Source organism: Nelumbo lutea, chromosome 1, assembly GCF_056320005.1.
Source record: "Nelumbo lutea isolate HS-2025 chromosome 1, American lotus-T2T, whole genome shotgun sequence".
Classification (NCBI taxonomy): Eukaryota; Viridiplantae; Streptophyta; class Magnoliopsida; order Proteales; family Nelumbonaceae; genus Nelumbo; species Nelumbo lutea.
Genome location: NC_142684.1, coordinates 215,025,369 through 215,147,264, shown reverse-complemented (window position 1 = coordinate 215,147,264; position 121,896 = coordinate 215,025,369). Strand labels below are relative to the sequence as shown.

The 121,896-nt window shown below is 37.3% G+C and overlaps 7 protein-coding genes across 14 annotated transcripts; 5 read left to right on the top strand and 2 right to left on the bottom strand.

Annotated features, from left to right (window-relative positions):
- The first annotated feature begins 281 nt into the window (after positions 1–281).
- LOC148880924 (plastid lipid-associated protein 3, chloroplastic-like) lies at positions 282–6,210 on the top strand. The gene is made up of 3 exons (XM_088963014.1): positions 282–986; positions 5,269–5,464; positions 5,728–6,210. The coding sequence occupies exons 1-3, from the start codon at positions 364–366 to the stop codon at positions 6,037–6,039; spliced, it is 1,131 nt and encodes a 376-aa protein (XP_088819140.1). The 5' UTR covers positions 282–363; the 3' UTR covers positions 6,040–6,210.
- A 3,903-nt stretch (positions 6,211–10,113) lies between these two features.
- On the top strand, positions 10,114–11,529 carry LOC148880923 (putative calcium-binding protein CML18). Its single transcript, XM_088963006.1, has one exon. The coding sequence runs from the start codon at positions 10,795–10,797 to the stop codon at positions 11,284–11,286; it is 492 nt and encodes a 163-aa protein (XP_088819132.1). The 5' UTR covers positions 10,114–10,794; the 3' UTR covers positions 11,287–11,529.
- A 6,668-nt stretch (positions 11,530–18,197) lies between these two features.
- Positions 18,198–30,379, bottom strand: LOC148880922 (dolichol-phosphate mannose synthase subunit 2-like). Of its 6 annotated transcripts, XR_016104674.1 has the most exons (7): positions 29,988–30,378; positions 29,697–29,884; positions 29,410–29,592; positions 19,854–19,964; positions 19,558–19,766; positions 18,855–19,031; positions 18,198–18,770 (listed from the first exon to the last, which is right to left on the bottom strand). XR_016104674.1 is itself a non-coding variant. In XM_088963011.1 (5 exons), the coding sequence occupies exons 4-5, from the start codon at positions 19,941–19,943 to the stop codon at positions 19,614–19,616; spliced, it is 243 nt and encodes an 80-aa protein (XP_088819137.1). In that variant the 5' UTR covers positions 19,944–19,964; positions 29,410–29,519; positions 29,697–29,884; positions 29,988–30,379; the 3' UTR covers positions 19,420–19,613. The 6 variants fall into 6 exon arrangements, 5 of the variants coding, with proteins under 5 accessions (XP_088819137.1, XP_088819135.1, XP_088819139.1 ...); XM_088963011.1 differs by lacking the exons at positions 18,198–18,770; positions 18,855–19,031 and having other exon boundaries at positions 19,420–19,766; positions 29,410–29,519; positions 29,988–30,379; XM_088963009.1 differs by lacking the exons at positions 18,198–18,770; positions 18,855–19,031 and having other exon boundaries at positions 19,420–19,766.
- Positions 30,380–44,098: 13,719 nt separating this feature from the next.
- LOC148880921 (uncharacterized) lies at positions 44,099–54,195 on the bottom strand. The gene is made up of 2 exons (XM_088963008.1): positions 53,886–54,195; positions 44,099–44,758 (listed from the first exon to the last, which is right to left on the bottom strand). The coding sequence occupies exons 1-2, from the start codon at positions 54,014–54,016 to the stop codon at positions 44,269–44,271; spliced, it is 621 nt and encodes a 206-aa protein (XP_088819134.1). The 5' UTR covers positions 54,017–54,195; the 3' UTR covers positions 44,099–44,268.
- A 9,315-nt stretch (positions 54,196–63,510) lies between these two features.
- Positions 63,511–64,534, top strand: LOC148880920 (ribosome maturation factor). Its single transcript, XM_088963007.1, has 3 exons — positions 63,511–63,900; positions 63,978–64,022; positions 64,123–64,534. The coding sequence occupies exons 1-3, from the start codon at positions 63,630–63,632 to the stop codon at positions 64,263–64,265; spliced, it is 459 nt and encodes a 152-aa protein (XP_088819133.1). The 5' UTR covers positions 63,511–63,629; the 3' UTR covers positions 64,266–64,534.
- A 15,571-nt stretch (positions 64,535–80,105) lies between these two features.
- Positions 80,106–106,454, top strand: LOC148880918 (uncharacterized). Of its 3 annotated transcripts, none has more exons than XM_088963002.1 (9): positions 80,106–80,787; positions 87,873–87,961; positions 96,170–96,293; positions 103,532–103,657; positions 103,765–103,818; positions 104,840–104,886; positions 105,157–105,270; positions 105,875–105,929; positions 106,131–106,454. In XM_088963002.1, the coding sequence occupies exons 2-9, from the start codon at positions 87,875–87,877 to the stop codon at positions 106,145–106,147; spliced, it is 624 nt and encodes a 207-aa protein (XP_088819128.1). In that variant the 5' UTR covers positions 80,106–80,787; positions 87,873–87,874; the 3' UTR covers positions 106,148–106,454. The 3 variants fall into 3 exon arrangements, with proteins under 3 accessions (XP_088819128.1, XP_088819130.1, XP_088819131.1); XM_088963004.1 differs by having other exon boundaries at positions 96,139–96,293; XM_088963005.1 differs by having other exon boundaries at positions 80,108–80,787; positions 87,873–87,965.
- On the top strand, positions 86,047–86,571 carry LOC148880919 (uncharacterized). The gene has a single exon (XM_088977563.1). It carries the CDS (start codon positions 86,047–86,049, stop codon positions 86,569–86,571), a length of 525 nt encoding a protein of 174 aa, XP_088833689.1.
- Positions 106,455–121,896: the final 15,442 nt, after the last annotated feature.

The following is a 121,896-nucleotide window of genomic DNA, read 5'->3' as shown; positions in this document are numbered from 1 at the left end:
CTCGAGCTTTTAGGCCCAAGATCAAGCCCGCGAGCTAAAACACATGCTCAAACCCATCCGGGGCCGGGCTGGGCCGGCCCGTCCGGCCACCCGGCCGATGAACAGGTATAGTCCTGACGAGCACTCCGATGATCAACCAAAGATGCCCTTACCTTTTAATTCGACACGAAGCTGGTTTTAATATCTTACGTGGGACCATTAAATCGCTGAATTGTACACGTGGGAGTTAGTTTTGGTTGGTACGTTTGTCCTTTACTAATTTCTAAAGAATCAAAACACATGTATAAGCGGAGATAATGCACCCAAGCCAAGCGACTCCTCTCTTTCTCTCTCTCCTCCCGTTCCGGCTCCCGCGAACCGGAAATGGCGCTGCTGCTAACCTCACATCCTTCGCTTCTCCTCAAACACCCCAAAACGCTTCGTCTCTACTCTCTCCGTTCCCTAAATCCTTCTCTATCCTTCTCCCTAACCTCCCCAAGCTCCAAATTCTCTTTCCTTCGTGTCCGTTCTTCATTATCCGGCGAAACTCCCGGGCAATTCCCCGGTCGATATTCAGTAAACAAGCCTCCAAAAAATCAAATTTCCAATAAGAAATCCTCTGCCAAATCTTCCGGGAAGATCTACGCTGAGAAGAAAGATGATGGGACTTCTTCTGCGGGCATTACCGACGAATGGGGAGAGAAAGCTGAGCCCGAAGCAGAGACTTCGTACACGAAGTTCTCTGATGCTGATCCTCCCAATGATGAAGATGAATGGGAAGGTAGTAAGGAGAGCGCGTCAGGGAATGGCAGTGCGGCCTTGTACGATAAGCTTGGGGACTTGAAGCGGAGCTTGGTTGATACTGTTTATGGTACTGGTTTTGGGTTCCAAGCATCTGCAGAAGTAAGAGCAGAGGTTTTGGAATTGGTTAATCATCTGGAATCTTCGAATCCCACTCCTGCTCCTTTGGAGGCTACATCCCTTCTTGATGGAAACTGGATATTACTGTAAGTGGGTTTTCTTGGTTTTAATCTCTTTTCTTAATTTTCTTGGTTCTAGTTGTCAACGGCTTGCATGTGAAGAGGTGCTGTTCTTTGAATTGATTTTAATATTATCGACTTGTCAGTGGAACGGGAAATGGTCATATTAATCCAGTATTGGAATCATACACAAATGACAACACCAAAGAGCAATTGAATAATGGGACACAATAAGATATGGTGCAGATTCTGGTTGATAATAAAATGGTTTCTTGTTTGCGGGGAACGCAGTAACATGCAGTTGGAGCCAGCTAGTTGTTTGATTGAAGCAGAGGGGAGTTCAATGAACTGGTAAAGTGAGAAGGGCATCTGGACAACAAGAGTCATGCAATAGGAGAAGCCCATTGTCTGAAAAAGAATAGGGAAAATTATCTAATTATACTGAGTAAAAGATCAGTAGTAAGTACTTGGAGGGAAAATTATCTTCTCTATACGATAAATTAGTTTATTTTCTTTTTATTATTGATACCAAGTACCTGTTAGAAAAGGAAAGAGATAACCACTGCTTCAAAACATGAATCTCTCTCTCTCTCTCTCTCTCTTGTGTTTTCTGTTCTTCGGCTAGCATCTACCATCTTGTAGTAAAGAAGCTGGAAGTAAATAAGAAGTGAAATAGGACGCAAGGTAAAGTTCGCTAATGGTAAATGCATATAATTGTTTGTTGAAGATGCAAAACTGCAGGAGAAAATGAAACTGGGAAAACAAATGGAATTTGATTACTTAGAAAGAATAGAGCTTCATCTATAAATTTTTCTGTTTTAAATTTAAAAGAAGGGTTAGCGAGAGAGGATCAGAGAGACTCGCTTCCTCATCATTTGTTATTTTGCTTGTTCCGAATTCTTTTACTGACAGTTATTCTATCATGTATGAGAAGTCAATTTTCCCAGATGAGGTATTAAAAGAACAAAATAATAATAATTATAATAATAAAAAGATATAATTACCATGTGGTTTCAATGTGCTCCAGCACTTCTCATACATTTATTTATCGTAAATATGCTATTAAAACAAACGATATAATTACCATTCCCAAAAAGAGGTTTTCTAGATTAATGTACCTCAGATACAAGAAGCAAATGCAACAAAAACCAGAAAAATAAACATCAACATCAAGACCTACTCCCCCTGCACCCACACCCAAACACCAACAGCATTTCCTTAACTACCATAAAAAAAGCAGGTTTTAGAAGCACTCTTTTCACCCTTCTCCCCCTCCCTCTCATATCTATGATGCTTTGGCCTCCCAGTTTCAATGAATAAGCCAATTTGACATCTCCTGTCAATTAAAGTTTCCTATCCTCCAATGCACTCAGCTCCACTATCAAACACTAACAGCACGCCCTGAACCACAAGAATAAAATCAAATTTTAACAGCTCTCCTTTCATCCTTACCCCCTCCCCCTGCTAGGCCTCACCATCAGTTCGAATGAATAAAACCAATCCAACATCTCCTTCTCTCAATTAAAGTGTCCTATCCTCCAATACACTCAGTTGTACTGTCACGTCCTCTGTCCCTACTTACAACCTTTTGTTCTTATCCTAATTGGTCATTTTCCTCCAAGTAGTTAATGAAACTTCAAAACAAAATTTTCGCCAGCTTGGCCTTCCTCTCCTGTGGGGAGACTCAAAACTGAACAAAATGTTAATTTAATGGTGCATCCAATTGACTAGTGACCCCCAGACTCACTGTGCTGAATAACTATCACTCTCAGTCCACTTCTCCCAAACTACAATTTGATGAAGTATATCCCGTGGAAGCAGTCCACTTCACCCACAAGTAGCCTCCTATGAATGCCCTTCTCATATCTGTTATGTTTTGTCATAATACATCCATTTCATCTCAAGACTTCTTATTGCTTTCTTCTTATCATGTTAATGGTATTGACTACTATGAATTTTTTTTATCATTGACTACTTTTATTCTTATTAATACTGTGCTTAGAATATCATCAGATGTAAATATTGTAGTCATTAACATGTTTGAGAATTCCAAGTGGAAGTAAGATAATTGAGAACCTACAAAATGATAGTGCATTATTTAAAATAGAGCAAAAGAAAGTACAGTTGGTTGGAGGAATGCTCTATGTAACAAATCACCTTTAAAAATGGTGCATATCTAAATTCCTACTGAATAAAAATGTTGTTAACTTACTCATCTGAAAGTCCTCCTAAGAGGGTTCTACATCTTTGTTTCCATTTTACATGTGCTATTGCCTGAAGAATACTTTTTCAATTCTATTACTCCTTCAAAGGGGCTTCTTGCTGCATGTTGATAGGAATGACAACGGGTGGGGACCATATTCCCCGTCCCCGACCCCAATTTTGAAATTAATCCCCATCCCCATCACCATCCCCAATCTCCGCCGGGGATAAAAGTTGTCCTCCATCCCCAATCCCCGACGGGGCGGGTTCCCCACGGGACCCGAATCCCCAAAATTTTTTCAGATAACAGTATTTTTTGAAAAATAAATTTACTTAAAGTAAATAAAAATTTTAAAATCTAAATAATGTTTTAAATATGTTATATATATATATATAATCAGGGTCAGGGTGGGGTCGGGGATGGGGAAAATTGCCATCTCTACATGTTGACAATTCTGTTGCCTCACTCTCCTTACAAGTACAAAAGCATAGAGGAATCATATGTAAAATATGAATTTTGGTGCACGTAGTTTGTACATTAAATATTTAATTAAGTTCTCATCTTTCCCTTTCTTACAATTTACATAGTTTTGTCCTTCAAAGAAAGTATTGTAAAGTATTACACCATTAGAAGAAGGGCAACTGGAGAAATGCACCACAGCCCCCCCTATGGTCCAGAAATCCCCTCAGGAATACAATTTCCCCTCTCCCCCCACCCCCCACCCCAATGGTTGGCTCCCCCTATGGGCACATCCATATTTATTCCACCCACCACCAATCTACTTAGGTTTTGCCCCCCCTCATAAAAAATTCCTGGCTCCGCCCCTGCACTAGATCCATTACTAATTGTACTTAGAAACTATATTAAGTACAGTGTATAACGCTTTTTTGCACTCTGTGTTGCAAATATATATTCTTTAAATGATGATCCTTATCTTCAAGCCTTTTAAAGTATCAATTATAGTTTAGTTTATTTTATTCCTTTACTTTTAGTCTTTTACATATATATTATTGTCAAAATCTTCAGAGTTAAATTTAATTGCCATTGATCTGAAAGGTATGATAGATATGTATATACATTATTATACTACTTTTCACTCCAATCTCATTTGCTAGTTATTCTGCCAATCAGACAATCTTCTTTTCTTAGTTGAAGTAAAATCATCGTTTAAAAATTATATATAGTTTTTTCTCTCTTTATAATATCTGTGATGAGCTTGACCTTTTGGAATTTTAGCCCGTGGCTGCTCCAGAAATGGTCTATGGAGTAATGTCGAGCAATGAAGAATCATCTGATCAATAAATGATTATAGCGAAGATGAAGATGTTTACATGGACAGTTTGCAACCTTAGATAAAAATAGGATTAGAAATTATTTCATTTGTGCTACTCTAGTAGTAACCCCAATAGGTGATAAAATAAAGAAGAAAACTAACTAGAAGGGTTTGACCATCTGCTTAGAAGACCAGCTATTGCACCAGCAGGATGGAATTGTTTATGAAAGTTAGAAAAGCTCAGGAAGGCCAAAAGGGACATGGGTTGAGGTAGTGAGAAATGATCTGGGAGCTCACAATTTGATAGAGGTCGTAGCCCGTGATAAAGTGAATCAACAGGATCCATATAGCTGATCTTCCCCTCCCCCTCCACCCCAAGTTGATTGATGGCATCAATTTTCTATTGTCATTGTATTGGAATATTGAGGCAATGAGGAAGAATACATTAAATATATGGTGTGACAGTAAGGGTTAAGTGTGTTTGAGCTATGACCCAAAAGTGATCAATAATCTTTATTGAAAGAGGAATCTAGAAAGGTTTAGTATTATGGAACAATATTAGGGGAAACGTTCAGTAAACTTTTTTGTTTATGTTCCAGTGAGAGGTCTGTGAGATTTGAATTGAAGATTTTCTCTGGATTTGTCTGCCATTCATTTATAAACTTTTATTTGTACTAATCAAAATAAAATAGCGGTATTTTAACAGCTGTTGTGATGTTTTATGAGTAGGATCCTTCTTGAATCTTGTGGTCAACCCCGCATTATTGGGACTCGGGATAATTCTTAATAGATAATGTTGATGATGATCTATGTTGGTTTGTTTGGTTCATTAGGTACACGGCATTTTCCGAGCTCTTGCCTCTTCTGGCAGCTGGGACAACTCCATTATTTAAGATTAAAAGGATATGCCAAAAGATCGACACCAAAAGCCTCGCCATAGAGAACTCCACTGCACTCTCTAGTCCTTTTGCTACTTTCTCCTTTAGTGCGTCTGCTACTTTTGAAGTCCGAGGTCCTTCAAAAATACAGGTACTATCACAAGCCACATGCGAGTTCAGATGAATTACATTGCATAAAACATAAAGAGTAACTTGATTAGATAGATTTAGTTTGTAATCAGTTGAACAATTTCTCACATCCTTTTAAGGGTTGTTCAAATAGAATTTCAAGTCTTCAGAATTGTTTCAGTTACTGGATAAGGAGCATAGCTTCTATCCTCAAAAGGAACGCATAAACCTCCTCCATTAGAGACCATGTCTGTGATTAGTTATCCCTTGACTTTTAATCTGCAGGTCAAATTCACGGAAGGGGCCTTCCAGCCACCAGAAATAAAGTCTACTGTTGATCTTCCTGAAAATGTAGAAATTTTTGGGCAGAAGATTGACTTAGCACCCATACAGCAGTCTCTCAAGCCTCTGCAAGATGCTGTAGCAAGCATTTCTCGGGCAATCTCTGGCCAGCCACCTCTCAAGCTTCCAATTCCAGGGGAAAGGTCTCAGTCCTGGTTGATAATAACATACCTGGATAAAGATCTTCGGATATCAAGAGGCGATGGTGGCTTGTTTATTCTTGCAAAAGAAGGTAGTTCCCTGCTAGATCAGTAGCCATCAATTTCATGTAACCCCCCCGTCTCTGCTGAAATCCAATAAATTTTGTGTATTCCATTGTACTGTTGTATTCTATACATCTATGGTTTTTCTATTGCTGTGTACTGCAATGTACATCTGTAAGTTTTCTATTAGGCATCAATGGACAAAAAGAATTCCTTTACCACATTTTCCTGAATTCTTAGTCGGGATTCTCCGCATTAACTTGACCTCTTCTAGGACCTCATCTTCGGTTTGCAATTTACCATAAGTAACTTTTGAAACTTGACCTCTTGATTGAATCCAGCCACTGGTTTTAACAGATTGGATTAAAGCCTGGTCAGATGTGTAAATAGTAGAGGAAAAAGCCAAAGAAAGGGTCTTCAGTCGAAGGAAACAAATCGTCTCTTTGGCATCGATGTCGTTCCTTCAGAAAACGATGATACATCAGCGCCACATTGAAAAAACGGTTTTCTAGGAAATGTCTGTTTATTTTGGAATCGTTTTTTTTATAAAAAAATGGTCTTCTAAGTTACGCCATAGAAATTGAGAAAGCATGGTTTGGAGCAATGCCGATTTGACATTTTCTCAGATTGGAGCTCGTTACTAGCAGTTATGTAGACTAATGGGTATCAGTGCCGAAAACAGATATGGAGCACTGGTACTAAATAAAAAGTATTGTTGTTGCTCCAGGAAACGTACTATCTGGCAACAACATTTTCAAACAAAAAAGATATTGTTTTCTCAGAAAACAGTAATTCTAACTCGAACATTGGCAGTATCATTTTCTCAGTGCTGTATCTACAGCATCGATGCCAAATATATACAAAAGCATCAAGAGTCAACTGGCCTAATTTGCCGAAAGTCATCCAAAAGAGATTGGATTTGGGATAAATAGCTTTGTATTGGGTTTTGCAGTTTGGCTGGCTTAACATACTGTGACAAATGAGAGGTGTGCCTTCTATTGTTAAACTGGGCTTTTATTTTTTTTCACAAACAAGCTGCAATTAAGCAGCCCAAAAATTTTAAAATTAGTTCTTGGCTTGGGCATGAATGCCGGTGTATTTGGCGTCAGTTAAGGTCATTAATGGAGCCCTGGTGCATTATGCCGTTATACTATATACACCAAGGGTCCGTTTTGTTCATAGTCAGAATCCGAATTGGAATTTCTATTTCTATAGTTTGTTTGATTCATATAAGAATCTAAATGAAAGTTAGAATCAGTTAGAATAGAATTTTATTCCCAAAGAAGGAGAAAAAAATGGCCATAAACAATGGGGTTGATTCTGCTCAACCAAACAACTAGAATTGGAATGGTTTATTTCGATTCTAATCCTAGACCCTATTCCCATAAACCAAACGAGCCCCAATTGTCAAAATATGATGCTGGCTCAGTCAATGCTCTGGAAGATGATTGACTTTTGTTGAGCTGGATCTGGATCTGTGTGTTTTGGATCTTTGGTGGGTGGAGAAAATAATATATATATATATATATATATATATATATATGGATGGAGCTGTTTGGCAATGTCTTTTAAGTAGATCTTTCAACAGTCTAACAGACCAAAAGATATATCGAATTTTTTTGGAATTTATCTTTGAAGATTAAGACCTGATAAGTATCTGGGTCTATCAGGCTGTTAAAAATGAAGTAGATGGATATTTTAGGCATGATTTTCATCATTTTGGGCATCTGTAAGCTTTATGAATCTTTTTGGTTTTCTGGCATATTTTAGCGAAAGGAGAAAGACCAAATTTTTAGTCTATCAAGCTTTGAACAGCCGAAAAGGTCCCACGAGAAGAAATGCCAAAATGCCCCTACCCTTTGTTCCTCTCTCTCTCTCTCTCTCTCTCTCTCGTTTATTGGGACTGGTTGCCATGAACAATGTTTATGCCTACTGTCAAGAGATGATTTCTACCTACTACCTTCTCAAGCCCACTAGCCACTAGACACCAGTGCATGGAAGAAGAAAAATCTAATAGGTATAAAGGCAATTTTTTGTATTTTTGGGAAAAAGATGATTTCTTTTCCATTTTTTGTTTAAACACTAAAACCCTGTTCATTTGTTCTGAGAGTGGCATCCGAAACCATAATAATTACATTAAAAAGGTATTATGTTATTTTAAATTTTGAATTTTGAATTCTGAAAATTATTAAATGTCTATTTTAATTTTATATTTGAAAATTTATGTTCATATTTTGAAGATACCATTAAAAAAAATAAAAAGTTTTAAGACTCCTCTTTAAGAAATAAGAGAAAAGGAACACCCATTTTCTTCTTAAAATCGAAAGATTTTTTCTTAAGAAAGTAGAGGAAATGAAGAGACCCTAACTTTCTTTCATGCCACCCAAGGTTCAAAATATTGATACACCCGATACATCAGTTCACAAGGGATCAATTTAAGGTCCATCCACCCTTTGAACTGGTCAAGACCCCAAAACACCCCTATAAGAACGTATCGAGAAATCCCGAATATGATACGTATCAACCTTGATGCCACTTGCATCATGGACGTGGCTCACACAGACTGCTTCACATGAAGAATAAAAATAACAAAAGGAATGAACACATCAACCCCATCCAGTTGATGTGTTATCTTCTCGATATCATGTGTTTTCTTCCTGATATCAATATTCACTAGTGAATGGCCCTGTACTAAGTATGGGGAATCAGTAATGTTAAATTTACATTATGGAATCAATGTTGTTAAATTTATAATTATTAATATTTTAAATAATTATTAAAATTTCAAGAAATATTTATTTTCAAAATAGCTTTTCAATAATTATTAGAATATGGATAATTTTCTTTTGTTATGATACGTAGAGGGTTTGTGGAAAACCACTTTTGCATTTTCTGCATTATTTAGGAATGAATTGAAAATGGTGGTAGTGGGTTATGGGATTTAATAGCAACTTCTCAAAAATGCCATGTGTCTAGCTTTTTCCATAAAAACGAGAAGGTCATGTGTCTAAAATCTGAATGGTAGGAGGATGTAGCCTATAGTGGGCTGTGGGCTTTACCAAGAATTTCTCAGAAATTGTCATGTGTCTAGCTTTTTAGAAAATAAGAATGTCACTTTTCTAAATGGTGATAATAGGTTTTGGGCTTTGATAACAACTTTTTAGAAAATGTCGTATGTCTAAATTTGAAAAAGTCACGTGTCTGAATGGTGGGGATTGTACCCTGAAAACCTTCTTCTAATATATACTAGTGAATGACCCCGTACTAAGTACGGGAAATTAGTAATGTTAAATTTATATTTATTAATATTTTAAATAATTATTAAATTTTTAAGAAATATTTATTTCAAAAAATAACTTTTCAATAATTATTAAAATATGGATTGAAAGTGTTTGTGGATAACCACTTTTGTATTTTATGCATTTTTTTAAGAATAGATTGAAAATGGTGATAGTGGGTTATGGGCTTTAGCATCAACTTCTCAGGAAATGCATGTCTAGCTTTCCAGAAAAATGAAAAGACCATATATTTAGTAATGGATTGTGGGTTTTAAGAATTTCTCATAAATTGCCCCTTATGGATTCTCAAAAAATACCATGTCTGAATTTGAAAAAGCCACTTAATAATTTTTTTAATATATATATATATATATATATATATATTAGAGATATTAAATTTGCGCAAAATATTTTAGCCAAAAACAACTCTTGCCACGTCATTAATATCGCCGGCTCACGAATTCGGATTTCCTTCTCATAAATATTTCGCACACCCACCTCACAGTCACAGGCTACGTTGCAGCCGCACATCGTAACATCTTATGTTTAGATGTTCCCAGTTCACGGCTGCAAGCAAGTGATGATTGTGAGGAAAATTGTGTAAGGAAGAAATCCGGATTCGTCTCAACCCTCAAGTCTCTACTGCCCCACAGGTTTTTTTATCACAAGCGTTGTGCATATGGTGCTTTCACAGCCAAATTCACGCTTTGATAAAGCGTCAGATGCTCAAATGCGTGGGACCCAGGTCATCGTTCGGTCAAAGAAGAAGAGGACCGCACAGAGATCATGCAGCGCTTTGCATTTTATCATAAGGCTTATGTGAATTTTCAAAAAGCTGTTGACGAAGTCCTCCAGAGAGGAAAGAAGAACTGTCACGGATCTCCCGCCGATTTCGGTGCTTGGAGGATAGACGGGATTAGTCATTAGGGTTAGGGTTAGGTTTTGGGTGATGAAGAATCAAGTAGCAGCAAGTTGTTCTTGTTGTTGACGAGCGACCTAAAGGCCGACCGTCTCCATTAATGGTGCAAGAGATAAATTAAAAATAATAATTAAACAAATTCTACGCGTGTTTTGGTTGACGAGGGCATTTCACACGGATTCTAGTTTTCTTCTTCGTCCTTGATAGGAGAATCCGCGGGGAGAGATGAGCTCCGGATCCATGAAGGTCGAAACCCAGGAAGATAGATTTTGATCCCAGAAGCAGAGGAAGGCAAGAAAGGAAAGGATCAATAGATGAATTCGAAGTTCTTCTATGTAAGTTCTTAGGGATTGAGAGAAATGGTTTGGTGATCGATCACAGGAAACAAAGATTTGATCACGATCTTGTAAAAGCGTTCAATTTTGGTAGTTAGAGAAGAGAACTCGGAATCGGTTGACGGGAAATAAAGACGCACGGAGAAAAAGGTGAATACAAGCTTGTGAATCCGATGGAAAGTAGGAGCCGGATTTTCGTATAATTGCAGTTTGAAAGTAGGGATTCTGAGGGAGATAGAGGATTGATTGGATTTATAGGAAGATACAGTGTCAAAATGAGCGGTGACGAACCGTTGAAACTCGATGATGAGCAGATTGCAGAACTGAGGGAGATCTTCCGATCATTTGATCGGAACAATGATGGCAGCCTAACCCAGCTTGAGCTTGGGTCATTATTGAGATCACTTGGACTCAAACCGAGTCAGGAACAGCTCGACGCTCTAATCCAGAGGGCTGATATGAACAACAATGGTTTTGTTGAATTCTCTGAATTCGTCGCCTTGGTGTCGCCGGAGCTCCTCACTACGAAATCTCCGTACACTGAAGAGCAACTCCGGCAGCTATTCCGGATGTTTGACCGTGATGGCAATGGATACATTACAGCGGCAGAATTGGCCCATTCCATGGCCAAGCTTGGTCATGCCCTTACGGCAACGGAATTGACAGGAATGATTAAGGAGGCCGATACTAATGGCGATGGCCGTATTAACTTCCAGGAATTCTCTCAGGCTATCACTGCTGCCGCTTTTGACAACTCATGGACTTGAAAGCATTTGACGTTGCTGGTGTGTGTTCTTCTTCTCATCATTCTCTCCTTCCCCCTTTTCACACCGTTCTTTTCTTTCCTCTATTGTTTGTTTCAAGCGTACAATCATTCGGGTTCTCTGTGAAATTGCCTGGAATCGGCCAAGAGTCGATCGGTTGTTGTTGAGCAGAGACAAATGGATGTTTGAATTTTCAAGTTTCAATGTTGAAGATCAGACAAATGGATGTTTGAACTTTCAAGTTTCAATGTTAATTTCAAGGTTATATACTTAGAGGAGCATCTAGGTGTGAAGCCAACGTTGAACATTTACAGATCCGAACTGGAAAAAAAAAAATCAATGCATTGCATTTGTATTGATGTAAAAGATGATTCTTGGATTATGTTGTTTTCGTTTTTGAAAATGACAACAGGATTCTCTAATATTTTTTTATGCACAAATTGGTGTAATAAAAAAATGCAACAGAAAATACTTTCATTACGGACCAATGTGCTTTTACATTATTCTTTTCTTTATTTTTAATGGTGAAAGAGGAATATGAATCATCCAGAAGAACAGAAATTTCAAAACAACCATTCCCATTGAAAACAATATCATGCAGAAAAGTTATACTAGAATCTACCCCAGGTTTGATTTTTTTTTCTTATTTTCAATAATCACTAACAACAATGCTACCAACTTCCCACACTGGGAGAACTAGTACCAAAATTTTTCTTTGTGAGAATCCCTAGGAACCGAAGTTAAGAAACAATACTACCAATTTCCACCATAATATCTTTTATGTAGATCAAATTTACCACTTTGTGCTCTCCGCCAAATCTTTGCTTTCTATTAATTGTGTAGTTTATATGTTCAAATGGATCGACCAAGGTCTTTGGTTAGAATTAAGAAAAGCAGAAATTTATTAGAACATTATATGTTTTTTCTCTGACAATTAGGGTTTAGTTGATGATCCGAGATTCTGCTCTGTTCCTTTTACTGTGAAGCCCTCATTTTCACACTATACTTTATCTTGTTCTGTAACATTGTTGAAATTTTGAAACAAAACCTTCTATTATGGCCTTGCTAACCATTTGGTTGCTAATATAACTATGACTTCCAGGTCCATTAGATATTCTTTCTTTTCTTTGGTGGATCACTTAATAACCACATAGGATGAAATATCTTGTATCGTTTTTTTCTTTTTGTAGAATTTTATCATCTAAATAATCTAACATATGCCAATACAAACAGGAATTGCATCAGCCTAGATTTCAAGACATGGTCTAAATCAGTGTTTTAAAAGGCTGGGAGGCATACGCCTAGAGATGTGCCTCCAGGCGAGGTGCTCCCAAAACGCCCTGATACCTCTGAGGTGTACGCTTCAAGTGCAAGAGACGTACGCCTGTTGCGCTTTTTTTCATGAGGCGTGCTAGAGGCGTATGCCTCTTGTGCCTCATGCACACCTGATATGAAATACAGGAAGAAAAAAGAAAAAAGAAAAAAATGAAAGGAAAGGAAAAGAAAAGAAAAGAAAGGGAAAGAAAAGGAAATGAAAGAGAAGAAAAAAAGAGAAAAAGAAAGAGAAGGGAAGAAAAGATAAGGGGAAAGAAAATGGTTTGCCCCCTGCCCCTTCGGCTGCCCGCCTTCGCTTCGACAAGACCCCCCCTTGAACTATTGTTATGCATCTTTATTCTTTTCAATATAAAAGAATTTTATTAAAAAAAAAGAAAAAAAAAATGAGATCCCCCCTACTCTTAAGAAGGCTTACGCCTCCTTTTATTGGGGAGGCTGACGCCTCTTGCATTCTGAATTATTCCTCATGCCTTTAGGTAGTGAAACGCCTCCACATTTTCAAACATTTGTCTAAATAGTTTTTCAGTATGAATATGAACCCATTAAAAGTCAAAATATTAAAATTGAAAATGGTATCTACCTCTTATTTTGCAGCTTTTGATGGGGAGAGTGATCATTGGTAGACAACATTGTGTTTATCCTTGAAACAGCCAGAGAAAGGTAAAATACTACTTTTTTTTCTTATATACAAGATGGTCAAATACACAATTGAAAACCTGAGAGCAAAACTGCCAACTTGATTAAGATTCCCTAAGAAAATAAAATTTTGAAACAAGTTTCCCTTGTAAATCATCGTCATCTAGAAAAATGATCTCTTCGAAGTATAAGGAATTCAAGATCTGCAAGTAACAGCAAATGAGAAACAAACATACCAGGTAGTAACTGTAAAGCACTCCCTTGTAGAAGACAGATTCTTGTTTTGGGCATGTGAAAGTTAAAAGATGTAAGAACTCCGTGTAACTGAAATTGAGGTGCAGGAATACAATTTGGAGGCCTCTCTGCAAAATCTTTTTTTGTTGTGCTTGCAGACACATTCAAGATGTCATTGTTTAGTTTTCTTTTATCAGACACATTTGGAGGCCCATGACCTGCGGGCGTCTGCATGTTTGCTTTGTCTCCATACTTCATTCCCAAAACCCCATAACCAGCCTGCTTTTGAATTTGTTGTGAGAAGCCCAAGTGATTTACTAATCAAGTGTGATAGAAAGAGAAATAAAAAATAACATAAACATCAATTGTATGCCCTGTAGAGTGTAGAAGGTTGAGTAGAACTGTAGATAATTGTGTACAGATGAGATGAGCAAGGAATCAAGGAATAACTCACTAGGTGGCACGTTAGCCAGGAACCTATTGCACCAGTTACGAATTCTAATTTACATGGCCCTATTTGATTTGCCAAAACTCCCTTGCAAGCACGTCAAACACAGTTGCCGTGCAAGTTTGCTTTTCCCATTCTTCTTCTTATAAGCATGCTTTCACTCCCCCACAAGCATGGTTTTTAAAAACGAACCGGCTCGAACCGGTCAGGGGTCCGGTTACCGGTTTGAACGGTCTGACCGTTTAACCCAAACAGCCAGTGTGTTCTGACAAAAAAATTAAAAAAAAAATTAAAAAATTAGAAAATAGTCAAAACCGTTTGAACGGTTCGAAGGTTTACTGGCCAGTCGTGATTTGCCGACCAAAATCAACGGTTTTGGAGGAAAACGGAACCGGTCAAGTGATTGGTGACCGGTTTTCCGGTCTGGTCCGGTTTTGAAAACAGTGCCCCCAAGCATAATTGAAAATAAAAATAAAATAAGACTGTTTGCTTGTATGATTGTTTTAAATCTAAACATGCAATTCCTTTAGGCTGTGTTTGGAAAGGGTGTATATGCCAGTTTGGTACATTATTGTACCCCAGTCCTGATTTGCATGCATTTGGAAATGATGTTAAAATGTCGGCTTACTTCGATGTTAAGGCTGTAGTTGGATGCGATGTAAATCAAGAACCGATGTAAAATTTACATCGGTTCATTTTTGTACGTATTTAGTAAAAAAGTGTAACCATTATCGACGTAAAACTACACTCCAGTTTCAGTTTTGCATGTGTTTGGATGGAGTATAGTTTTATGTCGATGGTAGATGTAAAACCTCATCACATTTAATGTTTTACATCGATAGTCGATGTAAAAACTACATTGATTTTATCGATGCAAAACTTAAACAACTTTTTACATCGATTTCAAAATACAATGGTCATATAATCAATATATTTTACACTGATGACGTTTTACACCTCTTCCAAACGCAGCCTATGGTAAAAAACTATTTTGATCTTAATAAAGTAAATTCACGCCCTTCTTCCATTGACAGAAGCACTCATGTTTTGCATCACTAGTTGCCAGACGAGAAGAGTGCAAAATAAAGTGAAAACCTGGTCCTCAATTGCATGCACCTGAACAGGATCATTGATTCATTGCATTTACACCGTTTCCAAACGCAGCCTAAATTTGCTGCTCAGCTGTCAACTTTTTGATAAGAAGGCCTGTTTCATTTTGCTTACTTCAGTTCCCTTCTCCTGTGATTTCTATAGACTATAACCAGACCCTAATCGATAAATTCTTAAATAGTAATCTGTAGATTATATATCAATAGATAGTTGGCATATCTTATTCTCAAGTTTAAACAATTTTCAATGTTGAACGAACCGGCAGTCAGCAAATTTGCCCTGACAGGGGTATATTATTTGGCTCAGTTTGGGAAGTGTGCAATACAAATACGTGGAGTGTAAAACCTTGTATTTGTACAGTATACATTTGGTTTCTGGTAAGAACGCATTTATGAACCAAAAAGTGACAGCTTTCACAAATTTCAAGGCATGTTTGCACCTAAAATGAGAGCAAAGTTTGCATCAAAAAAATGGATATAAAGTTGGTCAATGTAAAAAAAAAGGTAGATTGAAATCTAAGAATTTGTGTTTATATCCATTCCAATCTATTACTGCAAAATTAAATCAACTTTGCATTTGTATGGACCAAAATGCACTCTATATACTTGTATTTGCACTCTTCCCAAATGGAGCCTCTTAAAATGCATTCTACATCATTTGTATTCGCATTCTTCCCAAATGGAGCCTTATTCATGTTACAGTTTCTTTTAAAAGAAATACAATCCAAAATCCAATCTATTTACTAAATGCTCCCTGTCTGTGTCTTGCCATGGGAATTTCTGACCAGCTTCATCAAACAAGGGGTTGATTAGTCCCTCGGAGTTGTCATTAAGGACATGAAGAGATCCTGCGTAGATCTGTCAATGGGACCAATCCTGAACCAATTGGGACAATTACGGCAGCGCATGGGAGCCTCTGTCATTCATGGAGAGATGTTTGCAACAGACAGTGGTGGTATTCTGTGGGTGGTGATGTGGGAATTGCTTGTAGGTAACAGATCCGGAGTGCTATAAAATAGACCTAAATCCAAATCAGTTATTAATCAGGATCCGATTAGATTTTAAATATTACTTGGAATTTCCATTTTTGATAAATATAATGTTAATGAAAATGACAGTAAATAATAAACTGGTTTATATATTGATAAAACAAGTGTCTTTAAGCAAAGTTATCTTGTTCTGCCTATGATTTCATCCTTTTAAATATAAAATATAACAAAAATTACAAAAAAAAAATAGACCTTTACATATTAATTACATAATCGGTTCAGGACTTAACTGGTTCTGAACAGCAAAAACAGGTTCCAACAAATTAAAATTGAGACACAAAACTCATAACCAGAACTGACATAATTGGTTAGTTTGGATGGTGTTTGGCACCGGTGTGTTTCATTAGGGATTCGTTTCTCAAAGAATCACCTAACGGTTGAAAAATGTTCTATGAAAATTGAGACACAAAACTCATAACCAGAACTGACATAATTGGTTAGTTTGGATGGTGTTTGGCACCGGTGTGTTTCATTAGGGATTCGTTTCTCAAAGAATCACCTAACGGTTGAAAAATGTTCTATGATCGTTTCACAGAAAAATGCATTTGGTTCTGTTTCATGCCACATCATCAAGAAAAAACGTTTTCCCCATAAATGTATTTGGCAGTATGGTGTTTCTCCATAGCGATTTCTTGTCTCTAACATGACTTCATGCAATGCATGTGCATATGATGCACGCTATTATTCTAATCCAACAGCATAGATTTAAGGCATAGAAAATTAGAAAAAAGGCATGATTTAATACATACAAATTTACTGAATAAATATGCATAATTTATTATAATCCAACGGCATATATATATATATATATATATATATATATATATATATATATATATATATATATAACATAACTCAGAATCTGAATAAATAATTTAATAAATATTTGCAAATAAATGGCAATGTTTAAAAAAGTTGTGAGAATAAAACATAAATTTAATTAAATATGAATTAAATCATAGAAAATTAGAAACAAGCTAGATTTAAAGATACATAAAAATAGCTTAAAATAAATAAATAAAAAGGTATTTTATTAAAATAATACTAAAAGGAACAAGCATAAACCTTTTGCAATAAGCACATAAAAAAAAATACTTCTATTTGCATGAATACTTCCACAAACATTAAAATTACAAATAAAGAGGTGGGATTAAAAAGTTTGAAGTAAATAAAACATAATTTTACGGCATGGAAAATTAGAAAAAAAAAACCTCATTCAATTATAGATACATGGAAAAAGTTTATTCAAAAGACATTATTTTATTAAAAATAACTTGGACATGGGTCAAAAATCCACATTAAATATAAACAAAATTTCAAATAAATAACTATATTAATAGTTTAAAGAATAGAAAATAAAAAAAAAAAAGGTTTAAAAAACTTAAAAAATTTTTAAGAATTCTAAATAAGTAACATCCTTAGATTTAACATGGGATAGTGTAGCACTCAAATAATTCACAAAAAATAAAACATAATTCTGCTAATACATACAAACTATTTTGCACATGAGTTCCAATTGACATATATGTTTACATAGGTGGGCCGAAAGTTCATACTAAGAGGTGCATGCCTATTAACCCAAAAAACCTAACCCTTGGTACTTAATTACTGAATAAACTAGTTTTGTAAAGCAATATTTTATTAACAAAAAGCTAGAAAACACTTTAACAGGGGTTCATCCGCTAACAGAGATCGTCATTTACCTTGCAAGAACACTGGGCACTGCTCGATGAAGGCAAGAGCAAGAAGAAATCCCTTCCGGTGACCGTCTGCAATGGGATGCATTGGAGGCTAAAAAAAGTGTCATGAGAATTGTCGATTCAAGAAACGTCAAAAAGGTGTTTCGAATTAAAAGGTGAAATTGGGAATGCCGAGGCAAAAATGTTTTGACTGTTTCTCAGAAAAACACGGTGCCAACCACTCGTACCGGTTCCATTTATTTGCTGATGTGTGATTCATGCCACATCAGCAAAAACGAATTGCTTGTGAAACGCACCAGTGCCAAACACCCACTTGGTTTTCGGTTTGGCTCTTTCTAATAAACCAAACCCATTAACAGCTCCAATCGTATCCCTTACCCTTCCTGGTTTAGTTTAGAGTCTGTTTTAACTTTTGACATGAAATCCATCATTGGGTGAAATCTCCACCCAAGAACCCTTACATTCCAGTATTTTCACCAAAATAAATACAGAAAAATGCACTGCAATGGATTGCAGAATTCTGAATTCCATTGTAGACCTATAACAATTCAAAATGTCAAACACCCCCACCCTAAACACTAATATCCACCTGTGTATTGACATCAATTCCAAGCTGACACCTACCCCAACTGTGGGCTGAAGTCATTCTCCCAAATAAATATGGGCGTTTTAGGGTTTATAAATATAATCGTATAGAATCAATAGCCAGTGGGGATCAACTCTTCTATCCCTTGCTACTAACCCAAGCAGGGCAGGTTGCTGGAACAACTCTTCTATCCCTTGCTAAGTTGCTAGCACCACATCATCACGTAGATGAGGATCAAATACAAAACTTGAGTGGAATAACTGAAGTATTCCTTTCGATCCACAGTGCTTATCAAATCTATTGTAGATGAACAGATCATGGTTCCGCTTCCTCCCATTGAAGCATGATCTAGAATATTGGAACGGACCAGAAGTATCATCAGCTTGCAAACTGAAAAAAAAAATGGAGGATCAAGAGAAAAAGTAGAACCTAAATGTGGAGGATATAAAGCTGTTAATTACGAATTAGACCAACCTGTGTCACTTCGGTGATAAGTTTTGGCTTGGCTTCTTGCGTCAATGAGATCATCAACAAAAAGATTGGATAATGAATTTGAGTTTCACCTCCAAGGTTGAAATTCAAAGTATCATCTTTGTGGCATGGTCCAAAGTTTGCCAACTGAAAAGGCTGGGTGGCATTGGCATTCGCTCCCTAGAAAAGATGAATCAAGCTCTCCTCAGTAAGTGGTCATAGAGAAATGGGGAAAAGTAAAGTTTATGGAGAAAGGTAGTTCAAATAAGTATGCAAATTTCGATTTTAATTGGGAAGCAGCTCCATTGAGGACCAAGGACATCATATGATCCAGCTTATGGGTGTTGCCTAAAGTTACAACAATATTCGGCATAACAAGAAATGTTTCTACTGTTCTGGGAGCAGAAAAGAAATGTTTTCTGTTCCTGGAACATCAGATATCCATTAGAATGTTTCCCGAATGCCACTTAAGAAGTAGAATTGGGTGAAAGATTTTCCTCTTTACAAGAACAACTTCACAAATTGCAATCATATCCAATTCATGCACCAACAAGGCAACAAGCTAAAGTATCAAAAACCACAAGGGCAAATTTAAGATTTAATGTCTCAAAGGAACAGAAATAGCAGGGTGTCAATAATTGACGAAGAATATAAAATGTGTAATCTGTTATCACTTCAAAGCAGCTACGATATGTATACAACCAACCAGAAATAAATAATCCAGGCTCATGTTAGTTAACGAGGAAGGAAATTGTAAATTCCTCAAGCCTTCTTCTTTTTCGATTTAAGCATCACAAGTCCAATAAAGGCACATAAGAAGCAGAGAAGTGCCACACCAGCAACCACGGGTATCAATATAGCATATTCTTGAGGGAGAAAGTACTTGTGGATAAAATGATCACCGTCTACAAAGGGCTGCAAAATAATAGAACCAAAGAAAATTACAAATAGGAATATGGTTAAAATACATAACCTAAATAGAACGGAAATTGGGGAACTAACCAGGATGATGACCCAAAATGTATAATAAGTGAATATAGATAAGCTGATAACAGATAACAGAAACCCTACTGCCCTGTCTGCCAACTCCATGGTGTTATTTATAGTCTTCACCTATAGAAAAAATTATGCAAGTCATTTACTTCATAAAATTCTAGAAAATATAAGAGGAAAAAATTAATCATAGAATTGTATCATTTAAGTTATCCCCAAAATAGAAAGGATAAGAACAAACTATGCCAAAGTGGAGCTTATTATTCTGTTTTCTCTTTTGTTAACAATACCATTCTGCTGAAGATCTCATAAAAATTAGGGTGGGAAAGGGATTGACCCGAACATGGGTTTCTACAAAAAATCAGCAATATATGGCTCATTACTCTAAACATAACTTGTCACAGAACCTGCAACAATCGCATCTCTCCTAGTTCCCTACAGCTTTCCTCTAACATTTCCCCAAGGAATTTCTATCTAGGGCATAGTACTTGTAAACAAACTACCACAAAAAGAAATGAATATTGCAAGGTGTAAGCAAATAACAAGTCAAATATTTTTAATTAGATTATTACTATTTTACAAGTTAAACAATATTACCAAGGCCAAATACAAATGCTTCAAGTTCATGAAGCAAATTCCTCAAAATGTAAATTGTAAGCCAACATCAATATTCAGCTATCTACTACTAACTGGCAAAGCCCTCAAAAAGTAAAGTCTAGCATTTTATCTTCATAAAATTTATTATCAAGTAAAGAAAAAGTGAAATTAGCTGTTTCATTGTCCACCATTGCTGGTCAAGGAGTATTCTCTCTCCCTCTTGGTCTAATCCAATAACTGTGCCCCATCTCCAAAACTTCCTATTAATCTCCTCTCATCATTAGCATTAAAAAATCCTTAAATTATTGTGTATCTTTTCTTCTTGATTCCTGTGTTTTTTACGATTTGACCACCAGGAGGATGCTTGGGAGAGAAATCGTGGCAGATAGATACTACATCACTACATGTTAGACCAAGTGACTGTTTCTAAGGCAACTAAATCTACTAGTTTCATTAGTTAGTCAATCAGTCATTATAATAAAAGCAAATTTATTGAGGGCACAATTGAGGTCTTCTATCATTTCTCTCTAACGGTTTGTTTCCTGAGAACCACTCAAACACTCTTTGTATAACTTTTAAGAACCCAAAAAAAAAATCAGTTGAACTTATTAATGTGTAAAATTCAACCCAGCTCAGCTCAAGTAAGCCTTGTCCCAACTATATGGATGTTTGTTAAAGCATGTTCCACCATTCCACTCTTTTGCCTGTCCAATCAATTTCCTTGTAGGCCCTCAACCTTTTTTATGAGTCTAACAACCAAGACATGTACCCAACCATACTAAGTTTTATCAGTCCCTAAAAAGAAAATATACAAATAAATATATAAAGCTGCAATTCACATCTAGGTGAATCGTACCTTTGAAAATAAAGAAATCCAATTTGATCCCAGAGACCAATATAATTTTTGAGAAGAATAACAAATTTGTATTAGAAATAATAAAAGATGTAGATAAGTTGATGTATGGATTGCACAGAATGTGGATAAAGGTAGCCCCATCTAAACTAAAACTATATAATCAAGGTGCTGTCACCATACAAAAGGACCTCATCAATCATTGATTTGGCAAGCATATTGGCCTTGGCACCAAGTTCTCTTGGAATCCAGCTAGTATGGGTATTAATCATGTCCATTAATTCTCAAATTTCATCAAGGCAGTGTTTCCTGTCCCAACCTGGATTGCTTGGCTGCCCACCTATTGGCACCACATAATTGCAATTTTAGAGTACACCATGAATTACTTAGTAAGAGATATGGAGTTGTTTATCCATACAAACTCTGCAAAAACAAAGTCCTGCTTCTATGGAATTGGCATCCACTATTAGCCAGTTGAACACCAAATCCATAGTTGCATCTGCTCTATAAAATAGCCAACCAATCCCAACAGGTCATGGTTCCCTCTCGACATCAAGCTGAAGCCTATCCCTGCCAAAAATTCAGGGAAGCCATGGGACCCTCAAGGAATGATTCACATGGGAGAATAGCAAAATGTCAGTAGTTCCTTTTTCTAAGGCCATTGCAAAAATATCCCTTTCTATACAATTAATTCATTCATAGTAACGATTAGTCTAGTAACTAACTTGTAATCAATTTCAGTTGCTCAAACATATCTTAGTTATGTAGCATTGCTTCCTTTTAGATCTATTAGTGGTGTAGAAGAATAGCAATCTAAATAGATAATGTTAAAATACTCAATGATCAGAAAGAAGTTGGTCTACGTGATACTAACCAATTTTCCAAAATATTTAAATTCAATAGTTTCCAAAATTTCAGGGTTCTCCTGTTTCAAGCCTATCCAAACCGCATTTCATCTATTTCCTTCCAAAATAGATAGGATTTAAGAGAAATAATGTCAAAGGAAATTTGAATAAAGATGAAACAGGACATATTCAGATCATTAGGAAGAAAATGGCAAACTACAAAATTTATCAAAAAAAAAAAAAAAAGGCAAACTACAAAAAGAAAAAGAGCCACCAAACGATAACATTCTCAAAGACAATTTTGAGGTCCAACCAATCCGTATAATAGAGATGAAGACCCAAATTCCTTTGAATTACAGGATAACTGAATAAAATGGAGAAAAACATAATAACAATTGAAAAACAAGAATATAGGAAACCTAAGGACAATAGTATGATCAAAGAATAGAAACCTCGTCCACCGCAGTGTGAACAGTATAAATTCAAAACATATATTACTACAAAAGCAACTGCATGCTGAACTTTAGAGACCGAAAGATCTATTTAATTTGTTTTGATAGTCTCCAGAGTTTCTGAAACCCTGTTTTTTCATGAGATCTTCAAGTGGAACACCAGAATTCAATCAAAGAATAAAGAGAACATAAATTTCAAGTGTCAAAGGAAATTAGAAAAAAAAAAAGGAGAATCGAAGAACAAGAGAAAAAAACATATAACTTCCCAGGATTAGGGTTTACTCACCACTCACCTTACAACTAACAACGATCCAGCATCAAACACAGGAGGGAGAGAATTGGAATAAAAAGTACAGCGGTTGCAGTAATTCTTCCAGGATGAAATAAGACAGATGAATCCCGTCACAAATAGAGAAGATCTCTCACTTATCAAAAGAATAAATAATATGGTACAACTGCATCAGAATAAAACCGTAGGACATTTCATGGTTTACACCATGACCGTTGATCTCTTTCAGCCCCAACAACATCCCATTACCTATTATCAGTTTGGCCCACCCCAAAGTGCTAAACTTAAAGAAGATCAGATGGTCGAGAGAGTTACTGTAAAATGGACCAGAGCTGTCAATGAGCCGGGTCTGGTTCAAGATAGCGTGTAGATTGTACAAAGGACACGGGCTACGCACATGTATCAAATGTGAATATATATATATAATCATTTCTATACTACCTCAAAGCATAAAACCGCTTTTGTTAAAGACAAAAGGCTCAACCTCCAATGCATACTAAGTTCAAACCAGTTAATGTATCACACCTTATCTTTGATAGTATATATGACTGACCCTATTTTTACCTTTATATCTATAAAAAGAAAACTCTACGAGAAAGAAAAAATAAAAGACAAATAATGCTTACCCAATTAACAAAAGTGATTATCCATTCTCTAAATTTTGTTTTTTTGTATATTATTGATAATTATTGATTAAAATAATTACCATATAATCAATTATTCAGTTGTAATAATCTTTATACGCAAGGATTGTGAAAAAATATATTTTCTCACATTGTGACTTTTCTTATGGATTTTATTTTAAGAAATTATCTTTCACATTAATAATTTTTAGTAATATATATATATATATATATATATATATATATATATATATATATATATATATTTGATACACGTGCGTAACCTGTGCCCTTTCTGCTAGTATTTTATAAACCGATTCATGTAGATATTATGGTTTTGGAAATTGTACAATCTACACGCTATCTTGAACCAGACCCAACCCATTGACAGCTCTGGCCTATTTTACAATAACTGTCTCAACCATCTGATCATCTTTGAGTTTAGCACTTTGGGGTGGGCCAAACTGATAATAGGTAATGCGACATTGTTGGGGCTGAAAGAGATCAACGGTCGTGGTGTAAACCATGAAATGTCCTACGGTTTTATCCTGATGCGATTGTACCATATCATTTACTCCTTTGATAAGTGAGAGATCTCTATTCGCGACGGGATTCATCTATCTTATTTCATCCCGCAAGAATTACTGCAACCGCTGTACCTTCCCCCTCCCGCATCAGTGGTGAGTAAACCCTAATCCTGGTTTTTCTCTTCTAATTTGATTCTCTCTTTTTTTAATTTCCTTTGGCACTTGACATTTATGTTCTCTTTATTCTTTGATTGAATTCTGGTGTTCCACTTGAAGATCTCATGAAAAAACAGGGTTTCAGAAACTCTGGAGACTATCAAAACGAACTAAATAGATCTTTCGATCTCTAAAGTTCAGCAAGAAATTGCTTTTGTAGTAATATATGTTTTGCATTTATAGTGTTCACACTGTGGTGGACGAGGTTTCTATTCTTTGATCATACTATTGTCCTTAGATTTCCTATATTCTTGTTCTTCAACTGTTATTATGTTTTTCTCCGTTTTATTCAGTTATTCTGTAATTCAAAGGCAATTGGATCTTCATCTCTATTATATGGATTGGTTGAACCTCAAAATTCTCTTTGAGAATGTTACCGTTTGGTGGTCCTTTTTCTTTTTTTCCCTCTTTTTTTGGTTCACAAGTTCTTAATCCAAGTAATACTTAATAGGTTTTATCAGATGCCAGTCAGTCTTGTATTTCGATAAATAAATAGAATACTCCAATGATACTAGTCGGTTCCATCCTAGTCTGGACCTTGGTTTTGACCTCTATTTTAGTATTTCGCATATTGACCAAAACTAAAAAATATTAGGCAGAAATTAAAAAAAAAAAAAACTGAAGAAATATTAAAGATAAAAAGCTAAGCTTTTTTTGTAGTTTGCCATTTTTTTTTGATAAATTTTGTAGTTTGCCATTTTCTTCCTAATGATCTGAATATGTCCTCTTTCATCTTTATCCAAATTTCCTTCGACATCATTTCTCTTAAATCCTATTTAATTTGGAAGGAAATGGATGGAATGTGGTTTTGGATAGGCTTAAAATAGGAGAACCCTGAAATTTTGGAAACTCTGTTGAATTTAAATATTTTGGAAAAATGGTTAGTATCATGTGGACCAACTTCTTTCTGATCATTGAGTATTTTTTTTTATCAGTAACAATCTTTCATTAATAACAAAGAGATTAAGATACAATAGCTAAAGATTGCATAGGAAATTGCAATCTCCAGCAATCAGTTACAATTCTGATCATTGAGTATTTTAACATTATCTATTTAGATTGCTATTCTTCTACACCACTAATAGATGAAATCTCCAGCAATCAGTTACAATTCTGATCATTGAGTATTTTAACATTATCTATTTAGATTGCTATTCTTCTAGACCACTAATAGATCTAAAAGGAAGCAATACTACATAATTAAAATATGTTTGAGCAACTGAAATTGATTACAAGTAAGTTACTAGACTAATCATTACTATGAAAGAGTGAATTGTATAGGAACAGGTAACAGATTTCTAGCCATATCTTCAGCTGTTAGACTAGCCTCAGTGTTGTCTTTAATTCTCCCCCTCTCCCTGATCATTGCATTTGGTCTCTTACATCCACTGGAACATTTTCCACTTTAATTTGGCCATCACATCTGACACTGATGCAAATCCTTTCCTTGAGAGAAGACTAGCTTTTGTCGATTCCACCTAGAGTGTTCTTTTTGTTTGGGTAGATTTATGTGGGCAAACCAACACTTGTGAGTTGTGCATTGATACATAAAAAGGATCTGGCGAACTTTCATTGTGGTGTATTTAGGAAGAAATGCCAACTCCATAGAAGCAGGACTTTGTTTTTGTGGAGTATGTATGGATAAACAGCTTCATATCTCTTACTAAGTAATTCATGGTGTACTCTAAAATTGCAATTATGTGGTTCCAATAAGTGGGCTGCCAAGCAATCCAAGTAGGGACAAGGAACACTACCTTGATGAAATTAGAGAATTATTGGACATGATTAATACCCATACTAGCTGGATTCCAAGAGAACTTGGTGCCAAGGCCAATATGCTTGCCAAATCAGTGATTGATGAGGTCCTTTTGTATGGTGATAGCACCTTAATTTTATAGTTTTAGTTTAGGTGGGTACCTTTATCCACATTCTGTGCAATCCGTACATCAACTTATCTACATCTTTTATTATTTCAAATACAAATTTCTTGTTCTTCTCAAAAATTATATTGGTCATTGGGATAAAATTAGATTTCTTTATATTCAAAGATCGGTTCATCTAGATGTGAATTGCAGCTTTATATATTTGTTTGTATATTTTCTTTTTATGGATTGATAAAACTTAGTGTGGTTGGGCACATGTCTTGGTTGTTAGACTCGTAAAAGAGCTTGGGGGCCTACAAGGAAATTGATTGGACAGGCAAAAGAGTGGAATGGTAGAACCATGGTTTTCAAAACCGGACCAGACCGGACAGTTGGACCGAACAAACCAAGAACCAATCAGGTGACTGGTTCCATTTTCCCCAAAACCGTTGATTTTGGTCAGAACCACTCACCCGGGAGGTTAACCGTTTGAACCGTTCAAACAGTTTTGACCGTTTTTTATTTTTTATGTTTTAAATTTTTTTATTTTTTTGTCAAAACATTCCAACCATTCAACCCGAGAACCGGACCCCTAACCGGTTCATTCTCCGAGTCGGTATTAAAAACCTTGGGTGGAACAAGATTTAACAACCATCCATATAATTGGGACAAGGCTTAGTTGAGCTGAGTTGGGTTGAGTTTTACACATTAATAAGTACAACTGATTTTTTTTTTGGTTCTTAAAAGTTATACTAAGAGTATTTGAGTGGTTCTTAGGAAACAAATCCTTAGAGAGAAATGATAGATGACCTAACCAATTGTGCCTTGAACTTCCAATCTAGGAGAGTATACTTATTTGGAATGTGAAATTATTAGATACAAATCCCCCATTTTATTTTCTTATACTAAACATTAATATTTGCTTTTTATTTTGACTTGATTCTCTATTTTTTTATACACCTTTTTAGTTTTTTCTCTTTTTTTATCTTAAATCATTAATACATTTCATCTTAAGAAATTCTTTATTAAACTTCCTACAAAGCCCAAGTTATTTAATCTAAGTGGGTTTTCAAAATCTCTTTATGAATTAAAAGATATTCTTCTTGAATGATTTTAACTTCTCTCCCCATTTCACATACGATCATGTTTGTCCTGAAAGAAATAAAGCTGAAACATTTCCTAAACATATTCACCATGAGAAAGTTTACGACTTAATCAAGTTCAAGAGAGCTAAACCTACCCAAGAAGCTAGAAACTCACTCAAATTTCAGCATTCCAAGTGAACAAACTTCAAAAGAACAATGCTGAAATCTCTTTCATGTCTCCAAAATAAACAAGTTCAAGAATCAAGGGTTTCAAAAAGACACTCACCAAAACTGAATTAGCCCAAGTCTTTTCTTTTATTACTTATTAATGAGAAAAAGAGATTAAACTTCTATCCTAAAGCTGATTTTTTTTTCACCTCACAAAACATGATACTCAATTTGCTTGCATTTTATTCATGATAACCCTAGACACTCACCAAAACTGAATTAGCCCAAGTCTTTTCTTTTATTACTTATTAATGAGAAAAAGAGAGATTAAACTTCTATCCTAAAGCTGATTTTTTTTTCACCTCACAAAACATGATACCCAATTTGCTTGCATTTTATTCATAATTACCCTAAGAACATCTAATTACACTACTCACCTATCAACCTAAAGCGCTAAAAGACCCCACAACTCTCATCCTAACCCCCAAATTGTATGCATTGTTCAACATTCTTGGATTCATTTAACATGTGTAGCTTATTTCATCACAAAAAAAAATCCCATCTCCAAAGTTTATTTACTTCAAGCATTAATTCCAACAAAAGCATATGAGAATACTCATTTCAGCATAGGCAAATTTCCCAAGGCAAAATTTCCATCATTTATCATCATGAACAGTAATTTCTCATTGCAAGCCTCTCACCAAATACCATCATGCTTATCATAACCTCAACCTTCCAAAACTCTCCATGAAGCATACCATTTCAGCATTTAGAACAAGTCTAGACCACAAATATCTATCACAAATGAGTTTAAAAACCACATAGAACGTCCCATTTCATCATGAGAATGCTTCTAGAATCATGCACTACTTAAACATTGGAGCCAAAGAGTATCCAAAACCTAGAAATTTCAGCATAGAACACACTTCCAAACCCAGAATTTTTTAAATATTTGAATCCAAATGAACTCAAAAAGACAAAAATTTCAACAATGAAAATGGTTTTGAAAGTATGCATTCCTTACACATTTGTATCAAAGAAAAACCCCTAAACCCAGAAATTTCAGCAAAGTGCACACCTTTAAACTAAATAATCTTCAAACATTTGGATCAACAAGAACCCAAAACCCAAAATCTTCTGCAATATAGATGTTTTTAAAATCAACATGTTTCATACACTTGGCACTAAAAGAACCCAGAAATCCAGAAATTTGAACAATGAAAAGGCTTTCCAAACTATCATTTTCTTGAGACCAAAAGAGTCCCTAAAACTTAGAGATTTCAGCAATGAGGATGCTTTCAAAATCAATCTTTTCACATATTGGAGTCCAAAGGGAAGTCCCAAAATCAGAAATTTCAGCATTATGTTTGCTTTTAAAAATCAATCTTTTCACATATTGGAGTCCAAAGGGAAGTCCCAAAATCAGAAATTTCAACACTAAGAAAGCTTTTAAAATCAATCTTTTCACATGCAAAGGAAATCCCAAAATCAGAAATTTCAGCACTATGAAATCTTTTAAAATCAAACCCCAAAATCAGAAATTTCAGCACTAGAAAAGCTTTTAGAATCAACATTTTCACATGTTGGGGTTCAAAGGAAATCCCAAAATCAGAAAAAATCCAGCATTATGAAAGCTTTTAAAATCAATCTTTTCACATGTTGGGACCCAAAGGAAACCCCAAAATCAGAAATTTCAGCACTAGAGAAGCTTTTAGAATCAACATTTTCACATGTTGGGGTCCAAAGGAAATCCCAACATCAGAAAAAAAAAAAAAAAAAAAAAAAAAAATTCGGCAAGGGTGTGCTTCCACAAAAGATCAAATTCGTCATATTGAGTTGACAATCCACACAAAGCAAATGACATTCTCACATGGACCCACTACTATAGCCATTCAAACTCATCGAATATTAGATTCCAAAAACAGTGTGCAACCTGAAATTTTTAGCATGTAAAAGTATCCCATTATCACATCATCATGTCATGCCTTCAAGAATGTAAGCCACCCAAAATCTCACACAATCTCATGCTAAATCAAAATTTTACTTACTATAACAAGAAATCTTTGCGGGAAAGATCGGGCCGGTCGTCTTCTCCAACTTCGGCATCAAAGATATTGAAGAATAAAATAAAGGGAAAGAGGGTCTTCGGTCTTGAACTCTAGAGACCCGATTCAACGTTTGTTCAGTCCGAACTCAGGTAATATGAAGTTAAAAAAATAAAAAATAATAGCCTGCATAGGTCAAACCTCAACTGAACTAATCGAGCAATGAATTTAACATTGTCTTGAATATAAGGAATTAAAAAAAAGAAAGAAAACGGAAATTAGGAGCTTACTGCCTAACAAACGAATGCTTCGTTATTGAAGAAATTTATCAATGAAAGACATCAGCGACAGAGAAAGTTAAATCAAACAAAATAATTAAAGAGCTGATCCATCCACAAGATATTTAGGAGACGATCCATGCGGTAACTCCTTCTATCACCACATTTGTCGCTGGTAAGGGATGATGCAGTGGATGACTCTGTAGAGCTTCATTGTCATCCCCAAAACCAGCAGAGAGCAAATACAATAATAAAAAAAGAAAGAAAGAAAGAAAGAAGAATCGCAAATAAAACGGGATTTACCTGAGTTGAGATGTTGGCCGAAATTCAAATGATGCAACAGGGGGTACCGTAGTCTGATTTCTTCAGTCGACAGTAGTGACCAATGGTGATCGGTGGTTCAGTGGTGGAGATACATTAAAAAGAATAGGGGATTGAGGAGCAAGAGAGAGGAGCGCAGAGGATGACGAAATGGAAGAGGAGAAAGGCCGGAGGGGAGGGAATCGCCACTGATTCACCGCCTCTGTCGAGAGGTTGAAGACGATGAACAGAGGTTCTCACTTGATTTATCTCGTTGGAGAGAGAGAATGAGAGAGAGGGACCGAGGGAGTGAATGGGAGAGGAGGCTACTAGAGAGGGGAGAGGAAACGCCGGAGCTGAAAGGGCTACCGCCGCTGGTTTCTTCGTTCGAAGGGAGAGTGAACAGTCGAATCCTTGAATTTATATGGGAGGCAGGGTCAATTTCGTATTTTTTGAGAATCTTAGGGGCATTTTTGTAATTTCGAATAAATCTGGTCAAACCGGTTCGACGGATGCTCAAACCGGAGTTCTGATGGATGGCTGAGATTTTGGGTCAAACATGGAGGGTTGAGATGGGTCTGACCACAGAGGGTGGGTTTGCGTATATGGGCTAACAAGATTAGCCAAAATGGAATCTTTTTGAATGAAAGGGTAAATAAGGGTATTTTTGGCTAATATATTATAGGATGGGGTTTTCAGACATTCTAAGTTGATTGGTGGGGTCAGATTGGCCCAACGAGGTACAGATTGGATAGATCTACAAAGGGCTCGATTCGATTGATTTGAGGGCTCAAAATGGAATTTTTGTGCGATGAAGGGGCAAACAAAGGCAGTTTTGAGCAAACTTTCACTGGGTAGGGTTCTTAGGCAATCTGAGGTGATTGGAAAGGTTTGATTGGTTTAGATGTGTTCGGATCAAGTGGATATGGGTTGTGGGAGTGAGAAGGGTCAAAATGGAATATTTGTTTGATGGACGAGTGAAAGGAGGAAACTTGAGTTCAAATTTCATGGGTAGGTGTTTTGGGAGGTTTTGGGCCTAATGGTTGTGTCTGATCTAATGGTTGAGGCATAAGTGGGGGGCCATCGGGGCCATCGGATAGGTATCGGGTAGGTTTGACGGTGGATCTAGGGGCTTTAGGGCTGAAAGTTGAGGTTTTTAGGTTTTTGGGTGTTTTGGAAGGATCAGAAGGGTCTGATTGGTGGTTCAGGATGAGTTGGACGTTCAGGTGACGAACCAAGCAAAAATCGTGTGTTGATAGTTGTGCTTGTTCTTCTTCAGCGTTGATGTACTTTTATGCATGAATCTTCAGCGCAGCCACGGTCTAAGAGGGTTCTTTGATAATGAGAAGTTGAAAGGGGAGGAACGCAGGCCCTGCATGACGGATGTGACTGCCACCGATTGCTTAAGGTCTCGGACTTGTAGGGCCTCGGCATTAAACCTCACCAAGTACTCTGTAAGGAACTCTCCCTTCCTCTGCCGCACTTGCATGAGACTTGCCGAAGTTTTCCAATGTCTCTGGCTGACCATGAACTGTGTACCAGGAACTGGCTCTCCAATTGATCCCAAGAGGAGATGGAACGCGGGGAAATGGATGATTACCATGTTCGAGCAACTCCCTTGAGGGTCGTAATGAAAGCCTTGCACATCAAGCCTTCGGACGAGCCGTGCAGCATCATCAAAGCCTTGAATCCTTCAGTGTGATCGTTGGGGTCCATGGCTCTGTCATACTTTTCAAACTACAGAGGTCACTAGCTAGCTAGAAGGGAGGAGTCGCACTTCTACCAACTTGGCTATGCTCCAACTCGGTCAGGCGCTGTCTGAGTTCCCTAATCTCCGCATCCCTGTTGTTTGGTATTATGGGCATGACCTTTTCTTTCTTGTGAACTGTTGGACAGTCTTGACTGAACTAGACTCGGACCAACTGATGCAATGCCCATTTGCCAAGCCTTTCTTTGGCTAGTACTCGGGTAGATCTGTGTATTTTGTTAAGGTCATCGCATTCACAGGATCGGGTTGAAGAGTCTGATTTTCTTGACGGTTGTTGCCTTTCTTGGTTAGACCGTACCCTATCCTTGTTTGACTGTGCTTTTTGGGGTCCTCGGGGCGAGGATCGGCCGTGGTAAGCATCGGGGAAGGAGGGGGAATAGTCTGAGTAGGTTGCACTATAGATCCTAGTGTCTACATCATCGCCAGGATCTAATCGACCTTTTGTTGCATCACTTGGAACTGGGCAAGGCCGATTGTGGTCTATGGTTGAGGTTGTTGTTGGGATTCGCGATGCAGAGGGCTGTGGTGAGAACGGGATCCTCGAGATGGGGATTGGCTTGTGGAGCAATCGGATGTGTTTCCTGGCATCTTTCTTGATTGCACGGAAAGAGGGTTTGGAATGGCTTTTTGTGTGATTCCCACAAACGGTGCCAATTTGATGTTGTTCGATCCGAGGTGTCCCGAATCAAGGCCATAGTCAGATAATCCTACCAACTGGCAAAGCCGAGGTGGAAAGATGAAGTCGCGCTCCAAGAACTGAAACAAGAAACTAGTCAAAGGCCCAAGGAGTTATTCCCCGGGTAGGTACTCCGATGCTCAAGTTAGTCAAGAATGGTGGGTGGTTGGGCCGAGTAGTTGAAGACAATGCTGGTCAGAGCAGAGTAACAAAGTGTTAGAAAGTAAAAAATTTGAATCCCTTACTTTGAGCGGGGGTTACCTTTTTATAGCCAAGATTTTTGGGTTGGGCCCAAGCTTAGCCCTCAGGTAGTCCGATACACATTAATACATACATATGTATATATATGTACATTTTGCGTTCATATATATATATATATTGGGCTCGGGCCTTAAGTCCAAATTTTAGGGTCGAGCCTGTGTTGACCATAAACCCGACCCAACCCACCCAACTTGCACCCCTACCAAGTTGTTCTAACTTGTAATATTTGTTATATATCTTGTAATATATATTGTTAATGAGGTTATGAAGTCGCAATTTGGGTCCTAGAATGAATATCAAACTAACAGCTAGCCTTCTAAGCCTATGTTGTTGGGTTGTCATCCTTATGGAGTGGGACCCACAACTCAATAAACACAAAAAGAAGAAAAATGTGTAAAATGACAAAAAAAAGAAATAAAAAAATACCTTTTTATTTTTTGCTTGTCTTACAAGCCAATAAGTCGGTTACCTAACAAATTGGAACAGTTCACTTACGACTCTCTAAACCCCAATAGCTCTCTAAGGAAAAAATTAAAGAAAGAAAAGAGCCTTGAGAAAAAAGTTTTGGGAAGAAGAAGATTTACAAGGATGGAAACAAAGAAGACGAATCCATTTTTCAGCATCTCTTCCTACTTTCTTGTTGTGCTTCCACTCTTGGTGAGAAACATCTTGTTTACTATTCATTTTGTTGATGATTTATTGTTGGAATCTAAGAGCCTTTTTGATGTTCATCATCTAGTTGTGACTAGATAGAAAAACATCGTATCCCATTTTCATTTTTGATAATGGATGATTTGGATTCCAGTCTCGTGGTTTTTACCCTCACATTGAGGGGTTTTTCACATAAATCTCGGTATCTACTACTGTTTCTTGTTTTGTGGTTGATCGTTTATTTCATTACTGCATGCTTGCTATTTGTTGTTAAAATTCTTTGACTTGTACAAAGAAAAACATAGGAATCATCTTGTGGCAAGGAAAGCCCAAGGATATGTCAAGTGACCAATGGGAAATTATTGACTTGAAAACCATTGCAAGCATTCGACAATGGTTGGATGATAGTATTTATCATCTTGTGGCAAATGTAATTTCAATTTCTGATTTGGAACAAGTTGAAAGAGTTGTATGAGAAGAAAACCATCGGTAATAAGGCTTTCTTAATAAGAAAACTCATAAATTTAAAGTACAAGGAGGGTTCGTCCATTACCGAACACTTGAACCAAATGCAAGATGTTGTAAATCAATTGGCTTCAATGAAAATGGTGTTGATGAACTCCAAACCTTATTACTACTGAGTTTATTATCGGAAAGTTGGAAGACACTTGTGGTGTCTCTTAGCAACTCTGCACCTAAAGGAAAAGCCACATGCGGTTTGTTCAATAAGAAAATAAGAAGGAAATAATTGGACACTAGCAAATTAGATGCACTTCTTACACAAAGTCGGGGTAGAAGTCAAAGCCGAGGTCCATACAACCGTGACAAGTCCAAAGGTAAATCCAAGTCAAGAAAGGATATCACTTTCCATTATTGCAATAAGCCAAGACACTTCAAGAGATTGCAAAAAGATAAGAAGTGACAAAAAAAAAAAAAGAAAAATGTGAAAATAAGGAAATGAGACGACTGCAGTTGTTTTAGATGGTGAGGTTATGATTTTTGCAAGATGTGAAGAATCTTATTTTAGCCTTACATTCCAAGACATAAATTGGATTATTGACACCAATGCTTCATACCATGCTACTCCACACAAGAAATTCTTTGTTATTTACAAATCAGGTAATTTTGGTGTTGTAAGAATGGGTAATATTGATACATAAAAAATTGTGTGGTTAGGTGATGTACAAATAAAGACCGATGTTGATTATAAATTGGTTCTCAAATATGTGAGACATGTACCAGATCTTCGCTTCAACTTAATTTTTGTAGGAAAATTAGATAAATAAGGCTATAACAATAATTTTGGTGAAGGAAAATGAAAGCTCACCAAATGATTTCTTGTAGTTGCAAAAGGGATGAATATGTTGTACTCTTTACAAAATGAATGTTTAGTTATGCAAAGAGAAACTGAATTTTATAGAAAAAGACTCCTCCAACCTATGGCATAAGTGGCTTAGTCACGTAAGTGAGAAAGGACTTCAAGTTCTTGCCAAGAAATAACTCCTCCCGAGCTAAAATACACATTTAGATTCATGTGTTCATTGCTTTGCTAGTAAACAACATAGAATTTCTTTTCAAAGAAACCCTCATAAAAAACAAAATGTTTTAGAATTGGTTCATTCCAATGTATGTGACATAAAAATCAAGTTTCTTGTCGGTGCCTCTTATTTTGTTACATTCATTGATGATGGATCTAAAAAAGTATAGCCATATACCATGAAATATAAAAATGAAGTCTTGGAGATATTCAAACATTTTCATGCTAGAGTTAAAAGAGAAACAGAGAAATTCTTCAAATACATCCGTACAGACAATGGAAGTGTACATTGGTCCATTTGAGGAATATTGCAAAAACCATGGTATTCAACATAAATAGTCAATTCCAAATACTCCACAACATGATGGTGTGAATAAATGGATGAACCGCATCATTAAGAAAAGAGTTAGGTATATGTTTTCACATGCTAAATTACCAAAATCTTTTTGGGGAGAGGCAATGCATATTGCTTGTTACTTAATTAACTTGTCTCCTTTAATTGTTTTGGATGGAGATGTGCTAGAAAAGGTATGGACGGGGAGAAATGTCTCATATGACCATTTATGGGTGTTTGGTTGCAATGCATTTATGCATATTCCCAAAGCTGAAAGGTCCAAGCTTGATGGAAAGTCCAAGCAATGCATTTTTTTTTTTTTTGTTATGCAAATGAAAATTTTGGGTACAGGTTACAGGATCCAACTGGAAGTTAATAAGAAATAGAGATGTGATCTTTCTTGAATATCAAATAGTTTAACTTGAGAACAATACAAAGTCATAATCAAAGTTTGAAAGCTTTGCTGATTTGGATCTAATTCCTTCCTCTGTTGTGCATAGTGAAAATAAGAAGATTTGCAATACAATACGGTTAATGATGATAGCACTTCAATTGGAAACTTAAGTGATAATGATCATAAAGAAGAGGGGGAGCAACCCATAGAAGCTCCTCAAGTACCATAAGAGCAACTTCAAATTCAAGAAGAAGAACCACAACTGAGAAGGTCTACTAGGGAATGGGTGTCATCAAAGAAATACTATCCTCATGGTTATGTTATGCTCAATGATATAGGTGAACCACAATATTATGAGGAAGCTATAGGAAATAAAGAAAAAGAAAATTGGTTGGAAGCTATGCAAAAAGAATTATATTCATTGTATAAAAACTGCACTTATGACTTAGTATATTTACTAAAAGGCAAAAAGGCATTTAAGAATAAATGGGTATTTAGGTTGAAAATAGAATAAAAAGGCTCACAATTAAGGTATAAAGCAAGGTTGGTTGTGAAAGATTTTGATTAGAAAAAAGGGCATTGATTTTAATGAAATTTTTTCTCTAGTTGTGAATATGTCATCAATCAGAGTATTGTTGGGCCTAGAAGCAAGTATGAATTTAAAGGTTGAGTTGCTTGATGTTAAAACTACATTTCTTCATGGTTATTTGGAAGAACACATCTATATGGGGCAACCAAAAGGGTTTGAAGTCAAGGAAAAATAACACATAGTTTGTAAACTAAGAAAGAGCTTGTATGGGTTAAAACAAGTACATAGGCAATGGTACAAGAAATTTGAGTCTTTCATGGTGGATAATGGGTACAAGAAAACAACTACAGATCATTGTGTATTCATTAAAAAATTTTCTAATGATGATTTTATTATTCTATTGCTCTATGTTGATGATATGTTTTGCTATGAAAGACTTGGGTTCGATACAACAAATATTAAGAATTCAAATCTCTCGTGATAGGAAAGCTAAAAGGCTATGGCTATCTTAAGAAAGGTACATTGAGAAAGTATTGGAAAGATTCAACATAGATAAAGCCAAGTTAGTTATCACTCCACTTATAAGTCACTCCAAGTTGATTCTTAAACAAAGTCCTTCAAATGAGAAAGAAAAATAAGAAATGATGAATGTGCCATACTCTTCAGTCATAGGAAGTTTAATGTGTGCTATGGTTTGTACTAGGCCTAACATTGCATATGTAGTTGGTGTAGATAGCATATTTCCTATTAATCTAAGCAAAGAGCATTAGAAAGCAGTTACATGGATTTTTAGGTATCACAATGGCACTTCTGACTTGTGTTTATGTTTTTGTAATGGTAAAAAGAGCATTAGAAAACAGTTACATGGATTTTTAGGTATCACAATGGCACTTCTGACTTGTGTTTATGTTTTTGTAATAGTAAAATGGTATTGGAATGCTGTATTGATGCAAACATGGCAGGGGACAATAACTCTAGAAAGTCCACATTAGGATTTTTACTTACTTTTATAGGGGAGCAATGTCATGGCAATCCAAAATACAGAAATGTGTTGCTTTATCCACTACAGAAGTTGAATACATTGCAACAACCGAAATTTGCAAGGAATTTTATGGATGAAGCAATTCTTTAAAGAATTGGGTATACAACAAGATGAATATGTTGTTCTTTGTGATACTCAAAGTGTTATCCACTTAGTTAAGAATCCAAATTTTTATTTCAAGTCCAAGCACATTGATGTCAGGTATCATTGGATTAGAGATGCTCTTGAGAAGCAATTATAACTATAGAATATCCATATAGAAATGAATGGTTCATATATGATGACTAAATGTTTACTCAAGAACAAGTTTGATTTTTGTATAGGCTTGGTGGGTTTAAGTATGAAGAAGACCTCATCATGAGTCGGAGGGGGAGATTTGTTGGGTTGTCATCCTCATGAGGTGGGACCCATAAATCAATAAACACAAAAAGAAGAAAATGTATAAAATGACAAAAAAGGGAAATAAAAAAGTTTTTTGTATTTTTGGCTTGTCTTGCAAGCCAACACGGCTTTGGCTACCTAACGAATTGGAATAGCTTACTTATAACTCTTTAAACTCTAACAACTCTTTAAGGGAAAGTATTAGAGAAAGAAAAGGGTATTGAAAAGAAGGTTTTGGGAAAAAGATTTACAAGGGCTGAAACAAAGAAGACAAATCCATTTTTCAGCATCTCTTCTTGCTTCCTTGTTGTGCTTCCACTCTTGGTGAGAAATATCTTGTTTGTTGTCTATTTTGTTGATGGTTTTGTTGTTGGACTCCAAGAACCTTCTTGATATTCATCACCTAGTTATGGCTAGATAGAAAAACATTGTATCCTATTTTCATTGTTGGTAGTGGATGATTTGGATTTCGGTCTCGTGGTTTTTACCCTCACATTGAGGGGTTTTCCATATAAATTTTGGTGTCTACTATTGTTGCTTGCTTTGTGTTTGACTATTTGTTTTATTATTGCATGCTTGCTATTTGTTGTTAAAATCTCTTTGTTTTGCACAAGAAAAAACATAGGGATCATTCCCAACATATGTTTGGCAGTTCAATTTGTCAATTAACAAATTCAAGATGATTCCAATACCTATTTGGGTCTGAGATAGGGGTCTTGTTTCAATCCACAATCTAGTGTTTTGGGACAGCATTGCCATTCCCTGACTCAATTCCATGTGTCCATGAAACTAATGAACCCTTAGTATTGAAAATTTTTGGTTGTTTGAGAAGCTTCTTGCACATGACATCACATTATCCTATTCGATTTCTTGTTTGTCTTCTTGGTTAAAAGAAAATTGGTTGCAAATACTCTTCTACCTGACACTCATAGGAACGTATATCATGCATATTGCATAGTAAGCTTCCAAATAGTACACGCTAATTTTCCCAAACAATCAAAGCTTTTCCATAAATATTTGATGGTTCCAATCGACTCACTTGGTAATGTGACTAATGTCTGTCAATATTCAAAAAATGTTGTGTCTGTAGATATGAACTACTCTCCTTCTTGGTTACCTCCTGTACCAAACTTTATTTTGGTTGTTTAATGTATTTTCTTTAGTTATCAAAAAAAGAAAAAAAATTGTCTCAAGTGGTAAGGTCTTTTGTTGAGATGTCGGTCAATAACATATGTGGTCGGGATTGGCTTCCTACAAAGCGTGCCCCACAAACACCCAACAACCCATCCCTTCCATGCACAATATCTCCTTATAAAATAAATCGCATAAGTATGGAGGTATTCTTAATACAAGGCTATAAAGACTGTTCAAACGGGCTTTGCACTAATTGAAGCCCAACTCACACTGGCTTGTGATGAGGAGATATTTCCAATGCACGGAGGAGATGGGCAGTGGGGTGTGCTATGTTGGTAGCCGATCTCTTCTTCACAGCTCAGAGGGTATGCAAGGTCGGCCTAATATCGTGTTATATGGAGATGGGGTGGTGATCACTAGAAAGTCGTGCTCAAATCACATTGTATGAGGAGGAGAGCCCACCTCGACTGGAACTCTTACCTTGCCAACGGGCCGAACTACTTCTTCGCTAAAGCCTATTAGGGGAATATCGGCAGGTTGTAAATCTGCCTTGCCGAGCTCCATGCGCTCAAAGGCCTCCAAAAATAAGATGTCGGCCGAGCTGTCGGAGTCAACAAGAATTCTCTTCACCCTGAAATCATTGATGAGTAACCTAACTACTAAGGCATTGTCATGCGGGTATTGGATCCCGCGCATGTCCTCGGTAAAATAGTTTACCTCTTCTCTTTTGGGACGCTTCAACGGATTGTTATCCTCTTGCTCCAACTCTCTGACTGGATTCTTGCTTGTTGAGGTGGTGCATCTGGCGATGATTGACCCCCCGATGGTCATGTTAATGGTCCCCAGGACAGGTGTCTCTTGCTGCTGTTGATTTCTAGGAGCCTCTTCCTGCTCCCTGCTGGCTTGGGGTGCATCCCTACTCGACTCTTCTTTGGGTCGTTGCTTGTCCTTGACAAATTGCCTCAGGTATCATCTTTTGATGAGGTCTTCAATTTCATTCTTGGGATTCCAACAATTCTCTATATCATGGCCAACATCCCTGTGGATCGGGGGATGACGAATTAGTTTTTCTTCCCAGCGCAGTTCAATTTATCATCTTGAACTAGCGAGTTCAATTTAATCTTTCTCCATTGTAGCTGGCGAGTTCAACTTAATCTCCCAGTGTAGATCGGGGTGTCGTATGCCATTTTTGGCCACGATGAGCTGTATTGCTGGAGCGAGTTGGCTTTTCTTCCCGGCGCAGTGTGCACATCTCTTGTGCCTCTTCTTAGATCCCTCGGACGAGCTGGCGGCATCTATCCCAATGTGAGTCATAGCTCAGCTTTCCACTGGGAGCTAATTGTTGTGGGTCGGGTCATTGACGTGATGCTGGTTGTCATTGTGTTCGGGTGCTCTATTGGAGACCTGAACTTGGCTACGAACCCAGGGTGGAATTAGGTCATTTTGGCCGATTTGGTTTTGACCAATGTTCTATTGAGGTACATGCTAAAGGGGTGCCTGTTGGTTATGTTGAGCTACCTACTGAAGGGGCACATGTTGGAGAGGTGCTTCTTGTTGTTGTTGTTGTTTGTTGCTGTTGTTGTTGCCCCCTACCACGGAGGCAAACTTGTTTTCCCAGGACTTGAGTTGCTCACTCATCCCTTGGACACACCGCACTAGATCATAGAACTAGCGCACGTCAACCACTATAGGATCCATTAGGGGCTCAACCGCAAGGGGAGGCACGTTCACATTCTTCGGTGTTCCAACTAGGTGCAACATTGATCTAGCCAATGGTAATAGTGGGGATCTACCGTTGTTGTTATTGTTTTTGGTGGGCTGATTGCTTGAGGATGTCATTACTTAATTTCCAAAAAAAAGTAAAAGAGACCTTAGCTTTTTGTTGTAGTTTACCACAGACGGCGCCAATTGGTTGCGCAATCTGGAAGCTCCCTCGTGGTAGATGACTTGGACTTTGATATGGATGTCTGCTTAGCTAGGCCAAGCTGACGTATCGCCGAGCTGGTATTTGTATGCCCAAGCTGACATATGCTACAAGTAAAAGAGAGATGAGAGTGCTCGGGCATCTTTTACCTAGGGAGGGCACTACGGTGCTTAAGTTAGAAGTGTTTGAGAATTTCTCTGAGAGGTTGAGAGAGCTCAAGAGTACTTAGTGCGCATACCTTTCTGAGTGGAGACTGGTGCCTTTTATAGGCACCAACACTCAAGGTCTTCTTGGTAACGGGTTTGAGCTCTTTGCGAAGTTGTTTCATTTTGTCTAGCGTGTTAATTTGTTAGTTGTGAGATCCTCACGGAGGTTATGATTCCCGAGCGAGGTCGAGGCACACAGCGCGGTGGATTGTTGTAACGGTCAAGACATTAGCGCTCCTGGTAGTGTGCTGCCAGTAATAGTTGGCGAGCTCTTCCCCACAGGTCACCTTAGGTCCTCTCAACTCATCCAACTCCTGAGGCAGGTCATCATAATCTTACAAGATCTATCAGTTCGGCCTTGCCGAGATGGAGGTCAACCAACTTGGGCGAGGTGCTTCGAGCCAACTTTCTGAGCCGGCCTGCTGATTCAGCGTCAACGTGTCAGCCAGAGGCCATGTGTCTCTATGTGATTGGGAGGACCAGATTACCCCTCATCAAAAACTTCGTTATCTAAATTGAAATCCCAAGATCCAAAATAAAAACCCTTCAGACTAGGATTATGCGATTCACATGAACATCCCTAATTCAAAGGCTGTAAAGATGGTGTGAGGATAGATTTTATGAAGACCAAATCTGTGTAATATGGACAGATTTTGTTTCCCAATCCTTAATAATTTCATTTTGTAAAAACTAAAACCATTCATTCACATAGGCGAACACCCTCCTTTAAACTGCATTGTTATTAGCTGAGGTTGTTTACATGTAATATGGAGGCAATGTAACTGAAATTTTTCGAGGCAAAGATTTTCAAGGAAATGTTGATATTTTCGAAATGTAGTCCAACTGTCCAAGGTAAACTATTTTGGCAGAGCATGTTAGAATAAGCTTTTGTCTTCTGCATCTTTTTTCAATTAACAAAGGGAAAATCCTTATTAGTACCCTGTACTTTGGGATTAATGACACTTTGGTCCCAAACCTTAGAATGCAACAATTAAACACTCGAACTTTCAAAACGTGCCAATCCAGTACCTACCATTAACAGGCTGTTAAGTAGCATTTGAAGAGACATAAATGCCATTTGAGTGTCATCTAATTTTCTTTATCAACCATCCAAGCATTGATAAAAAATCAATAGTCCCAAATCTTTGCATCTTCTATTAAAAAAGTTGGGTCACCGGAATGCCCACTAAGACATGACCCCAACTTTCTTGAATAAAAGAGATAAGAATTTTGGACTGTATTTTTTTTTGTTAACGTTTGAATGGTTGATAAAGAGAATTAGATGACACTCGAAGGACATTTATGTCTTTTCAAATGCCAATTAACATCTGATTAATGAACTAGTTAATGACAAGTACAGGATTGATAGATTTTTTAAGTTTGGGTACTGAATTATCATATTTTAAAGTTTTGAATCAAAGTAGCACTAGGCCCAAAGTAAGAGTTGTAATAATAGAAAATTTTTCCTAAAAAAATTAAAATAAAAATTAAATATAGATCAGAAAAAGCATATTGGGCAATACTTGGTGTCATCATAAAACCACTACATTGTGACTTATTGATTTTATTTTAAGAAATTATCTTTCACATTAATAATTATATATATACACGTGTGTAGCCCGTGCCCTTTCTGCTAGTATTTTATAAACCGATTCATGTAGAAATTATGGTTTTTGAACTTGTACAATCTACACGCTATCTTGAACCAGACCCGACCCCTTGACAACTTTGGCCCATTTTACATTAACTCTCTCAACCGTTGTACTCTTTATTCCAATTCTCTCCCTCCCGTGTCTGGTGCTGGATCGTTGTTAGTTGTAAGGTGAGTGGTGAGTAAACCCTAATCCTGGGAAGTGATATGTTTTTTCTCTTCTACTTCGATGGGGGAATAGCAGAATGTCAAGTAGTTCCTTTTTCTAAGGCCATTGCAGAAATATCTCTATGTTTCTTGGTGGCCAGATCCAAGAATTAATGTTGGGTAGCACCCCCCCCCACCACCACCACCAATGCTTCAAAGGAAGCTACTTTATTGTCAAAAAATTTCTATTCCTTTCTTCCCAAATACACCACAATGAACGATCGTCAGATACTTTTTATGTACCAATGCACAACTCACAAGTGTTGGTTCGCCTACACAAAGCTACCCAAACAAAAAGAACACTCTAGGTGAAATCGACAAAAGCTAGTCTTCTCTCAAGGAAAGGATTTGCATCAGTGTTAGATGTGATGGCCAAATTAAAGTGGAAAAGGTTACAGTGGAGGTAAGAGACCAAATGCAATGATCAGGGAGAGAGGGAGAATTTAGGGTTCTCCCAAGGGGTTAGGTGCAAGTATCTAGCGGGGTTCTAAAAATCTATGCCGCAAGAACAATTTAGGGTTCTAAAAATGTATAAACCTGCACATGACAATCTAATTGCAATATTCCATACTTTTTTTAGGGGGGTTTCATAGCTCATAGGGTTTCACAACAGGGGGTACCAAACCCCAATCATGGTGGCAAAGGGATTTGATCTCAAGTCTCCGCCACAAGTAGCTAGCGGTTACCAAGTGCAATATTCCACATGGTTAATTGAAGGAAAGGTAATAGCAATGGGTAAGTGCTGGAGTCTAGAAATATAAGATCTTTGTTGCGGAATGATACACAAGGGATTAGGTGTGTGCCATGACCCCTAAGTACAGAGTGTTTGTAATTTACCCACTTCGATGATAACAAGAGTAAGACTTGGAGTTAAAGAAGCAACTAATTGTAACCTCATTCTTTAGTTTTGGTTGGATAATTCATGACAAAAGAGAAATTACAAAAAAAAAAAAAAAAAAAAAGATGTAACCCATAAAATTGGAGCAGGATAAGAAGAAATGAAAGTAAATCTGAAGTGCTAGCATGCTATGTGGTGAGACAATCTACTTAAAAGCTAAAGAAAATTTTATAAAACAATAGAAAGCTAACAATGTAATATGGAGTACAGTATTATTAGGAAATACATTGTAACGCTTTTTTTTTCGAAATTCGAAACATTAGGGAATCTCTATAATGGAAAGATTCCATTGCATGATAACAAATGATCAATTCTGAGCCTGAGAGGTCTAAGCACATTACCTATCTTAATATTAAAATGCATTGAGTTTGAGTCATCCCTTCGTTCTACAGACGTTTGTAAGATAGCAGTTGTAATGTGCCTCCGAAGTCTCCAATTCTGAGAGTTGGTCGGCCCATCATCATTCATCAATCAGACCAGGCAGTTCAGCAGAATTGCCAGTCCAATGTTCAATTTACAAATTTACAATAAAACTTTTCTTTATTTATTTATTTGTTTCACAATCTTAATGCCAAATTTAATGTAAAGCTACTTTAAAAGTTTATTCCTAGTGGAAAAATGATAATAATAAAAGAAAAATACATAAAACAAGGAAAAGGAAACCTCTTGCAAATAAAGCTCCGTTCTTCCATCAATTTCGCAGCATCCACTGCAGTATATCTTTTCGGATTACTCCCTCAAATCCACTACCTTTTGCACAGTTCAATCTCTGACTCTGCATCTCAGGCCCACAGAAGAACAAGTGCCAGTATTGGACATTGGTGCCAACTGGTTTTGCTGGAAACACCATCGTTCCCAGAGTAGGGAAAGATTTTCGCCATATTATGTTCATTGATGAAGCAGATACTCGTCCATTAATTCCCCGATTTCCATTTTCTCCACTGGATCTTTGGACTGGTCCCTGAGGTTGCCTGCCGGAGGAGGTGTTTGTTACATTCTTGGTCATGTTGCCGTTGCCACCACTGGGAGGCGGAGGTGGATCACCACGGATATTAGCTGATGGTTTCATCCTATCAAGCCACCTAAGAATCCAGTTTCCCACATTCCTACCAACTTCTATATCTCTTTCTTGTATGTTGCGGTGAACCTTTAGTGCTATGTCAAAAACAGCACGCGTTCGCCTAAAAATAAAAATAAAAAATAAAAAATAAAGGTGGGAAAGGAGTGAGATAGAAGCTCACTAAATTTACCATACCCAATTCCAAGGTTAAAATAAAATGATAGTGGTGATGATAGGGAATCAGTTTGTGTTCTCTGCACAGACTGTACAGAATCGTCCAACCACATGTCCATTTACTACAAATTCTCATATAAATTGCGGGCATCAGTCCTTCCATATCTAGAGGTGTATGGCTGCTTACCAAAATCAGAGAAACGAAGGGCTTGCTTTGCTAATGGCCAGTGATCCAAAAACCATTTCAGGGGGTGCCTTACAGTTTTTTTTTTTCTTTTTTGTGATACTTGAATGCTTTTTGTAAACAATTCTAATTAAGATACACTGGTATATTCCCGATGTACATGAGCTGATATATGAAAATTTTGAGCATTTATAGTGCCAATACTTGCAAATATGGTGTTATAGAACATGCCTGAGATATGACACACTTTGCCAAGGTAACCCTGGTTGGAAAGAGATTGGCATGTTCCACAAGCCTCCAATTTGTGTGCCTTGTGACCATAATTCACCATTTTTTCTCATAAGGACAAGTAATCAGAAATGCACCCGAAAAACCTTTCATATGCTATGTATTCATCCATCATTAATGCTCATCAAAAAATATGCCCAGTTTAATGTACACGAGGTTTCTATATAAGTATTATTTACATATACTTGTTCCTATATGATATTAGACATTCCAAGGTAAAGGATGTACTCAAGCCTAATCAAGTTCGTACAATATGCCTAAAGCAAATCCTTGGCTAAACCAATGAAAAGAGCATACTATCTATGCATTATTTTCACACTAAGCCAGGATAAGAAGAGCAAAAATCCAGCACCACAACATTTTAACTTGCCATAACACATTACAATGAGGCATCCTCATAAACCTTGATCCCTTGCTAACCAGCCCCCAGAAATGGCAGACAAAGGCATATACTGTGAAAAGATTTTCCTCCTTGTTCTGATGGTGGATCAATAGGAGACTAGGAAGTAGAAAGGGCATGAAGGACACTAAGGGTAGAAAGGAGGATATTGGCACATTGACATGTCTTTTGATTCTGTGTTGGAAGTGGCTTCTTTGAAATCTGGTGAGTGAGAACAGGTATTAGGGTTAAAGTTCTATTGAGTTATACAATTTTGGAAACCAAATCAACAAAAGAAATGGTTGATTTCTGTTAACCCTGTTTCACTATTCCGTTCTGTTTAATGTCAATCCATTGTTAAATTCTGAATGCTTAAATCATTTCTTACTACTCTGACCTATGCCCTTTTTTATCTACCCCTAGCCCTTCTAGCTCCTTCAACTTGCAACAGATCACTTCTTCTTAAGGTTGCTGTCAATTGTCTTCTGTAAACGTGACTACACCATCTTAGTCTACTTTCTCTCATTTTATCCTTTCTAGTTTTTCTACTCGTTCATCTCATGCATTTCTCCCAAACTCATTTTCGGAACATGTTGTTTCTTGACTGCCTAACACTCTGCTCCATATAGAATAACTGACTTTAAACTGTTTTATAAAATTTCCTTTGTAATCTAAGCCATATTCATCTATCACATAAGACTCCAGATGCAGTCCTCCATTTTGCCCATCATGCTCTAATCCTATGGGTGACATCCTCCTCAACCTCTCCCTTGTTATGAATTATTCAACCAAGGTACCAAAATGGTTACATTGAATTCTCTCTTAATTTACAATAACTAAGAAACTTTATAAGGCCGCATTTATTTGCAAAACCATTTTCATTTGCACTGGTGCAAAAGTATGGGAATGCAAATATGATAGGCCCCCAATTAATTTTACATACACCAGGAAGGGGAAAGGTCAGCTGGCGGCCAGGGGGGGGGGGAAATAATTGAACATGGGGGAATTTATGGCTGGAGGGAATAAGGAGAGTTTTTGTGGCATTTATAGCTTGTCAGTTGAGAATAGGAAGAGTATAGGGCATTTAGCATTTATAGCTTGTTAGTTGGGAATAAGAAGAGTGGGGCATTTATATTTCGGCCAGCTGGGCATTTATTATGGAAGGCAGTTAGGCTGTAAGATGTGTATAAGAAGGGGCTTTGGGGGATGGAGAAGGCAGACTTTTGCTGAGTACAGAATTCTAAGAGTGCTTGGGAGAGCCGGCGGTCTCTCGAAGAACCGACCTATTGTAAGTGATCATCTTTTCTTCTGAATGAATATCAGTTCCCTGTTGAGGTACTAGTGGTTTGGATTCTCCTGTGAGTCTGAGAACTGCGTGTCAAATTTCTGGGACATATCAGTGGTATCAGAGCACGTCTTTCCTCGGCTATGGTGACAGCTAAGGAAGTGGCATCGCAGGTGGAGGGCTTCGAAGAATGCTTGACTTCTCTACATTCTGAAGTGGATGGCTTGCGTGATGAGATAACAGATGGACTGTCGAAGATCACATCCCTGGAAGGAGGCGTACAAGACTTGGTAAGGCGTTTTGATCTGTTGCTGCAGCAACAGTCCTTGTCAGATCCTTTGTCTACAACTGACAATGTTCCTCCTGTATCCGCATCAAGTCGTGCGGCTGACAAAGGAAAGGGTGCAGCTTTCCCAACGTCCCCTTCAATGACAGTCCCGGAACATACTTCTAATTCACTTCCTTGGAAGTTGGAGCTGCCTATTTTATATGGGGAAAATCCAGACGGTTGGCTTTTTCGCGCGGAGCGCTATTTTGAGATTAATGACTTGCTTCCAGCGGAACGTCTGCAGGCGGCAGTGGTCTGTTTAGAAGGTGATGCGCTGGCGTGGTATTATTGGGAGGATGGTCGGCGACCCTTTCGTAGCTGGGCAGAATTCAAGGAACTCCTCCTTGAACGTTTCCGATCAACTCAGGAGGGAAACTTGCAGGAGCAGCTTCTATCATTACGTCAATCCACTACTGTCAAGGAATATCATCGCCATTTTGAGGTGCTTTCTGTCCCCTTACGTGACCTACCAGAATCAGTCCTTGAAGCAGCCTTTGTGAATGGGTTGTGCCCAGATATCCAGGCCGAACTCCGATAGATGGAACCCGTTGGACTGATTAGAAAAATGGTTGCAGCCCAGAAAACTGAGGAAAAGAATCAGGCCTTATGGGCCTATCAATCCAGTTCATATCCTCGTGGGCCCGCAATGTCCCTCTCTGGAACCCACTTTAACTCACGGGTTTCACAAGTGACTACTTCTGCTGTCACCCGACCTACACGAGCCGCAATCCCTCCTCCTCCTGCATCAGCCCCTATTATTAAGGCCCCACCTCCTGCTTTCAAAAAGATGACCAACAAAGAGATGCAGCAGAAACAAGCGAAGGGTGTATGTTTCCGTTGCGACGAGAAATACAGCCCGGGACATCGTTGTGCTCAGAAATCACTTCAGGTTTTATGGGTTCAAGATGACATGGAGGGACTTGATTCTGATGCGTCTAATTGGGACTGCACTTCTGGGGACACTGAAATTGCTCCGACTCCAGAATCAGCCGCACTTTGTGTCTCGTCTCTTGTTGGGTTGTGTGTGGAAAATTCCCTTAAGGTGTGTGGACGTATTTTGTCACGTGAGGTGGTCATATTGGTAGACTCGGGTGCATCCCACAACTTTATGTCTGCAACTTTAGTGGAAGAATTGAAATTACCCCGCATCCCTACACACGAATTTGGAGTTCAGATGGGAAATGGTGATGAGGTGAGAACTTCCGGAGTCTGCCGTCAGGTTTGCCTCAACTTACCCGAATTGGATGTCATTGCTGATTTCTTTCCCTTAAAGTTGGGTTCTACGGATGTCATTCTTGGTTTTCCTTGGTTAGCATCCCTCGGGGACTCAGTGATGAATTGGGGCAACATGTCTATGAAGCTCAATTTGGGAGGTGTCCGGGTAAAGTTGCAGGGCGACCCTTCTCTCTGTTCCTCTTAGGTATCTTTGCATGCCATGATGCGCAACTTACAACATGAAGGACAAAGGGTTTTGATAGAATTAAAACAATTGCAGATGGTGGATCCTCCGTTGAACTTTGTCTTGCCTACACCCCCGCCAATCTCCGCCTTACTAGATGAGTTCAAAGATATTTTTGACATGCCTACGGGCTTACCCCCTGCACGGGCTACGGAACATGCTATTGTCTTACAGGAAGGCACTTCTCCTATCTTTGTTCGTCCTTACAGATATCCTCAAGATGAGATTGAACGTCTTGTCTCTAAGATGTTGGCTGCGGGAATTATTTAGCCAAGTACAAGCCCCTACTCTAGCCCAGTCCTTTTAGTCAAAAAGAAAGAGGGAAGTTGGCGTTTTTGTGTGGATTACAGAGCCCTTAACTGTGCTACGGTTCCAGATAAGTTCCCCATTCCGGTCATCGAAGAACTTCTCGATGAGCTCCATGGTGCTTCTATTTTCAGCAAAATTGATCTTAAATCGGGCTACCACCAAATTCGGGTCCGCAGTGAGGACATTCCCAAGACTGCATTTCGCACCCACAAGGGCCATTACGAATTCCTTGTCATGCCCTTCGGTCTCACCAATGCGCCCTCGATCTTCTAGTCATTAATGAATACTGTATTCCATGATTTCCTCCATCGCTTTGTGCTGGTATTTTTTGATGATATTCTGATTTACAGTGCTTCCGAAACTGCCCATTGGGATCACCTCCAACAGGTCTTCTCTGTGTTGCGCTCCCACCGTCTCTTTGCCAACTCAAAGAAATGTATCTTTGCTCAGCCTAGCATTGAGTATCTGGGTCATATTATTAGCGTGGCTGGTGTTTCTGCCGATCCTTCTAAAATCCAAGCCATGGTTGACTGGCCTCAACCATCTTCACTTAAAGCTCTTGGCGGTTTTTTGGGACTTATAGGCTATTATCGTCGTTTTGTGCGTAACTATAGTAAAATAGCATGGCCATTGACGCAGCAGCTTAAAAAGGATGCTTTCTCATGGAATGTGGAGGCTGAGAATGCATTTCGGGAATTGAAACGGGCTATGACGACCGTACCAGTGTTGGCCCTTCCAGATTTTTCCCAACCCTTCTTGATCGAGACAGATGCATCTGGGGTAGGTCTCGGGGCGGTATTAATGCAGAATAATCGGCCTATAGCTTTTTATAGCCACAAGCTTAGCCCGTCGGCACAGTCAAAATCTATCTACGAGAGGGAATTAATGGCCATTGTCTTTGCTATTAAAAAATGGCACCCCTATCTTCTTGGAAGACGCTTTATTGTTCGGACCGACCAGCGTAGTCTCAAGTATCTGTTGGAGCAGTGGATTGTCAAAGGTGAGCATCATAAGTGGCTTCTTAAGCTTATGAATTATGACTTCGAGATTCAGTACAAATCGGGTGTCGATAATACCGTGGCTGACGCCCTATCCAGAGTTCCTGCCGAAATGCATTTAAACTCACTTACAGTACCTATTTTTTCTTGATTTTGATGACCTTAAGGAGCAAGTTGATGATGATCCTTTTCTGGCCAACATCAAGCATACCATACAGCAGGATCTGACTGCCTATCCCACCTATTCTTTAGTTGGAGAACACCTACATTATCATGGTAAATTGGTTCTACCAACTTCTTCCCCATTTATCCCCCTCTTACTTAAAGAGTTTCATTCGGGAGTTGTGGGAGGACATGCGGGTATCCGCCGGACATATAGGCGCATAGCAGCTGAATTTTACTGGCGGGGGATAAGGCATTCTGTCCAGGAGTTTGTGCAGGCCTACGATGTGTGTCAACGCAATAAATATGAAGCCATGTCCCCTGTTGGCCTTTTACAACCTTTGCCTGTACCTGAACAGATTTGGGAAGATGTTGCTATGGACTTTATTGAGGCTCTAAGGGGTTTGATACAATTATGGTGGTGATCGATCGTCTCTCCAAGTATGCCCATTTTATCCCTCTCAGTCATCCCTTCTCAGCTCTCACGGTTGCTCAGGCCTTCCTGCACAACATAGTCCTTTTACATGGCATTCCCCGCTCGATTGTATCTGATCGTGATAAGGTCTTTATGAGCTTCTTCTGGCGCGATAGTCCTTCTCAGCTCTCACGGTTCAGAATTGCATCGTAGCTCAGCTTACCATCCTCAGACAGATGGACAGTAGGAGGTGGTTAATCGTTGTTTGGAGACTTATTTGAGGTGCTTTGCAGTTGATTCCCTCTCCCGCTGGTCTTCTTGGATATCGTGGGCAGAATACAGCTATAATACCTCTTTTCACACTACTGCTAGCATGACACCTTTCAAGGGGGTTTATGGGCGTGATCCTCCTCCATTAATCCGCTATGAGCTTGGCTCTACGACTAATGCTAATGTTGAAGTTGTTCTCCTTCAGCGAGATGCTATACTCCGGGAGTTGCGTGCTCATCTACACCGGGCACAACAAAAGATGAAAGACTCGGCTAATGTGAACCGCCGGGATGTTAGTTTTGGGGTTGGGGATTCGATGTATGTACGAGTGCGACCTTATCGCCAGCAGTCTCTAGCTCGCCGAGCCAATGAAAAGCTTGCCCCTCGATTTTATGGACCATTTGCTATTGTGGAAAGAATTGGTGTTGTCACTTATAAATTTCAACTTCCTCCAGAGGCAAGGATTCACCCTATTTTTCATGTCTCGCAACTCAAGAAGGCAATTGGCAATCATATCTCTTCTCCCGTGATTCCTTCCACTCTGTTAGCTGATATGGAAATGCTGGTGGAACCTGCGGCCGTTCTGAGGGTGCGTCCATCCACTATGCCTGGAGTTACTGGTTCGGAAGTGCTTATCCATTGGCAGGACCTGCTTGATTTTGAAGATTCATGGGAGCCCTTTGACTTACTTTGCGACCAATTCCCTCATTTCAAACTTGAGGACAAGGTTAGACTTTGGGTGGCGGGTAATGATAGGCCCCCAATTAATTTTACATACACCAGGAAGGGGAAAGGTCAGCTGGCGGCCAAGGTGGGAGGGGGGGGGAATAATTGAACATGGGGGAATTTATGGCTGGAGGGAATAAGGAGAGTTTTTGTGGCATTTATAGAGTTTTTGTGACATTTATAGCTTGTTAGTTGAGAATAGGAAGAGTATAGGGCATTTAGCATTTATAGCTTGTTAGTTGGGAAGAAGAAGAGTGGGGCATTTATATTTCGGCCAGCTGGGCATTTATTATGGAAGGTAGTTAGGCTGTAAGATGTGTATAAGAAAGGGCTTTGGGGGATGGAGAAGGCAGACTTTTGCTGAGTACAGAATTCTGAGAGTGCTTGGGAGAGCCAGTGGTCTCTCGAAGAACCGACCTACTGTAAGTGACCCTCTTTTCTTCTGAATGAATATCAGTTCCCTGTTGAGGTACTAGTGGTTTGGATTTTGTTGTGAGTCTGAGAACTGCGTGTCAAATTTCTTGGACATATCAAAATACTAGTTTTTTTTTAGGTTTTATTTTTTATTTTTTAATTTTTTTTATAGTGCAAATAAGCAAAAACAAAAACTTAAAGCAAAAGTAAACAAGAATTTGCACTTTTCATTTACACTCCCATGCATTTGTACTAAAGCAAATGAAAAAAATCATTTTGCGAACAAATGAAGGCTGAGAAATTCCAGCAATGGAAAAAAAAAATCTCTTTAGAAGACAAAAGTAGGTTTAATCAAATCAAGTCCTCTATAGTTCTTAGGTATTTATTTTCCATTTTCAGGGATCCAATGAAGTAATATAGAAAAAAAAAAAAAAAAAGATTCTTGTGGAATCCAAGGGACCTTAAAAAAGGATAATCTTATCAACTGGCAAGGACTCAGGAGTCACTGATGTTGGTGAAGTAACAGAAATAGAAACAATTCTCTCCTTGGGAAATGGCTGTTGAGATTCCTTGGGTAGAAGCAGAGTTTAAGGCATATTTTAATTAGAAGTACAAGCTCCATGCTAATGATTGAGATACTGGATTAGCTGGTAGTATGACCTGGCTATGAACTTGGATATTCATTTAAGTTGTCCATCCCTCCTCCATCAATTTCATTAGGTATGACCTTGTTTATAGTAGGAGAATTTTACCATAGGAAGATTTGAATTTAGAGATAGTTGACTATGAACAAGTATCATAGACTTAATTCCATCTCATTCCTTAGGAATACCCAGACTCTTCTGCCACATCCTCCCTTCCATCTGGTCATTCATGTTAACAAAATGTCATCGTTGACTCCAAGAGTGTTGATAGTGGAATTCAGTTTTTTGATCCCAAAGCTTTCTTCTCAGATCTTCCTTTATTGAAGGTGCTTAATAAATGTTGTTAATACCCAAGCTCCTCCGGTTAATTTGGCCACACCCTCTAAAAGTTAGAATTTTTATTAGTGACTAGGATTCTAGGAATACCAAAAAGAATACATTGACAATGTTAATCGGAGGAGAAAGACTTGAAATTTATCCCTTCCCAAATAGCAACTTATGCAAGAAAAGTGGTGAGAATGTTAACACCTTTCATCTCTTGTAAGTTAGCAACTGACACAGGGATCCCAACATAATCTTATCAAAGGGACTAGAGGCTTCGAAGATTAATTAGAAAATGAATGAGTTATTAATTGGTTCTTTGGTTGATAGCTTGGCCAAGATCAATATTGAGAGGAGTTATTGTTGGGGTTCTTTTATTCTGGACAAGTTCTCTTTCTATTCTGTATTTGTTCTTTCTTGTTAGTACTCTAGGTAGCTTGTTGTGGGTAAGAACCCTTTATGTTATTGCTTATATATTTTCATTTTGATCATTAATAAATTTCCGTTATTCGTCCACTTTTCAATCCTCCATCAAAGAATAAGATCTTTTATTCCTATTATCAGCCTTTGCAGAAAGAAGAAGAAACCATAAATAATTAAAGCAAATGGCCATCTTCCTCAATAGCCCGAACATTGATACTGCAAATGCAGGTAAGCGATTTGATATCAACTACCAGTTTTTATGAAATATAATTAAAGCACCTAAAACTGCAATCTTTAGCTGCAAAACCGTACTTATCCAATTAGATAATTAACAAACTCCTTCAAGAAGTGGTTCATTTCTTGGTAATCATCCAATAAAGAAGAATGGAATAAAAATCAAATTCTCCATGAACAGAGATGAAAAACAATAAAGGAGAGAAATTTCAGAGACGGAGCAAGAGAAGACTACCTGTAAACAAATTGTCGGAGCCTAACATGCCTAGGGCTAATTAGACGACGCTGAATCTTCAAAACGAGCTTGTAAGTGCGTTTCAGTCCCAAGAAGTAAGCGGTTCCCAATGTGATCTCCCACAGCACCATCTCTCTCGGTTTCGGCTTCTACGAAAATTTGATTCCTTCCCCTCTTTCTCCATGTTTCAATCTGGCGCAATGCCAGAAGACTCATCTCGATCTTCTCTCTTAGCACGTGTTCCGCAGACAAGAATCCATAGATAACAAGAAGCAAAGCCCATGAGCCATAGCTAGCATATGATAGCTCAAGCCCAAGCCCAAGCCCATCACACCTAACTATATTGGATTTGTCCACCTAATTGCATTCCAGCAAAAATTGCTTCAGAAAGTTTATTTTTGTGATAATTTCACTTTGATCCCATCTGTCACGGGGGTAATTGTTGGGGCCCCGAGTGGCATTCGAAAGGGGCGAGTAAGCCTACGCAACAAAGCAAGCACACACAAAAAGGCAACAAGATGGAACACGAATTAGCAAAAGGCTATTTGTATTGCAATAATCAGTGGCAAGCACAAACACAGAGTACAGTGTCGAGGGGGTCTCGTACTTAACCTTTACACGCTTATGAGCTCACTCGACTACCTACCTCCCCTCAAAAAGTACATTAAGCTTTTGGGAGAGTGACAATAAAAAACATCAAAAAGGTGAAAAATCGTACTACAGTATTACAATAATGTCATTGACAATCCCCTCATACAAAAGTACATGCATAGCCCACCCATGACACTCTTGGACACTGGAGTGGCGGCTGTAGGCATGATAGTTGGCACTTGATGGCGCGGCGAAGAAAACACTTGTTACACATCATCATCATACGCTTTCTTGTCTTTCATTAGTTTGTGTTCGTTTTCTATGTAAAAGTGGAAAAACAAAGAACACACTTTCCAATTGTTAGGACTTAGGAATTCCAGAACAGTTTGGAAATTTATGAACTTGTCTGAATAGGCTAAGCCCAGCCCAGTCCTAGTCAGGCTGGGCCTGTTTGGTGGACCACCCATTGGCATTGAATATTAATTTAACAAGTGCAAATATGAGAGGGGCCCAACCAATGCTATTCAATTCAGACTGAGCCTGTTGGGCAACCCATTCCCACCAATCAATTTCTTAAAAAAAGCCCTGCAAGTAGCTCAAACAGCCTTTGTTGGGTCCCCTTTGTTTCATTAACCAACTTGGTAGAGGAAAACCAACTTACCTACTTCAAAGGATAAAATTCAAAAAAAAAAAGAAAAAGAAAAAGAATTAGTAATACTCAAGGAAAGGAAGAAAGGGTAAACTAGCCACCCCATTCTTTTTGTTCTCATCTAAATAAACAAAACAAACATGCCTTTTTCTTTGTTGGTTTCTTTTTGCTTTTCTTCTTTTCCTTTTCATTATTGCTTAGTGGTGCTTCTTTTTTGTATGCTTTTCTTTCATACATCTTAGTCTATTTGATCTTTGAAAGAATCATTCATTCTTATCATACTGAACTACCATATCACTATCGCTAACCCATTTAGAAAATCAGAGAGAAATAGAAAGTTAGGGAAAGCTCTTAACTAATTTAGGAAATTCCTTAACAATTCGCAGTCTATGGCTACATGTTAGGCAGGTCTAGCCCTAGTTTTTATGTAGGTTTGGCTTGATTTTCTTAACTGTAGGCTGACCCTGGTCCAAGGAACTCTTGAGTTTCTTAGCTGTAGGCTAACCCTGGTCCAGGAAACTTGGGCCTGACCTAAGTTTGGGTTGGGCTTGGGTTGAGCCCTTGGGTAGCCTGAGCCCAACTCAAGCCCAATCGAACAAACATATATATGCTAGGAATGGCAATGGGGCGGGTTCGGGGCGGGGATTACATTCCCCATCCCTGAGCCCGATCCCCCAAATCACCCCCATCCCCAGTGGGAAAGGAGTCCCCCCTCCATCCCCACCCCCGACAGGGATGAATTTCCCATTAGAGACCCAAATCCCTAACGAGATATGTATGCACACATCTTGGATCATACTATGAAAGACTGAGAGTCTGAGACAGAGAGATTGAGATTGAGAGAGAGAGAGAGAGAGAGGACCATTGCGAGAGTTGAGGTTGGCGATGAGAGAGAGAGTCCGATGGGCGACGACGACGGCAACGATGGTTGGCGACGATAGTCAAAGGTTGAAGTGACGACAATCGGCGAGTGGCGACAACAGCTCTTCTTTGAGTAGCTATTCTCTGTCACTGGAGTATCTCTGTCCGATAGGCGAGTGGAGACAACGATGATGGTCGGTGAATTGGCGACCAGCGACAAAGACGAAGGAAGAGTGGAAAACGAAGGCACGAAGCTAGGGACCTAGGGTTCAGAGATAGAGTTCTCTCTTCTCTCTGTCGAAGAGTTTTGTGTTTTACTGTCAAGGGTTTTAGTATTTTACTATTTTTTAAGTTTTAATCTTTAAAAAAATGAATAATAATTATTATAATTATATTATATTATATTATATTATATTATATATATATATATATATATATATATATATATAAATTGGGGATGGGTTGGGGTGGGAATTGCATTCCCTGTCCCTAAAGCCGACTAGGGATTCAGGGGTAGCCCCATCCCAGACCCCATCAGGTCGGGGAGCCCGGGTACTCGTCGGGGATGGGGAAAATTGCCACCCCTAATATATGCATACATGACTGCATTTTATTTATATAAAGATATCTTTTATTTAATTATATACATGTATATGTATATTTGCATTTTGCAATTATAATTTGTACATATTTTCAATCAATTCTACTCCTAAATTTGTGCATATATTCATAAATTCTTTCAAACTTGACCAACCCACCCAAGTTCAACTAAGCTTGACCTCACCCAGCTCGAGCTTGAACCTAGCTCAAATTGTGTTAAGTTATGTTCAGGGTTAGGCTTGGGTTAATAAACTCAAAATTGAGCTTGGGTTGGGTCGAACCCAAACCCAACGTTTGCACATTTTATGGTTTGGGCCTGGATTGAATGCCAACCTAACCCAACCCACCCACTTGCACCCTTAACACAATTTAAAGAGCTAAGAGGCTAGGACTAGATCAAGTTGTTCAAACTACCCTAAAACATCTCATAAAAATATAGGTGGTGTTTGACAAGTCTTCTATGCAATCTTTTGGGCTTCAACAAGCTCAGAAGACTGAAAAATCGGCATTTTCCCATTTGGTAACTAAAAGCTAGAAAGATGAGAAGACACGTGTGGAAAGACCCGGAAAGATAAAAAAACGCCAAATTTTTGGAAGTTTCAAATGAAGCTTTATGGTCTTTTTGCGTGATATATAGTTGTTAACCATGTTTTTAAAAGCCCAATAGACCGAGCCGCTTACCGAATGGTCTTTGCCTTTAAGTATAAGACCCCAAAAGCTCAATATGTCTTTTGTCTATTTGGACTGCTGGAAGATATTTGTAAAAAGACTTGCCAAATGGCACCATAGTTTATAACACATAGCCTTCTCATCAATGGACTGAAATGTCTCAATTTCAATTTCTTTGATACTAATTAGGGGTGTCAATAGGCCATGCTATATGTATACAAATATTTGAGTGTGTGCAATGTTAATGGGTGGAGTTCAGTGTGGACTTATCATAATTCAAAGTATCAATATTGTAGATATACAAAAAGTTCATGTATAAAGTCTTCAACCATAAAAACATTTAAATAAATATTAATGTTTAAACCTATTAAAAGGACATAAACCTTAATATTTTGAGACTTTGAAAATCAATACATATTATATGATATGCTATGATATGTATCAATACTTTAAACCTTAGATTTAACTGAACCAAAAAACCAATTAAAGTTGATTTGAACCTGATGGTGTTAGATCAGTGCGGTTTATCACTTAATCCAACCCATTAACATCCCTAATACTATATATATATATATCAACTTGCATTTCAATTTGATGTAAATAAAATGAGGCCCCATTTGGTTCGCGGGAATAGGGTTCTGGAATCGGAATCGGAATGGGCTATTCCAATTCCAACTGTTTGGTTGGGCGGAACTGGAATCCCATTCCCATTTCTGTTGGAATGGCATATCCCCATTTGAGGGAATGGCCATTCCCTGCCTCTCTTTTGGGAATGAAATCCCATTTCTACTGATTTTAATTCATATTCTTATTTAAACAAAACAGACTATGGGAATGAACCATTATGATTCCGATTCCAGAGGATTTTGATTTCGATTTCTATTCCGATTATGACTACGAACCAAACGGACCCTAATATTTGTATTTGTCTTTATTCTCTGTGCCACATGCGTGTTAAGGAGTGGAGAGAGACTATATATATATATCAACTTGCATTTCAATTTGATCTAAATAAAATGAGGCCCCATTTGGTTCGCGGGAATAAGGTTCTGGAATCGGAATCAGAATGGGCTATTCCAATTCCAACTGTTTGGTTGGGCGGAACTGGAATCCCATTCCCATTTCTGTTGGAATGGCATATCCCCATTTGAGGGAATGGCCATTCCCTGCCTCTCCTTTGGGAATGAAATCCCATTTCTACTGATTTTAATTCATATTCTTATTTAAACAAAACAGACTATGGGAATGAACCATTCTGATTCCGATTCCAGAGGATTTTGATTTCGATTTCTATTCCGATTCTGACTACGAACCAAACGGACCCTAATATTTGTATTTGTCTTTATTCTCTGTGCCACATGCGTGTTAAGGAGTGGAGAGAGACTATGAGAGATCCATTGTAAAGAAATCTCAAGAATAACTAAATTAAACACAAATGCACTTCACTTGCTGGAATATATATATACTATAAAAAGTACAAATAGGGTCTAAGATTTATGGAAATTTTTAGACTAAAATACCCTTTTTTGAAATAGGGTCCCTATCTATTATGAGGGCAGAGAATGTAATTTGAATACTATTATTCATTGCATTTAATTCTCTCTCATTAAATTCCATTTAAGGTATTAATTCTCATTCACCCTCATTTAACCATACACTTAAGGCATTTTTGTTTCTTTTAATTACTAAATTCCACTAATTAAATTCATACATAAATAACTCTAATAAAAATTAAACAATTTTGGGTCAAATAGGCGAACCCATGTTGCATTGTTGCCACAATTAAATAATAAAAATTAAAACTTGATAAAATGCAAAAGAAATGGAAATTAAAGAAAAACTTGGGAACATTTTTAATATCATATATTCATCATACTAGACAAGAATACGTATGATAAATAAGAAATACTTTTATTAATGATGGAAATTGAATACAAAATTTAAAACTAATTGGAAATAAAATTATTTTCTTATTCTCTCTCATTAAGTCTCATATCTAAGGTATATTCTCTCATTAAATCCTATATTTAAGATATATTTTTCTCATCATTAAATTCTATTAATTAAATCCACAACATTGATTTTAAAAGTATAAAAATAAATACTTTGAAAAATAATTTGAAAATAAAACAATTTTCTTCCCTCCCAGTGGTGGGTAAGCAATTTAACCATTTGGGTCAAATGGGTTAACCAATAATGTCATAATTAAATAATAAAAATCAAAATAAATAATATATATAAATTGAGCATATCTCTAATATTTTATATTCATTATATTAAATAAAATTAAGTATGAAATGCAATAAATACTTTTATTAATGATGGAAATGGAATTACAAATCTAAAATAAACCTTGAAATTAAATTAAATGATGTCATAGTCAAATAATAAAATTTTTATAATAAAAATACAAAAAAAAAATCACAAAAATGAAGAAAAAATTAGAGAACAATTTGGGCACATATTTGATGTTACATATTTATAAAAAATAAAATATTGGGTCCACCTACAATATTATACATTCATTATATTGAACAAAAGTAAGTATTATATATAATTTTATCAATGACGGAAATGCAATAATAAATGGTTTAGGTGGTGGGTTAATGATCAAACTTTTCAAATAAACTCATGGTGATGTCATAATTGAATAATAAATATTTAAAAAAGATATAACATAAAAAATGAAAAGTATACAATTTTGTTGACAACACTTTGAGACATTTCTAATGTTATATATTCATCATATTAGATAAAAATTTATTAAAATAAAATTTAATTTTATTTATAATAGAAATAAAATGTAAAATTAAATAATAATAATAATAATAATAATAATTGTCATTGTAATTTAAAATTTTAAAGTACAATGCACGTCAACATTTACTAGTGTATATATATATATATAAAGATGAATTTACTTTTCAAAGTCGTCTTCTTTTTCTTTTTTTTTTTCCTTTTTTCTGACGTAGAAGTAAAGCATGAATTAAGAAACGAAAGTCTAATCATAAACTATTAAAGAAAGATGTCTGACACACTCACTTATAAACTTATGTATTATATATAATTTAGTCTACAAATTCCACATTTAACAAATCTAAGGCGTGAAGAAGGCCTAAGCTTAAGCATGCAAAGAAATCCAGGAAAATAAATGGCTGTCTAGCGTCTACGTTATAAAGTATAAAAAACTTTGGCTGTCCATCTTCAGCATACAACTTAGGCCGGGTTGGCCCGAACCCAACCCTGATCTATTGGGTTGGATCAGGTTGATGTTTCGGTTAGGGTTAGGGTTTAAATTTATGAACCCGACTTTACTTTGGGTTGGGTTAAGGTTGATCTCTCGGGCAATCCGATCCAATCCGAACTTGAACTTGACTCTATAGTACATATATATCATATATAAATATATGTTATATATATGATATCACACATTGATTTGTTTATATGCATGATAGTTGTAAAGCACCTACTACATACTATCATTTATTTCTTTTAAGATAATCACTGCACTTAATCCTAATTGGAAATACCAAAACCTTAATAACATTTTTTTATGTTTTTTGAATATTTTATTGTTTATCTCCTCTTTGTTGTTTGCCACCCATAGTTTAATGCCCATAATATTATAAGCTACAACTCATAATAAACTATAATCATTTCAAACATTTTTTTTTTATTTTGTATTTAAAGAACCAATAAAAACATCAAGAAATAAATACTAATAAAACATAGGATTAATATATGTAGTGAAAGTTGAGTTAAGATTTGAGATTAGAACTTATGGTTGGGCTAGGGTTGGCCTCAACCAAATCTAACCCGACCCGACTTGCAGCCCTAAGTAGTTTACATTGTTAGTGGGGATGAAAACAGATCGGATCGAATTTGAATCAGGGTATATTTGAATCCGATCCAACACTATTCATATTGGATTTGATATGATCTGATATTGTTTATGTTGGATCCAATTCGATCTGATATTGTTCATGTTGGATTTGATTTGATCTGAAATCCGATTGGATCTGATATGACTCAATTTGAATTCAAATCCTATCGATAAGTCAAATATTTAGATCTCATCCAATCCGACTTGTTTTTTAAATATTAATAGATTATTAAAAGATAAATAAAATATGCTAATTTAAATAAAATAAAATAAAAACAAAATATAACATATATATACATGCATTTTATAAAAAAAGAATAATATAACAAATTTATAAATAAATAAATAACATATATATATACATGCATTTTATAAAAAATGAATAATATAACAAATTTCTAAATAAATAAATAACATATATATATATATATATATATATATGTATTATTTATAAATATATAATATAGAGTGGTGATTTGAAACCGATCCGAAATCTGACTTGAAATTCGAACAGGGGTGATTCGAATTCGACCAAATAGGATAGGATAGGATCGAATCGGATCATGATCCGATCCATTTGCACCCATAGTTGTCCATAGACTCTCTCCGGACAAATTAATTCATACTAGAGGTGTAAATTGGGCCGTGACGCTCGCGGCCCGACACGGCCTGACTCAACTTTGGACGGGTCTGGCACAATGGCACGTGGGCCATGCCAGGCCCAGCACGACCAAGTGGGCCATGCTGCCCACGACCTTCGTGCCAACATGGCCCAGCCCGACATGACCCAGCACAGCCCATATATATTATTTATATATATTTTATATTATATATATATAATATATAATATATTATATAAATAATAATTAAATAATAATATATAGTATATATTATATTAATAAAATAAACAATTGTTTTCAACTTTATCATATTAATTATTTAATTATATATATGCAATAGTATACATCAAAATTCATATAAAATTAAAATTTTAAGTTTTTTTTTAATTTTTTTAAATAAATAGGCAAAAACTTAGACCCGACTTAGGCCAAGGCTTGGCCCACGGGCCAACCTTGGACCATGGGCCGGGCCGGGCTGAACCTCAAACTATTTATTAGGGAGGGTGGCACGACCCATGACGGCCCGCACTTTGCACAGGCCACCCGCGATCCGGCACGACCGGCCCACTTTACACCTCTAATTCATAGAGAGAATTATGGGTCGAGCTGGGCCAATGCTAGGCTTTGCACCTGTGACGAGGGCTATAGACTGGGCGTAGGCATCGCCTGATCCTATCTGCACTGGCTCATATAATCTTCCAACTCATGAACCCAGCCAGGACCTCGATAGGCCCATTCAAAGCTTCCCTTTTCTCTTCATCCAAACGACTCAACGACACCTCCCATAGGCCCCATGTTGGATACAGCTGATATAAAGAAACCCAGGTTTGATTCGATGCTCTTTATCCATCTAACATATTTGGTCCACGTGTACATTGTACAAGGATTGGCATCCACCATAATCTGCCCCCACTTGAGATATTTCATCCACACAGGGCGCCTTACAACAACCTCACATGTTAAGCACAATGTTAGAAGTTTAAGAAATAATTTACAAATTGGATAGTTGGAAACTTGGAAATCATCTGACCCTTCTAATTTTTGGTTTCTGTGGATGGGCATGGCAGCACCTAAGGCTAAGGAGCAACCACGACCGTCAAAAGCGAGCACGGCTAGAACAAGTTCAGACTTCAGACTTTAACAAAAACAATACGATCGACAAACCAAAACCACTTTTTCTGTTCTATGGACCCAATATTAATAATACTCTGTCAATTGGTCGGGTTAAAGGGTAAAATTCGGACGAGGGTTTTAATGCTTCAAATTTGGTTCGGGTTGACGCCCGTACCGAACCCGATCCGTCGACACCCCTACTCAACACGAAACCCTAATTCGGATGCCGATATCAAACTCCATGTTACAAGTTAATAAAATACTACTACAAATGGAAACTGTTGATCAGATCTCCAGCGGTTGCGATTTTGATCCGGAAGAAGTGTGCGTATTACGCAATGCGCACGCACTGTTACCCTATTTAGAAATCTACAGATACAGACCGCAACCTGCTTGTGCTTGTTGAGCGACTAAATCCAGTTAATACGCTCCCCACATTCCAAGATTAATCCATTATTAAATGGTAATTAAAAACTAATCAATTAATTAAAACCATGGTATTCCAACTAAGCAAATAGTCTTTTCCAGCTTTTTTTCCCTACTCAACTCATTGAAAACTGGACAGTGAGAGCCTGTGAAGCAAATAAGGGCACAGTTGGAAATAAAAAAAGCCATTAATATCAAATTGAGAAAAGGAAAGAAAAACGAATGGCTTGCAATTAAAAGGCCTAGACAGCAAAGGCATCATCATCATCATTATCATCGTCTCCCTCCCCACCCCTACTTCTCCCTCTCTCTCTCTCTCTGCTTCTTTCAACATGCAAAGACAGTCTCTAGGCTCGCCTGGGTCGAAGCTCCAAAGCCATGGCGTAGGAAAAGAAGAGAGGGTCGATGAGGAGGACCATAAGAAAAGGGAAAGCGCCGGTGTCGGCGGTTGTGGAGCCGTTGCGGACGAAGAAGAGAACAAGGGAGAGAAACTTCACCGGTCGATGACTTACCGGGCCGACAGATCCATACATCTGATACCAATCCTCACGATCTTCTGCTTTCTCGTTCTCTACCTTTGTTCTTACGATCCTTCTCAAAAAGGTATACTTTATAAACTGCGATAGTTGTTTATCTCTTTTCATCGCTCTTCTCTGAACACTATCTACTTATCCTCGCAGATTTAGCTCATTTCAATGGTTTCCAGAGATCCTCGAAGCCCATAGGTATAATGCAGCTCCTTTAGTTGTTCTGATGAGGTTTATCCGCTTTTTTTCTCTAGTTTTTTTTTATTCATTTCATTTTTTACATGAACTGGTGGATCAGATTCGACAGAGATCGGAGATTTCGGGCGGTTTATAGATATAGAGAAAGGCGATTTGTTGGCGATACGGAGCCATCGGAGCTTGCAGGAGGTCGGGAGGGATGCTCGTAAATCCCGGTTCCACCGAAAAATCGCCGATTTCTAGATCGCATTACCCGGTTCTTTTCCAATCCTCTCTTCCTTTGCTCTGCTGTGCTCTGTCGCTGCTTCCATAGTTCCACCCTTGGCTTCGCACGCTCGAGTTCTTGGCTTCTGCTGTCGTCATGGAACTCGCGCGTGTGTAACTGGCTCGCGGCCATTTGGCTGCACGTGTGCCTCTCTCTGATTAGAGATTGTATAAAGAAACAGACTACGAGTCTCCATTTTTACACGATACAGACTACACAGAAGAATAAAACTCAGCCCTTTCTCGCCCCTCAGTTTCCTTACAGAGCCGAGATTGCTAACGTGCACCCGTTTAGTTGCCTCTAGTAACCTGTGCCACTGCGCTGCTTTCCAGCTGGATTGACCGTTGCTGTCTCCGAGCGAGCTCGGTTGAATCGCCAGCTGGGAAGAGTACTTGTTGATCAGATTGTACAGGTCCGCGTGGCGTTGGTTAGTAATGGCAGCGCACGATTTATGTTCTTTCTCTTTAAATCTTCTGCTTAAAATCGGCGATTACCGGCATGCCGAAAAATAATCGCCGCTTGGAAAGATCACGTGTCGGGTTACTTCACTACTGTAGAACCAACACGTCATATCATATGTGTGTGGTTGTGTACCCTATACACAACACACGAGTCGTGTGCGTGTGCGTTTGCGTTGATGCCATTCGTGGGGCCCGCCACCGCCACCGATAATGGGCGAACCGGGAGGAAAGAAACGGTCTAGCCGGTACTCAGCAGAGGTTGCTACGACCGTTATAGAAATAACGGTCAAGATTCTCTCCATCGTTTGTAAGGGCCATGATTATCCAATGTATCACGGGTTTCATGTTATCTAGCGCTGAAATAGAAAATGGGTCCCCCTCTGACATTATCTTATTTTATTCCAATCGAAAGATTGAGGGAGGAGGGTGAATGAGCGTTGTAGTATATGAATTGATGATTGTCCAAATTTAAGAGTGAAAGCGATTGCTGGTGTCGGTGACTTTATCTCAAAATATATGGCGGGCCACCGAATTATGGTGCGTCGGTGTCATTATTTTGCCTCAACAACTTTGTGTTAAATTGTTAATTCATGATTTGAAGAAGTTGAAATATTTTACGGTGGTGGGGTTCGGTAAATCTTAGCTCTGATTAAGCGCTGGGTTCAAACTTTTTGATCATCCTGATTCAGTGGTTAAATGTGTATAGACACCACTTAAACTAATCTCTCTTCTCTAATAGGAGGAGACCCCTCTTTCTTTCTTTGTTGGGTAGTGAATAGCCTGCAAAAATGGGTTGAAGTTAAGCTAGTTGTCAGTGTCTGAATTTAGTAGGAATGTGATCAATTTCCTGTAAGGAGATACAATGGATTCAAAAAATATGTAATCAATTAGTAATTAACTACTCGAGCATTTGTCATCATGTCACGCACTTGAATGAAACTTGGAGAGGGTAGAAGGGGGTGTGTGTGTAATGTGCTCCTCTTTTACTGGGTTATATAAACAATATGGAAGTGACAAGGGTAGATGGCTTGTCGCTTTTGAGTATCAAGTTTTTTAAATTGGGGAAACACTTTTTTGAAAGACAACGCTTTTTATCATTGTGTTGCCACGTAGATTGCCGTTATGAATGTGTGGTGGTTTTATGATGACACCAAATATTGTCCCATATGCTTTTTCTGATCTATATTTAATTGTTATTTTAATTTTTTTAGAGAAAGTTTCCGAATATTACTCCTAGTGGTACTTTAGTCCTGAACTTTAAAATATGATAATTCAATATCCAAACTTTAAAAATGTGTTAATCCAATATTTGTAATTCCCTTTATTAACTATTTAAATGTTGGCGAAAAAAATGAACGATTCAAAATCTTTAACTTTTCTATTTAAGAAAGTTGGGGTCATATCAGTTGATATTTTGGTAATCTCAACTTTCTTAAATAGAAGATGGAAAGATTTGGCATTGTTTATTTTTTTATCAATGTTTAAACGGTTGATAAAAAAAATTAAATGGCACTCGAAGGGTATTCATATCTTTTTCAAATGTCACTTAACAGCAAGGTTTGGGGATTAAAGTGTCATTATGCCCAAATGTCACTTAACATCAAGGTTTGGGGATCAAAGTGTCATTATGTCCAAAGTACAGGGAAGACAAAAGCTTATTCTAACATGCTCTAGCAAAATAATTTACCTTGGACTAAGTTTGAAAAATATCAGCATTTCCTTGAAAATCTTCGCCCCAAGAATTTTCAGTTACAGTGCAGCACGAAGGAGGGTGTTTGTCTATGTGAATGTGAATGTTTTTTGTTTTTACAATAAAAATTTTATGAAGGATCGTGAAACATGCAATAGGGAACACAGATTTAGTCTACCTCACACACCATTACAGCCTTTGAATTAGGGATGTTCATGCGAATGGCATAATCCTAGTCTGAAGGGTTTTTATTTTGGATCTTGGGATTTCAATTTTGATAACAAAGTTTTAAATTGTGGGACAGTAATTTTGGATAGGGGTGTTAAACTGTCAATCGTCTGGTTTTGGTTTGGATCCAATCTGATCCAAACCTTATCAAATTGGATTTGGATGGTTTATTATAATTATTGGATTGAGCTAATCTAAAATAGATTGGTTCATATTCTTATTGGTTTGAATTGGATCTAAACCAAATTTTCAATAATTCAATCATGAGGCCAAACCTTTGTCCAATTTGAAATCAATCAAAACTGAAGCTAATATAAAATCACTTTTATAAAAGTACATTTAGGAAAGCATTTTTACGAAAACATTTTTGTAAAAGCACTTTTTATAGAAGTACTTTTACAAAAGTATTTTGTGAAAGCACTTTTATAAAAGTACTTTTACACGAAAGCACTTTTATGATTTACTTTTACAAAAAAGCTTTTACGGAAGTACTTTTATAAAAGCACATTTACGAAATCACTTTTGTGGAAGAACTTTTATAAAAGAATTCTTATAAAATAATTTTTACGAAAGCATTTTTACAAAAGTACTTTTATGAAAACACTTTTATAAAAACATTTTTACAAAAGTACTTTTACAAAAACATTTCTACAAAAATACTTTTATAAAAGTCTATAGAAGTATTTTTTCTAAAGGTGCTTTTACAAAAGCACTTTTACGGAGTACTTTTAATAAAGTACTTTCGTAAAATTACTTTATGAAAATACTTTTATCAAAGTACTTTTGCATAAGCGTTTTTTCAATGCCAAAAGTTTTTATATAATTTTTGATATTTCATTCAGTTTGAATTGGATCCAATCCAATCCATTTATATTTTAATGGATTGGATTAGATTTGATTTGTATTGGATTTGGACTGGACTGGGTTCAATCCATTTGTAAGTGGACTCACATTGGACTGGATCAGGTTGGACCAAATCGAGTTCAATTAACACTTATAATTTTGGGGTGAAATTTCATGGAGATTTAGAATAGTATTTTTTTTTTTTCTATTTAAATTCGGAGTAGGTTTGGATTATGAAGATTTTGCAAATGGACCTCTCTATTCAAGTAACAAATGAACTTTGGCCGTTGGGTGGTGATTTGGATACATTATTTATTTATTTTTTTTGGATAAATGGGCCCCATTCCTCGACTGTTAGCTAGACCAGGGTGTCAATGGATAGATACCTGGTTTGCCAAATAACCGACTTACCGAACCCAATTAAAAGGGGGCTGGGTTCATAAATATTATACCCACTTAATTAATATAAGTATCTATAAAAATTAATATAACTAATACTTAAGAATCAGGTCCAACTAAGGCTGCATTTGGCATTTCTTATTTTAAGGATTTATCTTCTTTTTGCAGTTAATATATCTCTATAAACATTGAGTTTTTAACTATAAAAAGGAGATGAATCCTTAATATAAGGAATGCCAAATGCAACCTTATGCATTCCTTGTTTTAAAAATTTATCTCCTTCTTATAGTTAAAATTTTCATATGAATCTTGATTTTTTAATTGCAAAAAGGAGATAAATCGCTCAAATAAAAAATGCCAAATGCAGCATAACTCTACACCGGCTGAAAGGACCTGAATATTTTTTCTAAAAGGTACGAATTAACATCTGGAGTCATATTCACCCTTCTTATTTTTACCCATTTCCATGAAATAAATTGTAGATTTTGTGGTTTTTACATAGAACCCTAAAGTGGCAGGGCCCAATATATGACTGTCATGATAGCAAGTGGGCCATGCAGGCCTGGCCCAAGCCACCATTCGGTACCAGGTTAGGGGTTTTGTGGCCCACAGGCATGGCACAACCCATATTTCAATTTTATTTTAATTTTATTATATTTTTTAATTTTATTTATTAATTCATATGTAAACAATTGTATAAAATAAAATTTTAAGATTTTTTTTCAACTTCTTATCTATATTGTTAATTTATTTTAACCTTTCATCTTTTTCAATTAAAAAAAAAAATCGTGCCACCAACAGCACAGCCCTACCTTCACCACACGTGCTAAATACGTTCTACAGCATCCACTTTATTTGATAGATGTGAATACATTTTGACCAGACAAAAACTACTAACTAGTTTTACGGTTAGTGAATGTTGGACATTATTATCTTCTTTTGACGATGAATGTGCCACATTTTTATCTTTATAACAACTAGCCACGTGGCACATATGAATACATGATGCCCACAAACAATTGGTAGAAAGCCTAGTGTACCATATTATTTACAACTTAATTTAAAAGAATCTACCCCAGATCAAGTATCAAGATTGGAGACATTAAGTTGACATGGCACATGGATGGTTGGATCTTGCATGGACCACCAGCGAGCACGAAGCCAAGAAAGTAAAAAATGTTGGCATAAAAAAAGGACGACCTTTATTACTGTTGAACTAACCAAACTGAATCCATTTACTTGTGATCCAAACCATGTTTAATTTTGGTCAGTAAACTGTTGATTCAGGTGGTTAATTGTTCGAACCGTTCAAACGATTTTGACCATTTTTAATATTTTTTATTTTTTTGTTAGAACGGGCCAATCATTCGGTTTGAATGATCGGACTGTTTAACTCAGGAACCAGACCCCTAATCGGTCCGTTCTTCGAGTCGATTTTAAAAACCTTCATCCAAACAAATTTAATAAATTCAACTATACTTCATATATATTTTTTTCTTTTTTTTTTCATGGGGGTACAACACAACTGGGGGTGGCCCGTCCCCCCTACTCACGACCAAAATCAACCCTCGCTGCATTGCTGTGGCCTCACTTTTAATTGGATGAAGCGACCATAGTTGTCAAGAAGATGCCTAAGCAACAAGGCGCCCTTGAAGGCTCGCTTCACTCAGTCACCAAGTAATTTTGTGCATTATGTTATAAAATACTTTTATATTTTTATTTTTTTTGACATTATAATTATAAAATAGGCATTATTGAACTAGAATACTCATCTTATGTTTTTATGTAATAATTTCTTTTTACTATTTTTTTATTTGTTAGGGTCTAATTAACACAAACATTGCTAACTGTTGTATTGAACCTATGATTCTAAGTATCGATACACCTTTTGGTATCGGTAGAGGTGTATCAGTACTTATAATGATACTCCCCCTATTTTTTTTATTTCTTTGGTTTTCAATTTCATATATATATATATATATATTTAAAAAATGGGTTCCCGAAAATACCTATAAACATGTGTATTGGGGCGCCAAAGATACAATACAATACAACTGATACGGGGCGTATCGTATCGAAGTTTTGATCCTTGATTGAATCCTTAAAGATTTTAGAACCTGAACCAATAAGCAAGGGAAGAACTTAAAATTTTGTCTAATCAACACATTTCTTCTTCCACCTTTTCTTTTCTTCTTTTCCTACAACAAAAGTAGGAAATTTTCTTCTCATAAAATGTTGATCTTCTAAACTTAAACATGAAATTTAATTCTCTTATGAAAATCATGGATAATTATTAAGGAAAGATGGTTATGGAACCTAAGGAACTACCTTAGGATATATGGTTTTACTTAAAAATTTCATCGCCTACTCACCTTGGCACCTTAAAAACTATGGACGTGACGTAAAATGAGTCCATCAGTCCACAACACTGCATTGAAGGCTATGGTTTTACGGTTTTAGCCTAGCTCTACTCCAAATGGAGTAAGCTGATTTCTCCTCTAACCCCTCAATTCTGGTTATTGAAAGTGGGATTTGATCCCAAAATTATGGAGATGGGATTGGCTGCCAACATAGCGCACCCCACTGCCCATCCCCTCTATGCACTGGAAATATCTCCTCATCACAAGCCAGTGCGAGTTGGGCTTTAATCAGTGCAAAGCCCGTTTGAACAGTCTTTACAGCCTTGCATTGAGAACACCTCCATACTTATGTGATTTATTTCATGAGAAGATATTGTGCATGGAGGGGATGGGTTGCTGGGTGTTTGTGGGGGATGCTCTGTAGGAAGCCGATCTGATCACAAATTTATGTTATTAACCAACATCTCAATAAAAAACCTTACCACTTGAGACAACTTTCTTTTTCTTTTTTTGATAACTAAAGAAAATACATTAAACAACTAGGATAAAGTTTTGGTATAGGAAGTAAACAAGAAGGAGAGTAGTTCATATCTATAGACCCAACATTTTTTGAATACTGATAGACATTAGTCACATTACTGATTAAGCCGATTGGTATAATCAAATATTTATGGAAAAACTTTGATTGGTTGGGAAAAATAGCGTAGACTGTTTGGAAGCCTCCTATGCAATATGCATGATATACGTTTCCATGAGTATAGGGTAGAAGAGTATTTGCAACCAATTTTCTTTTAACCAAGAAGACAACAAGAAGTTGAATAGGATAATGTGATGTCATGTGCAAGAAGCTTCTCGAACGGCAAAAAAATTTTCAATACTATGGATTCATCAATTTCATGGACACTTGGAATTAAGTTAGGGAATGACCACGTTGTCCCAAAATATTGGATTGTGGATTGAAGCAAAACCCCTATTTCATACCTAGATAGGTATTGGAATTATCTTGAATTTGTCAATTGACAAATTGAACTGCCAAACATGTGTTGGGAATGATCCCTATGTTTTTCCTTATATAAATCAAAGAGATTTTAATAACACATAGCAAACATTCGGAAATGAAGCAAACAATCAAACACAAAGCAAGCAACAATAGTAGACACCAAGATTTATGTGGGAAACCCCTCAATGTGAGGGTAAAAGCCACGGGACTGAAATCTAAATCATCCACTATTAACAATGAAAATGGGATACAATGTTTTTTCTATCTAGTCAAAACTAGATGATGAACATCAAGAAGGTTTTTGCATTCCAACAACAAAACATCATTAAAATGGATAGCAAACAAAAAGTTTCTTACCAAGAGTGGAAGCACAACAAGGAAGCAAGAAGAGATATTGAAAAACGGATTTATCTTTTTCGTTTCAGCCCTTGTAAATATTCATCTTCTTCCCAAAACTTTCTTTTGTCTAATATTTTTCCTTAGAGAGTTGTTGGAGTTTAGAGAGTTGTAAGTGATCTATTCCAATTCGTTAGATAGCCAAAGACATATTGGCTTGCAAGACAAGCCAAAAATACAGAGGCCTCTTTTATTTTCCTTTTTTGTCCTTTTACACATTTTCTTCCTTTTGTGTTTATTGATTTATGGGTCTCATCTCATGAGGAGAACAAATTAATAAATCTCCCCCTCCGACTCATGAGGAGGCCTTCTGTATACTTAAACCCGTCAAGTCTCTACAGAAATCAAACTTGTTCTTGTGTTAACATTTAGTCATCATATATGAACCATTCATTTCCGTATGGATCTTCCCTATTTGTAATTGCTTCTCAAGAACATCTCTAATTCAATGATACCTGACATCAATGTGTTTGGACTTGAAATGAAAATTTAGATTCTTAACTAAGTGGATAGTACTTTGACTGTCACAAAGAACAACATAGTCATCTTATTGTGTACCCAATTCTTCAAAAAATTGCTTCATCTATAAAATTTCTTGCAAGTTTTGGTTGTTGCAATGTATTCAGCTTTTGTAGTGGATAAACCAACACATTTTTGTATTTTGGATTGCCATGACACTGCTCCCATTGCAAAAGTATGTAAAATTCTTGATGTGGACTTTTTAGAGTCATTGTCCCCAGCCATGCTTGCATCAGTATAGCATTTCAATACCGTTTTACCACTACAAAAACATAAATATAATTTAGAAGTGCCCTTGAGATACCTAAAATCCACCAAACTACTTTTCAATGCTCTTTGCCTAAATTGGCAATAAATTTGCTAACTACACTAACGACATGTGCAATGTCAGACCTAGTGCAAACATAGCGTACATTAAACTTCCTACGACTAAAGAGTATAGCATATTCATCATTTATTCTTTTTCTTTATCACTTGAATGACTATTCAAAACTCAACTTGAAGTGGCTTGTAAGTGGAGTGCTAATTGACTTGGCTTTGTCTATATTGAACCTTTTCAATAATTTCTCAATGTACCTTTCTTGTAATAGTCATAGTCTTTTAGCTTTCCTATCACGAGATATTTACATTCCCAATATTTGTTGTGCTGAACCCAAGTCATTCATATCAAAACATTTGCTTAATTCTCTCTTCAACTTATTAATCTTGTTTATGTTTTGCCCAACAATTAACATATCATCAACATAGAGCAAGAGAATAATAAAATCAACATTAGAAAATTTCTTAATGAATACACAATGATGTAGAGCTGTTTTCTTGTACCCATTGTCCACAATGGACTCAAAATTTTTGTAACATTGCCTAGGTGCTTGTTTTAACCCCCACAAGCTCTTTCTTAGTTTACAAACCATGTGTTATTTTCCCTTGACTTCAAACCATTTTGGTTACTCCATGTAAATGTATTCTTCCAAATCACCATGAAAAAAATGCAGTTTTAATATCAAAGTTGCTCAACTTTTAAATTCATACTTGTTCTTAGGCCTAACACTATTTTGATAAATAACGTCTTTACAATTAGAGATAAAATTTCATTAAAATCAATGCCCTTTTTCTAACCAAAGCCTTTCACAACCAACCTTGCTTTGTACCTTGGTTGTAAGCCTTTTTCTTCTATTTTCCATCTAAATACCCATTTATTCTTGAGTGCCTTTTTGCCTTTTAATAAATTTACTAAGTCATAAGTGCAGTTCTTATGCAATGAATCTAGTTCCTCTTGCATATCTTTCAACCATTTTTCTTTTTCTATAGCTTCCTCATAGCATTGTTGTTCATCTACATCACTGAGCATAACATACTCATGAGGAGAGTATTTCTTTGATGGCACTCATTCCCTAGTATACCCTCTCATTTGTTGTTCTTCTTGAGTTTGAGGTTACTCTTGTGGTACTTGAGGAGCTTTTATGGGCTGCTCCCCCTCTTTTTCATGATCAACATCACATAAGTTGCCACCTGAAGTGCTACCATCATTAATCATATTGTATTGCAAATCTTCTTGTTTTCACCATGCACAACAGATGAAGAAATCAGATCCAAATCAATAAAGTTTTCAAACTTTGATTGTCTTTGCAATGTTCTTAAGGTCAACTATTTGATTTTCAAGAAAGATCACATCTCTACTTCTTATTAGCTTTGTATCAACTAGATCCCATAACCTGTACCCAAAATTTTCATTTGCATAACACAAGAAAATGCATTACTTGGACTTTTTATCAAGATTAAACATTTTGTCATTGGGAATGTGCATAAATTCCTTGCAACCAAACACCTGTAAATGGTCGTATGAAACATTTCTCCCTATCCATACCTTTTCTGTCATATCTCCATCCAAAACAATTAAACGAGACAAATTAATTTAGTAACAAGCAATACACATTGCCTCTCCCCAAAAAGATTTTGGTAATTTAGCATGTGAAAGTATACACTTAACTCTTTTCACAATGGTGCATTTCATCTGTTTAATCACACCATTATGTTGTGGAGTCTTGGGATTGACTATTTATGCCGAATATCATGGTCTTTGCAATATTCCTCAAATGGACCAATGTACATCTTCATTGTCTGTACGGATGCATTTGAAGAGTTTCTCTGTTTTTTCTTTCAACTCTAGCATGAAAATGTTTGAATATCTTTAAGACCTCATTTTTTATGTTTCAGGATATATGCTCATACTTTTCTAGATGCTTCATCAATGAATTTAACAAAGTAAGAGACACTACAAAGAGACTTGGCTTTCATGTCCCATACATTGGAATAAATCAATTCTAAAACATTTTGTTTCTTATAAGGGTTTTTTTGAAAAGAAATCCTATGTTATTTATTAGCAAAACAATGAATACATAAATCTAAATGTATACCTTTCAAGCTTGGGAGGAGTTATTTCTAGGCAAGAAGTTGAAATCATTTCTCACTCATGTGACCAAGATATTTATGTCATAGATTGGAGGAGTCTTTTTTTATGACATTCAATTTCTCTTTGCATAACTGAGCATTCATCTATAAAAAGTACAACATCTTCACCCCTTTGCCACTATAAAAGATCATTTGATAAACTTCCATTTTCTTTCACCAAAATTATTGTTGTAGCATTCTTCATCTTATTTTCCTACAAAAATTAAGATGAATCAAAGATTAGGTATATGCCTCACATCTTTGAGAACCAATTTATAACCAACATTGATCTATATTTGTACATCACCTAATCCCAAATTTTTTGATGTCATTGTTACCCATTCTTATAACACCAAAATCACGTGATTTGTAAATAACAAAGAATTCTTTGTGTGGAGTAGCGTGGTATGAAGCACTAGTGTCAATAATCCAATATGTGTCTTAGCATGTAAGGCTAAAGTAAGATTCTTCACAGCTTATAAAAATCATAACCTCACCATCTGAAACAATTGCAGTCGTCTCCTTTCCTTCTTTCTTTTCAAATTTTCTTTTTTTTTTTCATTTTTTTAATTTTTTTTGCATTCTCTCTTGAAGTGTCCTGGTTTATTTTTATAATGTTAAGTGATATCCTTTATTGACTTGGATTTATCTCTAGACTTGTCATGGTTGTATGTGTTAGATAGTGTATCCCCTTAGCTCCAATCAGATTGATGTATTTATTGACATTTATTGTAAGTGAATAAAATACATAGTTGATTCATGTTATTATGGTGTATTTCTGTGTAATACCCTTAAACTGGACATTAATGAGACTCATGTTAGTTTAGAATCTTCACAGTTGTTGGATAGATTTGGGGAAGTTTATCTTGCCAAGGCTAACACTAATGTGCTGTCAAGTCGGTTGGGATGGCTTATCTCACCTATTAGGATGAGACTTGAAGCACATGTAGTGTGGATTTGCTTGAAACCCTGAACCAGACCATTTTCCAGTTATGCCCTAGACCTTGGAGACAGATGGGCAAAACTAGAAAGTTACACCTAGCCCCTAGAATCGATTATGGTACTTTACTAGGTGTTGGATCGGGTTGTCTTTGATATGGCAATTAATAAGATCCTTAGAGGGGGCCAAAACTTGGGTATGTTGGCGTAGTCCAAGAATTCACCTGAGGGGGTGATCATAGTGACAAGATCAGTCCATTTGTCGGATAAAGTGAATGATCGGGGAATGTACTCTCTTTGATGGAAACCTAAATTACCGGCAGTTGATTTCAAACTTGTTGAGATTTGTTTTTGCAAAATATATTTATATAGAGATATACATATATATTATGGTTTCACAAAATGTTTGCCAAAAGGTTATTCCTGATATCCATGCGAGTAGAGAGTGAAACAATGTACCTTGTAGTTGATGGAGAGGTCCTATCTTGTCGGTCAATGTTTGATCATTATGGGTTGAGAGGTTAAGTGTAAGACCATTTAGGGCTTTTACCTAATGGGCTAATCTCATATATGCGCACAGTCCTTGGGCCTTCATAAGATGGTTGAACCCAATGACCATTTAATGTAAATGTTGGGCCCATCAAGAGCCCATATTGATGAACTCAGGGGTTCACTGTATTCAGCAGTGAATTCGGCCATGCCTTGTAGCAGAGGCTAGGTTGAATCCATGTGGCTTATGTGGAGATCAATGATAGGGTCCCACGCCATACAAAGAGAGCCAAGCTAGCCAGCACTTAAAGGGAAATGAGCTTGAAAGCTTAATGGCCCAAAGCCCAATTCGAACTGGGCTTAATTTGATTAATTAAATAAGAGGGTGAATCTAGGTATGGATCAACAGATAAGGATAAGAGGATAACTCTTATCCACTTAAAGAGTCCAGATCCAAATAAATATTTGAATTAGGAAACTTCTAATTGGATTAGGAGAAGTTGATCCTGATCTACAAATAAGATAAGGGATAAGCCTTATCACTTAAATAGTCTAGATCCAAATAAAGATTTGAATTATATAAAAGGAGAAGGGCGAACTGGAAAAATGTTATATAGTTTCACAGTTTTCTACATTCAGTTCTCTCTCCCTCTGCTCTTGGCCCCCTACCCTGTTTGATCTTCAATTCTTGGAGTTATCAAAATTAGATCTTGATATTGATTCTTGCTGGAAGAGTCAATCTTGAAGTTGTGCTCACATCTCTGCTTGATTCTTGTTGAAGAATTGGGGTTCTTGCTAATGAATTTCTTTATTGATTTTGCCTCACCCTAAGCTATGTCATTTTCAGTAGAGGAAGGATTTGGTAACCTCTTTGGGCGTGAACACCTACATTGGGAGGAGCTTCTTATGTGGATTCCGTATCAAGTATTCCTCTCCTTAATCTTGGTTTCAAATTTGGTTCAGTTTGTTTCAAGAACAAACCTTGAAAAGTGTAGTTTTTTCTAAATTTCGGGAATAGGATTCCCAGAAGGGAGAAAGAAATTTTTGAAATTCCGCCCAGCCACCCTGTATGGTTCGGCCATCCATTTGATGGATCTCCCTTCCCTTTAGTATGGACCCCGACTTTGACTTCTACCCCGACTTTTTGTAAGAAGTGCATCTAATTTGCTAGTGTCCAATGATCTTCTTCTTATTTCCTCATTGAGCAAACTGCATTTTACTATACTCATTGTGGCTTTTCCTTCAGGTGCAGAGTTTCTAAGAGACACCACAAGTGTATCCCAACTTTTTGGCAATGAACTCAATAACAATAAGGCTTGGAGCTCATTGGCTGAGCTAGCTCCAGACACCACGTTATGCCTATGTGGTCGCTTTTATCTCTTCAGCCACGTCAGCGCTGCGTCACCTTTGCGACCCAACTTAGCTCTCTGGCCATGTCAGTACTACGTCACCTCCGTGGCCCTACCTTTTCCTTCCAGCCACGTCGACTCCATGTCATGTGGATAAGCACAACCAAGATAGGAGAGCGGATGGTGACAATTCCGCTGGGGATTAGATCTTATCCCAAAAACTTCGGTGGTTAACCTCATCTTGACAACCCCGGAAGCCTCATCCGACAAGGACACGGATCCTTGGCTATAAAAAGATACCTCCCGCTCAAGGTAAGGGATCCAACTCTCGACTCCTACTATTACTTTTCTTAGACCAGTATTGTTCTCCAACTGCTCAGCCCGATCACCCACCTTCTTTAACTGACTTGAACGTCAGAGTATCTACCCAGGGATAACTCCTCGGGCCTCTAACTTGTTTCTTGTTCCCAGATCTTGGTGCACGGCTTCGTCCTTCCACCTCGACTTTGCCCAGTTGGCAGGACTATTTGACTATGACCTCGCTTCAAGCACTACCTCAGATCAAGTAGCATTACTCATCATCCAACACCATTTTCATTGAAACCAACTAATTTACAACATCTTGCACCTGGTTCAAGCATTCGGTAATGGACGAACCCTCCTTGTACTTTAAATTTACGAGTTTTCTTATTAAGAAAGCCTTATTACCGATGGTTTTCTTCTCATACAACTCTTCCAACTTGTCCCAAAGCAAAACAATTGTAGTTTCATTTGCCAAAAGATGATAAATACTATCATCCAACCATTGTTGAATGCATGAAATGGTTTTCAAGTCAAGAATTTCCCGTTGGTCACTTGACATATCCTTGGGCTTGCTTTATTCACCTTTCAATGGTGCATGCAAGTCTTTATAAAGCAACATATCTTTCATCTTTGATTTCCAAAGAAACCAATTGCTTTCATTCAATGAAATCATCATAATTGAACTTCCTTTAATGATTTGTACATGAACCTTGCTCTAATACTACTTTGTTAGAAATGATTCGTATGCTTTTCTTTGTGCAAATCAAAGAGATTTTAACAACAAATAGCAAGCATGCAATAATGAAACAAACAATCAAACATAAAGCAAGCAACAATAGTAGACACCAAGATTTATGTGAAAAACCCCTCAATGTGAGGGCAAAAACCACAAGACCGAAATCCAAATCATCCACTATCAACAGTGAAAATGGGATACAATGTTTTTCTATCTATTCACAATTAGATGATAAACATCAAGAATGTTCTTGCATTCCAACAATAAAACATCAACAAAATGGATAGCACATAAGATGTTTCTTACCAAGAATAAAAGCACAACAAGGAAGCAAGAAAATATGCTGAAAAACAGATTTGTCTTCTTTGTTTTAACCCTTGTAAATCTTCTTCTTCTTCCTAACCTTTTTTTCAAGACGTTTTTCTTTTTCTAATATTTCCCCTTAGAGAACTATTGGACTTTAGAGAGTTGTAAGTGAGTTATTCCAATTTGTTGGGTAACCAAAGACTTATTAGCTTGCAAGACAAGACAAAAATACAAAGGCATTTCTTGATTTCTTTTTTTTTTCTTGTCCTTTTACACCTCTTCTTCTTTTTGTGTTTATTGATTTGTGGGTCCCACTTCATGAGGAGGACAACCCAACAACATAGGCTTACAAGGCTAGTTGTTAGTTTAATACTCATTCTAGGACCCAAATTGTGACTTGGTAACCTCCTTAACAATATATATATATACAATTTAGAACAACTTGGCTAGGGGTGTAAGTCAGCTGGGTTGGGTCAGGTTTATGGTCAACTTGGTGTCAATACTCGATTTTTGCTCGGTTCGTCGCCTGAACCTCTAATTCATCTCAATTTCTCGATCATACCCATTCAACCTTACCAAAACACCCATAAACAAAAAAAAAAAAAACTCGACTTTCACCCTAATAACCCTCAGATCCACCGTTAAACCTACCCGATACCAATTTGATGGCCCCAATTAACCCTTACCCACATCTCAACTACTAGATCAGACACAACCACTAGAACCAGGACCTTCCAAAACACCTACCCATGAAATTTAAACTCAAGATTCCTTTGTTCACCCATCCATCAAACAAAGATTCCATTTTGACCATTTTCACACCCAAAACCCATATCCACTTGATCCAAACAGATCTAAGCTAATCAAACCTTTCCAATCACCTCAGACTGCCCAAAAACCCTACCCTATGAAATTTCACCAAAAAACTGCTTTTGTTTGCCCCTTCATTGCATAAAGATTCTATTTCGAACCCTTAGATTAATTAAATCGAGCCCTTTCCATATCTACCCAATTCGGGCCCAATTGGGGTAATTTGACCCTACAAATCAACTCAGAATATCTGAAAACTCCATTCTATAAAGTTTCAACAAAAAATTCCCTTATTTACCATTCCATCCAAAAAGATTCCATTTAGGCTAAGCCCCCCTAAACTCACTCTTTGTGGTCAGACCCATTTCAACCCTCCATTTGTTTACCGAAAATCTTATCCATCCATCCGAAACCCCGGTTTCACCACCCTTTGACCCGGCTTGACCAAACTTTTCCGACATTACAAATATGCTCCTCAGATTCTCCAAAATTATGAAATTACCCCTGCCTCCCATATAAATTCAACCAAAACATCTTCATTCGCCCTGATCCGGAGAATTCGAAGGAATTGACTTTCCATCGTTTCTCCCCTTCGAGCGCAGAACCAGAGCGGCGGCAGCTCGACGACAAAACCCACCCTTCACCGGTTTCTTATTCTCTGAGTACTCTTTCTTTCTCCTTCTTCCTCTCTCCTCTTTTTTTCTTCTTCTTCTTCTTGATTCGCTCCCCTGTTCTTCCAAATTGCCACTGCAACTCAAAGCAGCGGCGACCTGCTTTATCCCTCATTCTCTCCTTTTGTTTGACATTTATTCTCCTCCTCTTCTTCACTCTGTTCACGTTAAAAAGGCCCGAATATTTCATTTTCGCCCTAATCGAAAAATCACTGTGGAGAATACTGTTCATCGTCTTCTCCATCAAACTCGTTACAGTGGCTGCGAGCCTCCCTCTTCTGAGTTCCTCTCTATCTCTCCCCTTCATTCTCTCTCTTTCCTCTCTCTCTCTATCATTTTCCATCTCCGCCATTCTCTTCCTATGTTCAGCATCCTTGACCCCTCGACGACGGCTACTGAGACTCAGTAGTCCAAATTTTTGATAGCGGCAACAGCTCAACCGTGTCATCTCAGGGAGTAGAAACAGAGATTCAGTGCCTTCTCGAACCTTCCTTGTCTACTCTATCAGTTCCCCGATCAGCAATCGTTCGATTTCAGGCCGAACACACCTCGGGTAAGTCTGCGATTTATTTTTCTTATTTTCTTAGACACTTCATTTTCAACCCCTGATGTGTTGAGATCTGAGAGAGATAAAAAGGGCGACGTAGCTAATTCCAGTTTCCGCTAGTTTTCTAAGTTCTGTCTCGATGCTATTTCTCAGCTTTCTTTTCTTCTGGTCGCTGCGTGCGTTTGTTTTAGAATTAAAGTGCAATCTAATTTCTTTAAGTATGGATTCGAGCATCCTCTATTTTCTCTGACGATTAATATCCTGTTTGCTCTGCTTTCTCTTGCTTCATTCTGCAGAATATTTGCTCAATTCTTGTATTGTATTCAGTCTAAATGCGAGGGTTGAAATTTTAGATTCTGTAACATCTGTGTTCAACAAACTTACTATTTGCCATATTTACTGTCATTAAAATTGATGCTAGCATTCGAATTCTTCTGTGTTATTTGATATTTTATCACTGTGTTTTTCTTGGGAGTTGGGTGAAGTGGTCATCGGGTTCGGCCTCTTTTCATGAAGTTGAAACGAGAAGCATCAGATCTAATTAGTTGTTAGTGACAGTGAACTATAGTTGGAGATGACAGTCAGTGGGAGGCACCAGGATTCATTTCATCACAAATAAAATTAATTCAAGAAAAAAAAGGGGAAGATAACAGAGCTGGAATGATCCACAATTGTATGCGGATTAGGATGAGATGGGAAGAATGCCACTTACAGAAAAACAAAATAGATTTGAAACAAAGAAAAAACTAATATAATCATAGCAAAATATATGATAAAAAAATAAAAGTGAAAATCTGTAATAACAAATGTGATCAACAGCTGCAGGTGTTCAGCTTGATAGATAATTAGTTGTTAGTGACAGTGAACTATAGTTGGAGATGACAGTCAGTGGGAGGCACCAGGATTCATTTCATCACAAATAAAATTAATTCAAGAAAAAAAAGGGGAAGATAACAGAGCTGGAATGATCCACAATTGTATGCGGATTAGGATGAGATGGGAAGAATGCCACTTACAGAAACAAAATAGATTTGAAACAAAGAAAAAACTAATATAATCATAGCAAAATATATGATAAAAAAATAAAAGTGAAAACCTGTAATAACAAATGTGATCAACAGCTGCAGGTGTTCAGCTTGATAGATAATTAGTTGTTAGTGACAGTGAACTATAGTTGGAGATGACAGTCAGTGGGAGGCACCAGGATTCATTTCATCACAAATAAAATTAATTCAAGAAAAAAAAGGGGAAGATAACAGAGCTGGAATGATCCACAATTGTATGCGGATTAGGATGAGATGGGAAGAATGCCACTTACAGAAAAACAAAATAGATTTGAAACAAAGAAAAAACTAATATAATCATAGCAAAATATATGATAAAAAAATAAAAGTGAAAATCTGTAATAACAAATGTGATCAACAGCTGCAGGTGTTCAGCTTGATAGATAATTAGTTGTTAGTGACAGTGAACTATAGTTGGAGATGACAGTCAGTGGGAGGCACCAGGATTCATTTCATCACAAATAAAATTAATTCAAGAAAAAAAAGGGGAAGATAACAGAGCTGGAATGATCCACAATTGTATGCGGATTAGGATGAGATGGGAAGAATGCCACTTACAGAAAAACAAAATAGATTTGAAACAAAGAAAAAACTAATATAATCATAGCAAAATATATGATAAAAAAATAAAAGTGAAAATCTGTAATAACAAATGTGATCAACAGCTGCAGGTGTTCAGCTTGATAGATAATTAGTTGTTAGTGACAGTGAACTATAGTTGGAGATGACAGTCAGTGGGAGGCACCAGGATTCATTTCATCACAAATAAAATTAATTCAAGAAAAAAAAGGGGAAGATAACAGAGCTGGAATGATCCACAATTGTATGCGGATTAGGATGAGATGGGAAGAATGCCACTTACAGAAAAACAAAATAGATTTGAAACAAAGAAAAAACTAATATAATCATAGCAAAATATATGATAAAAAAATAAAAGTGAAAATCTGTAATAACAAATGTGATCAACAGCTGCAGGTGTTCAGCTTGATAGATAATGGGAGAATAAGCTACTGAAAATAGAAATAATAACAGAAAAGCGAAGTATACAATAATAAAAAAATAAATAAAAAGAGAGAAGAAAAAGAAAAAAAAAACAAAAACATAAAAATGTAAAACAAATTTTCAAAATGTAAAAAGTTTTTCTAAACAATAAATAAATAAATAGGGTTCCATAAGAAAATAACAAAAATAAATTAATAAATAATAAAAAAAGATAAAAATAATAAAAAAATAAATAAAAGGAGCATTTTCTTTTTTGTAGTCATTTTTTTCTCTTTGGTTTATTTTCTTTATTGTTATCTTGCTTGATTAATTGTATTATATTTGCCTAGGAATCACCATGTGGGCCCCACCTTTGGACCCGGGAGAGGGGTGCCTAATCCTTCCCTCTCCCATTCAAGTCTTATCCGGACTGGTTTGGACTGGTGCCTTGGGTTTTGGAGTCACTGTTAAAACAAAGCATTTTAAATATCATTATCGGAGGTCCCATCACCTCAATTTCCTAATTTGACGGGTGGCGATTCCATTTCCAGCCCAAGTGGCAAGTGAGCCGTTTTTCCGATGCACACACCTGGGCTCAACCCTAAAATTTGGGCTTAAGGCCCGAGCCCGGATCGAGCCTAATCTTCCCAACCCAAGCCCAACCCACATTGTAATTTGATGCACTCAGGTTGGGCTCGGGCTGGTCAATGAACCCAGTCTAAATTATACATGCATACATACATATATATATGTATGTATGTATGTATGTATTAATGTGTATAGTTGGGCTGGGCTCAGGTGGGTTCGGGCTACCTGAAGGCTAAGCCCGAGCCCAGCCCAAAAAATTAAAAGCTTGACTTCTTGCCTTTTTGGGCCCGAGCCTGGCCCAAGGAGTAACCTATTCTACATTTACCATCTTCAAACTAAAAGAACAAAGCAGTTGGCAAATCATAGACAAATAAAATCCCAAGAATGTACAAAGATATTTACAAAATTTTAGTCAATTAGGATCAACCCTTGTGCAAGTGTAGGTTTGGAAGGCTCCTCACCTGATGCAGCTTTTGGTGACTTAGAGAGATGAACCCGACTGAGCATAGTCCTCCACAATTCCTCTTTTCTGTTCCTTTTCAGCCATGCCAACCTTCTCTCTTGCTTTTTGACACCTCTCCTGCTGCCTTGGCAACCTTATTGAAAGCATCAGTTACCTATGAAGCCCTAGTGAACACATACCCTGTGTCCCTATTCTTCATCATGATAGTAGATCTTGCACTACTGCCTTTCTGCTTAGAAGTTGCAAAGGTTGGTTTAGTTTTCTTGGAAACCTAGAACTTCTGGTTACTAGAGTTGGAACAAAAGCAACTGGTAATCTGGGTCTGGAGTTAATGTGACAGACATATCAAGAATTGTTTCTCCTTGTGATTTAGAAAAGACAGAATTTTATCATGGACTATCTAATATCGATAAAAAAATCCTAAACGCTAGATAATTTTCAGCCTATTGACTATTTTAGTATCATCCAATAAATAGAATTTTAAAGAACAACTGCATCAAACTTTAGCCAACGACAATAAGATCAGATGGTTATGATAATCTAACTGGATAACATTTGAGAGAGTAGATCTCCTAGCTAGAATAATTCAAATGGACGGACCTGATACCTGAGTGCAGCATGAGGAAGATAAAACTTCTTAATTCTCCTAATACATTATATGACATGATGTATTGGGAATATTAATTCAAATATAACATTTCTTATTGCAATTTCAGTGGTAATATAAAAGGAGTCAAATAGTTAATTAATTTAATTAGAGCAAAGAATCTAAGAGGCAAGGATTTTTTGAATGATAATCTTCCAAAGAGAGGCTCCTGGGGTTGGCAAAGCTTGCTCGTAGGAAAGGAAATTCTTAGACTATGTGCTTTTTGGGATGTTAATACAGGTGAAAAAGTCAAGATTTGGAAAGATCCATGGTTAGGGGATAGGGGTGCTCACGGTTCGGTTAACCAAACACTAGGCCTTTTTTTGTAACTGAACCGGTACTACCGGTTTTTGGAAAACCAGTAACCGAAACCAAATCAAAACCAACCGGTTAACCAGTTCGGTTCATCAGTTTTTCGGTTTTTTTATTTTTACAATATATATTATAAAAATATATAAATGTATATAAAATATCATATTTTAAATAATAAATGATATATCATATATTATAAATATATATTTATATATAATGCATATTTATTAATTTATAATATATAAAAAATATAAAATATATATAAAATATATATCATATACATAAATATATATAAAATATATAGAAATTTATGTATACCGGTTGGTTTGGTTAACCGCTAGTTTTTTATATTAGTTAACTGAAATCGAACTGACCGGTTTGGTTAACCGATTTTTTGGTTTGGTTTCGTTTGGTTTTTTTGATCAGTTCGATTTTTTTGGTTTTTTTTTTCCTCACCCCTATTAGGGGATATCCCAAGCTTCAGGCTAATGGGCCCAGAACCTCCAAGACCCATCCCAATCTTTGTTAGTGATCTCATTGATCAAGATTGGAGATGCTGTAATGTGAATTTAATGAGAAATACTTTCTCGGAATTCGTTTCAAACCAAATTCTGAAGATTAATCTAGCTCAAGGTAACTGAGAAGATAGACTAATTTGGAAAGGAAGCTCATCTGGAAAATTATCAGTAAAGCCAGCTTACTTTCTGACCAAGAACTTCATAAATCAAGATCCAAACTCTTCTCTAGAAAGTCAAAATAGTCTAAACAAGAAGCTATGGAAAGAAATTTGGAAAATAAAAATTGATCCAAAAATTAAAATGTTTGTTTTGAAGTGCTTTTAGAATGTTGTAGCTTTGGGAGAAAATATTGCATCAAATGGCATCATTGATTCTCCTCTATGCCAAATTTGTGGCAAGGAGGAATCAGTTTTACATGCTTTGTTGAGGTGTGAACATGCAACACTAACCTGATTCGGGTCTATCTTCAGGTACAACACTGACAATTTAGATAATTTCCAATCTTTGGAGGCATGGTTGAGTCACTGGATAGAAAAATGTTCTCAAAATTTAGTAAGGAAAGAAGAGCTTTTGAGTTTTTCTACTTTGTTAATTTGGACAATTTGGAGAACCAGAAATACCTTCATCTTTGGAAACTTCAAACCCGACCTTTACATAGCTCTCTCAAATTGTAACAAGGCTTGGAAAGAGAGGATGAAGACTTTGCTGCCAAGATGGAAAAATACTTTGCAAGCTCAAGCTAGACCGACCAAACAATCTTTTTGGCAAGCTCCCCCAGAAAGCAATGTAAAAGTTAATGTGGACGGGAGCTTTAAAGTTCCTGGGATAGCTGGTTTTGGAATTGCTGTTAAAAATCACTGTGGTTACATTTTGGCAATCTCTTTTTGTCCTGCATCAAGCTCTTCTCCACTTCAAGCAGAAGCTTTGGCTTGTTTAAAAGGAATCCAACTGGTGCACTGGCTCTTTACTGGAAGTTTCATTTTGGAAAGTGACAGCTTGACTCTGGTTCAGGCTTTGAAATCTAAGGATTTGGCGTCAGTAAATGAAGCTTTCTTCTTATGCAAGGATATTCTCTTTTCTTGTAAAGGGGCTGAGCCCTTATTCTCCTTTGTAAATAGGGATGCTAATGGACTAGCTCATATGTTAGCCAAGAGAGGTTTGAATGATGTTGGGGAATTCTCAGACTCAGAGGTGATGCCAAGATGGTTGGGCCATTGAGTCGAACCCAACAATTCCATCTGTAACCCTTCTGTTTCTGATTCAATGAAGTTTAATATTCTCTACCAAAAAAGAAAAAAAATAGTTAACTATTCCATATATTTGTTGGCATCAAATGATTCAATATGCCTAATCAATGGAAGTCAGAAATGGGAAAAAACAGTATAAACCCGGGGCAAAAAATTAGAAAGCCTGTGAACTTTTGAACGCAAACACAATACAAGGATTGCCCAGCACGTGTAAAATTGCGAACTGCGTTTTGGGCCCGCCTAAATTTGCACCCTTAGTCCCTATATATTAGTTTTTCTCATTGTATTGCAGGAGTAGCGCAGGAGCTGCAGACTTGTGGTCAATTGGTTTGCTTGTTGTTTATTGAAGAGAAAAGAGTCTAATTGTTAAAGCATCTGTGGATTTCTCCTTGTATCTTTGCTAGTGTCTGGGTACGAATTAAAAAGATCGTCATTTCTTTCTCTTCCCCTGCCTTCTTTTTTTTTTTTTTCCTGATTTCATTCATACTTTGAAATTTGAATTTCTTGTTCTATAGTGTCGGTTTTGAGTTATCAATTTGTTGGCATTCTAGGACTTTTGGTTTGTTTCCTCCTTCCCTTAAATGACCATAGGATTGTTAAACTGATGCATAGTACCTATTGAAGCTAAGGTTTATGCAACCATGCTACTATAATCTTTGTTCAGTTTTAACGAGAAGTTATTCCATACGATTTGTAAGTGGTTTTCTGCATCACTAACTTAGGTTTTGAGATAATGCTCATACTTGGATTCAGTGAGTATGTTTCACCTGTATCCTACTAGATATCCATTTATCTAGGCTATGTAGGAAAGGCCTGTATCTTTTCTTCTTCATTGGATGTCAAACTATGTGAGAACATTTTTCTTTCAATTTTGATCTGGTTCAGTTCTGGTGTTAAGTTAGGTAGTTCCATTTGCGTCATTGGCTTTTTGGGTTTGAGACAACTAATATTGAGATTTCATAGTAGTTTAGGAAGTGGATTTTCTAGCTTTAGTTCATGAACCCGATCATGTGGTTATTCTCCCTCCAGAAGGAGAATAATGTGGTGAATGGTTGAGAAGTTACAATCATCCAATCAAGTTAATTTTGAGGCTGAGGATTTTTGTAACATCTGCATTACTCAGAGTATCTTTTGTTTTTACTTTTACCTTATCATTTATTCTCTGTGGACCCTTGCTTGATTGATTTCCAGTGTCATGCTTTAAATTCCTTTCTGTCCTCATAGTTCTGCTCTCACATTTAGTTCGTTCTTGCTTCTAATTCTTCTTTACAGGGATGTCATACAGAGGGCGTGGACGAGGGCGTGGACGTGGAGATGGGGGTTTTAGCATTGCAAAACAAGAGCCTAACATTCCTTTTCCAGTGGGTGATTTTCATTTTCTTCATGGTTTCTTTTATGCAAGGCTTCAGAAATGTCTCCAGTATTCTAACTTTACTAAAAATTGTAGCTGTTAGTGATTAAGCATGCTGCAGTATCCAATTATGCTTTAGTATGTAGCTCTACAGTTAAAGAAAGTTTGGAAACATTACTCAATTTTCAGATGTGCAATACTTTAGGCAGTTTTTTAAAAGCACAAGGCACAAAAAAAGTGCAAGGGGTTATTGATGCCTGAGGCACAAGGTGAGGTGTTCACCTTTTTGAAGCACGACACAATTTTTTAAATTAAAAAATCAAAATAAAATTAAAAATAAATAAATAATGTTAATAAAAAATGCAAACATAAATTTTAAAAGAAACTACAGTGTTTTAAAATGCCTATTGGGTTATATTAAATTACATAAACATAACATATAAAACATATTGTTGAAATAAAATTGAATATAACTATGCTTGAAAAGGCGCATGATTGGGTTGAGGCACACCAGGTGCCCACCTTTTCAAAGGGACTGCACCTAGGCCTGGGTGAAGCACATACCTTGAAATGCCCCTTGCCTAGGTTCTCAGCCACATCTTTTAAATTGAGTGTTCTTAAATGCATGAATCTGAAAGAGAAAGAAAATTCATTTAGGAGACAAAGAAGGGAAACGTCTACAAACAACAAATGGGTAATGGACTTTAGTAACTTTTATGTTACAAAAATATTCAATAGACATAGTAAAAAAAATAAAAAGGAGAAATTTGGAAAAAATTCTGTTAGTGTAGGGGTATTTTTGTCTTTATACTTATGTTGAGGTTGCTGATCTGTAATATTATATTAGAACTGGTGTCCCTCACTTAAATAAGGGCACATGTGTCTTTTCCATTATATTAATAATATAAAAACATGTCTGGCCGAATGGGAGAGTCACTTTTCCGTAATTCGAATTAGACTTTTCTTCTCTCTTTTTCTCCTCCTTTCTCTCTCTTCCCTCTTTCTTCCTATTTCTTCTTGACTGTTATCAAACTAACAGAACCAAGGCAGGCCGAATTATAACATGGTATCAGAGCTCAACTAAGCAGCTCGGATTTGCCCAGATTTTTGTTCTTTGCACACTCAATCTAGGGTTTTCCCTTGATTTCTCTGCCATCTATTGGAGATAAGGGAAAGGGCTGAAAAGGAGTGGTCGCCCTCTTCCCTTGGAGGTTTCTATGCCTCTAGTTGTGTCTTGTGTGTCGGTTGCTGTGGTTTCTAAGTAGCCCTCCCCTAATCGATGAAGAGAAGAGGGCTGATTCGTGTGGTGCAGTGGGTGTCTTGTGTGGACTGATTTTCTTCTCGTGTGGTTTATCTTTCAAGTGATGAGGTAAGAGATTTCTATGCATATTTTCTGTTATGAGTCAAATAGGAATTATGTTTCAGATCGTATGATGGAATTTCAGACTGTAGTGTGCTAGGGTTTATGATGTTTTTTGTGTGACTTGATGGAGGAGTAATGCTCATATAGTGGTGAGATTTTAGGTAATCGTAGGGTAGGGTTTGTGGTGTAAAAAGTGCAATCTTAAGCAATAACAAGTGCTGAAACCAGTGTGATCAGTGTGATCAAACAGTGTGTAGTGTGCCGAATTTAGTGATAACAGAATTCAACAATGGGAGATAACAGTGATAGCAAATCTAATGTGATGATACCTACTGACTACCTGAATGTTCAAATGACCTCCATTAAACTGAATGGAGAGAATAATGTACCTTGGGCTAAATCTGTAGAAGTTTTTTTGAAGAAAAAGAAGGTGAAACACATAAGGGAGGGGAAACCCTCCACTGATTCTCATGAGTATGAAGATTGGGAATAAGAGGATGCACAGATTATCACATGGTTATGGAATAGTATGGAACCCAAGATTAGTGTAAATTTCATATTTCTTGACACTGCCAAAGATGTGTGGGACCATGCTAAGAAGTTGTATTTTGGTCAAGACAATACAACCAGAGTATATTAGCTGTATTAGGAATACTTTCATCTGCAACAGGGCAATCAGAGTCTTGAGGAGTATTATGCTAGTGAGAAACATCCGTAATGAGTTGAATGTTTATCACCCCTTCACTTTTGATGTCAAAATTCAGCAACAACAGAGAGAACAACTTGACGTGACTCGATTTTTGGTGGGGCTGGAATCTGAGTATGAACCAGTATAGGCTCAGTACTAGGAGGGTCAACTCTCCTTTCTTTAGAAGAGGTGTTTGCTCGACTTCAGAGGACTTCTATTGGATCTACTGAGAACTCTAATGTCTCAGATAGATCAGCCTTCGCAGTGTCAAGGGGCCGTGGTGTTAGAGGTGGAGCTCGAGGAGCTCAGTCTGGCCGTGGTGGTAGTAGTGGTCCGGTATATGGCCGGAGTGGTGGTGGTGGACCTACATATAACCGTGGTGGTGGTCGTACTGGAGGTAGAGATTCAGGGAGAGCCCGTGGTAGAGGACGTGGCTCAGGTCCGAGGTGTACTCATTGTGGTATGGATGAACATACCATTAATTATTGCTATGACTTGCATGGTCCACCCTCAACCTGGGCTAATCATGCCATGACTAGTGACACTAGTTTCAGTTTTAGACAGGAGAATCGTTCAGCTGATCAGATGCCTCTTACATCCACAAATGGTTTCGGGAAGGAGGTGGCGAGTGTTCCATGTGATGAGTATGAGAGGTTTGTCCAATCCACATCTTAGCAGAACACGGCTACTTTCGCACACTCAGGTATGGCTTGTTTGGCATCTTGTTTGGCATCCACACCCAATCCCTGGATTATTGACTCTGGAGCCTCCGATCACATAACTAGAATTCTAGGTGTGTTTTCTTCACTCTCTCATTGCTCAACATCACAATCTGTTACCCTTGCTAATGGTTCCACATCCTCCATTTGTGGTGTTGGTAATGTTGACCTGAACCCTGTATCCCTATCCTCAGTTTTGTATGTCCCTAAATTTCCGTTTAACCTTATGTCTGTTAGTAAGTTGATCAAGTCACTTAATTGTTCCATTACCTTTTACCCTTCTATGTGTGTTTTTCAGGATCTCAAGACGGGGATGAAGATTGGTGGAGGGCATGAAGTTGGTGGATTGTATTATCTTGACGGTGGTGGAAGAACATCAACAACTCTCCAGTCATCTCTCTCTCCTCTCCAGTGGCACTGTCGATTTGGTCATTCTTCGCTGAAAGTTTTGAAATCTTTGGTTCCTTCGTTGAGTCAACTTTCTGTTTTAGATTGTGAGTCGTGTCAGTTTGGGAAACACCATCGTATTTCCTTTAGTTCTAGGGTTGATAATCGTGTGTCGAGTCATTTTTCTTTGATTCACTCGGTTGTTTGGGGTCCTTATAAAGTGATGTCATACAATGGATATAGATATTGTCATTTTTGTTGATGATTTTTCAAGGATGACGTGGCTCTATTTAATTAAAGAACGAAGTGAATTGTTTACCATATTCTAGAAATTTTATGCTGAGATTCACAATCAATTTGGTATTCACATTAAAATTTTTTGTTTTGATAATGGCTGTGAATATTTATCTTCATCATTTCAAGAATACTTGGACCAACATGGAATTATATATCAGACCTCATGTACCTACACCCCAAACAAAATGGGGTGGCTGAGATAAAGAATCGTCATCTCTTGGAAATAGCACGATCCCTCATGCATCACATGAATGTTCCCAAACCCTTTTGGAGTGATGCGGTGCTTACTTCTTGCTTCTTGATTAATCGGATGCCGACATCTATCCTTGATGGTCATTCCCCATTTACTACCTTGTTTCCCACCTTGTCTCTGTTTCCTCTTTCTCCCCGGGTATTTGGGTGTGTCTGCTTCGTCCATAATCTGGGCCCCGGGAACGACAAGTTAGATGCACGATCCCTTAAGTGCATCTTCCTTGGCTATTCTCGAAGCCAGAAAGGGTATAAGTGTTACGATCCTAGTTCTCGACGTTCCTTTGTGTGTGCTGATGTTACCTTCTTTGAGTCTACTCCGTTTTTCTTGGGGTCGGTGATGCTTCTTCCTCATCATCTCCCCCTCTTCCACTTCTAGTTGTTGATTCTGTTCCCCTTGTTCCAGCTTTGACCAATTCCTTGCCTCCAGTGCCACCACCTGTTGAACGCCCACTTATCTGTCAAGTGTATACACATCGCCCACGTGTACCGGCTGCTACTCCTCCAGCTCCACCGTCGACAAATCCGACAGTTGTCTCCACACTAGCCCCGAACCCAGTATCTGATCTTGATCTTCCATTGCCTTGCGGAAAGATAAACACACTTGCACCCTTCATCCTATTTCTAATCATGTTTCACTCACTCACCTTTCCGCCTCTCATTGCCAGTTTATCTCTTTGTTATCCTCAGTTGTTGTTCCTAAGGATGTTCGGGAAGCCCTTGCCTCTCCAGGGTGGTGCCGTGCAATGGAAGAAGAGCTCTCAGTTCTACTTTATAATCATACTTGGGACCTCACCGCTCTTCCTCCTGGAAAGCAGGTTGTCGGTTGTAAGTGGGTTTATACTGTTAAGTATTTGCCTGATGGTAGTGTTGAGCGCCTGAAAGCTCGATTGGTTGCAAAAGGGTACTCCCAAACCTATGGTATTGACTACACAGAGACCTTCTCCCCAGTTGCTAAGATAGGGTCGATTCGTATTGTGATCTCTCGTGTAGCTATGTATGATTGACCACTATATCAGCTTGATATCAAGAATGCCTTTTTGCATGGTGATTTGCTCGAGGAGGTCTACATGGAGCAACCACCAGGGTTTGTTGCTCAGGGGGAGGATGGTAAAGTATGCAGACTCAAGAAGGCTATATATGGGCTTAAACAGTCTCCTCGAGCATGGTTTGGTAGGTTTAGTGAGGTGGTAAAGAAGTTTGGTATGAAACAGGTTGAAGACTTTTCTACAGGAACATTTTCAAACAAAGGACCTTGGTAAATTGAAATATTTCCTGGGGATAGAAGTAGCAAGGTCTAAGCACGGTATTAATTTGTGTCAGAGGAAATATGTGCTTGATTTGCTGGAGGAAACAATTTTGTTAGGTGCTAAACCAGCTGAAACACCTATGGAAATAGATACTAAGCTGAGCAGTGATAAGAGTGAAGTGTTTGAAGACCCTGGCAGATACCGATGACTTGTAGGTAAACTAAACTACCTAACCATTAATCGGCCAGATATTTCGTTTGCGGTTAGTGTGGTAAGTCAGTTCATGCAGACACCTCTGGTTCCTCATTGGAATGTGGTTCTAAGAATTGTGAGGTATTTAAAAGGGGCCCCTGGTCGTGGTTTGATATACAAAAGTGGTGGAACACTTGAAATAGAAGGGTATACTGATGCCGACTGGGCTGGTTCTATGTCTGATAGGTGGTCTACCACAGGTTATTGCACTTTTCTGGGGGGTAATCTGGTGACATGGAAAAGTAAGAGGCAACAGTCTTGGCAAGAAGCAGTGCAGAGGCAGAATATAGAGCTATGGCACATACTGCTTGTGAATTAGTGTGGCTAAGGAACTTTCTATAGGAGATAGGATACAACATTAATACTCCAATGAAGCTCTATTGTGACAGTCAGGCTGCAGTTCATATTTCTTCTAATCTGGTGTTTCATGAAAGAACCAAACACATAGAGGTTGACTGTCACTTTGTGAGAGAGAAAGTGCTGAATGGAGTGATAGACACTGCATACGTTAATACAGGAAACCAGTGGGCAGACTTATTTACAAAAGGGTTGAGTCGGGGAAGAGTGGACTACATATGTAACAAGCTGGGATTATATGATATATACTCACTAGCTTGAGAGGGTGTGTTAGTGTAGGGGTGTTTCTGTCTTTATACTTATGTTGAGGTTGCTGATCTGTAATATTATATTAGAACTAGTGTCACTTTGTGAGAGAGAAGGTGCTGAATGGAGTGATAGACATTGTATACGTTAATACTGGAAACCGGTGGGCAGACTTATTTACAAAAGGGTTGAGTCGGGGAAGAGTGGACTACATATGTAACAAGCTAGGATTATATGATATATACTCACCAGCTTGAGAGAGAGTGTTAGTGTAGGGTATTTCTGTCTTTATACTTATGTTGAGGTTGCTGATCTGTAATATTATATTAGAACTAGTGTCTCTCACTTAAATAAGGGCACATGTGTCTTTTCCATTATATCAATAATATAAAAACATGTCTGGCCGAATGGGAGAGTCACTTTTCTCTAATTCGAACCAGACTTTTCTTCTCTCTTTTTCTCCTCCTTTCTCTCTCCCTTTCTTCCCTCTTTCTTCCTCTTTCTTCTTGACTGTTATCAGACTAACAGAACTCAAAGGCAGGCCGAATTATAACAAATTCAAATTGGTACCTTGTTGAGTGTCTCCTTTTTTTTGTGGCACCTTGTCTAGGTGAAGTTCAAGTATTTTTTTGCTGATCTGAGTTTTGAGCATTATTAGCATGTTACATGAAGTACCAAGTCAATTGTTGGACAGCTAAACCCATTAGCTTTCAAGTGTCCTGTTCTCACTGACAGACAAAATCAGGGGAATCATAAGGATGAGAAAAAAAGACTGGATGTAATGTTGTTCCTATGGGTATGGAGATCACAGATACAGATAATAAATGGAATTTAGGCTAAGCTATAGAAAAGTCGAAGTGCAGTTCCTATTTGGATCTCTTGCAGTTCCTAAGTAGGATCAAGTACTTTTGAATTTGGAGACCTCTGACCCTAATGAATTACATCCTAAGGAGTCAAATTTGGACCATAATGAGATGGTTTCAGATCAGGAGGAAGGGTCACAAAAAAAATCTAGTTATATCATGAGCTTGCTTATAAAGGTTTTGAAGTAACCTCTGACCATTATAGCTGGCAGAGAATTTTCAATTCTCCCATACAATGATTTAGATCAACAAATCTTGCATCATAAGGATCAGTATAGAAAATTTATCAAAAAAAAGGATCAGTGTACAAAGAAAGTTTCCAAAAATTTAATCCAAAAGAAAATGTACATTCATACATAATTTTTTTTTGGTGGACTCAAAAAATAATTGTATATCTATACATGCATACATTTAAGTAAAAAAAATTGTATATGTATGTATTTTGTGTACATGGGTTAGGGAAAAAGTTTGCTAGACAAGTTATTCAAAAAAGAGATACAATGAATGCAGATGATGCAGCAGAGCCCCTTTAACAAAGAGATTCCAATGCTTATTCTGAACTCTTTAGGACTAGAAACTCAGTGAGAAGAGAGCTCCTTTTCCTCCTCCAACGGCTTACTATCTTGTTCTATAACTTTGAGAGGCATCAGTTGGGGGATTGCAGAAGACTATCAGCTTGTTTTTTATCAGTAAAAGAAATTTTATTAATGGATTTCAAAGATTACATTCAGATTTGTTTAAGATCCACCCAAAAGTACAAGATTTCACAGACTATTAGCTTGTTGCTTGACCTCTCTCTAGGTCTTTGGAGGTTCCATCATTCTGTTAGAGAATAAAGTCCCTTGCTTTCAGGTTGAGCTCATAATTCAAATGGCTTCTGAGATCTTTGTCTGGGTCCACCCTTCAAGTATTTTTGTTCCCTATGCTTGTTCTTTTAAAATTTGAGTCTCTCTCTCTCTCTCTCTCTCCCTCTCTCCCGCTCCTCTGCGTCTGTCTGATAAATGGATTTTCCATGTCTCTAGTGGCCCTAATCAGATGGGATGCTCTTTAGATTTTCCATGTCTCTAGTAATTTGGCCCAGGGATAGATTGAATCATGAATATGAATGGGCTAAATAGGAGAAAATGTTTAATTAGGGGTTTTATGTAATCTATTGAGAAAGATTTTCCACTATAAATAATCTTTAAAAGCACTAAGTTGTTGGTATTCAACCATAATCTCTGCTCAATCAATTCTTTCTTTCAATTCCTTCATCTTCTTCTTTAACTTTTTCCTCGTATAATCTGCAAACCCTACACTCCTTTTGTGAAACCTGAATGCCTTTGATTAAAAACTTGATAGAAGCAAAGGTATACTATATTAACTAATTTGACCTTTATGAATATTATGTTGTAGTGAAGCTCGTGTTGCTTTACACCATATAGCTAGAATTTCAACATAGTCCAAGATTTCTGTGGGTGGTTTGTTTAATAGATGCCTTTACGCTATTTTATCTTGTTGGCTTTTACAATTGCAGGGACTTTATTTGTTGGTTTACACAATTGCAGGAAGATGTTTCACTTCCTGACATTAATGGTGTGACAGAGGAGAAGGTCTTGGTTTACTGGAATTTGAAATTGCAAAATTATTGGAAGTCTTCTCCTTATTATCTTGAAGAGGCAACCCCTAAAAGTAAGCATTAAATATTTTGTAATTCCATTTATTGATCCTTTTACATTATTGTTGTTGTTGTTGTTGTTGTTATCTTGAAGAGGCAGCCACAAACAGTGAGCATTAAATATAACAGGTAAATCATTCATTTTTATTTACTGATAAAAAACACGAGGAATGTACCCGTTCTTCAGAAGCTTGATTTAAAGGGAAATAAAGGATTGAATTTAGAAACAATGAACTTCCCCTCCTGTTGGTTTCTGGCACAACTATAGCTTGTTTCTTCAATACATGAACTTGGTATATTGTTCATGGCACACCTTGCATCCCATTAGCCATGCTTTTTCTGTTTCAATCTCAAAACAAAGTGATATCTTTTGGATGAGATACATGTGGTGCAAAAACTATCATTACTGGTTTTCTAGAGGTTAGTTATTAGTAATCCATGAAAGACGGTTATATTAAACACCCAGGGTTGTTCTTGATCTACACATTTGAAATTTCTTTTATTGATATATAGGTTATTGCGCCAAACAAGTTTACCCTTGCCAACTTAGTAAGTATGAATTTATGACAGGTAGATAAAAAACACTCAATTATGGATGTATTACATGCCATCCATACGTTGACCTGTTATAGTTAGTCTTTTTGCCCATTTCTTAGGAAAATGTTGAAATAATTTAGTTATTTGTGTTAGGGTCTGTTTGGCCAGTTGAAGCCTTTTTTATTTTCTGTTATTGTGCTCACTTACAGCAGGGGCACAAGAGTCTTTTCCCTTTTTATTTTTGCCACCCTATATAATATAATAGAAGCTTGCGCCGCCAGTACTGTTCCATTGCTCCAAACCTTTTCTTCTTCCTTTCTTTCTTCTTCTCTTCTCTCTTCTTCTTCTCTTCTCTACTTCCTCATATTTCAATCGGATTTATTGCCAAGATGGTATCAAAGCAAGGCTGTTGAATCTGGGCGACCAAGTTTTCTCTTCAAGTTGCTGAATCTGGGCGGAATAGAGGATTGAATCTGGGCTGATCAAATCAGATCTGCAACTGGTACAACCCTAAAGTTTTCTTTCTTCTTTTATTTCTTTCCTTGGTCATGTACCAAGTGGAGAACAAATGAATCCAAACCACTGAATGTTGGCAAAATTTTGTGAGGGTTATACCTCTTTTATTTGTTGGATCGTGTGATTATGTACCTGTGAAAAGGTAGGTCACAGATGACCTGTTTTCTCTGCTCGTTAGTCTGATTTCATGTGTGGTAGGATCTCTCTTATTGATTAATGCTGTGGTGGAACTTATTGGAAAACCACTAGGCTGGGACTGTTCTTCATGCAGATCCGAAAATTAGTCTCGTCATAATTCTTCTTTGGAAATTGGTGCTGTTTTTTGTGCTCAGATTAAGTCAAGAACTGAATTGTTTTGTGTGGAGCTTTTGTCGATATAAGGAGGGATCCTAAGTTGAGAGTTTAGATAAAAAAATTGTGTTTACCATGTCGTCTGAGAATTCTGCTACTTCAGAGATTTCAGGGAGCCACAATGGAGTGAGTGGGGGAATGGATATGAATTTCCCCATGGCTGTTATTTCCTTTGATGGTCTGAATTACCTTGAGTGGTCTAGGGGAATAAAACTCAACATCACTGCTAGGGGGAAAATAGGATACATCAATGGGAGAGTGAAGGAACCGAAGAACGGAAATGCTGGATATGATAGGTGGAACCAAGAGAATAGTATGGTGATGTCATGGCTCTTGGTTTCCATGCTGCCACAGGTAAGGAAGACTTTTATATGGGCTGAGACTGCTTGTGAGATATGGGAACAAGCAAAGTCCACCTATTCAGAGCAGAAACACTATGCCAAGATATACCAATTGCAAGCTGAATCCTCTACTTGCAAGCAGGGGGAGAGGAGTCTCTCGATGTACTATTTTGATTTGACATCGATATGGAAAGAAGTTGATCATTACCAGAATGTGAATTGGAAGTGTGATGAAAGATGCAAAGGCGTACAAGTCACTTGTATCTCAGCAACGGGTCTTTGCCTTCCTTCTAGGGCTGAATCCTTCATATGAGTCCATCAGGGTGCAGACCTTGGGTAGTAAAGACTTGCGCCATCAGTTTAGGAGGTTTATGCCTTAGTGCAGTCAAAAGAGAGTAGAAGAAGTGTGATGAATTGTGTAGAGGGGGAGTTAGTTGCCCTAGCTGTCCGGGGAAATTCAGATACAAATGTCGGAGGTGCTTTTAAGAAAGGTGACTCTCAGAAGAGAACAGATCATAAGAGTAAACTTTGGTGCACTCACTGCCAGAAGATAAGACACACCAGAGATACATGTTGGGGTCTCCATGGAAAACCTAAATGGGCACAAGATTTGGGTAAGAAGTCAACACCTGATCAGGGTAAGAAACTAAGTCAGCAGAATCAGAAAAAGTGTAACTCAACTAATATGGCATCTCTAGAGACTAGTCCATTGGTAACACAGGAGAGGCGTCCCAGTTCTGACCTTAAGGAAGAAATTACCAACTCCTTTCGTGACCATTTGGAATTGTATGGTAGGACTCTCCGCCAGATGGATTCTGGTCCTACTCTCTCTACCTCTTTCGTGTATACATCAGGTAACGTTGCCACTGCCTTCCATGTGTCATCTCATACCACTGATCCTCTTTGGGTTATTGACTTCGGAGCCTCAAACCACATGACCGATAAGTCAAATTTATTTCAGACATATAACCTTCTCTCTGGAAGAGATAAGCCGAGGCTAGCTGATGGTTCTTTCTCTACCATAGCTGGCCAAGGTACCATACCTCTCCCACTCGGCCTTACCCTTTCTAATGTACTGCATGTTCCAAAATTACCTATAAATTTGCTATCCATTAGTAGTATAACTCACTCATTGAACTGTTCAGTCACTTTCTTTCTGTCTTCATGTGTGTTTAAGGATTTGGCCTCGGGGAAGTCGATTGGTAGAGGAAGCATGGTGGATGGTCTCTACATGTTGGAGAATAAAGTTGGTCTTGTGGCTATAGAGTCCATGAGTTTGTCCAGTGAGAGTCAAGCCTATTTATGGCACAATCGTCTTGGTCATCTTTCTTTTGAGTCATTGAAAGTTATGTTCCCAAAGTTGTTTGAGTCCTTGTCAGTGAGTCAGTTACAGTGTCAGACATGTCAATTGAGTAAACATTGTAGAAGTTCTTTTCCTTTGAGAAATAAAAGATCTGAATTTCCATTTCATATTGTTTATTTTGATGTTTGGGGCCCTGCTACTCTACCTACTGAGGCTGGATATTAGTACTTCATTACCTTGATTGATGATTACTCTAGATACATTTGGGTTTATCCTATGCGATCTAGAGATGAAGTGCCAAAAATTGTGAAAGACTTTCAACGCATGGTGTTCACTCAGTTCCAAACTGAAATCCATATCTTCCAGTCGGACAATGCGAAGGAATACTTCCATAGTGATCTCACGGACTTTTTTGCTTCGAGTGGGTCACTTCAACGAAGCTCTTGTGCTAGGACACCCCAACAAAACGGTATTGCTGAACGGAAGAACCGTCACCTTCTCGAAGTAGCTCGTGGCTTATTAATTCTTATGAATGTGCCAAAACGTTTTTGGATGAATGCAGTTTTGTGTGCTACATACATCATCAACCGTATGCCATCTCGGTTACTAGAGTATAAGGCCCCACATCAGCTTTTGTTTCCTACAGCTCCATTGTCTACCATTCCGATGCGTGTTTTTGGGTGTCGTTGCTTTGTCCATAACTTGTCCCCTACTCGAGGTAAGCTTGATCCTCGGGCTATTCCTTGTGTTTTCTTTGGTTACCCTTTATCTCAAAAGGGGTATCATTGCTATGATTCTACCTCTCGCAAGTACTATGTCTCCATTGATGTATCATTCTTTGAGAATCAACATTTTTTCCCGGTTTCTCCTCAGGGGGAGAGTAGGGTTGAGGAGCAATAGGCGACTCAAACTCAATTACCTTCTTTACCCGATCCTCCTCTATTCCGTGTCGTTCATCGTTGCCATAAAAGCCAATAGAGTTCAATAGTCGTGGAACCTGAAACTATGCAACCAACATCATTGGATGAATGCAGTTTTGTGTGCTACATACATCATCAACCGTATGCCATCTCGGTTACTAGAGTATAAGGCCCCACATCAGCTTTTGTTTCCTACAACTCCATTGTCTACCATTCCAATGCGTGTTTTTGGGTGTCGTTGCTTTGTCCATAACTTGTCCCCTACTTGAGGTAAGCTTGATCCTCGGGCTATTCCTTGTGTTTTCTTTGGTTACCCTTTATCTCAAAAGGGGTATCATTGCTATGATTCTACCTCTCGCAAGTACTATGTCTCCATTGATGTATCATTCTTTGAGAATCAACATTTTTTCCCGGTTTCTCCTCAGGGGGAGAGTAGGGTTGAGGAGCAATAGGCGACTCAAACTCAATTACCTCCTTTACCCGATCCTCCTCTATTCCGTGTCTTTCATCTTTGCCATAAAAGCCAACAGAGTTCAATAGTCGTGGAACTTGAAACTATGCAACCAACATCATTGGATTCTCCAAGAGGCAGATCCTTCTCATCAGCCAGGTACACTTGCTCCTATTGATATGCCTGTTCCTCTCAATGTTGATTCCCCTGTCATCAATGATCTTGATGTTCCTATTGCTAAGAGAAAGGGTGTTAGATCTTGTTCCACTAATCATCCTATCTCTAATTTTGTGTCATATGATCACTTTTCACCTTCATTCCGTGCATTCCTCTCTTCTGTGGACAGTGTCCCCGTTCCTAAGAATGTGACAGAAGATTTATCTAAACTTGAATGGACAGATGCAATGTCGGAAGAAATTGATGCATTACACAAAAATGGCACTTGGGAGTTGGTGGATCTTCCTGAAGGGAAGGAACTAGTGGGTTGCAAGTGGGTGTTCACAGTGAAACACAAGGCTGATGGAACTGTTGAAAGGTACAAGGCTAAACTGGTAGCAAGAGGTTTTACACAGGTATATGGAGCGGACTATGCAGAGACTTTTGCTCCAGTAGCCAAGATGAACTCTATTAGGATTCTTCTTTCATTGGTAGCAAATCTTGACTGAGAACTTCACCAATTGGACATAAAAAATGCTTTCTTGAATGGTGACTTGGAAGAAGAAGTGTACATGACCCAACCTCCAGGTTTTTGTGCCAAAGGCAGTGAACAAAAAGTGTGCAGGTTAAAAAAATCTTTATATGGGTTGAAACAATCACCTTGGGCTTGGTTTAGTAAGTTCCACTTAGTAGTTCAACATATAGGGTTCAAACAATGCCGGTCAGATCACACTCTATTTGTGAAAAAAGGTGAAGGGAAAATTGTAGCTCTAGTTGTGTATGTGGATGACATAGTGACCACAGGAGATTGGGAGGCTGAAATACGGAGACTAAAAAAATTCTTAACCACTCAATTTGAGGTGAAAGATCTAGGCCCCTTGCGTTATTTCCTTGGAATTGAAGTTGCTCGCTCTCACAAGGGCATCTTTATTTCCCAACGGAAATATGTACTAGATCTACTAGAAGATACATGCAATTTGGGGGTAAAACCAATTGAATCTAATCATCAGCTGGGAGACAGTCGGGGAGAGTTTTTGAAAGATGTGAAGAAGTTCCAGAGACTCGTAGGGAGACTCTTGTATTTGTCTATGACTAGGCCTAATATTGCTTATGCAGTGGGTGTCCTTAGTCAGTTCATGCACAATCTTAGGACAACTCACTTTGAAACTGCAGAGAGGATCCTTAGATACCTCAAGAAGTTTCCCGGAGCTGGTTTGTTGTTCCAGAAACATGGACACTTAAAGGTGGAAGTATATACTGATGCTGATTATGCAGGAGCAGTTGATGATCGAAAGTCTACCAGTGGGTATAGGAGGAAACCTGGTCACATGGAGAACTAAAAAACAAAGTGTGGTGGCTAGATCTAGTGCTGAAGCAGAATATAGAGCGATGTCTCATGGGGTTGCTGAAATCATGTGGATAAGAAATCTATTTGGTGAACTGGGTTTTGCAGTGAGCAACCCTATGTCACTCTACTGTGACAATAAAGCTGCCATCAATATTGCTGCTAATCCAGTCCTGCATGATAGGATGAAACACATTGAAGTGGACAAGCATTTTATTAGAGAGAAACTTGTAAGTGGAGAAGTGTGTACTCCATATGTCAGCTCAGAAGAACAACTTGCAAATGTCTTCACCAAAGGTCTTCATCATGTGCGGCACAATGATTTGTGTGACAAGTTGGGCATGATTGACATCTATGCTCCAACTTGAGGGGGAGTGTTGAAATAATTTAGTTATTTGTGTTAGGGTTTGTTTGGCTAGTTAAAGCCTTTTTTTTATTATCTGTTATTGTACTCACTTACAGTAGGGGCACAAGAGTCTTTTCCCTTCTTATTTCTGCCGCCCTATATAATATAATAGAAACCGATGCCGCCAGTACTGTTCCATTGCTCCAAACCTTTTCTTCTTCCTTTCTTTGTTCTTCTCCTCTCTTCTTCCCTTCTCTTCTCTACTTCCTCATATTTCAATCGGATTTATTGCCAAGAGAAACCATTTGTCATCATTAGCTAGCCTGCTTTCTATTCACACCAAAACCTCTTGAAGGTTGTTCACCATCTACATCATGTCTGTGTATTCTAGGCCGGCTTTTCTACTTAACTGGCAATACTAACATATGTGTATGGAGAAATCCAAAGGCCTTGATGTGTCTTTAATGATGGCAAATGGTTATGTGGAGTAGACAGACACACAAGGATCTGAAATAGGATTGCTATGTGGAGTGATTCATATAGTAGAAATTATATTGGGAAATGCAAAATCCCATTTGAGCAAATTTGTTTATTAATTTTATTGTAATGATCATTTTTTTGGTTACTTATCAGTTCTCTAACATTTATATCTTCAAATGCTAACTTTTGATTAGATATACATGGGATCCATGCTTTAGTCTAGTTTCATGAATGCATAATGAACATGAAAGAACCTAGCATCGTAGTTTTAGACATTAAGCTATAGAATCATTGTTGATCTTGAATTCAATCCACTCTTCCACGATCCTGGATAGCTGTGACCAACATCATGCAACAGCCTTTTATCAAACCTGCAGCATGAAGTGCCTAAAGATACTATTTCGATATGATTCCACCTACTTTTAATATTATTTTGATATTTAATATCATTACTTCCATTTGACAAGGTCATTTTGATATTTTTTTTTCAAATTTATGGTATGCAGCAAGCCATGACATAGATATAGAACGATATTCTGATCGAGGAAAGAAGAAAACCAAGACAAGACGTGATCCTCTTTCATATCATCTAAAGTTTTCTCCTGCTTATTTTCCGCTTGAACTAATTAAAGGTCTGCAGTCTAAACTTCCTAGGAATTTAAGAAATGTAAATGTTTTTATTTGGGATTCTTTGTTCTGGTTAAATATTTTAATACCTTTGGAGAATGTTATGTTCCAGGTACAAAGCAAGTGCAATACGACCAAAGGAAAGTACGGTGGAATCCAGAAGCAGGTTGGATAACGATTTATTTCCTTGATCTTAGACATGCACATAGACTTTCTATATACACTAAAGGCATACTCACTGGAAAATAAATAAAATATACAAGTGCGGGATATGTTCCCAATGCACAGCTGCAAGTGCTGTAAGGTGAGTGTGAGGAGGAAATCTGGATTGTCTATCAAATGCAGCTAATCCGAATTTGTTCTTTTTAATCTATGAAAGTCATTGAAAACTAAGGTTAGGCCTTTTGCTTCCAATCTCATGGCACCACGTGTTTTAATTATTGAGTTTATAAAATATAGTAGAGAAACAAGCATATTGAATATACTGTACTAATTTTTATCTTACCATGCCTGTTCTTATGTTCTTTGTTTTCTCAAGATGCACATCTCCTTGACCTGAACCTTTTTTTTTATATATATATATTTTTCTGTGATACATCTCTTAGATTGTTTTTTTTTTTTTTGAAACATGTCAACAAAATGAGCATTGAAGAGATGAAGATGATGAAATGGATGGGTGCTAAGACTAGGATAGATTAAGTCAGAGATGAGCGTATTTAGGGCAACACAAGGGTGGCAAAACTGTTCTTTATTTTTTCTCAATGAATTTATGAGTTAGTTATTAAAAAAGGGTGGCATCAACTGGTGACGGAAACTTCACTGATATGGTCTGGTTATTTGAAACAATCACCACTAAATTCACTACTAAGGAGTGATTTTTAATTTAGATTTAGTTAGTTTGATTGATCATAATTTTATTTGTAGGGTTCATGTTTAAATTGGTTACAAGGAGATTCCTACAACTTGTTTTATCATAGTGCTGAAGGGAGCTCTGAAACCTGTCTTATGGGGTGGGGTGATTGTGTAATCATTAGATGTTTAGGGTATCGAGAGATATGTGATGTGACCCATTCTGCATTATGATGTTGACATGTCTGACACAAATTAACATTCTATCTGGCTTGATTAAATTTCAGAATACAGAGTTTCCTTGTTGCCACCTAATTTCTGATGCTTTTGTGAAACAGGCCTACAGAAACTAGATATCTTTGAGAAGATGGAGTCGAGGTTTCAGGTAATTGATCTACTTTGTACTTATAGACCATTGTATTTCTTATAAGGAACTAGGATGGTATTACTTGTGATGACAATTTCTGAGCTAGTTTAATTTTATTCATGTATTAGACGTTTATTTATTTATTTATTTATTTTTATGAAGTTGTTTATTTCCTCCGTTAAGCTATTTTTGTGCTTTGATTGTGTCCATGCCTCTTTTGTTTTTTCTTTTTGTTCTGTTTCATTTTACTTTTAAGTTATCTGGAGCTCAACTCTCTTAAATGACCAGGATGCAGATGAGAAAGGTGGGAAGGAAAAGAAAGAAGGTGAGGATGAGGATGAAGATGAAGAAAGAATAGAGGAGGTTGATGAAGAGTTTAGTGATGATGGTGACTATAACCAGGTTAGTACTTATTAAGAAGATGCTTATAGACCAAACCAAGTATCTATTTTTGTAATTTTGTGCATGCTGAGATCAGCATAATCAGGCTACGCAATGATCATTTCCCCACAACTAATACATAATTTCAGTTATAGGGCTTCTCAAATTTTCTAGAGTTTTATTCGAAATTTCTCATATTGCCATGATGTATAATGATATTGTTAGATTTTTTTTTTTTTTTTTTTTGTCATTCATGCTTTTCCCTGATTCATGAATCAAGTTCTAAATTCCTTGTTGAATACTGTAAATATCTAGAGCAGAGAAATCCAACTTTGGTTTGAAATCAGGATACATCAGAAAACCTTACATGTGACAGATGTGACTATGGTTTTTCATCTAGACATGGACACTGAAGTGTGCAGATTTTTTTTCCTGTTTGGATTTTGGTGGGGGTGGCTTATTATGGTACAAAAACCTATTTACATTAAATAAAAAGCCATGCTTTGTTTATTTGTAGAAGTGTCAGTGGGTACACCGATGAGCAAATTAACGGAACCTTCACTGAGATCTGGGTTCTGTCATTTTTCATGTAAAACTATGTTGATCCTATTGCACAATTTTGCAGAACGTTGATTTTGATGATGATGAAGACGATTTTAACATGGATGATGGCAACGATGGTATTACACTTAACACTTCCAACTTGCTATCTGCATATGGATTTCTCTTGTTAGGTTACTCGCGTTAAGTTTTGAAATGTCTATCAATCCAAAAAAAGAAGTTATGGAATACCTAGAAAATACATTTTTTTTTCACATATATTTTGCATATGTAAAGCTTTCTTACATATTCGCATTTGTTAATGTTTTTTACTGTTCCAGACGAAGCAATATATTAATGTCCGACTGCATAAAGTTGGCTCGAAATGTTCTCCCTCACGTTGGGATAGCTTGCTTAAAGGAAGAGTGCTTCATTAATTTGGTGTTAATCTATTGTACTTCTCATCAGAAACATTCTATTTTCTAATGAATATTTGATTACTATTTTAAGGAAAGAAGTTGATGTATTTCGTACTATGGTTTTATAAATTGTTGGTAAGTTCTACAGGTTCTTTTGCTTTAGATGAGTATTGATGCAAGCAGGCATATCATACGTGTATAGATCTGGAAACTATTAATTCATTATGCAGCCCATCTTATTATCTATAACTGTTCTTTCATGGAAATTGTCTTTACTTCATAATGCACATTCATGAGTGTTCATCTATCTCCTCAAAAAAAAAAAAAATCTTGAGTGTTCACTGGCATTTTATTTTATGCTGAAGTTGTGACCCCTTAAATTTGAGTTTTCTCAAGCAGTTTCTTCTAATTCGATGTTGCCATCAATGCCTGAAGGCATCGGGTCAGTGCTGCTGTGTTCCGCCATGTTCAGCTGCTTGATCTCTACGTTTATGGCGATGGCAATTTGCGTGGCTGTCTTTTTAATTGCAAGTCATTAGTGGAGCTAAAACTGAGATTGGATTATTTTCGCTTACCTCCTATCCCTTTTTGTTTGACATATATCCCTCCAGTTTTTTCGAGTTTATGGCGATGGCAAATTTCCAGTTTTTTCTTTAATTAAGTGGTTATACAAGCACTTATTCAATTATTTTTTCTTCCAAAATTATCCTTAGTTGAATTTTAAAATATCACTTAAAAAATTATCCCTAGTTAAACTTTATAAAAGTACATTTATCAATATTTTTGAACCATCGTTGACTCAGACGGTCAAACTGTTTGGATCGGAAATTGGTCACTTGAATGGTTCTGAATTTACCTCAAATCGTCATTTGATGAAAAACATTGAAAGTAAAAAAACCGTCGACTCAGTCGGTCAAACCGTCAACCCGTTTGATCTGGGCAACGGTTAGCGGCTTGGTATTTTATAAATTTTGTTTTTTAATTTTAAGATAAAAACAAAACAAAAAATAAAATGCCAAAATCCAAATATATCCTAACATCTAACCTTCAAAAGTCTTGCCTCTTAGGGTTTTGTTTTCCCAAACGCAAAACCAAAAGCCTCTTGCGGTCTTGCCCCCTTCAGGCATTCGCCTCAGATGACGGCGGTGATACACCGGCATTACCCTTCCCAAAATCCGAGCAAGCACCCGCTGGCGACCAAAGTTGCATCGGCTGCCGACGACTAAAGCTTTGATTTTCGAGTCTTTCACTCTTTCTCAATCGCATCTTGAAAGGAACGGCTCCGACGACTATCTTCGCTGCGGCTGCCGGCGACCACTGTGGACTCCAACCTCTGGCGACTATCTTCACTGTGGCTGCCGGCGACCACTTTGATTTTTTAGGTAACTAAGTGAGCTGGCAACCACTTTCAGTTAAAAACCACCATTATTCAGTTCAGAACTTTAGATTTCAATTCTTATATCTCATTTGGCCATTTCAATGATTTTTAATTAACTCTTTCAGTTTTTTTTTTTTTTTTTGCAATTCTATGATTTTTCAAGGAACCGAACCACCATTTGCACTGGTGACCACTCCATTGGAGCCGAGAGCCACTGCAGAATCTGAGGTTGAGGCATCCCCTATTTTTCAATTTTGATTTGAAGCTTAAACTAGTATGTTTCTTTCTTATTTGAACTTTTGAAGCTTAAAACCTTAAAATTTGGATTTTGATATTTTATATAATGCATCTTGCATTGTTGGTACTTGATATTAATAATTCTAAAACAGCGTAGAGAAACAAGATTATTTTTTTGTGACACTTAGTTGTCATACTCTATAAAATTCTCGGCTGCAAAATTCTCAGTAAAAAATGCAACGAGACTCTTTAGCTGCTTTTCTGAAATCTGATTATGTTATGTCAGGTATGACTGGGGTGCTACAACAACAGCTGGTTTTCTACGGAAATATAATCTTTCAGGTAACCCTCAACTTCCCACTTTATTACACATTGGTTGTTCTGTTTATATAATTAAGTTCAATTGGATTAACTGTTTTTATTTTTCAGATCTAAAAGAACTGTTTTTATTTTACTAGAATTGGCTATAATTATTTGAACTTTATATTTTCTTTTGTCAGTCATTTTCAGATCTGTTCGGGTGACAGTTATGTTGCTGAATGAAGTATTTACTCTTTATGCTGCCTAAAATTGTAGCCTTGGTGTAATGACTGCCTGATGTGTTGGCTTGTAGACTTTATTAGGAAATGCTGAACCATTAACTTGTTTAAGCCTTTTGTTCCTCATTTTGTTTTTATCTCTTCTCTTCATTGTATTAAACAAAAAACAAACAGCTCATACTTTTTTGATTGGAATTTTCTTTTTGTAAAGCTATAAAAAGTTATATCTGGGAATGAGTATAGGTTCAGATCTGGTTATCCTTGTACAGATTTTCGTTGTACAGGGCTTTGTACATTTTGAATATTTTTAATGAAAAAAGAAAAAAACATTGGATGCTAGGTGGTGGAAGGTATTTTCAGTTGGATGCTGGTATTTTCTGTATTTTTTGGAATTTTTTTCTATATTTTTTGAAAATTTTTCTATATTCTTTGGAATTTTCTGTATTTTATTATTAAAATATTTAGATATTTTTATGTTTTCATATGTTGTTCTTTTTTCCTTTATTTTTCTGTGTATTTTCTGTATTTTAAATTTTTATGGTATTTTTTATTATATATAAATATTTTTTGTTTTTTAATTTATTTATGATGTCATGGGTTGAACCGTTTGACTCGGACGGTTGAACCGCCAAACTGGAAAACGGTGCCCAGAACAGTTTCATTTCTGTGTCGGTTTTTAAAACCTTAACTTTTATGAAAGCACTTTTAGGAAATTATTTTTATAAAAGTACTTTTATAAAAGCACTTTATAAAGGTACTTTTATAAAAACACTTAAGAAAGTACTTTATAAAAGTGATTTCAAAGGGTATATTTTGAAAATTTGAAAAAAAATGAAGGACAAAATAGTCACAAATGCCTATTAGAGAAAAAGACTACCAAACACCTAATATAAAATAAGTGCTTATTTCAAAAAATAAACACTTGAAAGTTGGGTGCCAAATGAAAATAAGTGCTTATTGGAATAAGCACTTGTTTTTAAGCACTTATTTTTAGCTTAAGCACTCCCAAACATGGCCTTAGTAGATGATTTGGAGCCAAAATCAGATTGGAAAGCAGAAAAAGCTCCTGAATGTTTGTTGCAATGCCTCGAGACTATTGAGTTTAGAGATTTTTCGGGTTCTACATAGAGCTGTTCACAAATAAATTCAAACCGACCAACCCGGCCTGACCAAACCCGATTTGGCCGGTTTTTCTTCACCACCGGTCAGTTTTGGTTTGGAAAGATGGGTAAACCGATAATTCGGTTCAGTTTCAGTTTTCACACTTGAGAACCGAACCGAGTTATCTATAAATATATTCTCACTGAAATATTATATATAATATGTATATTTCAGTTTTAAATATGTATATATATATATATTGGTTTTAAATATATATTTCTGAAATGTATATTTCAGTTTTGAATATATCAGAAAATGTATTCTGAAATATTATATATAATATGTATATTTCCGAAATCTATCTATCTATCTATCTATCTATCTATCTATCTATATATATATGTGTGTGTGTGTGTGTGTGTGTGTGTGTGTGTGTGTGTGTGTGTAAAGTTGAAATATATATTTCGGAAATGTATAAATTTAAATCAAAACTGACCCAAACTGATCCAAACCGACCTAAACCGGCTAAATCGGTTTTGCTTAATAGAGGGCCGGTTTCGGTTTAATCTTAACGTAACCCAACTAGGTCAGATCAATTAAAAAAAAACTAGTAAACCGACCCAACCCAACCCACCAATCCATAACAGCCCTAGTTCTACATTTGAAATAGAACTTAATAAAATATTTTTTGATGAAAGGAGAGGTCATGAAAGAGCTTATTATTATTCCTAAAAAATTTCATTTTTGATGCTTTTAACAAAGAAATTACAAAGGCTACCCAGAGCTTCAAAACACGGTGTCATCAATTACTTCTGAAATGTTTGGGTAATTTTTGTAGAAATCATGGAATGCTTGATGTAGATACTTAGAGTAACTTATTCTTGCTTATTTCGTTGAAATCAATTTCTGAAAAGCATAACCATAATAAAGTTGTAGAATGTTGAATCATATGGAATCATTTGTAGATTAGTGTTTTTGATATATATCAAAAATTTAAAATTATATTTATCCATATAAGCCATATATATATATATATATAGGTAAATACATTAATTAAAGAAGATGCAAATGCTGATTAGCCTACATGTTATGTTTGATTATTAATTACATCTAGGGGAGTGTTCTTTTTCTGGATTTTGAGAGGGGGAAAGTTGGTCAATGGGATTTGATTCCTATTGACCAAAAATCCTTTGTTCTTTATTCAGATTTATGTGAGAATCAGGGAAAGTTTATTTTTCTGGGTATACCCATCTCCTAGGTGGGTAAATAACTTTCCTAACTTGAGGGAAAGTTACCAACACTTGAAACGGACAAAAATGCCCCTTGTAATAATGGATTTTTATAGATAAAATGGTCATTATCTTATTTACATGGAAAATAAAATAACATGGTAAATGCAATAACCCAGATAAATCTTTCATAAGAAACAATTACCTGGGTAAGTGCATTTATCCGGATAAATAACTTACTAAAATGTGAATGGGCCCATAATGGAAAGTTAAAAAAGTTTCTTAAGCGCATTTTAAAATGCATGAATAAATCTTATAATTACTTGTTTAAAGAAAGTTCTCATCAAGAAGAAACAAGCAAATAATTAGATCTCTAATTAATCTAAATATAAATTTCTTTAACTGATTTGAAAGATTCAAATCAGTTAGTAAAGTTATTTGTTGAAGAATGCAGATGCCATGGAATATACTCAAAAGCTCAACCAATTGGCCAAATCCAAGGGTACCTCCAATCCTATTGCCTCAGCCAACATGTCTTTGAGGCATCCTCACTTCTGTACTAAAAAATGCTCCCTATCTTCGTTTACTCTTCTATCACCACGCCAAGTCCACCACCCATAACCATGACCAAGTCTTGTATGCACCCTAGTTTCCCTTTTATATCCCTATCAGATAGCTTTGGGCTGAGCTAATGGTGACCATTTCCAGCCCAACCTTGACTGGCCCACAAGTTTTTAGGTTGAGGCTTGGTCCAACACTTTTAAATCAAGGCCCATTTAGCAAGTCTTTTTGTGTCGTCTTCCGTCTGTTTACAAGATCAGAAGACCGATTTTCAGTCTATTCCCGTTTGGTTCGTGGAAGATCTAGCCTTCAAAAGCCGAAGCACCGAAAATATGGAAGAAACTCATTTTGGGCTGATTTCAAGAAGCTTCAATCCTAACTTCCGGCATTTTACACCCTCTCAGAGCTTCCCCATACATGTGCCAATACTCACAAGCGAACTAAAAGGAATAGTAGCCTCTCGAGAAAAAACCCCCAAAACCCTCACTCACACACGCACCCAGTTCTCTCTCAGGTCACAACTCTCGCAGGTTCGATCCTTCGCTTCTCCCTCCCCCTTCTCCTCTTGCTCCACCGTCGCCATCCTTTGTCTCCCCTACTTCTCTCTCTTCCGTCGTCACCTCCACTGCACCCTATTCCACTGATTTTCCCCTTTTTTGTCTTGGAGATTATAAATCATTTGATTCTAGGTTTTACTCGTGACAATGGTCATTTGTCGTTTGGCTGGTGGTTTGCGTAGATACAGCTTGCATCCCAATATGGATTGTTAGGGTTTTTTTTGTTTCATCTTTTCTAGTTTGTATAAATATATCTTAGATCAATTCAATTTTCTTGTTAGTCAAGTTATAAAAACTGGCTCACTCAAGTTGTATTGGTTTGGGCCGATTTTTTGGTTTGGTTAGTGGTTCAAAAGATTTAAACTTAAAAGTTACAGTGCAATTATTAAAAAATAAATTTAAAAATTAGATTTATGATATAAAACATTTTAGACTAAGAAATATGAGAAATTTCTCACTTTTCCATATTAAAATTTATATTTAAAATATAAAATGTTAATACATATCCATGGTTAGGTCATTCGATTTTGGTTGGTTTACAAATGGTCAAAGTGAAATTGATCCAACTTGGTCAAATTGGGAAGTTTTTGAACCAAAGCCGACCTAAAATACTAGAAAACCGATCAACTCGGGTCGAGTTGATTGGGTTGGTCAGTTTCATTAGTTTGATGAATAATCCTAACTGAAATTAATTATTGTTATTTTTGTATTATAAAACATTTATTAAAAGTAGTATATAAAATATGAATAATTATTAATTATTTAAAAAGTTGAAAATATAAAACAATTGTATACTCTTATGAGTTCACATCTTCGCCCCACAAGGGGGCGCCCTAGAACGTCCCATAGCATATCCTCGTCGTTTATTGGGAACATCTCCCGATGATAACATCATTGGTTCTGGTACTATCATCAGGAGATGTTCCCAATACACGGTGGAGATGTGCTGTGGAACATTGTGGGGTGCCCCATTGTGGGGTGCAGATTTGAATTCTACTCTTATGTGTTTCTATTAGTGTCATTTACTATAACGCACCTTATAGTTTTATATATTTACTTAAACCTATTTTATAGTTTTCATTTTACTAAAATATCCCAAATATAGCCAATAAGAGTGGTTGCCTGTGTCTTATTAAGGAGTGTTTGTTTTTGCCATTAGGCCCATGATTTTTTATTCTAAAAATATCCTTAACACTTTTTTTGTACATAAAACAAAATTGACCAAATATACCTAATAGAGTGGTTGCTCGTGTCTTATTAAGGGCAAAAATGGTATTTAATTTTTTTTTCCTTTGACTAAATTTATTAAAACGAGCATTAGGGTCAACATTGTCATTTTACACTGTCATCTAATGGAAGATTGATAAATCCATTGTAAATTATAAGTGGCATTTTAGTAAAATGCTAAATATATGGTAGATCTTAGTAAATCCATGAAAGTATAAAGGTATTTTAGTAAGTGACCATTTCTATTATTTAGCTTTCACTTAATAATGATGCACGGGTCCCTGCTAGTTCTATCTAAAACTAAAAAGCCATAAAAAATCGTCCACCCAACCAATTCAACTTGGGAACCAGTGACCTGTCCTGATTTTGAACAACTGGTCGATTTTATTTCAACCCCATTTTTTATCCATCCTACCACAAAAGGACAAAGAAAACCCAAATTACATCATACTCGACCCAAACCCAGAAAACAAAAACAAGATCACAAAAGGAAAGATAAAAATCAACCCCAAGCCAAAACCCTCGTTGGCCCTCTCTATTATAAGTCTTCAAAGAAACCCTCCACCATTCACTGCCACCTCCAGTAGAAATCGCTGTCGACCGTTGCCTCCAACCCCAGGTATTATTTTTCTCTCCTCCTCCTCCTCCTCCTCCTTCTTCGCCAATGGTGGTCTATTCATCGTCGTTCTCTAACCGGTGGTCTGTTCACCGGCAGAAGGCGGTTACTCCTCCTCCCCACATTGTAATTTGTAAGTTTGTAATTGTTACTAAGACTGTAAGTCTGTAACAATTACTAACAAAGAAATCCAAAATCTGTCTAGACTCTAAACTCTCGATTTAGAACTCTGTTTTTTACTATTTTATTTTTTAATATTTAATTCACTAACCAGTCTAGTTTAATTTTTAATGTTTATAGGATTGCAGCTTGCTTCGATTCGGATTATTCATTCTTAAAAACTCGGCCAAGATCTGTTGCATCCTTGTAGGTTAGTGATGAGACCAAAATGAACCCTAATTTTATCCCCTAATATTCATTCTTTTACATTTATTTAGCACTTAAATGGACTCATTACTCTTGCATTTCGATTTAGGGCAATAAAGAAGGCAATTGGAAGAAAACAGGACAAATCGGGTGATTTTGCACAGTTTCGGCGACAGTCAGTAATCTGGGCCTAACTCTCAATTCCGGTCGCCGAATTGGACAATTCAAGAAGCATTAGAAAGAAGAAAGGAAGGCCCACAACTTTTATGTTTTGGGTTTTGACAAATTCGGCCTGCATCGAGTACGAAAATGAGCCCAAAGTCGGAGCAAGTTCGCAGCCAGGCCCATTTCACAACTTAAGCCCAACTCGCAGAAGTAGCTTGAAGCAGCCCAACTCGAATTCAAGAGTTAAGAGTCCGAATTTCGAATGTAATCTCCAAGGAGAGAGTTTTATCAGATCTAAAGTCTTGAATGTAATCCTAGAGAGATAAGAAGATTGAGATTAGAGCATTAGATAAGAGATAGGATAGGATTAGTTCAAGATAAGATCAAAACTCCCTAAGGATAAGATGATCTCCTAGGAGTTGGAAAACAGCCCTCTCCTTTGGCTATATAAAGAGGGGGGCGAACTAGCTCTAGCAATCACTCAATCATTCAGCAATCAAGCATCAAGCAACTCAAGAAGATCAGTTCGGCCATGGAGAAGCAAAGCATGGAGATTGCGCAGATCATGAGCAGCTAAGCTTCTTTTTTCTGGTTCAAGGGGAGAGGTTTGATTGTGTCATTGTGAGGTTCTGTAGTTAATTTATTTTCTTGCTTTTTAATTCAAGTATTCATTGGTTCTTGTGCACATTTTTTATTGGATATTAATGTTAATTAGTCTGACAAACTGAATTAATGTTGATTTTCCTACTGCTATCCATGATTTCGGTGATTCGTAATTGTCACAAATAATGGTACAAGTAGCAATTAGGTTGATATCTTTTTGGGTCAATTGTTCGTGACAGCCTTTGACCAATGTTTTAACATGGTTCAACCTAAAAGAATTGATGGAACAAAATTCAGTAATTGCAGCTATCTCAATTATTGTTATTTTGGTTTAACTGTTTTCACAAATCTTAATGCTATCATTGTTTAACATAGAACGCTATCGTACCCAGTTGAGTGGTGATAAGTGTTGATCGAATGCTGGGTTTGGTCAACTGAATTAGGAAAACATAAGGTTTATTATGGCTATCCTAATAAATCTAAGGTTAAATGCTTGAATTGCAAGAATGCTGAATTGTACCTAGGATCGATGGCCAATCGATTCAACCCGAACCCTTGAACCAGAATTTGGTAAGACTGATTTTCTCTTGCTTGTTTAGTTTGTTATTCTTTTAATTTTAGTTATTTAATATTCCCACACAATTACTTTATCCATTCGGCTAAGAGATTACTGATTTGCTCCCTGTGGGATTCGACCTAGAACCACTTTTATTGCAAATATTTTATTGTGGGACTAGTACTAATTTTGAGGGCTTCGACAAACCCGTCAGTTAGCCTAAAAGTCTACTTAGAGAAATAAATTTTTAAATTTCTATTTAATAATTTCTAAATTTTGTTCTGAATTACAGCTGAAAACTTCAATTAGTAGGATGGTAACGGGGTGGGTTCAGGGAGGGTTTTGTAAATTCTAGACCCTATCCATCTCTCTAAACTTTCCAACCCATATCCGCCCCAAAACATGTAACTAGTTGGATTTTGAGAATCCAAACCCTATTTTCCTCCCTAAACCTCATGATGAGGGGCGATTCGGCCCTCCATTACGTGATCACATGTGGCACTTCAAAACAGTTAGGCAACATGTCAGCACTACGTATGTAAACCTTGAGAGCTTCTTAGACACCTCACACCCACCTTGATGACCTCAACACCACCTCAACATATCGAAATGCAAGCGACCTAGCAAGACATTAGGTTGGCATAAGAGGTGACCTGCTTCTATCGACCTGACCCGAGTTCAGCTAGCGACCTACCTGACGTGTCGGGTGACCTCCTACACGAGTGGGTTATTGTCTCTGACTTCCTTGGGATCACGTCGTCACGTTGGAAGAGCCAGTTATAACCCCGCCCACTTAAGACACGACTGGATAGACACTACTTGCTTACGTAGTGTCCATCTTTGGGCGTGAAACCACCTCCAAACCAGATGGGCCGGAGAATTTGGAAACGCTTCGTGAGCCTCACAACAACTAGCCTATATAAAGGCATTCCCATTCACAGAAAAGGTACGCACGATTTAGCTCTCACACACTCTAGCTCTCTACCTTTCTTGCCATCAAACATCAGTTCGTTGACTTAAGCATCAGAGTGCCCACCCCGGGTAAAGTAACCTGGACAGTTTGATCACTTCTCTCTTGCAGCAAGATCAAGTGACCTACAAAATCTGACGTTTGAGCTGTCATGGCCTAAGGACTTTAAGGACCCTAGCTTGGATTCAAATGGGGAACCAACTAGACCAATCACTCTGGGCCAAAGGCTTTGTGACGAGCTACTCCCTTCACCGAATTAGCCTTAACTTAGGAGTGGGGGGCAATTAATGAGGGCGATTTGGCCCTCAAGTGACGTGATGACATGTTGTCATGGTCTGACACAGGCTTAGCCTTGCCTACGCTTGGCGGGCTTACGTTAAGGGACACCATCATCATTATCGCTTGTAAGATTTTTGGGAGAATTGATGTCATCTTTAGGCCGACCTCTAAAAGCTTAACGTACTATTTGAGGAGGGGTGGTCGACCTCCTTGGGTGCCTAACCTTGGCACTCCTAGATCATCATCCCTTGCGGGGCGGCCCTAGTTAATGGCTAGCATTTCTACCAGGGTTCCTCATGGGTGCACACATGCTTATGGGGACAGTGCATGGACTGGCACTGCACTACTGACACTCAAGGGAGGCTTGGCATGCGGGTGTGTTCCAACCCTTCACCACGCCAGCACACGGTGAATGATCCTTGCGGGGCGACCCTAGTGAATGAGCTATCCCATTGCCCATAACGCACGGGTGTGTTTCGACCCAGCGGTTGCCTATTAACATGGCACACAGGTGCCCATCATCATCGGCATATAGGAGTCCCTTCACATTGGCGCCCAATCGCCTCTCATCATGGCCATCCCCCTTTAGCATGTAAGCGGCACCTCCCGTGGATCGGCCAGAGCTAGCAGAGAACCTCGGGCATGCAAACTGAGGTTACGATCCAATGCTACTAAACTTGGTGGAGCCATTACATCGGGCAACTCCTAGCCCCAAGCACACATAAGGCTTGTCCTGGCCTGCCTTGACGCCGCATGAGTTTCTTTCGCTGCAAATCTACCCCTATGACAATGTGGCAACTCAAAATAATCAAACGACATCTTAGCACCACTTAAGTAAACCTCGGGAGTGCCTCAGACACCTCACACCTTCCCTAACGACCTCGACAAACCGAATTGGGAATGGCTCGGCAAGACATCAAGTTGGCGTAAGATGCGACCTGATTCCGTTGACCTGAAAGTTCATCTAGCAACCTGCCTATCGCGTTGAACGACCTCCTCCATGAGCAGGTTGTCGTCACTGACTTTCTTGGGATCACGGCACCATGTCGAAAGAGCTAGTTATCACCCCGCCCACTTCAGACGTAACTGGATAGACACTACCCACTTACGTGGAGTCCATCTTTGGGCATAAATCCACCTCTAAACCAGATGAGCTGGAGATCTTGGACATGCTTTGTGAGCCTCACGACAGGTAGCCTCTATAAAGGCATCCCCGTTCATAGAAAAGGTACATGTGATTTAGCTCTCACACACTCTATCTCTCTAGCTTTCTTGCTATCAAACATCAACTCGCTAACTTAAGCATCGGAGTACCCACCCTGGGTAAAGCAACCCAGACACTCTGATCAGTTCTCTCTTGCAGCTCGATCAAGTGACCTACCAGTCTGATGTTTGAACTATCTGCCAATAGGGAGTGTCAGATCATACTACATCACCTCCCAACCTATATTCCCCCCAAAACCGTAGCGGGTTGGATTTTGATAATCCAAACTCTCCCCACACATGAAAGTGCAAAACCCTCCCTACAATCAAGGGTAGGGGTGGGTTGGATTTAAAATCCACATCTAATTTCTTATTATTTTTTGTCATATATAAGCAATAAATACGTAAAATAGCAAAAATAAACATCAATATTTCTATTTACCTGATTAAGACATGTAAAAAGCACATAAACTAACAATTATCCTTTACATAAAATTTAACATATTATTAAATTCAACACACATTACATAAAAGTTTATATGCTTTCCAAGAATATGCGGGTCGGGGAGGATCGAGTTTAGCCTAATAATGGGTTGTAGAATCCCAAAACCCATACCTTCCCCAAAACCCGTCATTTAAGCAAAAAAACCCACCCCATCAAGGAGGGTAGGGGTAGTACCCATTGGGTAGGGTAGAATTGACATCCCTATCAATTAGGGGTACAACTTGGGCAGGTCCAACCCAAGCCCGAAATGGTCCAGCCCAAAATTTTACACAGGCCAGGCTTGGATTTTCAATCCTTAGGTCAGGCTCAAGCCCAAGAAGTCGGGCTTTTTAATTTATCGGGTCAGGCCCAGGCCTAGCCCTCAGGTAGCCTGGGCCCGGTCCAATTATACACATTCATACATACATATGAATATTATGTAAATTTTGCATGCCTCTCCTTTCTCCAGTACCCCCACCCATTCTCTTTGCATGGGCTTTGTTAAGCGAAAACTAAACAATATAAATACATGAACGTATATAATTGTTTTATAATTTTAATTTTTAATAACCAATTTGGCCAAACTTAACCCAAGTTGGTTGGTTTTCTAGTATTTTCAATTGGCTTTGGTTTGGGAATTTTCCAACCCGACCAAGTTAAGTTGGTTTCGGTTTGACCATTTGTAAACCGACCAAAACTGAATAAACATGACCATAGATGTATATTAATATTTTATGTTTTAAATATGATTTTTTTAATATGGGAAAGTGGGAAATTCCCATATTTCTTAGTCTAAAATATTTTATATCATAAATTTATTTTTAATAATACCATTTTAATTTATTATATTTAAATTTATTTTTAAGTTTAAATCTTTTGAACAAACAAACCAACCCGAAAACATACCCAAACTGATACAACCCGAGTTGGCGGGTTTTCACTAATTGCTAGTTAGTTTCAGGTGACAAACTCTTGACCTAACCAAGTCGATTTGGTTGGCAAAACAGAGCCTGCAACTGAACTAAACCAATCATTTAGCACTCCTAATTTAAGATAAATTAATAGTCTAATCTCTAATAAATAACAATAGTTTAATCTCCAATAATTATTGAAAATTTATAACAAAAACTAGTGAGGACCCGTGTGATGCACAGAAAAATCCATTAATTCAGCATTTTATTTGTATTTAAAAATATACAATAATTCAATAGCATATCAGTAATTATTCATTAATTATACAAACATTTTTCAAAATATAATAATTTTCTGAGATTACACTAAATTATACTAATATTTTTCAAAATTCCAATAACCAATTTCTTTTAATATTTTCAATAACAATAAAATATTAATATTAAATAATTGAAAATATTAATCACTAAAATATTAAAATTATTGAAATTTATAATTTAAAATACAAATGATTAATTTGAAACTTCAAATAATTAATTTGAAACTTCAAATAATTAATTTGTTCTAATATTTTTAGTAATATTAAAAAATATTAATATGAAATAATTAAAAATATTAATTACTACATTATCGAAAATATTAAAAGTAACTAAAACTTAAAAATATTAAAATACACTAAGACCACCCCCACCCTTTTTGAAAAAGACTAAGACCACCCCTATTAAAGTTATTTTAACCTTTACACTAGGATTGGGGACTGTTCAGTTTTTTGTCAACGTTTGGATGATTAATAAAAAAAATTAGATGGCATTCGAAGGGCAATTTTGACTTTTCAAACGTCACTTAATTGCTGATTAATGGACTAGTTAACGACAGGTACTGGATTGTCACATTTTGAAAGTTCGGATGTTGAAGTATCACATTTTAAAGATCAGGGACTAAATTATCACTCGAGCCCAAGTACAGGATGCTAACTCAAAATCATCACAATATATTGTATCATCAAACAAATGAAAAATAACTTTGATACCGGTTGATTGGTGTCAGTTGTTTAGGTAGAATTCCTTGTTGACATCATAGTTTGAGTTATATTGAACCCAATCATATCAGGTCAGATTTGGGTGCATGGGTTTAGATTCAGTCTAATTATAAACTAATCAAAATCAGAATTTCAGATCACTTGGAATTCAAATTCGGGCAAACAGATCAGATTTGAAATTGTTGAAGGTTGGGAGCTTTTTAATCCAACACAGACACCATTTTCTAACTTCACAAAATAACACAGTAATAGGTGAGGAGAATACTAGCTACAGGCCACAGTAGTTGGTTGCAGTGGAGCTAGCCTGAGACATTGAGGGGCCTGGGCCTCGACATCCCAGTTCAATCTTGACTGCCTGCCTAGTCCACATGCTGAAGCGGATGTTAGACAATCTTTTATGCCCTTAGCTTCAATCGGATTTGATGTACTTTTATTATTTAGTGGAAATAAATTAAAGTGCATGTTTGATTCATGTTGTTTGGTGTAATTCTGTGTAAGACCCTAAAACTGGACACTTATAGAAACTTGTGTTAGTTTTAAATGTTCACAGCCATTGGATAAGTCTGGGGAGATTTATCCTGCCAAGGCTGATAATGATGTGCCACCAAATGTTGGGATTGTTTCGGTCATCAGGGTAAGACCCAAGGCACATGCAGTATGGGATTGCTTGAACCCTTGAACCGGACCAGATTTCCAGTATTGCCCTAGACCTTGGAGACAGATGGGCAAAACTGGAAAGTTACACCTAACCCCTAGACTCGATTATGACACATCACTAGGTGTCGGATCGGACTGTCTTTGATGTATCAATCAGTGAGATCCTTAGTGGGGGTCAAAACCTGGACATGTTGGGGTAGTCTGAGAATTCATCTAAGTGAGTGGTCATAGTGACAAAATCAACCCCTTTGTCGGACAATGGTAATGATCGAGAATGCACTCTCTCTGATGGAAACCAAACTACCGGCAGTTGATTTCAATCGTTGGAATTTTGTTTTGCAAAATTAATATATATATACATGTATATGTACGGATTCAAAAGATTTGCAAAAGGTTTTAATTCCAGGGATCCATGTGAATAGAGAGTGCGGCACTGTTCCTTGCAGCCGAGGGAGAGGTCTTCTCTTGTCGGGCAGTGCTTGATCATTAATGGATGAGAGGTTAAGTGTAAGACCATTTAGGATAATACCTGATGGGCTAATCTTGCACCTGCCCACAGTCCTTGGGTTTTTATAAGATGGCTTGGCCCAGGGACCACTTAATGTAAGTGTTGGGCCCATAGGGTCCATATGATGGGCTCAAGGGGGTCATTGAGTTTCAGTGAATTCGGCTGGGCCTTGTAATAAAGGCCGGGCCGAACCCATGTGGCTGGTGTGTAGATCAATGCTTGGGTCCCACACCATACAAAGAAGCCCAACTGGGCAGCAGATTGAAAACTGGATAAACACTGAACACTTAATGGGCCAAAAGCCCATTTCAAACTGGGTTGATATGATCACTAGTTCATGGGGCGAATCTGAGATTAATATTAGTAAAAGGATTGGGTCTTTAACCTTATCCACTCTAAGAGACCAAATTCAAATTAGATTTGAATCTGGTAACCTTCTGATAAGATAAGGAGTTAACTTACTTAATCTGCAGAAATGATTAAGATTAACCCCTATCCAAA

Excerpts from the sequence above, each read along its gene's own strand:
- LOC148880924 (XM_088963014.1), top strand. The coding sequence starts at position 364 with ATGGCGCTGCTGCTAACCTCACATCCTTCGCTTCTCCTCAAACACCCC. Across the intron at positions 987-5,268 it reads GATGGAAACTGGATATTACT|GTACACGGCATTTTCCGAGC; the intron begins GTAAGTGGGTTT and ends TTGGTTCATTAG. Across the intron at positions 5,465-5,727 it reads GAGGTCCTTCAAAAATACAG|GTCAAATTCACGGAAGGGGC; the intron begins GTACTATCACAA and ends TTTAATCTGCAG.
- LOC148880923 (XM_088963006.1), top strand. The coding sequence starts at position 10,795 with ATGAGCGGTGACGAACCGTTGAAACTCGATGATGAGCAGATTGCAGAA.
- LOC148880922 (XM_088963011.1), bottom strand. The coding sequence starts at position 19,943 with ATGGAGTTGGCAGACAGGGCAGTAGGGTTTCTGTTATCTGTTATCAGC. Across the intron at positions 19,767-19,853 it reads CATTTTGGGTCATCATCCTG|CCCTTTGTAGACGGTGATCA; the intron begins GTTAGTTCCCCA and ends ATTATTTTGCAG.
- LOC148880921 (XM_088963008.1), bottom strand. The coding sequence starts at position 54,016 with ATGGTGCTGTGGGAGATCACATTGGGAACCGCTTACTTCTTGGGACTG. Across the intron at positions 44,759-53,885 it reads CTCCGACAATTTGTTTACAG|GCGAACGCGTGCTGTTTTTG; the intron begins GTAGTCTTCTCT and ends TTTTATTTTTAG.
- LOC148880920 (XM_088963007.1), top strand. The coding sequence starts at position 63,630 with ATGCAAAGACAGTCTCTAGGCTCGCCTGGGTCGAAGCTCCAAAGCCAT. Across the intron at positions 63,901-63,977 it reads TTACGATCCTTCTCAAAAAG|ATTTAGCTCATTTCAATGGT; the intron begins GTATACTTTATA and ends TTATCCTCGCAG. Across the intron at positions 64,023-64,122 it reads GAGATCCTCGAAGCCCATAG|ATTCGACAGAGATCGGAGAT; the intron begins GTATAATGCAGC and ends CTGGTGGATCAG.
- LOC148880919 (XM_088977563.1), top strand. The coding sequence starts at position 86,047 with ATGAAGACTTTGCTGCCAAGATGGAAAAATACTTTGCAAGCTCAAGCT.
- LOC148880918 (XM_088963002.1), top strand. The coding sequence starts at position 87,875 with ATGTCATACAGAGGGCGTGGACGAGGGCGTGGACGTGGAGATGGGGGT. Across the intron at positions 103,658-103,764 it reads TCCGCTTGAACTAATTAAAG|GTACAAAGCAAGTGCAATAC; the intron begins GTCTGCAGTCTA and ends GTTATGTTCCAG. Across the intron at positions 103,819-104,839 it reads ACGGTGGAATCCAGAAGCAG|GCCTACAGAAACTAGATATC; the intron begins GTTGGATAACGA and ends TTTGTGAAACAG.